Genomic DNA, 144179 nt, shown 5'->3' on the forward strand with positions numbered 1-144179 from the left:
TTTGGTAAGGAAAAAGATTTTTGATCGTAGAGTTAAACTTCATGGAAATCCAACCCAGGTTTTTTTAGAAGTAATGGTCCTCTTCAATGACAAATAATGAGGATAATATTAATGGTGCCAGGAACAATATAGTAGATTAGTGAGTGAAATGGATTAACTTGAATAAAATGCTGTGAATTGTTTCTCCAATCAAATGCTTTTTTGTGTGTCAGTTTTGGTATATTGTCACACGCTTGATTCTACTTTTTCTCAAGTAGACTCTATTATGGAACTGTTTGTACAGCTCAAATATTAGGGAATTTTTTCCACTGATAAGAAAGCAGATGCCCTAGTTGTAGGGCATATGCTCCTCATTATGTTTACAGAGCTGCCCATAGCCCACTTAACTCCCCCATGCACACTGAGTCAAGGGTGGGTATGAGTGTCTCCTTTCATTCTAGAATTGTCCTCTTGTTTCAATTTACATTTCACTCAGCGTTTGATACAGTCTACATGCCAAGTGAGAGTAGTGTTCTTTTTTTAAGTGCCAAAAGTGTAAAATCCTGTAATCCTGTTTGGAATATTATCATGGCTTAGAGCAAGAAAGGATCTTAGTGAGCAAATGGTGCAGGTCATTCATTTTATAGACCCGTAAACTGCATCCCATCGAGGTGAGGTAACACCACCACACAAAGAGAGGTCAGACTCTAATTGGATGTCATGTTTCTCCCCTGCCTCACGGCTCAGGAGCTTACAAGTAAGTCCGTGAAGCAAAAAATAAACAAAAATGGAGACATCTCGGTTTTGTGTTGCAGTCATAGTGGTGACATGGGAGAAACATCTTTATGTTGAGTTTGAGTGAGAAAAGGCCAGAGGTTCTTGATGGAGGGCAAACAAACTATACTTTCCTTACCCACCTCCTTCCCCCACCCTGAAATGTTAAGAGCATGTATAGTTGGGAAGAAGAAAAAAAGAAAGAACTGATGGGAAAAAAAGTGACCACACAACTTAAATAATAACAGGCCAGATTTATAAACTAACACTGTTTCCTACATTCAACATGTTTATGACTTCATGCAATCCAATCTGAATATTTTATGAGACATGGTTTTAAAACAAGTCTTGAGTTTAAGAGGTTATACTCCATATGTGTAAAGAAGTTCTTTAGCAAAACAGCTTGCTATCAGAGAGCCCTTATATGTTTACATGTAGGGTCTGAAAACACAAAAAGAGAAGTTAGAGAACCTGCCATTGAGGTTAGAGAACAGAGTGCCGTCACGTTGTTATCTTTGCATGGGCCCTGTCTGGAGCCTTGTTAATTAAAGCTCTTAGTTTAACAACCTGGCTTGTAAATATTTATCCTTCCCTTTATTATCAGCACAGACAAAAAAAATGCTAGTACAACAGCTGAGTAACATATTTTTAAGTCTATGAGACCCTTCTCCACAAGACTCCTTGACCACATCAAATTGGGAATTGTGGTTCCCTTTTCATCAAGGTTGGACAATGAGAGTGTATAATTATCATTTCACATTTCTATTTATGAAGAGGAGATCTATACTGATTCCACAGTGGACATTTGAAAGTCCTATTCAAAATACTGTATTTGCAATCTCTATCAACAAACATTTAAGATGGCTCCTAAGCTTTCTCAATAGGATTGAGTATACCAATTGCCTCTTTTCTGTTTGTAGTAAGTCATAAGGTTGGATTAGGGAAACTACCTTTGGCATACTAATACTGTTCAGGGAAATAATCATGAACGAACTTGTACTTTTTCCTTGTACCAATACGTTGCACAGGATGTTCCTAGTAAATACAAATTACTCAATAAAAGTTGCCACTCTTGACATTGCTGTAATGAAAGGGAAATGGCATCAATAGTATAAAGCAGTGAAGCGTTCCCTACACCTCAGGCATGTAGGAGCCACTTGCACAACTTTCGTCATGTCTGCACTACACCTGAAGTCACTTTTTAAAACACCTTCCTAAGCAAGAATAACTATGAAATGTCAGGCTTGGTTTGTTCATTATATTTTTCTCTAATACATATGAGGATAAAGCATAATTATTACCTAAAATCACCGTGCATACTAATGATACATTCAGCACACTATTAGTAATCAAAAAGTATTAAAGTACTGGCTAAGACTGAAGTGTGGGGTTTAACCGGGCTCTAATCACAGGATTTTTGTCACTTTCCTGGACTTTAGTTTCATCATAAAAAAGAATAAGAGTAATTTTACATTGTGGCTGAGATGAAAATAGAATGGTAAATTTAAATGAAATCATCTACATAAAGCAACTTTTCAAGCTATAACGCATTAAACAAGAGTATAGTTTTACTGGAAGGCTGGCTGATGATGCATCTTGCGCTTCTCAGACTTGACCATGCAGATGGATCATGTGAGATCCTGTGAAAATGCAGCTTCTGATTCAGTGAATGTAGAGCACATCCAAGATTCTGCATGTCTAGCAGGCTCCCTGGTGATGTTAAAGCTGCTGATCTGCAGATCACTTTGGATAGCAAGATTTTTAGAGAAAATTTAGAACTAGAAATAAAACAGTTCAACCCTGATTTCCTGAGGCTTGGGGTTGATTTTTATACATGCCAACATGTTTTTGTCAATAGGAAAAATGGCTAAACACCCTGCCTGGGAGCTCAGCGTTCAATGTAAACAACTCTTTGACTCCTGACATAATTGGCAAAGAACACTGTTGCTGGGCTAAAACTGCTGATGAAATTAACCAGTTGGCATATCTGCATACTCTCTTTTCCTTGAGAATAAAAGTTTGGAATTGAGGCCTTTTGAAAAGTAAAAAAAAAACAATACTTTTCAAATATTTATTTTGTTCTAGACACTGATGAAAAATACCCCAAATCCACAACAACTCTTTGAGGTAACAATTATGGCCATTTTATAGTTAAAGACACTGAGGGGATCCTTGCCCAGATGGCTCACTAGCTCAGGCCACTGAGTACCTCGCCCAAGATCAAGCCTGAAAAACACAGTAAACACATGAGAGAAGCATGGATTCCTAAAACCAAGGGGAAAAATTAGGGAATTTCCCCCGAGACAAGACTACTAGGATTGGTGTGGGGTGGGGCAGGGGTGGCGGTAGTCTTGGGCAATAGAGAGAACTAGTTAGGAGGAGAAATTTTTACCTTCTGTTCCTGTCTCTCCCTCAAGTTGCCTTAGGACAGACAGTCATCACCCTGACCCTTCAGCACAGAAGTGAGCAATAACAGTGCCCATGGCAGTGTCTGTCAATATTAGCAACACAAAGCCCCACTGGGGGATAGGAGAGAGTTCATGAAGATAGACACAGGCATTCACTCCACCATGCTCCCAACCAAATCACCAGAATTGTGCATTATGTTGTTATTTCTTCCTAAACATTTAAAAGAGAAAATCTCAGGCAAAAGACTGCCTGGTGGAATGGCATCAAACAGGTATTCATTAAGGGTTCTGTAGTTCCTGGATTCTTATCATTAAATCACTGATTCCAATATAGACTAGGGCCTGAACTTAGCCCTCCCCCAATGCGTGTTAGCAGACCTGCTGGTTGATGCCCCAAGGGAAAATGAGCTCACAAGCTAAATAATTGGACAGCGAAGGATAACAAATATACACTGAGTCACACGTATCATCTGAAACAGCAGCTTTGGAACAGAAAGACCCAGAATCTAAAGATGTTCCTTAAGTAGGAGACAAGGCATTAATAAAACAAGATACTAGCAATATGAAATAAGAACTAGAAATCATAAAAAAGAACTAAGTGAAATATTAGACATGAAAAATAAAATATTTGAAATTAAAAAATCTAATAAAAATAGAACTAGTGAAATGGAATGGATGTAGTTGAAGAAAGAATTTGTGGACACAAGATTGTGGAAATCTCACAGTAGGAAAACACAAAAGATATAAAACATGACAGAAAAGCTTAGAAATGTGGATGATAAACATAGAAATACCAACGCCCGGGCAATAGTTCCAAATGGACAGAAAAGTAAAAATGGAGCAGAGGAGATATTTGAAGAAATAATGGAGATAAATTTCCCCACAAATAACCTTCTTTGAAAGAGCTCATAAAGGGTCAGACAACAGAGATAAGGAAAAATCCATTCCTAGGTATAACAATAAAATTTGAGAATAATAAGGATGAAGAGAAAATTCTAAAAGCTTCCAGAGAGAAAGGGCAGATCACCTCCAAAGAAATGACAATAGATGGACAACAAACAGCTACACCAGATGCTAGAAGACAGTGGAATAATAGTTTTAAAATGTTGGGGAAAAATAACTTTGAATGTAGAATGTTATATTCAGCCAAATTATCGTTCGAATAGGAGAAAGTGATGGAAAATTTCCTGCATTCAAGGGCACAGAATGTTTGCCACACAAAGACCCACATTGAAAACACTTTTGAATGAAGTCCTTAAATAATAAAAGAAAAAGAGTCAGGTAATGTTGCAAGAGATGTGGGGAAGGGAGGGGAAAGAGTAACCAAAGAAAAATAAAAGGAGACGATGTTTTCAAAACAACCCCAAATTTAAATTATACATGTTCTAGACAATTTCCATGATGGCATATATGTGTGTGTGTGTGTATGGGGGAGGCAGTGGGAGGCAGTAGGATAAGTTAACTAGGCATGAGAGTAAGTTGAAATAGTTGCCTTATTAAGGGGAAATATAGATACTGATAAATTTTAAAAAGCAATCAGGATAAACAAACATGAACTGATGAATTAGGTGTGTGAAAGATGACATGAGTAGAGCCGTGTTAAAACAGAGCCAGAGCAGCCATTTCAGAGGAACTGCCTTGCACCTCTTGTTTTCTTTATCTTCCAAACTAGACCAAACCGCCAACATTCTCAGAAATCAATAAGGACAAGAATATCCTGTTTGGAAGGACTGATGAAACTGGACTTTGCTGATGACCAATCGTTAACCAATCAATGAAGTACAAGTCTAGCCTTTTGCCTGATGATCAAACCTCAAGCCAATCTACAAAGTACAAACCTAGCCTTACCTTATCTAACACCAATGAACTCTTCTTTAATACTACTCACTTCATCCTCCCTTTTCCCCATAAAAACCCTAAGCCCCTCTCCTGTAATCTGGACACTATTTGGGTTTCTACCTGAATCTGTGCTCCCTGAATTGCAATTCTTTGATCCCAAAATAACCACCTCACTGCCTCTCATTATGGCTCTTATTTTTAAGTTAACATACTTGGTGTCAGAAGTGGGATCTGAAGTGCTCTGACCTCCATAGACTGGTGCTGCCTGGAACCAGGTTCGGTAGCTACACAAGCCACCTTGGGCTCACCATTTCCATGGATCACCAAATCTTTGGATAGTGAGCCCTCTCAGGTTCTGACCTCCCTCCATTTGGTCAAGGTCAGTGCCTTTTTTTGGGGATCAGGAGTGACTGCCCAGGAGACACCTGTCTCAGTGCTGACATGATGGCCATTACCACAGGAAGGAACTCCCTCAGCAGTTTTCCTTGGTCAGTAAGTGCTCTAACCAAGTTAAGAGACTTTCCCATTGTCATTTTTGTTTGTGCACTTTTCTTTACTATGAGATTTTCATTTTCTAAAGTTTCTCAAGAATTTCCTTCCTTGGGAACTCCAGCTAGTTTTATGTTTAAGAATTATGGTCCTTCCTCTTGTAAATTTCTATCTTGGTGGACCTATAACACCAAAAATTATGTAAAATTACAGTGGCCACAATGGGGCTCTTTTGAAGTCTCTAAACTCATTTTTCTATGCAATAAGCTTGAAAACCATGGGACAAAAATAGTTGAATGGATTGCTTACTTTAATTGGTATTTAGAAGCTCCTAAATGAGTCTAGGGCTCCAAAATTGCTTTCCTCCAAGACACAAATTCTAAACTTATTGAAAAGATGTCCCAATTACAGAAGAGTCATAACTCTCCCCATCACTCCCTCCTGCTACTCCTCCCACTTTTGCTTCTCAAACCTGTTCTCCACCCTTTGACAATCCCTTTTCCCTTTACCCTTCCCTTGCCAGACTCCCTTTTTATCCCCCAAACCCCAAGGCTTCCCTTGATCCTCCATTCACAACTTCTCCTACTCAGCATGTTCAAATTTATCCCTTTAAACTAAAACCCTTTAATGAGGGCACCCTCTTAAATGTAGCCTATGCACCTTGTACTAAAGCAAAACTGAGGGCTATAGCTGAGGAATTTCCCAAGGTTACTGAAGACCACTGTTTTGCAGAAGAATTTAACATTGTTATTCAAACCTACAAGCTTAGGCTTTCTGATCTTTATCAAATAATTCACCTGCTTGTGGGAGAAGGTCAGGCCCAACATTGAATGGCTAAAGCTGGCTGGAATCATCATTTAGAGGACTTTACACAGACCATGCCTGCTGACAGACCTAAAGCCCAAGAGAGAGCAAAACCTTATATGAGGCCATCCCTCAGGCCTTCCCAAAACCTGTTGATTGGAATAAAATTCAAGCATGCACACAAAGGGCTGATGAATCTGTGCGTGACTATTTGGCTTGAAATTATTTTTAAGGAAAAATCTGGACTCCCTTTAGAGACTGAGTCCACTAAAGTGGCCTTTAATTCCATGTTCATAAGTGGCTTAAATGAAGATCTTGCACTTCTAGTAAAGTGAACGCAACTTAGTTGGGAAACCATGGCAACTCCTGATTTGGTTAATTTGGCAAACCAATTAGCCCAGACTATCCAAAATTCAAATAAATCAAAGGGCGCTAAAATCATGAACTTACAGTTTCAACAGCTATCAGCCTCTTCCCAGAGGCCCCAACAAACTAGATTAAAACCTTTAAACTCTAAAAATGTCAGCCATTTTTGCAAGAAATCTGGCCACTGGAAAAAAGATTGCGTTAGACTAAAACACTCTAAACAATCCTCCAATGTTAAGCCTTCATCTCCTCCTGTCAACTGAAGCTGCTCCAAGGACAAAGGATTTTTCCAATCCTCCCCCTTAGTCACCTAGGTGAAACTTCCTTCGTGATCGGAAATGAGGTGATTACTGTCTTAACTGATACTGGAGCCACGCTTTCCATGCTCAGTCCGCCAATCTCAAACAACCCCTTCCCTGGAGTACTGAGAAAATTCAAGTGGTGGGAGTATCTAATAACCCCTTACAGCTGATAAATCCCTTCCTTACCTTTCCAATGGGGCCCTTTCCAGGACAGTCATTTCTTCCTATTGGTCAAGTCTGCTCCTGCCGACTTGCTAGATGAGACTTTTTAGAAAAATATCTTGCTGCCATCCCTTTTTCTCAAAAGGGGGAAATAATTCTTGAAATTGACTCAACTCCCACTGCTTCATATGGCAACATTAAGGACTACTCAGTACCTCTAACAGTTTTTCATCTTAGAACAGAGAATGATAGCTCCAAGAACCTGGTCTTCTTGGAGGAAGTCCCTAAAAAGCTTTGGGCAAAATCTAAAACAGATATCGGGAGGATTTACTCAGCTCCCCTGATAAAAATTCAGACTGACCCTAATAAATTTCTCCCAAACATTAAACAATACCCTTTAAATCCTGAAGCCCTTCAGAAATTAAACCAATCATAGAAAAATACAGAATTCAAGGTCTCATAGTTCTCTATACCAACCCTTGTAACACACCCATCCTCCCTGTAAAAAAACCTCATGAATGAGTATGGAGGTTCGTACAAGATCTCAGGGCTATTAAAATATTGTCGTTAATTGACATCCTGTTGTTCTCGATCCTCATACTCTCCTAACTTCCATTCCCACAGAAAGCAGTTTCTTCACTGTGATTGATCTTTGTAGTGCCTTCTTTAGCGTACCTGTAGATCCTAAAAACCAATTTCTATTTGCCTTTGCTTGGGATGGGCAACAGTTTACCTGGACAATTATGCCACAGGGTTACACAGAAAGTCCCACCTTATTTTTCGCAGACATGTGGCAGATGTCACCTGTCCTGAGGGGTCAACTCTCCTGCAGTATGTAGACGATCTCCTTCCTTGCTCTACTTCTAAAGAAGCATGTGAGTATGACAGCCTCTTCCTCCTTAAAGTACTACCGAGAAGGTATATAAGGAAAAATTCCAATTTGTTCAAACCCAAGTTAAATGTTTGGGACATTTAATCTCAGCTCAGGGATTGCTTCTAGACCCTGATAGGCTTCAGAGCATTTTGAGTTTTCCCCAACCAAAGACTAAGAGACAACTTAGAGGATTTCTAGGCCTAGCAGGATATTGTAGAAATTGGACACGAAACTTTTCCCTAACAGCCCAAGCTCTTTATGCCTTACTAAAGTCTAATAAGCTCAACCCCATAGAATGGAATGAAACTGCTTGTATGGCCTTTTGCCAACTAAAGGAAGGGCTTCTCAGCCCACCTGCACTAGGACATCCAAATTATCAATTCCATTTTTTCATTTTCATCCATGAGAAGGAAAGAAATGCCTTGGATGTCCTTACTCAGAAATATGGAGGAGGGCTGGCCCTGTGGCTTAGCGGTTAAGTGTGCACGCTCCGCTACTGACGGCCGGGGTTCGGATCCCGGGCGCACACCGACGCACCACTTCTCCGGCCATGCTGAGGCCGCGTCCCACATACAGCAACTAGAAGGATGTGCAGCTATGACATACAACTATCTACTGGGACTTTGGGGAAAAAAAGGAGGAGAATTGGCAATAGATGTTAGCTCAGAGCCGGTCTTCCTCAGCAAAAAGAGGAGGATTAGCATGGATGTTAGCTCAGGGCTGATCTTCCTCACACACAAAAAAAACAAAAAACAAAAAACAGAAATATGGAGGAAAACATAGACCACTTGGTTACATAGTCAACAATTAGATCTAGTAGCCCAAGGTCTCCTCCTTTGCATGAGAGTAATATCAGCTACAGCAGCTCTTATGAAATCAACAGAGGAAAGTATTATGGGCTGGCCCCTTACTACCTATGTTCCTCATGCCGTGAAAGCCTTACTAAATTCTCATCACATTCAACATCTTTCTGCAAATTGGCTCACCCCTTATGAGATCCTGTTGTTCACTTCTCCCCACATTACACTCTCTCGCTGTAACATTAACCCTGTGCCTCTCCTTCCTCTGCCTCCTGATGAGATGCCTCATGACTGTTTAACAACTACTGACACCTAGGGTTGATTGGCAGGAAACTCATTACAAATGCTGAGCTCTCATGGTTTACTGATGGTTCCTATTTAAAAAACGATAAGGGAAAATATTGTGCTGAATATCCTATTACGACTCCTTTTGGGGTGATTGAAGCAGCTCCACTGCCGACAGTCACTTCAACTCAGCAAGCTGAACTATATGCCTTGACTAGAGCTTGTACTTTAGCAAAAGGAAAAACTGCAAACATTTATACAGACATTCGTTGTGCATTTGGAGTCGTTCGTGATATTGGTATGCTCTGGAAACAGAGAAGATTTCTAACCTCTGGAGAATCCCAAATTAAAAATGGATCCCTTGTTGATGAATTGCTAGAATTGATAAAACTTCATCTGCCCTAGCCTTTATTAAGGTGCCTGGGCATTCATAGTTAATTTCAGATGAAGCTAAAGGAAATAATTGGGCTGAGCAGGCTGCAAGGACAGCTGCCTTATGAGCCACCAAACCTAAGGTGATTATGGCCTTTTGACTATATTCCAAAAGGGGATCTAATGAAAATAAACAAAGATGCCCAATCTAAGGCACCACCTAAAGAAAGGCTGTATTGGACAGGTAATGGTTGTATTTTTAGCCCATTAACCAGTTTATGGCATGGCCCAAACAAAATACCTGTCTTGCCAGAGTCCATAAAAAGAGATCTGATGGAAATAACCCATCAGATGACCCACTGGGCAGCGGATAAGCTTATAAGTTTCACGAAACAGTACTGATGGGGAAATATTTCTAAAGCTGCCAAGGAGGTACAACTGACCTGTGCTGTGTGCCCTAAATACATTTCAGGGAAGACCATCCAGACAGTCCCCAGACATTTTGACTTGCCTAAAGGGCCTTTCAAAGTGTGGCAAGTGCATTTCATTCAGTTGCCTCCTTCCCAAGGCTATAAATTTGTTCTTGTTATGGTTTGCATGTCTTCTCACTGGGTTGAAACATTCCCTTGCCAATGTGCTACCTCTTCGGCAGTTGCAAAAATATTATCAGAAAAGATTACACCCACCCGGGGCATGCCCCTAGACCTGCATACTGACTGAGGAACACACTTTACTGGCCATGTTGTGAAATGTGTCTGTGTAGTTTGGCCTATTTTACAGTATTTTCATTGCTTATCACCCTCAGTCCTCTGGACTAGTGGAAAGAACAAATGTCATTATTGAGACTCAACTGGCAAAATTTATGGAAACTTTGAAATTGTCTTGGCCTACAGCACTTCCTCTGGTCCTTTCAAGTCTGAGAGCTACCGCCTTTGGGAAACACAAGGTGTCACCATTTGAAATAATTACTGGCCCACCTATGCGCTTGGCACTTTCGGCTCTTGATCATCAGTTAACTAAAGGAGACATGCTTCAGCATTGCAAAGAAATAATCAGAGACTTAGATAAAAACCATGCCTTTGTAGAACAATCTTTCCACGGTGCACTCCCGGGAGACGAAGACAACAAGCATCACAACCTACAGCCAGGTGATTTTTGTCTACTGGAAACTACATCCTCAAAAGGATTCTTTACAACCTAGATAGAAAGGACCATATCAGGTACCCTTAACTAATCCTTGTGCTGCCAAACTTAAAGGTGTTTATTCTTGGACTCATGTTTCTCATTTAAAGAAGGCTCCAACACGCAACTGGATTTTCAAATAGACTGGGGAATTAAGAATAAAGTTAACCAGGAAGTGAAGCAGAAGGAATCTGACGTTGACAGCTTTCCCAAGATTCGGGACCAGGCCAGTACATACATGCATACCGTTCTAAACTTATTACTGATACTCATCATAATAGACCCACTCCATCACACTGATAAATTTATTGAGCTTCGTGATAATAATTCAACATTTCTGCTTAGAAAGACCCACTTAGCTGGTGAATTCAGAATATCACTTAACGACTTCCTTATTATGTCCAAGATGGTGACTAGTCTGTGCTTTGTTAGAATCTGCTTAATCTTAACTGCAGTTTTTACCTTCCCTGAGGGTATTTCTGTTGGCAAACGGGAAGAAAATATTCTAGTGAACTATTCTCAAACCATAGAACTGGGGAAAATCTCTCTGAATGCTGGGTATGCTTCCAAAGGCCATAATCGTCCGGAACTAAGGACCCCCTAGTTATACCCATCACCAATTTCTCCTTGGTCCCCAATGCTACAGTAGATTTTAAGTGCCCAGCCCTTAAAAATGCTTACGGGGTAAAACTATTTGATCAAGTATCTCCACTTTGTTTTTGGTTGATACTTCCACAAAACACTTCCCTAAAATATTATTCTTTTGCATTCCAACTGCCCAGACTCTCACGCTTTTTCCCCCCTCTGGCATTGCCAAATGGCTGACCAAAATTTGTTAAGAAATGTAGTCTCACCCATCCACGTAAAGCCAGATGGTTATTAGCTGGCCCCTAAATGAGCTGTTGTGGCCACCCTGATCCTTGGCTAGAACGTATCCCCAAAGTCATACCTGCCAATGAGAACATAAATAACTACACTCTTTTTTTTTTTTTTGTGCTGAGGAAGATTCACCCTGAAGTAACATCTATTGCCAATCTTCCTTTTTGTGTATGTGAGCCACCACGACAGCAGGGCCACAGACAGATGAGTTGTGTAGTTCCGCACCTGGGAACGGAAACCACGCCCCGGAAGTGGAGTGCACCGAACTTAGCCACTAGGCCACCGGGGCACACTCTTGTCGGCATACTATGTGCCCCTTCCACATACACCTCTGTTTGTGACTACAACAGGGACCATGGGCTTATGAATGTCTAGACAGCTGGCATTTGGCAGGACAATGCATTGTAGGATGCCATAGTATTTCGTTTCACATTCTTGTTAAAGGAAAGACCCAACCACAATCTCCTAAGTCTAGGTGAAGCTTGATGACCTCCTTTTTACACCCCATCTACTCTCCATTGATTAACATTGCCAAAGGATTTGTCCCTTGGATTGGTGCAGTCCATAATGACTTGCCGATAAAACTTTTATCCCTAACCATAGTTAAACTGGCAAATTCTACTGCTCAAGCCTTAGCTCAACAACCACTATCCCTGAGTTGCCTAGTGAGGGTTGTATTAGATAATGGAACAGCACTGGATTATCTCCTTGCAGAACAGGGCAGTGTCTGTGCCATAGCCAACCCCTCCTACTGTACTTGGATCAACTCTTCAGTTGAGTTAGAACTTCAACTTCAAGTTGAGTTAGAACTCGGAAAAAAAAGAAAGATAACACAAGACCTCACTGGCCCAATGTCCTTCAGTGACAACCTCTGGTTCCCTATCAACATTTTCAGCTGGCTTCCTTGAGGTATAGGTGCTTGGATGAGATCAGGACTTCAAATATTGTTTATGATTATTATTGGAATTTTGCCATGTATACTTGTATTTAAACTTCTTGTGCTACTACTCACTCAGATCTGCTCCAGAATTTCTACAAACACCAAGATTATGGTCACCCAGTGTATTGAAATGGTTGCTAAGGTTTATGAAGCTTCACATGAGAAACTTCAAGGAATTGCAGAAGATGTTTACCAGTAAAAGAACTTGATGGTAGAACCTTCCTTTGCTCTGGCACTCTTGTTGCTCAAATGTGGCCTAAAGCTCCTAAGGAGCCACCTTCCCTCCTATGTGGGACATGACATACTGGGAATGAGCCTTCCTGGCAATGAGGGACCAAGGATGCTTTGATGGCTGATCAACAATGCTTTCCAATAGTCAGTCAGCAATGCTTTCCAGTGTTTGATCAGCGGTGCTTTCAGAGAAATATCTTGATCCAAAGGGGAAAAATATGAGAGATGATGTGAGTGGAGGCATATCAAAATAGAGCTGGAGCAGCCATTTCAGAGGAATTGCCTTGCACCTCTTGTTTTCTTTATCTTCCAAACTGGACCAAACTGCCAACATTCCAAGAAGTCAGTTAAGGACAAGAATATCCTGTTTGTAAGGACTGATGGAACTGGACTTTGCAGATGACCGATCGCTAACCAATCAATGAAATACAAATCTGGCCTTTTGCCTGATGATCGAACCCCAAGCCAATCTATGAAATACAAACATAGCCTTACCTTATCTAGCAGCAATGAACTCTTGCTTAATACAACTCACCTCATCCTCCCTTTTTCCCGTGAAAACCCTAAGCCCCCTTCTGTAATCCGGACACTATTTGGGTTTCTACCTGAATCTGTGCTCCTTGAATTGCAATTCTTTGATCTCAAAATAAACACCTCACTGCCTCTAATCTTGGCTCTTTACTTTTATGTTAACAGGTGCAACTGTGAAAAGAACAAAACTAGGAAACATAATTGTTTTTATTTGAAAATTTTCAAACCTTCAGAAAAATTACAAGAGGAATATAGAGAACACCCACATACCCTTCACCTCCCAGGTTCACCAGTGAACATTTGCCACATTTGCTTTATCACTCTCTTTTTCTCTCTCCATGTATAACTTTTTCTTTTCCCCTCCTGAATCATTTGAGAGCAGTTGCTGACACCATGACACTGTATCTTCAGTGTGCATATCCTAAGAACACAGGTGTTATATTACATAACCCCAACATAAGTATCACCCACAGGACATCTAACATTATCTTATACAGTTCAGATTCAAATCTCCCCCATTGTGCCGATAATATCTTTAGGAGCCTTTGGAACAGCAGTGGTGGTGAAGTCCAGGGTCACACATAGCGTTTCAGGTCTCTTTAGTCTCCTTTAATCTAGAGCAATTCCTCTGCCTTTTTTGTTTCAGTTTTTGCCTTTAATGACTGACATTTTGAAAAACCCAGGCCAGTTATGTTGCAGAATGGCCCTCAATTTTGTCTGCTTCCTCATGATCAGATGAAGTTAAACACACTAGTAGGAGTAGAGCCAGATGATGCTGTGACCTTTTCAGTGCATCACATGGAGAGACACAATGACGTTTGTCCCATTATTGATGATCCTAAGTTTCATCACTTGGTTAATCTGGTGTTCACAGTTTTCTCCACTTTAAAGGTATCTTCCCTCCCTTTGAATTAATAAGGGATCTGTGGGGTGATACTACAATACCCCATGACCACGTGTTCCCCTACAATGGTTGAAGCATCCATTGATTATTCTTGTCTCAAACAATTTTTACCATGATGTTTGTAAACTGGCGATTTTCCTATTTCTGTCATTTCTTCTACATTTATTGGTTGGCTTTCTTCTGCAAAGAAGAGTTTTCTTTTCTCCCTCCTCCTCCTATTTTCATTTATTGGTTTGTTTAATGTCGGAGGTATCAATATGAACTTATGAATTCTTTTTTATTTAATATGTTATAAATCATTTCTACCATCATTTACTTTGATGCTAAAATTTGCCCAGTGGGAACCCCTTTAAGGTGGTTCCTGCATTCTTTTGAAAGGCCCTCATCAGTTTTTTAGTATTTTCAACAAGCTGTAATTTTTCTGTGCTAGCCCTAGAATCAGCCTATTCTCCAAGCAGTTTGGCTTCCTTTCATTGAAGAAAGGTGTTTAGAAATGAAGATCTGGTGTGTTCCTTGCTGCCAAGGGTGTCATTGCTTTAGAAACATTCAGTGGACAGAGCTAAGAACATAGATTTATTTTTAATCATGAATTCATATTGATACCTTGTAATTCCAGTTCTTTGCCACGAGGTTCTTCCTTTCCTTGTGTCTCCTCCCGCAAGGAGCATCCTAGTTCAAACATCAATGTATTTACTTAATCACTACGCACAAAATAGTCCTACAACACCCACAGAATAGTTTTAGAATAGCTGAGTTTATCAACCAATATTCTTCTGGCTGAAAGAAAGAGCAAACTTTCTTTGCCGTCCTTTTGATCCTTACGATATATGTCATAGGAGTTGTATTATTTTCTTCTTGTGAATATGCTGTAGTTAGTATTCAGTTAGGTTTTAGGTTCATTTGCTAATTTGTATTTAATTTTAGGGTTTCCTTTTTCTCCACCCTTGTTAATTTTCTCTTATGTTCTTTAATGTATAAGATATCAACAGAGTTCAAAAGGTAAAACCATATAAAAAGTATAATCAAAGAAGTCTCATTCCCTCCTCTATCTCTCCCAGCCCATTCCTACCCACCCTCTATAGGTAACTGTAGGAGGAAAAGTTAAAAATAAAATCTCCTGCCAGCCCAGAAAATCCTTTCCACAAATGTAGAAAAGAAAGAAAGCAGTTTTATTATTTAATAAGCACTAAACCAGACTGTGATGTGTGTCCCAGGCAATCTGCTAACGAGATTGCAAAGACAGAAAGAAATCTCACCCTTCTAGATATCCAAGCAGATACAATCCATTACATACATATTCTCAAGATAAACAATAACTAGTCCTCATGTAAGAGGACATGACCGCACCATTTGCTGCACATTTTTTCATAGTGCCTCCTAAATTCATCTGGTAAGTAAGGTGACCATCTGTATTAATTACCTTCATCCTAAGGAAAGATAAAACTTCTATCTCTAATAACAAGCAGGTAATTACAGCTTGGAGCAAGGCAGTAGGCTAAACTCCCAGGATGTCAAGGAGACAGGGCCCCTGTCTCGCTTGATATTTACATTTCAAAGTGATGGCTCCCAGGCCTTGAAGAAAAACATTTCTGGGTTATAACACCGTCAAGAGGCTTATTTAGCTTTTAGATAAGGTTCATAGACATATCAAAGGGTTGGGAAAAGAACTCATAAGTATAGTTTACCCATAAATGCAATTACATTGTTATTTAATTGTTATATATTATATCTTTATTATATTAATTATATACTCATAAATACAATTTCTCAAGGAAATGCTCTAAGAAAAGAGAAAGGGGAAAAGATGTTTTTCCCTTTTGGCAACAGGGAAAATTCAATCCTATTTTTATTTACCCTTTGATAACAAATATCTTTTTTTTTTGTGAGGAAGATCAGCCCTGAGCTAACATCCATGCCAATCCTCCTCTTTTTTTGCTGAGGAAGACTGGCCCTGGGCTAACATCGATACCAATGCTCCTCTTTTTCATAACAAATATCATTAATTCCCGGTTTACTATTTCTGTGTGTAATTTTGCAAATAAAAGCAAAGACATATAAATATTCTTATTTCACCTCTTCCCTCGGCGTCAATTCCTGTAATAGATGCCCACCATGGAGTAGATTCCCCAGACAAAATGGACAGAGGCTCTTTCACAAAACACCTGCCATAATATTTCAGGTGCCCATCCCTGGGAGAGTGGTATATCAGGTGAAGAACCAAATTTTGAAGAACTTTCCACTTTCTAACCCTCTAGAGTCCTCTAAAAATCTCTATGAACTGGAATTATTCACCCTGATACAACCTCAGAAAACCTGAGTTGAATTAATTTACCTTACGTTTCCTATAACTGGGAGATGAAATCACCAGAAAAAGACGAGATCTGATAAAGAGAAAGCTCCCTAAGAGGGCGTCTTGCAGATACTTTACATCCCAAAGGAAAAGTAAGAGCATAGCAACCCTCTGAGAGAACTGATAAATAAGTCACATTTCAATCCTTTGTTGTTATTGTTGTAGTTTCCACCTAATAGCAAAAAGGCAGTAGGATGTAGTGGAATAGGGTCCTGGGCTTTTGAGTGACAGCTGTGTTCAAATTGTTACCCACTACTTACTAGCCCCATCACCTTGGGTAAATGTCATCATCTCTTTGAGTCTCACAGCACCTACTCCCCTCTTGTTTTCTTTACTTCCTGTTATCCCCATTCCCCTACAGTGCCCTTTCGCAGGCAACAATTCCAATGTGTTTGCTGTGCATGTATTCTTGTGCAATGTACACTGTTGTTTTATGAGCACATATTTTGAATTTAAATGAATAATATTGTGATATATATATGTCTTAAAGACTCAATCATGTTGCAACGTGTCTATTGCTACTAAACTTTGGCATTTTGAAAAGGACTCCAAGGACAGTGTGAGTTTGGCAACTTAATCTGATTTTCATTTAATTCTTGATAATTTGCCAACAAGAGCTGAGTTGCCCACATTCCATATTTCTCCCTCGGATGGGGAAAAAAATCTGTCTCCAAGACGGTGTGAGAACCAATTGAAACCTATGAAGTTTGTGAACAAGACAGACAACAATGGAAAAAGAAAGTCCAGGCTGGCCAACTAGCATAGCTCATCTTGGATACCTCCAAAAATCTATCTTAATTTTGCTCAACTTAGCCAGAATTGCATTAAACTACACAGGATATGAGATGAAATCATGTTTGTGGTCCAAGTGTAATCAGAATGCTGTAAGAGGACTGCAGAAATCTTCAGATAAACAACCCCTTCCCCCTTTTTACACTGGGAGAAACTGAGTGCCTATGAAGGAATGTAACCACCAATGTCACACAGCCAGTGTGGTGGCAGACCTGGGTCCCTGTCTCTCCGTTATTTCACCAAGCTCCCCGTCAGCAGTTTTGCATGAAACATCCAAAGTAATGTTCTCAACAGTGTGCTTCATGTCCCAAATATCTTACAGATGTTATCCAAGAATGATGCATTGAGTAAGAATAGTTTCCATCATTGTTAGCTGCCATAAGACCCTACATCCTGTTCATGTTACTGGCGCCTGCCTTTGATACTGTATCCATAGCAATGCACAAATATTGTAAATACTCTGCAGACCTAGGAGTTTTCTTGCCATTGGTTAAATGTGCAGCAATCGTATGTTGCACATGTACACAGAATAGGGGTATTTATAGCATTTATGAAGCTTTAACGTCTGCACAGCCAGTTTGCCAGGCTTTTGTTCTGGGTATTACGGAGTATTTCCTAGGAAACTGAAAATAAATATATCATGAAATTTCCATTTTCAACGTGTCACTAGTGTTGTCCTGGCATCCTGTCACATCTGTTGCAAAACACACTGTTGGCCAGAGGCAGGAATTCCTTATGTAATCCCATTATATATCCTTTGAATCTGCAGGAATCCCACAGAATGACTTCTATGTTAATGAGAAGAACAAACATTAACTGAATACTCACTAAGTGCCAGGCATTATGCTTAGAGCCTTGCTTGCATCCTTTCATTTAATCCTCACCTTAACCCCTAGGAGGTAGGCACTAACATCCCATTTTCCCAGTTAAAAAACTGAGGCCTAATGAAATTAAGTAACTTGTTTGCTTTTTGGGAGGGGGAGGGTAACATTGGTTTATAACATTATATAAATTTCAAGTGTACATCATTATATTTTAATTTCTGTGTAGATTACATCATGTTCACCACTCAAAGACTAATTACAATCCATCACCATAGACATATGCCTAATCATCCCTTTCACCCTCCTCCCTTCTCCCTTCTCCTCCGGTAACCACCAATCTAATCTTTGTCTCTGTGTGATTGTTTATTGTTGTTTTTATCTTCTACTTATGCCTGAGATCATATGGTATTTGACTTTCTCCCTCTGACTTATTTCGCTTAGCATAATACCCATGTTGTCACAAACGGCCAGATTTCATCATTTTTTATGGCTGAGTAGTATTCCATTGGGTATATACACCACATCTTCTTTATCCACTTGTCCCTTCATGGGCACCTAGGTTACTTCCAAGTCTTGGCTATTGTGAATAATGCTGCAATGAACACAGGGGTGCATATATCTTTATGCATTCACATTTTCATGTTCTTTGGAGAAATACCCAGCAGTGGAATAGCTGGATCGTATGGAAATTCTATTCTTAATTTTTTTTTTTTGTGAGGAAGATCAGCCCTGAGCTAACATCCATGCTAATCTTCCTATTTTTTTTTGCTGAGGAAGACCAGCTCTGAGCTAACCCCTATTGGCTATCCTCCTCCTTTTCCCCTCAAAGCCCCAGCAGATAGTTGTATGTCATAGTTGCACATCCTTCTAGTTGCTGTATGTGGGATGCGGCCTCAGCATGGCCGGAGAAGCGGTGCGTCGGTGTGCGCCTGTCTTGACATGAGTACAGCCATGTTTGGCCGCTCCATTGACCTTTAGCCACCAGCACACAAAGAAATACAAAGCTGCTTTCTGTGTGGTGGGAACTGGCCTTTTCCCGGGAACTGGCCTTTCTCCCACGGAGAGAGTTGCAAGTTGTAACATTTCAAGGCTCTTGGAGCGTCGTAGCACGGGATGGACTGGCCATCTGTGCCGGGCTAAGACGATAACCAAAGAGAACAATGCATGTACACAACTACTGGGCTGGGACGTTAGCCAAGGGGCTCAGTGCACGTATGCCACTGATAACCGTTTTGTGCATGGGAACACTAGATGCTTGCTCTGTAAACTCTGTAACTGCTTATATAAACTGCTGGAGACTGAGACCCGGTGAGAGTTCCACCTGTGGAAGGGACACCTTGCCCAGGACGTGTGATCCTTGCCCAGCCGCGTCGATTGACAGGGCTCTCCCGGCAGTGAGGCCGGGATGTTGTGAGTAATTGATTTGATGTGAAGTAATTGATTTGATATGAAGTAATTGATTTGATGTGTTCTCTTTTCGGTCAACCTGGTGTTTCTCTTTCCGGTTGATTTGTGTCATTTCTCTTCAGCCGATGTGGATGTTTTCCCTTTCCCGTCGGGCTGATGTTTTTTCCCTCTTAATATTTGACCTATTCGGATCTGTTTGCAGACTATTGCCTTTACTATCCTCTATATAATAAAATATACCTTCAGTCCATTTGTTTGGAGTGGAAAGTGTCTTTTACGTCTCCGATCGAATCCCCGAACCTCTCATAACAGCGCCCGGGATCCGAACCTGGGCCGTCAGTAGCGGAGCGCGCTCACTTAACCGCTAAGCCACGGGGCCAGCCCTATTCTTAATTTTTTGAGGAATCTCCATACTGGCTTTCCATAGTGGCTTCACCAGTTTGCACTCCCAACACCAGTGTATGAGAGTTACTTTCTCTCCACATCCTCTCCAACACTTGTTATTTCCTATATGTTAGTTATAGCCATTCTGATGAGAATGAGGTAATATCTCATTGTAATTTTGATTTGCATTTCCCTGATAGTGATGTTGAACATCTTTTCATGTGCCTGTTGGCCATCCATATATCTTCTTTGGAGAAATGTCTGTTCAGATCCTCTGCCCATTTTTTAATCGGGTTGTTAGTTTTTTTGTTGTTGAGATGTATGAGTTCTTTATATATTTTGGAGATTAACCCCTTGTCAGACATATGGTTTGCAAATATCTTCTTCCAATTGTTAGGCTGTCTTTTCATTTTGTTGATGGTTTCTTTTGCTATGCAGAAGCTTTTTAGTATGATATAGTCCGTTTGTTTATTTTTCTATTGTTTCCCTTGCCCAGTCAGACATGGTACTCGAAAATATGTTGCTAAGAGTGATGTAGAAGACCGTACTGCCTATGTTTTCTTCTAGAAGTTTCATAGTTTCAGGTCTTACATTCAAGTCTTTAATCCATTTTGAGTTAGTTTTTCTGTATGGTCTAAGGTGCTGGTCTACTTTCATTCTTTTTCATCTGGGCTTTCCAGTTTCCCCAACACTATTTATTGAAGAGACTTTCCTTTCTCCATTGTATGTTCTTGGCTCCCTTGTGGAAAATTAGCTGTCCATAGATGTGTGGGTTTATTTCTGGGCTCTCAATTCTATTCCACTGATCTGTGTGTCTGTTTTTGTGCCAGGACCATGCTGTTTTGGTTGCTATAGCTTTGTAGGATATTTTGAGGTAAGGGGGTGTGATCCCTCCAGCTTTGTTCTTTTTTCTCAGGATTCCTTTGGCTATTTGGGGTCTTTTGTTGCTCCATATAAATTTTAGGATTCTTTGTTCTATTTCTGTGAAAAATGATGTTGGAAATTTGATAGGGATTGCATTGAGTCTGTAGTTTGCTTTAGGAAGTATGTTGTGTCTTCTTCAATTTCTTTCCACAGTGTTTTATAGTTTTCAGTGTACAGGTCTTTCACCTCTTGTTTAAGTTTATTTCTAGGTATTTTATTCTTTTTGTTGCAATTGTAATGGGATTGTACTGTTAATTTCTCTTTCTGGTACTTTGTTGTTAGTGTATAGAAACACAACTGATTTTTGTATGTTTATTTTGTATGCTTCAAATTTACCGTATTCATTTATTATTTCTAAAAGTTTTTTTGTGGATTCTTTAGGGTTTTCTATATATAAAATCATATCATCTGCAAATAGTGACAGTTTCACTTCTTCCTTTCCAATTCAGATCCCTTTTATTTCTTTTTCTTGCCTGATTGCTCTGGCTAGGACTTCCAATACTATGTTAAATAGGAATGGTGAGAGTGGGCATCCTTGTCTGGTTCCTGTTCTTAGAGGGATAGCTTTCAGTTTTTCTCCATTAAGAATGGTATGAGCTGTGGGTTTGTCATATGTGGCCTTTATTATGTTGAAGCATTTTCCTTCTGTACCCATTTTATTCAGAGTTTTTATCATAAACGGATGCTATATCTTGTCAAATGCTTTCTCTGCATCTATTGAGATGATCTTGTATTTTGATTCTTCATTTTGTTAATGTAGAGTATCATGTTGATTGATTTGTGGATGTTGAACCATCCCTGCATCCCTGGAATAAATCCCGCTTGATCATAGTGTACGATCTTTCTATGGTATTGTTGTATTCAATTTGCTAGTATTTTGTTGAGGATTTTTGCATCGATGTTCATCGGTGATAATGGCCTGTAATTTTCTTTTTTTGTGTTGTCCTTGTCTGGCTGTGGTATCATGGTAATGGCGGCTTCCTAGAATGAGTTAGGAAGCTTCCCCTCCTTTTCAATGTTTTGGAAGAGTTTGAGTAGGATAGGTATTATGTCTTCTTTGAATTTTTGGTAGAATTCACCAGGGAAGCCATCTGGTCCTGGACTTTTATTTTTTGGAAGGTTTTTGATTGCTGTTTCGATCTCCTTACTGGTGATTGGGTTATTCAAATTCTCTATTTCTCCCTGATTCAGATTCGGAAGGTTGTATGATTATAAGAATTTATCCATTTCTTCTATAATATCCAATTTATTCACATATAGCTTTTTGTAGTGTTCTCTTATAATCTTTTGTATTTCCAAGGTGTCCATTGTAATTTCTCCTCTTTCATTTCTGATTTTATATATTTGAGCCTTCTCTCTTTTTTTCTTTGTGAGTTTAGATAAAGGATTGTCAATTTTGTTTATCTTTTCAAAGAACAAGCTCTTAGTTTCATTGATTTTTGTCTATTTTTTTAGTCTCTGTTTCATTTATTTCTGCTCTGATTTTTATTATTTCCTTCCTTCTACTGATTTTTGGCTTTATTTGTTTTTCTTTTTCTAGTTCCTTTAGGTGCACTGTTACATTGTTTATTTGAGATTTTTATTATTTGTTGAGGTAGGCCTGTACTGCTATAAACTTCCCTCTTAGAACCTCTTTTGCTGTATCCCATAAATTTTGGCATGTCGTATTTCCATTTTCATTTGTCTCCAGGTATTTTTTGATTTCTCTTTTGATTTCTTCGTTGACCCAATCATTGTTCACTAGCATTTTGTTTAATTTCCACATATTTGTGGCTTTTCTGATTTTTTTCCTGTATCAATTTCTAGTGTCATACTGTTGTGGTCAGAAAAGATCCTTGGTATTATTTCAATTTTCTTAAATTTATTGAGACTTGTTTTGTGGCCTAATATGTGATCTATCCTGGAGAATGTTCCATGTGCATTTGAAAGAATGTGTGTACTTTGGTTTTTGGATGGAACATTCTGTATATATCTACTAAGTCCATCTGGTCTAATGTGTCATTTAAGGCCAATGTTTCCTTATTGATCTTCTGTTTGGATGATCTATCCATTGGTGTAAGTGGAGTGTTAAAGTTCCCTACCTTTATTGTGTTACTGTCTATTTCTCCTTTTACATCTGTTAATAGTTGCTTTATATATTTAGGTGCTCCTATGTTGGGTGTATAGATATTTGCAAGGGTTATAGCCTCTTGTTGGATTGTTCCCTTGATCATTATGTAGTGCCCTTCTTTGTCTCTTGTTACAGTTTTTGTTTTAAAGTCCATTTTGTCTGATATGAGTATTGTTACCCCAGCTTTCTTTTCATTGCCATTTGCATGGAATATCTTATTCCTTCTCTTCACTTTCAGTTTGTGAGTGTCTTTAGGTCTGAAGTGTACCTCTTGTATGCAGCATATATATGAGTCTTGTTTTTTTTTTTATTCAATCAGCCACCCTATGCCTTTTGATTAGAGCATTTAGTCCATTGACATTTAAAATAGCTATTGATAAGAATGTACTTATTGCCACTTTGTTATTTTTTTAATTGATGTTTTAATAGTTTATAACATTGTGAAATTTTGGGTTGTACATTTTTGTTTGTCCATTACCATATATATGTCTCCCTTCACCCCTTGTGCCAACCCCCTACCACCATTGCCCCTGGTAACCACAATACCGTTTTTTCTGTCCATGTGTTGGTTTATATTCCACATATGAGTGAGATCATACAGTGTTTGTCTTTCTCTTTCTGGCTTACTTCACTTAACATAGTACCCTCCAGGACCATCCATGTTGTTGCAAATGGGACGATTTTGTCTTTTTTATGGCTGAGTAGTATTCCATTGTATATATATACCACATCTTCTTGATCCAATCATCAGTTGAGGGACACTTGGGTTGCTTCCACTTCGTGGCTGTAGTCAATAATGCTGCAATGAACACAGGGGTGCATAAGCCTCTTTGGATTGTTGATTTCAGGTTCGTTGGATAGATTCCCAGTAGTGGGATAGCTGGATCATAGGGTATTTCTATTTTTAATTCTTTGAGGGATCTCCATACCATTTTCCATAGAGGCTACACCCGTTTGCAATCCCACCAGCTGTGTATGAGGGTTCCTGTTTCTCCACATCCTCTCCAACATTTGTTGTTTTTTGTCTTGGTGATTATAGCCATTCTAACGGGCATGAGGTGATATCTTAGTGTTGTTTTGATTTGCATTTCCCTGATGATTAGTGATGTTGAGCATCTTTTCATGTGCCTATTGGCCATCTGTATATCTTCTTTGGAGGAGTGTCTGCTCATTTCCTCTGCCCATTTTTTGACCAGGTTGTTTGTTTTTTTGTTATTCAGTTGTGTGAGTTCTTTATATATTATAGAGATTAACCCCTTGTCAGATATATGTTTTGTAAATATTTTCTCCCAGCTGGTGGGTTGTCTACTCATCTTGATTCTGGTTTCATTTGTCTTGTAGAAGCTCTTTAATCTGATAAAGTCCCACTTGCTTATTTTTTCTTTAGTTTCCCTAGTCTTGGTAGGCATGTCATCTGAAAAGATTCCTTTATGACCAATGTCAAATAGTGTGTTGCCTATATTTTCTTCTATGAGTTTTATAGTTTCAGGTCTCACCTCCAGGTCTTTGATCCATTTTGAGTTAATTTTTGTGAATGGCAATAGCAGGTGGTCCACTTTCATTCTTTTGCATGTGGCTGTCCAGCTTTCCCAACACCATCTATTGAGGAGACTTTCCTTTCTCCATTGTATATTCTTAGCTCCTTTGTCAAAAATTAGCTGTCCATATATGTGTGGTTTTATTTCTGGGCTTTCAATTCTCTGTGTGTCTGTTTTTGTACCAGTATCATGCTGTTTTGATTACTATTGCTTTGTAGTATGTTTTGAAGTCAGGGATTGTGATGTCTCCAGCTTTGTTCTTTTTTCTTAGGATTGCTTTAGCTATTCAAGGTCTTTTGTTGCCCCATATGAATTTTAGTATTCTTTTTTCTATTTCCATGAAGAATGTCATTGGGATTCTGATTGGGATTGCATTGAATCTGTAGACTGCTTTAGGTAATATGGACATTTTAACTATGTTTATTCTTCCAATCCATGTGCATGGGATGTCTTTCCATTTCTTTATGTCATCATTGATTTCTTTCAATAATGTCTTGTAGTTTTCATTGTATAGGTCTTTCACCTCCTTGGTAAGATTTATTCCTAGATATCTTATTCTTTTTGATGCAATTGTAAATGGTATTACCTTTTTGAGCTCTCTTTCTGTTAGTTCATTATTAGCATACAGAGATGCAACTGATTTTTGTAGATTGATTTTGTACCCTGCCACTTTGTTGTAGTTTTTTTTTTTTTAATTTTATTTATTTTTTTTTCCTGCAAAGCCCCAGTAGATAGTTGTATGTCATAGCTGCACATCCTTCTAGTTGCTGTATGTGGGACACAGCCTCAGCATGGCTGGAGAAGCGGTGCGTCGGTGTGTACCTGGGATCCGAACCCGGGCTGCCAGCAGCAGAGCGCACGCACTTAACCGCTAAGCCATGGGGCCGGCCCTGTAGTTGTTGATTATTTCTAACAGTTTTCCAATGGATTCTGTAGTGTTTTCTCTATATAAAATCGTGTCATCTGCAAATAGTGAGCGTTTCACTTCTTCGTTGCCTATTTGGATTCCTTTTATTCCTTTTTCTTGCTTAATTGCTCTGGCCAAAACCTCCAGTACTATGTTGAATAAGAGTTGCGAGAGTGGGCAGCCTTGTCTCATTCCTGTTCTCAGAGGAATGGCTTTCAGCTTTTCCCCGTTGAGTATGATGTTGGCTATGGGTTCGTCATAAATAGCCTTTATTATGTTGAGGTACTTTCCTTCTATACCCATTTTATTGAGAGTTTTTATCATAAATGGATGTTCTATCTTGTCAAATGCCTTCTCTGCATCTACTGAGATGACCAAGTGGTTTTTATTCTTTGTTTTATTGATGTGGTGTATCATGTTGATTGATTTGAGGGTATTGAACCATCCCTGTGTCCCTGGTATAAATCCCACTTGATCATGGTGTATGATCTTTTTAATATATTGTTGTATTCGGTTTGCCAATGTTTTGTTGAGGATTTTTGCATCTATGTTCATCAGCGATATTGGCCTGTAATTTTCCTTCTTTGTATTGTCTTTGTCTGGCTTTGGTATCAGGATGATGTTGGCCTCATAGAATGAGTTAGGAAGAGTTCCATCTTCCTCTATTTTTTGGAATAGTTTGAGAGGGATGGGTATTAAATCTTTGAATGTTTGGTAAAATTCACCGGAGAAGCCATCTGGTCCTGGACTTTTATTTTTTGGGAGGTTTTTGATTACTATTTCAATCTCTTTAGTTGTGATTGGTCTATTCAGATTCTCCATTTCTTCTTGGTTCAGTTTTGTGAGGTTGTATGAGTCTAAGAATTTATCCATTTCTTCTAGATTGTCCAATTTGTTGGCATATAATTTCTCATAGTATTCTCTTATAATCCTTTGTATTTCCGTGGTATCCATTGTAATTTCTCCTCTTTCATTTCTAATTTTATTTATTTGAGCCTTTTCTCTTTTTTTCTTAGTAAGTCTGGCTAAGGGTTCCTCAAGTTTATTTATCTTCTCAAAGAACCAACTCTTTGTTTCATTAATCCTTTCTACTGGTTTTTGTTTTTTTTTTTGGTCTCAATTTCATTTATTTCTGCTCTGATTTTTATTATATCTCTCCTTCTGCTGGCTTTGGGCTTTGTTTGTTCTTCTTTTTCTAGGTATAATTTAAGGTTGCTTATTTGGGGTTTTTCTTGTTTGTTAAGGTTGGCTTGTATCGCTATGAGTTTCCCTCTCAGGACTGCTTTTGCTGCATCCCATATGATTTGGTATGGCATATTTTCATTTTCGTTTGTTTCCAGATTTTTTTTATTTCTTTAATTTCATCAATGATCCATTTGTTGTTCAGTGGCATGTTGTTTAATCTCCACATCTTTGTCACGTTCCCAGTTTTTTTCTCGTAGTTGATTTCCAGTTTCATAGCATTATGGCCTGAAAAGATGTTTGTTATGATTTCAATCTTCTTAACTTTATTGAGGCTTGCTTTGTTTCCCAACATATGGTGTACCCTTGAGAATGTTCCATGCGTGCTTGAGAAAAATGTGTAGTCAGCTGTTTTTGGATGGAGTGCTCTGTATATGTCTACTAGGTCCATTTCATCCAGTTTTTCATTTAAGTCCACTGTTTCTTTATTGACTTTTTGTCTGGATGATCTATCCATTGGTGTAAGTGGGATATTAAGATCCCCTACTATTATTGTGCTGTTGTTAATATCTCCTTTTAGGTTTGTTAATAGTTGCTTTATGTACATTGGTACTCTTATGTTGGGTGCATATATATTTATAATTGATATGTCTTCTTGGTGCAGTGTCCCTTTTATCATTATATGTTGCCCTTCTTTGTCTCTCTTAACCTCTTCTATCTTGAAGTCTACTTTGTCTGATATGAGTATGGCAACACCTGCTTTCTTTTGTTTGCCATTAGCTTGGAGTATTGTCTTCCATCCTTTCACTCTGAGCCTGTGCTTGTCTTTAGAGCTGAGATGTGTTTCCTGGGGGCAGCATATTGTTGAGTCTTGCTTTTTAATCTATCCTGCCACTCTGTATCTTTTGATTGGAGAGTTCAGTCCCTTTACATTTAGAGTAATTATTGATATATGAGGGCTTAATGTTGCTGTTTTGTCACTTATTTTCCGGTTCTTTTGCATTTCTTTTGTTTCTTGTCCTGTGTGTTTTGGACTGCCAATTCAGTTTGGTTGTTCTGTCTTATGACTCTTCTAGTTTTCTCTTTGTATATTATTTGTGATTTTGTTTCAATTATTTGTTTAGTGGTTACCTTGACGTTTGTATAAAAAATCTTGTGTATGAGATAGTCCATTTTCTGATGGCCTCTTATTTCCTTATACTAAGACAATTCAATCTCTTTCCTCTTCCCCTTCTAAGTCATTCTTGTTACAACTTGTTCTATCTTGTGTTGTGGGTATATGTTTACAGTGATGAGGTTATGTTTATTTTTGGTGATTTCTTTCCTTTGATCTATGATTTTGGTATTTAAGTGGTCGCTAACCTATTATGGTAAATATCTACTATTTTTCTGATTTTGTCTACCTATTTTTCTCCTTGTTCCAAGCTTTGTATTCCCTTTCTCTTCTTTTTTTCAGGCCTGAGGGCCTTCTTGAGTATTTCTTGTAATGGAGGTCTCGTGGCCATGAACTCCTTTAGCTTTTGTTTATCTAGGAAAGTTACTATTTCTCCATCATATTTGAAGGATATTTTTGCTGGATAGAGTATTCTTGGCTGAAACTTTTTGTCTTTCAGTATTTTAAATATATCATTCCAGTCTCTCCTAGCCTGTAAATTTTCTGTTGAGAAATCCACTGAGAGCCTCATGGGAGTTCCTTTGTACATTATTTTTTGTTTTTGCCTAGCTGACTTTAATATCGTTTCTTTGTCATTGACTTTAGCCAGCCTTACCACTATATGCCGTGGAGTGGGCCTTTGCCTGTTGATGTATTTAGGCGACCTATTGGCTTCACTTACTGGTATTCCCTGCTCCTTCCCCAGATTTGGGAAGTTCTCAGCTATTATTTCCTTGAATAGGCTCTCTGTTCCTCTTTCCCTCTCTTCTCCCTCCGGAATACCTATAATTCTTATATTTCTTAATAGAGTTGGATATTTCTCAGAGACTTTCTTCATTTCTTTTTAGTCTTAGTTCTCTTTCCTCCTCCATCTGGAGCATATCTGTATTTCTGTCCTCTATAATGCTAATTCTTTCCTCCATACTGTCAGCTCTGTTCTTTAAAGATTCCAGATTCTCCTTTATCTCCTCCATTGTGTTCTTCATCTCCATCAGTACTGATTGGGTTTTTTGTTTTATGATTTCAATCTCTTTTGTGAAGAAACTCCTTATCTCATTGAATTGTTTGTCTGTGTTGCCTTGTATTTCGTTGAGTTTTTTAATGATAGCTATTTTGAAATCTCTGTCATTTAGGTTATGGATTTCTGTGCCTTCAGGGTTGGTTTCTGGGTGCTTGTCATTTTCTTTTTGGTCTGGTGATTTCATGTACCTTTGCATTGTGGTTCCCATATTCGCTTTGTTTTTCCTCATCCTGGAAATATCTGTTTGCAGTTTCCACCTGCCGCCACTGTGTGGGGGTTAAGGGCTCTGTAATCTGAGCCCCCTGTGCTCCGCCCCAGCTCCTCCCTGTGATCTGCCTGGCTGCTCTGTCTGGTCTGGTTGGCTGAGCTGCAGTGTCGGGCATGCGGGGAAGGTGGGCTCTCTCTTTTGCCCTTGGGTCCCTGGAGTGGGGGGCTTCTCTGTTGCCCCTCGTTATCCGCTCTCCTGGGGTACTCAGATGTTGATGGCACCCCTGCAGCAGTTCTGAGTCCTCTTTATGGGAGTTTCCCACTGGCTGAGAGAGCCCAAAGAGCTACGGTTTCCCCGCAGAGGGCCACCCCTCCCCCCTCTCTGGGAGCCACACGGACCCGGATCGCTGATCTGATTGGGTGGGAGAGGATTTCTCCTTACCTCTCCCCACTTCCTCCTGGGGCCCCAGCACGTCCACTGTCAGATGTGTGGCAGTTTGTATCTTTCCGATCTTCCTTTTTGCTGTGTAGGAGTCTTTTGTTGGGCTGTGCCTGACCCTTTTGTTGTATCTTATCAGGGGAAGAGTTTATGAGAAAGCTCACTCCACCATGATGCTGATGTCAACCTCTAAACTCCTTTAGATTTTGTTTGTCTGGGAAACTCTTTATCTCTCCTTCCATTCTGAATGATAACCTTGCCAGGTAGAGCATTCTTGGCTGTAGGTTTTTTCCTGTCAGCACTTTAAATATATTGTGTCATTCCCTTCTAGCCTGTAAAGTTTCTGCTGAGAAGTCAGCTTATAGCCTTATGGGATTTCCTTTGTATGTAACCTGTTGTCTTTCTCTTGTGGGTTTTAGGATTCTCTCTTTATCTTTAATTCTTGACATTTTAGTTATGATGTGTCTTGGTGTTGGCTTCTTTGGGTTTATCTTGTTTTGTGCTCTCTGTGCTTCCTGTACCTGGATGTCTGTTTCCTTCCTTAGGTTAGGAAAGTTTTCAGCTATTATTTCTTCTAATAGATTCTCTGTCCCTTTGTTCTCTCTTCTCCTCTGGGACACTTATAATACAGATGTTAGTGTGCTTGGTGTTGTCAAGAGGTCCCTTAGACTGTCCTCATTCTTTTTAATTCTTTTTTCTTTTATCTGTTCAGCTTGGGTGATTTCCTCTAGTCTTTTATGCAGCTCACTGATCCATTCTTCTGTATCATCTACTCTGCTATTGAGTCCCTCTAGTGATTTTTCATTTCCAGTATTGTATTCTTCATTTCTGATTGGTTCTTTTTTATATTTTCCAATTCTTTGTTGAAGTTCTGACTGAGTTCATCCATTCTTCTCCCCGAACTCTTTGTCTGGTAGATTTCTGTTTCATTTAGTTCTTTTTCTGGGGTTTTGTCCTGTTCCCTTACTTGGAACATATTCCTTTGTCTCCTCACTTTGCCTCTCTCTCTGTGTTTGTGTCTATGTATTAGGTAGGTCAGGTATATCTCCCAATCTTGGAGAAGTGGCCTTATGTAAGAGATGCCTTATGAGACCCTGCAGTGTGCTTCTCTCTCATCACCAGTTCCAAATGTTCCAGGAGTGTCCCCTGTGTGGACTACATGTGTCCTTCTGTTCTGGCAGAGTGGCTCTTGCTGCAGATGCTCAGGGAGGCTAGGCTGTCCCCCGGGCCACCTGGTTGTAATACTTAGCTGCATGTGGCTGCTATGGACACTTCAGTCACTTTATCAGGCATGGGGAGCCCCAGAATAGTTGGCTACAAGGTCTAATAGCACATTCCTGTTGCAGTTTTTCAGTTAAGTGAGTGGGCCCCCAGCATGGCTGGTTGATAGGCTCAGGGGCTTACAATTGCTGTAGGCCTCTGGCCTGCAAGGCTGTTGTCAGCTCTCTCAGGATTGCAGCTGAGTGAAGCCAGCCCCAGGTGTGGGAACACCCCATTGTTTCAGGCTTTGGAAAGTGGGGCCCATACCCTATGTGGCTGCGTGAGAAGCACAAGTCTTCTGCAGCTGATAAGCCCTAACACCCACAGGGCCACACACCCCATCAACACAGTCCTGCCCTGTGCACACAACCTGACCCACTGAAGCAGACCCAGTCACCCCACTGCAGAGGCCCCCCACACTCCACCTCCTCCTCACGCATGACCTGCCCCACAGAGGCAGACCCACTCACCAGAGTTCCAAGGCACCCAGTTTATGCAGGCCCACAAGTTGCTCAAGGGCTTGCTGTTGGATGGGGCCAGTCCCTAGGGCCAGCTGGCTGAACTGTATTAAATTGGGAAGACCCTATGCTAACAGGCCATGGCAAGAACTCCAATGGCATCTGCCAGCATCTGTGTCAGCACGCCTGCACTAGGTCATAATAATGGCTGCTGCCAATGTCTCGGTCCCTGGGGAGGTCTCACCTCTCCCCGAGATGCACCTAAAGCCTATCAGGTGAGTTTCTTTTCATCAAAGGGCTGTGCAGCTTTCTTTCTGGTGATTTTAAGTTGCTTCCTGAAATGGGTGAATTTGTGCATGGGCCCTTTAAGAGCAGGCTGTTTTTCCCTTATGTCCAACAGCTTTCTGGGGGGTATTCCCTATTGTTGTTAATAGCCAGCAAAGCCGTATTTTATGACACTCATCTTGGTTGTGCTGAGTCCAAAGGTTGCTTATAGTGGTAACGATCCCCTGCTCAGATCCCCCACTCCTCCAGGGAAGGCTTCATATGTTACGATTGCTCCTGGCAGACCATGAAGCACTGCAGCTCACAAAGGTTGCTATTTTTCTCTCCAGAAAGGAATTTCTGCCTCTTCTACCTCAGTCAGCACTGTCCCTTTTTGCAGGGGTTCTTTTTATCCAGTTTTGAGTTCTCTCTCAGGAGTAACTATTCCAAGAGTAGTTCTAAATTTGTTGTGTCCATGGGAGGAGGTGAGTTCAGAGTCCACCTACACCACCATCTTGACACCATCTCCCTGAAATTAAGTAGCTTGTTAACAATCAGATCTAGTGAGTGGTAGAACCAGGAATCAAACCTGCATCCCTATGACTCTAAAGCCTATGTTTGTAACATGTGTTCATGGTCTATTGGTTGTCAATTACAGATATAATTTACACAAAATTACAAAAAATGTAATTACATGAAATCACTCCCTGGCTTCAATATATTCACAGTGAAATACATTCCTCTGTGAAATAGATATTTAAAATGGACTCCACCATCTAATTCCCTGTACAGAAATTATTCCATTTCTACTTCAAGCAAGGGATTCATTTGCAATGTCTCTTTGAAATGGCATCTAGTAGGAAAAGATATTTCCCTCTGAACATGAGTCTGAGCAAGGACTGACTAGACAGCCTCTTCTGAAGCCACTGGGAAACTGTACAGCAGAAACTCAGGCCTTGTAAAAGATCACAATGATGCTTCCTGATTTCTCATCATAAGGAGTTAATTCAAGAGCCATTTGCAATAACATGGATGGACCTTGAGGGTATTATGTTAAGGAAAATAAGCCAGACAAAGACAAATACCACATGATTTCACTCATATGTGGAAGATAAACACATGGATAAGGAGAGCAGCCTAGTGGTTCCCAGAGGGGAAGGGGGTAGGGGAAGGGTGAAGGGGATAAAGGGGCACGTATGTATGGGGATGGATAAAAACTAGACTATTGGTGGTGAACATGATGCAGTCTATACAGAAACTGATGTATAATAATGTACTCCTGAAATTTATACGATGTTATAAGCCAATATGACCTCAATAAAATAATTTTTAAAAAAAAGAGGAGGAAGAGGGGTTAGCTCAGGAGCACAGAGCTGGCAGTGCTGCCCCAGAGTAGGTGGGGGGGTTGACGTGGCTATGAGACACCACCCAAGGTCATGTCAGTGGCACAGGGGGCCTCTGGGTGTGGGCATGGCCAGGCCCCTCTCCTGAGCAGTTACCTATGGCATTCTTCCATGGTCGCTGTGGGGAAGATAGCCCCAAGCAGTTCACCTGTGACTGCTCATCCAGACTAGGTGGAGCGGGTCGGTAAATGGACATTGGCCTTCAGGGGGCCTGTGAGCCAGGGACCAGGCTTCTTCAAGCAGGATCAAGGTGGAGATTAAGGGGCCACTGGGATTAGAGGAGGCTGGGCTGGGCCCAGCAGCGGAGTGGAGCTGAATCATCCCTGTGACTTTGGGGTGGAGGAAGAGGAGTGTCTTGCAGAATGCAACAAGGAGAGCTTGACCTTCATCATTTAGAAGTTCTAAAATAGAGGTTCTTATCCTGGGGTCCGTGGATGAGTCAGTGAACCTTTAATATTGTCTGGGATCAGGACCAGCCCAGTGGCGTAGCAGTTAAGGTTGTGTGCTCCGCTTTGGCAGCCCAGAGTTCATAGCTTCAGATCCCAGGCATGGACCTACACACAGCACATCAAGCCATGTGTAGCAGCGTCCCACATACAAAATAGAGGAAGATTGGCAACAGATGTTAGCTCAGGGCCAATCTTCCTCACCAAAAAAAAAATATATATATATATATATAGTCTGGGATCCAAAGAGGCCCAGCAAACAGACAGCCTGGGGCCTCCAGGCATTGTTCTTTGGGGAGTGTGGGGGGCGTTGGTGGATGCAGTACTAAGGCTCTCAGATGCACTAAGGAAAATGGACTTAGTGAGCAAGATCAGAAGGCAGAAGAGGGTAGCAGCTGCCACTTAACTTGCTATGCAATCTTGAGCAAATCATTTCACCTCTCGGACTTGGGTTTCTTCGCAAGGCCATTAAACTTGATGATTTACAAGGTTCAAGCTTTAAAATTCCATAAAATTCCAGAAGCACTATCTACTAGTGAAACAATTTACTAGGAGAAGTAGTGAGTTCCCCGTCACTGGAATTATTCAGAAGAACGAGAGCAGCCCCTTGTCTAGCATGCTGTAGAAAGAATTCCTGTATTAGGTAGTGTCAAAATGGACTGTAGTGGAGCCATTTACACTGGAGTCGGAGCTGCCTTTCCAGAGAAACTGCCTTGCTGTCTTGAACCTTGGACTGGCCAAACCTTTGGACTGGGGCAAAAGGCAATTGTTTACAAGCAATTGTTTGAGAAGTCAGCAGGAGAATGGACACCCTGATCCCAAAGACTGAGGACTGTGGACTTTCTGAAGATAGAATCAATAGTCAATCAATGTTTAGCCAACTCTGCCTCCAACTCCAATGCAAATTCTTTGCAATACAACCTCCCTTCTTTGTCTTTAAAAGCCCCTGACTTTTACTCCCTAGCAGGACACTATTTGGGTTTCTACCTGAATCTGTGCTCCCTAAATTGCAATTCCTTGATCACAAATAAATGTTTTACCTCTTAAACTGGTTTCTGTTTTTGTAGGTTGACAGTAGGAAGTTAAGATTTGATTTTGAATAATAAAAGCAATAATAATAATTGTTAACATTGATTAAATATGTAATATGTGTCCAGCACTGTTCTGAGCATTTACACACATCTCATCTGATCCTTTCAACAACCCCCAGGCTGGTGTATTATTAACATCTCCATTTTACAGAAGACACTCAGATCAGAGAGAGCAAGTTACCAGAGATCTCACATCTAGAAAGAGGCAGAGCTGAGATTGGAAACCATGTTGCTCTGACTCCCCCAAGTCTTAACCACCCCCCAATTCTGCCTTCAGCCTCTGTCACAGCCAGGGTAGGCATGCCTTCCACTGGCCTGGGCTCTGAGTGCAAGGTGATGCGACTGCCTCCCACTTCATCTTCCTCCATGCCACGCACATGAGCACGGAAAGCAAACAGCTGGCTTGCCAACAAGGCTGCTTTCCCAAAGCCTGCTGATGAGAGCAGGAAGGAGCTGCCATTACTGCTGAGGACCTCAAACGCTCTGAGCTCCTTTCACCTACTAAATCTTTTTACAGAAGGGGAAACTAGCCACCAGAAAGGGCAAGCTAATTACCCAAGCTCACACAGCAAATAAGTTGCAGAGTTGGGAAATAGCTTCCTTGTGCCCTGACTTCCAGGCCAGTTCTGGATGTTGTTTTGTTGTGTTTTTCGCTAAATCATATGGCTCTGGTTGCTCACATATGTGCCTGACAGTCCCTTGGTCTTGAGATCTGAATATACATATTTTCTGATGAAGGCCTATGGATTGACCACAGCAAATTGGAGATTCACAAGTGTAGCAACTATTTAAAATTAAATTCTCTGCCTATTCTAAAAATTCTAATCTAACCTCACCCCCACACAACCAAGTTTACCTCTTATTAATCCTGAATTGGCATTTCGGCTCCTTGTGGACAAATTTCCTCACTAACATAGACCCGAAATTGCACACTCTTGCCTACTAACTTTTGCCTAAGTCATTGCCCAGGCCAGAATTCCCTTCTCCATCCTCTCTGCTTATCTGGCTGGGTTGGAAATTCATGCTCAAGGGGCCCACCTGAGGAAAGAGCAATCACTTGAACACTTAGTTCACAAACTAAATTTATACCTCAGTCAGAAACACGCAAACCCACTCCCCCATTTAAGCTTTACAACTCACAAATTTTTCAATATATTTTAGGTTTATAAAGGAGTAAAATCTGCAGAGCGGTAGGAACAGTTTAGAATTCTCTACTCATTTACCCTGTAGTCCTAGGGAATTAAGTTAAAAGCAAAATTGTTCCACGGCAAAGATATTTGCATAGGCCTTCTTTTCCTTCTTTCTTTCTTTGTTCCTTCTTAGTCAAGTTCAGTGGTTTTCAAATTTGGGGTGCAAAATTCTCAATTTAATTCTGATTTAAAGGGTGTCTGAGGACTATGTAACTGTAGGCCACCTGCTGGTTTGAGTCAACCCCTTCGTAAGATGCGCTTCCACAGTCTGGAGCACATTCACTGTTATCAGCAGGCTTTGGAGTCTGGTGTGACCTTGGGCAGGTTTCTTATCCATTCTCAACCCCATTTGTAAAACGGGAGTGCTGACAGGGGCTCCTTCACGGGAAACGTTTGCTGAAGGGGGAATCTGTGGCCCCTGGGCCTCTCTACCCTGCTTTCTGGCACCCAGTACATGTCTCACTTCACCCCCAGATGTAGTTAGAGACAGTCATTGGCATCATCCTCCATTGTCACTGTGGTCACCTTCACATTCAGGGACTGTGCCCTGAGCTGCAAAGCTGGGGCCCAAAGCCCTGTTCTCCACTTTCTCACCAGACCAGGGACTCTCAGAGTTTAGGAGGCAGGGCCCAGCCCCTCCACGCCCTTAACGCTCAGTACACTTTCTACGCAGTCTCCCCAGCTGGGCCTCCTCTGCTCGCCTATTCTCCCTCCCAGTCCTGCTTCCTAATCTGCTCCCCACCCCACTTCACTGCTGCCAACCCACTGCCTAGACTTGGGCAAGGCTCTTTCTCTGGGCCTCAATTTCCTTTTCTGGACAAAGACGAGCTTGGCTGCAACAAGAATTACTGTTACCACTATTATAAATGCATCCTGTGCTTGCTATGAAACATCAAATAGTTCAACAATGAGAAATGTCTAACATAAAGTTCCCAGTTATCCCAGTGCCCTCACTCTCATCCTAACCCCTGTGTAGAACAGCGATTATGGTGTTAGCAGCTGAATGTGCATTTTTCTAGATATCGGCTATACATATATAAATAGGTATGAATGAAAGAGTGTATAAATATATATGCACACATACTCATAGACACACTTCTGTTCATGAATAGGATTGTATTACACACACTTTTCTGCAACTTGCTTTCTTTATTCAACGATAAGTCCAGGAGGTAATTTCCTGCTGGCACACATAGATATAGTTCATTCATTTTAACATCTCCTTGGTTTGTACTTTTGTTTCATTATCCATGGAGTAGATTCTTGGAAGTGAAATTGCAAAGTCAAAGGTATACACATTTAAAATTATTGTAGACACTGGCACACACAAAGGCTGTCTAAATTTACATCCCACCAACAGTTTATGAGACTTATATCCTGGAAAGGTGGAGCAGTCAGAAGAACCAAATTTGAGGTGATAGGTCAGTCGTAGAGCCTGAAAGGAGGAGCTTCAGCCCAGGGGACTGGGAGAAAGGCTACCTCCACCAGGCTGAGGATGGGCAGAATAGCGAGCATCCCCAGGACAGCTCACAGTGACATAGTATTGGTTACTCAAGTACCCAAGGTGGGAGGATGCTTCATGCTGTGGAGAAGAGAGAACCAAAACCTTTGCCTCAATTCTGTTGCAGGAGGATCACAGCCTTTTGGTTCTTAACCTCTTTTGGATCATGGACCCCTTTCAGGATTCGATAAAAGTATAAGACCTGTTGCCCTGAGTATGCACACATATGTGCATGCAATTTTGCATATAATTTTGAAGAGCTCATCACATATCTCAGAGTATTAGACGTCATGTACAAAGCCTGGACTAGCCTTCTGAAGGATGAGATACCATGCAGAGTACCAAGTCATCCTACTCCTCTCAAATAAGACTGTCAACAGCCTGCTAGTCCTAGATGTCCCATCAGCTGATCAGGATCATAAGTGAGCACATCTGAGATCAGTGGAGACCAGCAGAAAAACCACCTGGCTGAGCCCAGCCCAAATTGATAACTTGCAGAATCATGAGCTAAATAGTGGCTTATCGTTTAAAACCATTGGGGGCAGGGCAGGATGGAGGAGGCAGGCTGTCCCAGGCCACGGTCACCCGCCCCTCCACTTGCTGCAACCCTGCACTCCTACCCTGTCCTGGCACCGCGAGGCACAGAAGGGACTCGGCTCGCTCAGCTCGGTGGGCTCAGTGGGCTGGTTCGGTGGGGCAGCAGGAGCTGTGGCCTCGGGGATGGGGAACAGCACATCATCGTCTTTGATGATGAACAATGGCAGTTGTTCCTGTGAATCAGATCCAAGTAACAATTTCTGATAGTTGTGTGGTAATTTCCTCAAAAACATCTTATTCTTACTGTACAATGGCAAAAAAACTTTTCCATGACATAAATGTTAATTATAAAGTGGTAAAATTGGACATGCTTGATTATGGAAGCCAATTTCAAGACAGTCTTTATAAAATGACTGGTGAAAGAGCCGTGCCAAGAATATTTGTCAATGGAACTTGTATTGGAGTTGCCGCAGACGCTCATAGGCTCCACAAAGAAGGGAAATTGCTTTCACTAGTTCATCAGTGTCATTTTTTTAAAAAGTAGGAAGAATTGTAGTGTTGTAGGTGCTCATAACCTTGCTGGTAAAATGTCAGTTATTTAAGTGATTATGTCTTTTAAATGTTTGAGGATGTTTTATTTATTGATTTATTTATTTTTTTAAAGATTTTATTTATTTATTTTGTTTCCCCCCAAAGCCCCAGTAGATAGTGGTATGTCATAGCTGCACATCCTTCTAGTTGCTGTATGTGGGACGTGGCCTCAGCATGGCCGGAGAAACGGTGTGTCGGTGCCCGCCCGGGATCCGAACCCAGGCCGCCAGCAGCGGAGCGTGAGCACTCAACTCCTAAGCCACGGGGCCAGCCCTGAGGATGTTTTAAACATGTGAATTATCTTCATAAAAATGTTGTAAAAATAATGAACAATAAATCACTATGGAAACCTCAAAAAGAAAAGTATTAAGTTTGGGGATGGTTTATTAGCACAGCAAGAGCTAACTGATACAATCTCCATGAAGAAAACTTGGAAATGCTATTGGGGGACGCCAAAGAAGACTTGAACAGATGGAACCATGTTCTTGGACAGGAAGAATCAAGATCATGGAGATATCAATTGTCTCTAAGCTATTATATAAATTAAATGAGCTACAAATGAAATACAAATGAAATCTTTTCTTTCTTTCTTTTTTATTTTTTTGTGAGGAAGATCAGCCCTGAGCTAACATCTGATGCCAATCCTCCTCTTTTTTGCTGAGGAAGATTGGCCCTGGGCCATCTTCCTTACTTGATATGGGACGCCGCCACAGCACGGCTTGACAAGCCGTGCGTCAGTGTGCTCCCGGGATCTGAACCTGCAACCCATGGGCTGCTGAGGCGGAGCGAGCGCACCTAACCGCTGCGACACCTGGCCAGCCCCACAAATGAAATCTTTGTATAATCAAATGAGCTGATTCTAAAGTTCATATAGAAAAATAAAGAGTCAAGAAGAACCAGGAAAAAAATCCAAAGCAGAAGAAGAAGAGGAACTATCCCAATGAGATATTACAGCGTATTATAAAGCTTCCGTAATGAAATGAGGATGGAACTGTTTCAGGAATAAACAACGTAACAAATAAACGGAATAGATAGTCCAGAAACAGACCTAAGTTTGTAGAAGAATTTGGTACTGTTCCTAGGCAACTTTTAAAAACACTGGAGGAATAAATAGTTGTGCAGTTAATGTTGCTGGGAAAACTAGTCATCTGGAAAAATATAAAATTGGTATGGGTCACATTTACTTCAAGATTCAGGGGGACGGCCCTGTGGCGTAGCGGTTAAGTGCGCACGCTCTGCTGCTGGCGGCCCGGGTTCAGATCCCGGGAGTGCACTGATGCACCCCTTGTCAGGCCATGCTGTGGCGGCATCCCATATACAGTGGAGGAAGATGGGCAGAGATGTTAGCCCAGGGCCAGTATTCCTCAGCAAAAAGAGGAGGGTTGGCATGGATGTTATCTCAGGGCTGATCTTCCTCACACACACACAAAAAGATACTAAACCTCACTTGTATTAAAAGAAATGCAAACTAAAACTATACTCAGAGAACAATTTTCCACCTATCACGTTGAGGAAAATATCCAACTTTTATAACACACTTATTGGAGCTTGTGTGAGGAAAAAGACATTTTTATACACTGCTGATAAGAGTGTATACTAAAATCACCTCTGTAAGGCAATTTGACACCATCAATCAAAATGTAAATGTGCATAACCTTTGACCTGGGAATACAGATATATTCTGATGCATGGAAATAGCGCAAGGACTAGAATTTTCATTGCAGCACTATTTGCCATAGCGTATAATAAAATTTTATGCAGCTTTAAAAGAATGTGAATGAGGAAGTTCTTTTATGTACTGATATGGAAAGATCTCTAAAATATAAGTAGAAACAAAGTGTACAAATGCTAATGTTTGTGATAAAACAAAATGTGTATCTGTGTGTATATATACACACACATTTATTTGCTTATATATGAATAAAATAACTCTTGAAATTTGCACATTAATTATTGTATAATAGGAGTATACATTTTGGGCTATGTTACTTGGGTATATTTTTTCCTAAACTTGTACATGTTTACTGATCAAATAGGCTAGCATTACTTTTGCATATTGTTTAAATTTATAAGTGCATGGGCCGGCCCCGAGGCTTAGCGGTTAAGTGCCCGTGCTCCGCTGCTGGCGGCCCCGGTTCGGTTCCCGGGCACGCACCAACGCACCGCTTCTCTGGCCATGCTGAGGTGGTGTCCCACATACAGCAACTAGAAGGATGTGCAGCTATGACATACAACTATCTACTGGGGTTTTGGGGGAAAAAAATAAATAAATAAATAAAATTATAAAAAATTATAAATTTATAAGTGCAAATTTGTTTTTAACAAAATTGAATTATTATACTGATGAATTTTGTTTCAAAAGTTAATATGGTTTGTAGTTTATCAGCTTGAGATAATTTCCAGGATCTTTAACTTAAAACCTTGGACTGATTGATTTAATTAATGGATATTCACTGGGTACTTAGATAATTTCTAAGCAAAATGGAATACTGAAACATGCATACTAAGTGTAATTTAACTTTATATACTTTGCTTTGTTTTACATGCTATAGAGAGCCTACATCTCTGGGTCTGTCAACGAACGTGTTCATTTTTGTCCCTTAAAGAAGTTGTACTATACAGGATGCATTTGGCTGCAGAAATCCGTGTTGTGTGTATTCATGAGCTCTGCTAGTCTGCTAAAATGCTAGTGGGTGACGGTTCACAAGTATCCAACCTCTGGTTTCTCTGTGAAATAGTTGCTTTGCTTAAAAAGTTATAATTCATGTAAGTGATTGACACTATACTTAAGAGCAATAGTTTCAGAGAAACACAACTGTATGTGTGCTTTTGATTTTCAAGGAAAAGTTTTGTCTTAAAGCAACAGTACTCAGGTTGGTTTTCGGAGGATCTTTTGTTTGTTTTTGGTTTATTTGGTGAAACCTCTTTATACTCTTCAAACATATTGAGGACACCAAACAGCTTTTTTTGGTGGGTTATAACTACTGATATTTATTGTATTGGGAATTGAAACTGAGGAATTTTTTAATGCTCATTTAATAACTCATTTGAAAATAGCAACAATGAATGCATTGCAAGTTAATAACACCTTAGCAGTATTAGGAAGTTGGTTCTGACCTCATGGTCCTCTGAGATCAATCCTAAATTCAGTTTATTGTAGAACATGAAGGAGCATAACGAAGGACTTACAATGAATTTTATTTGCCTTGTTTTATAACACCTGAGTCTGAAACACTATGAAATGCTTTAAAATATTAGAAAAATTTGCTTAATGTTGATGGTCTTGTTTCCTTGGTTTACCGTTAACATCTTCACCTGCAATATGACAGATTATTCTTTTTTCCATGTAATCTGCCTGGATAGCAAAGATTCTGTGTTTTACCAAAATAATTTTCTGACTTTTATGTCAATTTTCTTATGTCCTTAATTACTTATGAAAACAAGGTTTCTTACTTAGAAGAGAGCTAAAGTGCTTTACAATCATGTTACTTTCTATATTTATTTTTAAACGTTTTATTGTCAGTTTCAAATAGGTAGAGAAGTATTATTTCTCAGACACCCATGATCCTGCCTTCAGTGTTCAAATCTCATGACAATTTTAGATTTTTGCCTTCCTAAAATGAATCCTAAATGTAAAATAAAATAACGTTTTAATATCTGAGATTTCCCAGTGAGCCCAAGGAAAATCGCAAAAGATTTATTACTTCACTTTATAAAAACAGAGGTGCCAGAAATAACTAGGTCTATTTGATACGTTACCATTGATGAGTCACACAGGAAGAGAGGAGAATATTTTTTGATCAAAAGAGGGGGAAACTATAGGAGAAAAATTCTTTCACTGGAAAACTGCATTATCTACAGCACACCCTCTGCATTATCTGATTTTGATTCCATGGGAGCTGTTTTACAATTCTGTAAAATGTAGATAACTGATTGCAACGAAAAATAATTCTTATCCCTAGACGTGCATGTTCTATCTCGACCAGCAGAGGTTCAATTGACTTCCTTCTCCCACCCTGGAAGAAGCTAGTTTCGCCTCCATTTGTGCATTTGTTTCGACATTCCTTTACTTCATATCAATTTGTGCTCTTTAACTTCTCTTTTGAACAAATTATGATCTGCCTGGTTCTCTCATTAAATCAGTGAAATAAAATCCTTAACACATGTTTGTTTTATATCTGTTTGACAGTCATGATTTTACCATTTTTTAAATGTGCCTTTTAATAACACATAGGATAGAAGTCCTATTCATTACAAAAATGGAAGCCTTAGGCATTAGAGTTAATTCTTGCCCTTAAGCTTAGTTGAGAACCCCTGGAAGGCAGTAACTGAAAGATGGGAGATGGTATTAACCTTCAACAACCCTGACCTGGTCCCTCCTACTCACCCTTCTAGTTGAGTGGGCCTAAATAATCCCTTCCCACCCTACACCACTGGGTGGGGTTGGATCAAGGTTTCCTAGCCCTGGAAGGCTAATCCAAACACACATAGTCTGGAAGCCAGCAGGTGGGTGAGGGGGCCAGATTAGATTATTGAGGGTTAATATCAGTTGATGTGATCTTTCAATTAGGATTAAGGGAAAGAATTAAAGTCTAATGCCTAAGGTTTAGTGGTGGGTCCTACTGTATTCAGTAATGGGTTGCTATAGCAGCTGACTCGAAATGAAGAGAATATGAAATTTAGAGCCAGGAAATAGAGATTTTTAAAAACTTTTTATTGAAGTATAACATATATACATCTTAAGAATTGAACACACCCATGTAACCAGCGCCAAATCAAATTGCAGAACGTCACCAGCATCTGAGAAGCCCCCTCATTTCTCTCACAGTCACCACCCACCCCCAGCACACACAAAAGTAACTCCATACTGAGTTCTCACAGCACAGATTAATTTTGCCCGTGTTTGTACTTCATATAAATTGAATCATACAGAACTTTTTGTGAAAATTTCTTTCATTAATTGTATTTTTGTAAGATTCATCCATATTGTTGCATGTAGCAGTAGATCTGTTCATTATCTGCTGTCAACGGGAATTTGGGTAATTTCCATTTTAGGACTATTATGGTAGTGCAGCTGTGGACATTCCTGCCCATGTCTTCTTATGCCCACGCATTTCTGTTAAGTATATACCTGGGAGTGGAATTGCTAAGTCACATTTATTTCTGTATCTATCAGTTTGTATATATATAAAAAACCATGAATTCATGCTGATCCCTCTGATTCCAATCTAACACAACAGGGCTCATTTTGCCCTCCCCCTTTCCTTATTTGTAATTCCTTTCTTCAGCAGTGAGAAACGTTGTTCTCATTAAATACAATATATTTTCTCATTTGTGCAATCCTAGAATACCCATAAAATAGCTTCAGAACTGCTAACTCATATTCCCTAGCTCTGTCTGCTGAGAGGGCCGAGAAGCAATGACACCTCGGTAGCAATGAACACACCCAGCACTCAGATCTTCATTTCTAGATACCATTCTCCAAGAAAAGGAACTAGGGTTCCTTGGAGAAATGACTGAGTCTAGGGTGGAGGCAATGAAAATGCAAGATGAGCCTGAGACATCTTGTGGTGTCAGAAAGTAAGGAAATGCTTAAAATAGAATAGGGGTATTTCAAAAGGACACAGAAGCCATCTTGAAGATGCTTCTAATGGCCATACATGGGACAATTTGAGCAACAAAACAAAAAATGTTAGTAATGGATTATAATCTGTAGAATAAAATAAATATCCATGAGTCCATACTGAAATAAATAATTGAACAAATAAATAAATGGGAGAGAAGGGACAACTCATCCTTACAATTGAACTCCAATTAATAAATGTAGAAGGAATTATGCAAATAGAAAATCACCTTTGGAAAATCAATGGTAATAAATATTGCAGACAAGAATCATCAGTGAATGCTAGAATTAGTAGGTTGGAAGTATGATGATAAAAAGGATATTTGCATACTCTCAAAGTATCTCCCCATACAATATTTATTAATTACAAAAAGAAAAGCAGTAATTTTACAGTGGAGAAACCTGGTAGACATCATCTTTACCACATCATCTTTCAAAGTCAACATCACTAGTAATGAGACACAGCAATATCATATGTGCCTTCTGATAGGATGCACTGGGAAGGACGTAATTTTATCACTTCTGACATAACACAATCAAGGACACAACACACAAGGACATAACACAATTCCATTTGGTGGGATGCTTACCAAAAGCGCATAACTTCAACCTCATCACGAGAAAACATCAAACTCAAGTTGAGGGACATTCTACAAAATAATTGGCCAGTACTCTTCAAGAGTGTCAAGGTCATGAAAGACAGACATAACTGGCCTGTGTCCCAGTGGCATAGTGGTTAAGTTCGCACACTCTCCTTCGGCGGCCCGGGGTTTGTGGGTTCAGATCCCAGGCGCGGACCTACACACCGCTCATCAAGCCGTACTGTGGCAGCATCTCACATACAAAATAGAGATAGATGGGCACAGATATTAGCTCAGCAACAATCTCCCTCAAGCAAAAAGAGGAAGATTGGCAACAGATGTTAGCTCGGGACCAGTCTGTCTTCCTCACCAAAAAATAAAAAAATAAATAACTTGCCTGGACTCTTAAAAACTGTCCAAGTTATGAGAGACAAAAAAAGACTGAAGAGCTGTTCTAGATTAAAGAGGCCTTAAAGAGACATGACAATTGAATGCAACGTGGGATCCTGGATTACATCCTGGACCAGAAAAAGAACATTAGTGGGACGATTGGCCACGTCTGAATAAAGTCTGTGGATTCTTTAATAGTATTGTATTAATGTTAATTTCCTGACTTCGATAATTCTACTGTGGTTGTGTAAGATGTTATATTTGGGGAAGCTGGTAAAGAGTATTCAAGAACTGGGTGTATTATTTTTGTAAGTCTAAAATTATTTCAAAGAAAAAGGTTTTAAAAAAAGAAGAAGGGGGTTGGGAATGATTGCATCATCCTTCAGCCAAAATGCCTGCCAGCACCTCTGCCTACAGCTTAAAGACTTACTCTCCTGAGAGCGGCATTCCAGGCCCGAGATAATCTGGCCACACCTTCCCCCAGATTTGTTGCCCGTTACTCTCCTATCACCCACCCACGCCCCACCCATCTCCATGGTATGCAGCACACACTACTGAGAAAAACCCTACTCGTGTTCAAACACCCCTCCACGGGGCCTTGACTCTGCACCTATTTCAGGGAGCAGAGTCAGCTTCTGGCTCTCACTTGAACTCCCTCTGAGGGCCTCTGCAGGCCAGTCAGCCATTGCTCCCACCCCTTCTACCCTTAGGAAACTCACAACCTGCAAATAAATAAGCAAGGAAACAACAGTGACAGGCTCAGGAAAGCTCGGGGAAGCAGGCCAGAGGCAGGCAAGGGAATTCACCTCTTCTGCTGTGAGGTAGGTGTTCTTGTTACCCTCTCGGTGCTGGTGAGGAAATTGAAGCTCAGAGAGCGGTGGTGACCTGCCTAAGGCTACACAACCAGTAAGGACAGAGTCAGGTTTGAACTCAATTCCCTGCTTCCCCTGCTGAGGAATTCTAACTCTGAAATGCTTTGCATAGTCAGCCAAGCAGGTAAGACAGCTTACATTTTACCCCAACTCCAACCTCAAGGAGCAAAATGAGATATTCCTAGAGAACACTGCAGACAAGGTTCTCAAACAGATGGGGGAGATGCCAACTGAGTCCCTACCCGCCAAGCCCACAGAGAATCCTGGAATCATGGAGGAACGCGTTCTCAAGACATGTCCGTGGCTTTTACAATGAACTGAACTGACACTGAGCAATGCGAATCTGTGCAAAAATACCCCAAAGCTGAGCAGGTGGGATACCTTGCTAGATCCCGTTCAGCCGGTTTCCTCCAGCTTTAAATGTGGATTCATCACTTCAAAAGGCACTGGTTGGGAAACTGCTATTGTGAAGCTCTGGGAGAACCACCGAACCCACCTTGTAGAGCAGCAGCCTGATTAACTGAGAAACAGAGTGCGTGGTGCTTCCCACAGTGCTTGACACAGAGTCAGAATCCATGAATGTTGGCTATTAGGACGATAATTATTGACATTATAATTGTTCATATTAAACCTCTACCCTCTCCACATACTTCACTTCTCCCTGTACCCAGCAGATTTTCCCATCTTCCTATATCTTCCTCCCTACCATGGAGGATTCAGGACTACATGCAAAAAAGGGGGTAGGTTGTATTAAAAAAAAAAATAAAAACACTTCTTAAATTTCAACTTGACAAGACTCCCCACCTCTGCCCTGCTTTCCATCCCCCAACAGAGACCTCCATACCCACACCCCACTTGTTCGCTCTCTCTGACCATAACTTGTGTGGCCCCGGGCTAGTAGCCCCCCTCCGTCTACATGGAGACAAAGTGACCCCGCCCACTCAGCGTGGTCTTGCCTGTGCCAAGACAAGAAGAAAAGGAGGCTTTGTGTGGCTCTGACCCTCCTAGCCACCGAGGCCCTTTCAGTTGGGCTGTCTCTCTTCCCCCACCTCCACCCCCCCAGAGGGCCAGCCCCTATTTCCTGCTTCCCTTGGCCCCTTGCCTTGGGCTTGGGCTAGGAAAGCAAGCCCCTGCCAGACTCCCCACCATTTGTCCCCTCAGCACAGCCAGGGTGGAAAGCCTGTGCACATCCTGAAGCATTGCCTGGAGGCACGGGCACTGGGGGGGGGAGGAGGCAAATCTCCACATTTCTGCATGGTATCTGTGTGACCTTGAGTCACCTCCTAACTTCTCCGAGCCTCACATTGTGTTCACTGTGGATCTTGATGTTACCCGCCAGGGCAATGGGAGTATTAGACGAAAGAGAAGCTCTGCACGTTACGGCACTTCATTTGTGAGGTGATTATGGGTGCTCTCCCCCTAACCACATACGGACTTGCCCCTCTGAGCCCCCAAATACCCCATTTGCCCTCTTCTCACCTTCACCTCCCTCCAGATTCCCTTGCTATCTAGTTACACACCTGGGGCCAGAGAGTCAAGAAGTCTGATAACACAAGAGCATGGATTTCAGAAGCAGATCTGTCTGGCTTCCAACCTGAGATCTGCCAGCCTCTGACCTTGATCAAATATATCTTATTTGAAAAATGAGATAAGGATACATACCAGATAGGTTTGTTGGTACAAGGGTTAAATGAATAACACATATATAGCCTTAGCACAATACCAGTTTCAAAGAAGTTTAGCAAATAACAGTAATAATACATACCCAGCCGGCTGTCAAGGCTTTGCCTTGCTTTGAGGCCCGGCATATGGTTGGCATATTTCCTAGTTCCTGGCACTGACGCCAGTTTCTCCTATTTTTAATTTCATTGGTCATTTCTAGAGAATGTTGGAAGGAGGACATTAGCTAACCGGGTCCTTATTAACATCTGGCCCAGTTTTCCTTTACCTGTTTGGGCCGGCTTCTGTTAGTGTGAGGAAATAAATTGATTTCAAAACACTTCTCTTAAATCCAGCCAATGTATGGAGTAATTCAAGCAGTTCTTCTAGTTCTACTGGATTTTCTAAGAAAGCAATTGAATCTTCTGCTAATAGCCATATTTTGTCTCCTTCACAATACGTCTTCTCCTCGTTTGCGCTTTATTGCATCCATCAGACCATGGATAATTAACGGTTGTGATGGTGTCATCTTTACCCCATTCCTGGCTTAATAAAGAATGCCTCTCTCTTTTCTCCCCTGTGTACGTGTGAACTATTGAAGATAAAAGTGATGATATTGTTAAGGCAATATCCTTTATTTCCTTTACTTCTACCTCTTGGAGTTTGTCGTTTTTAAGTCAGTGATGGCTGCTTAATTTCATCAAATAATAGTTTCAGTATTTATTGAAATAAGGCTATTTTATTTTTGTTTCTTTGACCTTATAACAGAAATGACGGCTAGAGAGTTTTCTGGAACCCCACTTGGGAATGAATAGCTAACCAATAATTTATTTTATGTTCAAATTAGTGGATAAAGAATGGACTATGCAATCGGGAGCATTTGGATATTTAGATGTCCACTGGGGAAAAAATTTTGTTTTTAATTTTTCCTCTCCATCCCCCCCAAAAAATCTAGATGGATTAGAGATTACACCCTTAAAAAAACTGAAAACTATTTGAAGAAAATGTTGGAAAATATTTTTATAGCCTTGATGTGAGGAATCATAAGCAAGTTATAAAATCTAGAAGCCATAAAAGAAAATATTGAGAGATTTGGCTACCTAAACATCTAAAACTTCTGTATGATGAAAGACACCACAAAGAAAGTTAAAGACAATGGAAGAATGGAAGGAAACCTTGCCAACATATATGACAGGCATTGGATTTATAATCAGAATATGTAAAGAAAAGAGGAAAAATAGAAAAAAGTATTTGAATAGCCAAATAAAGCTCAACTTCACTCATAATAAATAACGTGTAAATAAAAACAACAAGGTAACATTTTTTCCTCATCAAATTGTCAAAGTTTTAAAAGATAAATATCCAGTGTCAGAGAATGTACATGGCTGCTAGATCTACAACTTCAGGTCTCTCAGCTCCAGAAGCATTTTATGTAAATAGCGCCCCCTGCGGGACAGCATAGGCTACAATGTGATGGGTGTGTCTTGGAACATTGCGCTGAGGGCCAGGCCCCTGCTAGGTGCTTAGTGAGGGTTTTTGTCTCACTCAGCAAAATGTAAAATGCCCTCTGACTCAATGATTCCTCTTCTAGGGATCCAGCCTTTCAGAAATACATGAGTATGTAATATGTACATAAACATATTTGCAAAAGCATGTTCATTGAAGCATGCTTTATATTGGACAAGAAGGGAAACAAACTACATGTCCATCAATAGGGGATTGTCTGGACAAATAATGGTGCATCCATTCATGAGATATTTTGCAACCGTTAAAAGGAACCAGGTGGATTTAGGTCTACTAACATAAAATGATCTTCAAGATTTGATGTTATGACTGAGATGAACATTAATGTGAAAACAAATCCCCAAAATATCTATTATTCAATCCCAGGTATATACATTTGTGTCTGAATACATATTAGATAGATAGGGCATGCATAGACAAGGAGCTGGAAGAGTCCACCAAGCTGAGGGGACTAGACTAGAATCACTGGGCAGGGGGAGTTAGTGATAGGGAGGAGTTTCATGTTTTACTATATGCTTTATCATTTTATGACTTTACCACAACAAGACAGTATTGTATATGTGTTGTTTTTATTGCAAATTCAAAATATTAGGTAGCCCACTCATTCTGAGCTGCAAGAATCTCTATGGGTTTGGCTATCCTTTGACAACTTCCCACCTGAGTAAACTACCAAGGAATGTCCTACTACCAAGTGTGAGAAATTTTTTTTTCCTATTATTATTATTTTGTAGAGGTCATATTGGCTTATAACATTGTGTAAATTTCAGGAGTACATTATTATATTTCAGTTTCTGTATAGACTGCATCATGCTCACCACCAATAGTCTCATTTTTATCCATCACCATACATATGCCCCCTTATCCCCTTCTCCCTCCCTCCCACCTCCTTCCCCTCTGGTAACCACAAATCTGTTCTTATACTCTATGTATTTGTTTATCTTCCACATGCGAATGAAATCATACAGTATTTGTCTTTCTCTGTCTGACTTATATTGCTTAGCATAATACCCTCAAGGTCCACCCATGTTGTTGCAAATAGCATGATTGTCTTTTTTATGGCTGAGTACTATTTCATTGTGTGTGTGTGTGTGTGTGTGTGTGTGTGTGTGTGTACCACATCTTCTTTATCCATTCATCCATTGATGGGCACTTGGGTTGCTTCCACATCTTGGCTATTGTGAATAATGCTGTGATGAACATAGGGATGCTTGGCATTCCTGAAATAAATTGTTTTTCTGAGCTAGCTCATCTGGGCATCCTAATCCCCATGAGAACTTGTTAAAAATTTAGATGCAAGTTTCTATCCAAGATCTGCTGACTGAGAACCAGAATTCCGTGCCTGAGGCAGTTATCTGGAGGAGGAAGTGAGAACCGAGGATTACGGGTTGGTGTGGTAACTGTATTGGACAATTGCACAGTCGGGAACAGAGAAGGCAGAGAGGCAGCCTTGATCTGCAAGGGCTCCAGTTAGCCTAAGGGGGACCCTGGGTGCATAGAGACGTTCTCCTGGTCTTGGTGGTAAAGACGCTCCGCTTACAGCCAGGCGAAACAACCAGGTTCTGCAGCTCTTGCTTTTTGTTTTCACTAAAACTTAACTATTTTTGCACTTGTTGGGTGGGGTGTCCCGTGGGTGAGGATTCCACTATTGTGTTCTAAACTGGAAGGAGGTGGGGATGATTTGAAGTTCACTGAAAAACCCACCCAGCTCTTATTGTGAGCTTGCTTAGAATGGAAAATACAACCCGGTTCTCAGGGACTCAGTATATATTATTATCTAAGGGCTAGTCTACAGAAGCAGCAAAACTGGATTCAAATCCTGACTCCACATTATACCAGCTGTGTGACTGTGGGCAAGGTTCTTAACATCTCTGAGCCTCAATTCATCTGCACAATGGATGTAATGACGTGCCCCTCATGTAGTTGCACTGAAAATCAGACAAGTGGTGTGTGTAGAAGTTAATCTATCAAAGCTTAGCTGCTATTTATTAATATTATGGTGGTTAATAGACTGTGAACTCCTTGAGGGCAGATACATGCGAATAGGAGAATTATTTTCTTTCCTCCCTCCTCCAGAGTTTACCTAACACTGTCTAGTACAGAGCTTAAGTATTTGCTGAACACTGATTCTGATCCCGATTCCATTAGGGCTCTGGGCCTTTCATTGCCTTTGAGGCATTTTACAAGTGTGTAAATTGTAGATAGCAATGCAACATAATTCTCGTCTATAGAGATGCAAATTATTTCTGTTATAGGTTTAATTAACTCTCCTCCCTCCCTGTGTGGAAGAAGTCAGTTTTACCTCCTTTTGCACATTAATGTCAATATTCCAGATCTGTGTCTGTTCTTTGGACTGACTGTCACCTCTCACTGGTTCCCTCAATAATTGTGAGTTAAAATCTTCAGCACATGCTCATTTTATATATGTATGAAAGTCATGATTTTACCTTTTTTTTTTTTAAAGTATCTTTTAACATTACTATTACTCCTTTAGCAGAATAGCAAGTTTCTGTAGAAGGCAGACACCACTTCTGAGTCTCCCTCTCAGGGCCAGACGCTGTCATAGGTGGACAGAGAAAAGCTTCCACGCTGCGAGCAGTCAAGGGTTCAGATCCTGTGCCGTAGTTGTGGGTGACACCGAAGGAGGCAATGCTCCCTAAGCTTCAGTCCGCCGACGTGTGAAATGGGCTCATAACCAATACCTGGGCCCCGGGGGCGGTCGCGTAGAACCCACTCCCCCACCCTTCTCTCTCCCCTTCTGCGCCCCGGCCCCCGGGAGGCGCGGGGGACTCAGAGGGCGGCCCCTTTCAGGCTGGCACGTTGGCCCCTCCGCCTGCGGGGTCTCTGGGCTCCACGCTGCCCGCGGGATGCGGAGGGGGCCTCTGGAGGGGGCGGGTTCGCTGCAGCCAGAACGCCGGGAGCCGCCCAGGAATTTTGGCTAGGACTGAGAGCATTTCCTCCCGGGCGGGCCCGGCGCGATCCCGGGGAGGGCGGCTGCGGGCAGACGCTGCGCTGCGCTCGGCCCGGCCGGCACCATGCGGTCCCTGCTCTGCGCGCTGGCCGGGCTCGCCCTGCTCCGCGCCGCGGGCGCCTTCGCCGGTGAGTGGGGCCCGGGCGCGGGGCGAGGGCGGGAGAGCCGCGCAGGGCGAGGTAGGATGAGCAAGAGAGATGGAGGGAAGGAGGAGGAGAAGGAAAAAAATGGAAACGGAGCTAGATGGGGGCGGGGGGAGAGAGAGAGAGATGGAGAAAGAGAGACAGAGAGAGAGAGAGAGAGAGATGGAGAAAGAGAGGTGCAGAGAGGGAGGGAAAGAGAGAAAGAAAGATGGTGAGAGAAAACAAAGAGAAAGACAGAGACAGAAAAAGGCAGAGAAATAAAGGCAGAGGGACAGAGAGAATTAGAAAGAAAGGAGAGAGGGCCGATTAAAGAGAGAAGGGTAGAGGCGGAGAGAAAGAGACTTGGAGCTGAACAGATGGTTATGAACTATGAAGGAGGAAAGACAGAAAAAGGAGTTTGAGAGGTACAAACGGAATGAAATAGATGAGCTAACCTGGCAAGAGAAAGAAGGGAGAGGGGAGAGAGAGAGAGAGAGAGGATACTGAGGAAAAGAGAAAGACAAGAGAGAGACTAAAAGAAAGAGAGAGTGGAGAAACTCAATGCCCAAGGAGAGAGAGGAGGAGACAAGGATCCCAGAGTGGGAGGTCAAGTCTGCAGGGTGGGGCAGCCCCCCAGGCCAGCTCCATCCAGAGGCCCTGCAGAGGCACCCAGGCCTGGTTTTACTGGGTGTTGCCCAGGAAGCTAAGCTTCCACAGTCCGATGACCCAGGCCTGGCCCAGCACAGCCAGCCAGTCGGGGTCAGGCAGGCGGGCCCCAGAAGAAAAGCCATCACTTCACCTGCCAGGTGGCCTGAGGGAGTTCTGCTGTCTGGGTGAGGAGGCCAGTCTCCAGGCTTCCAGAGAGCTTCCCTGAGGGCCTGGGTTGCTTTGGGTGGGTAGGTGGGAGAAGGGTACAGGAGGAAGAGGTCCTCTGGGTGCTCCCCTTGCTGGGGTCCTTGCCTTGCACTCCCCTCCCTCCCCTCCGCTGACAGCAGTCTTAGTGCTGCCCCTTCACAAGTGAGGCACAGATAGGGTGGCAGCAAATGTACTTACTTACACACAGATGCTCATTGCGCACCCCCAAGACTCTGCACAGCACTTGACAGTTTACAAGCCATGTTCCCGTTTACCCAGCATCTCACGCAGGCCTCAGCCAGAGGCAGCTGGCGCTCATCCTGGTTGTGCAGGTGAGAGGAAGGCTCAGGTCTCCTGGTGGTGCCAAGGCAGAGCTCTCACCAAGCATCCAGGCCTCCTGCCCTCTCCTCAGGCCCTTGCCCCCAACCAGGCTGCTCCCCCATCAACCTGGAGTCACCCAGGCCAAGTGCCCTATATTAAGACGGAACCCCCCTCACCCCTGCCCAGTCCCTTTCAGGGCACAGTGAACTGTGGGAGTGAGCTCTCAGGGAAAGGATTGAGGCCAGTGCTGGTCCTAGGCAGCTCCTGGCTGAGTGACCTTGGATGTCACGTCTCATCTCTGAGGCTGTTTCGTCCTCTGTAAGTTGGGGAGAATGATACTCACCCCGCAGAGCTTGCTGGGAGGATTGGATGAGAGGGAAAGTGCCCAGCATGGAACACGTTTCAACACACACAAGCTCCTTCTCTCGTCCCCGCAGACAGCTCCACTGATCTCTCTGAGCCTCAGTTTCTCCACCTGTTAGGGAGGACCAACAACCCCTTCCTCACAGGCTGTGAGGAGTAGCTGGGATGATGCCCAGCATAGAGCCCGGCCCACAGGGCATGTCCTTCCCTTTCTCTCCCTCCCCCTTACCCTCCTCCTGGAGTCCCCACATCCAGGAGCTGAGGGGACAAAGCCTCGTCTGTGCTCCCCCAGAGGGAGGAGCTGGCTGCCACCCACAAGTGGCTGACCTTTTGTGGCCCCTTGGCCACAGCTGGTATATATGCTTTAATTTAAAACTGTTTTTAAACATTTTCTTTCTGATTATGCATGCTCATTGCTACAGATTAAGAAAGAAAAGAGGCAAGTATAAACGTATTAATGTAATTTCACATTGAGTTCACACATTTTTGTGTATAACCTTTCAGACTTCAGATAATATACCCTTGTTTTTGTTAACTTTTGATTATGAAATCTTTTGGGTGGAAAGCGGAGTAGTATAATGAAGCCCCATGTCCCTATCACCCTGTTTCAACAAGGGTCGATTCATCCACAGTCCCCACCCTCTCGCCCCTCCCTCAGATTGTTTTAAAGGAGATTACAGGCATATAGATGAAAGATTTATATTTTCATCTATAAATATTTCCTTATGTATCTCTAAAAGATAATCTTTTAATAAACATAACTGTCATACCGTTATCACACCCTAAAAATGAACAATAATTCCTTAGTATCATCAACTATCCAATCAGTGTTCAAGTATCCATTGTGTCATACGTTTTTACATTTGATTTGTTTGATCCAAATAAGGTGCATGCATTGCTTTTGTTTGATATGTCTGTTAAAGTTTCTTTTAATATGTAAGTTTTCTTTTCCCCTTTCTTTCTTAATATTTATTTGTTGAAGAAACTGGGTCATTTGTCCTGTAAAGTTTTCCACATTTAGGTTTTAGCTGATTGCATCCCCTAGGTGTCATTTAAATGTTCCTCTCTACCTTGTATTGCCTATAAACTGGTGGGTAGATCTAGCAGCTTGATCTAATTCCAGTTAGATTTTTTTTTCCCTGAGAATGGTCTTTATTGCTTTAATTTGCATTTCTCTGATTATTTCTGAAGTTGAACTTTTCCTTCAAATGCTTATTGGTCATTTCTACTAATTTGTGTGAATTGCCTTAGATTTTTTAATTGTGGTATTGGGATTTTTCATATTGATTTGTAAAAGCTCTATATGTATTGAGTGAAGCAAACTGTTTTGTATTACTTATACAGACTTTTTTTTTTAAGTTACGGCTTCAGCTGAGTTCCTATCCTATTTTGCTGTCAGAGAGATCTGAAGTCCTAGAGCCTAGCCCTTTTTAACCAGTGTAACCATTCCCACCCATGCGTCGGGGCCCATCAGGGAAGTTCCGGCTGTCTGCCGCTGGACATCTTTCCGGTGTTGGGATTCTGCTTTGTGCTTTGGGTGAAAGAAGGGCTGTGGTGAGGATCACAGCATTTCTATTTACAAAAATGGATGTTGTGGGGAATGGCCTACCCAAAGACAGTTTCATCCAAGGCACACATTTGGGCTCCTGTGGGGCCTCAAGACAGCTGCAAAGGTGTCACGTGTACAGGTTCCCTGTGCCCATACCTATCCAGCCCCTCATCTTACAGAGGAGGCAGCTGAGACCCCAAGATGGGAAGCCCTTAACTTATACAGGGTCACATGACTGCCAGGGCACAGTATAGACAGGGTTAGGCAGGTAAATTCAAATGTTGTCCCCACCACCTACTAACTGTGAAATCTTGGGCATGTGACCCAATCTCTTTGATCTTTGGTTTTCTAATCTGTGAAAAAGGATGTAAGAGTTCTGAGCTCACAGATAGAGTTAAATGAGATAATGTATATAAGCACGCGACAAAAAGCCTGGCACATAACAGGTGATCACAAATCAAAAGGAGCTTTGAATACAGAGTATGGTTATGCTTATTCTAAAGGGGAAGAAACCAAGGATCCAGCAAGTGGGACTGGCTTGTAACAGAGCCCAGAAAGCCGGTCAGCACTGAGCCCTTTTTGCGCTTGGTGGAGAAGCCCCTCCCAAGCATCCTTGGATCCCTGCATGGGATTAATCCTAGAGCAGACGCCTCCCAGTCTGGAGGAGGTCTGGTCAGAGTGATCTAGCAAAGAGCTCTGGCTCCATGTGGAGAGGCGGGGCCCTGGGCGCTTTCACTGCCTTGCTCGTCTTCAGCTCACCTGGTAAATGCCCTCTGTGGCATTTGCACATCACTTGGCAGTCCCAAGGCGTCTTCAAGGGCAGGATCCCCTTTGATCAACACAGCAGTCCCTTAAGGTAGACGGGGCAGGGCAGATACCTCCCAGACAAGGAAGCTGAGTGAGAGGCAAAGAGCACAGTCAGGGAGCAGCGGAGGTGGGACTGCCTCTCCGACTCCCAGCCTTGTGTTTTTTTCACAGCACCTGCAGAGAGGTTTATCCTGGATGGCTTTTTAGACCTTCTCAGTCTTGTGGAGCTTTGGAGTGTTCCAGCACATTTTAACCCAGTGGATTAAAAAACACAGTCTTCCAAGATAGAAGGAATCTGGGTTCCTGTACAGCCTCGGGGAGCAGAGCTGCCTGCCAGCCCTGACCGGCAGTCAGTCTACCGCTGCAGCGACACACGAGAAAGAAATAGACACGTGTGTCATGGAGGGGAGTTCTTTGTGCAGCAAAATAGTAACTTAACCAGATACTGAATGTATTGGAGGGACATTGGCAAGCTCCCAGAGTGATTGGCAAGGCTCAAATCTACATCTGGAAAATGACAGGAGACCCAGGGAGATAGGACACGTCTCTAACAGAACAAAACAAAAATGTTCCTCAGCATCTGTGCTGTCTCTTTGGGGGCTCGAGGGTCCCTCTCCTGTTTCTGCCGGAGCAGTTCCACAGATTGGAGGTCTTCATATAGTTGTTTGAAAATAATGTTAAATCACTGATGGTTTTGAATGAATCACAAATTTTAATACAAATATTAAATGTGGTAAAATTTATTCTTCTATTATATCGAATGTGGTCAAATATAATTAACCCACAAGTGACAAGTGTTGCTGGTCAAACAGATTTTGTCTTTGATAATTCAGAGCCGCAGCAGCACCTTTCAGGGTCACCACCAAGAAAGCATTTGTCATCACCCAGCATGGCAGAAGTCATTTGGGTGGTAGGTGCTTTCTTAGTGTTTGAGTCCCAGATACAAAAGGTCTCCTATGCCTTTAAGTGGGAGGGGGCTGTATTTCCCGTCTCCGAGGACCAGGACCCAGTGGCCACGTCTCTTTAACTGGAGAAGTTAGCCCACCGCCTCCACCTGGGCCTCTGGCCTCCTCGGGCAGCCTGCTCTCACCAGTGCACGATGTTCCACCCATGGCCGCCGTCCAGGGTGCACAGAGGCCCCGAATGGGAGCCAGGCCAAGGAAAACAATTCGGCATCCAAGAAGGTCCATTTCCCAACTGGCCGGAGCAGGGAGGGCGAGAGCAAAGGAAGGAACACGGGAACCACAGCCTTGGCTGCTCAACGTCAGTCATGGTAATCCTTCAGCCTTCCCCACTCCGTCTCTTGTGTGAGCTTTCCAAAAGCCCCGTAAAGCAGGCGTTATTGTGCGTGTGTGTGTCTGTGTGTGTCTGTGTGTGTGTGTGTGTGTGTGAGAGAGAGAGACACCCAGGTCTTGCCTTGCTGGAGCTTCTGGTCTAAGAAGCAAGAAGCAACTTGTCCTTGACTCATCCCCGTTCTGTCCTTGTAGCTAATTTTTGAGGCCTCTCGGCAGGCTCTGAGAGAGAGCCGAATCGTGAACCACATTTGGGTGGCAGTGTCTCAAGCCTACCCCACCCCGTGTTACAGAGGAGGCAGCAGAGGCTCAGGGAGGGGAAGGAAGTTTCCACAGGCCCACACCAATTAGTGGCTGAGCCAGGCTAAGAACAGGGTCTCCAGTGTATTTTCTGCCATCATGCGTTGAGGTCAATGCAATGAGGATCCACATGGGGGAGGGAGCAGCACTCAGGATGGTTGTGAGGTCCTGGCCCTGCCCCCAGCTTTCTCTCAAATGAGCTTGTCCGGAGCACTGGATGAGCTCATGAGCTGTTGTGTGGTGGAGCTCAGGGCACAGTTCTGTCCAGATGTGAGGGATTAGTGCTGTGTGATGTGGAGAGCAACCTCAGCCCAGCCTTTTCCCTCGAGGGGTTTTGGAGCCAAGTTAGACCTCATCGAAGACACGTAAAGAACAGGATGTTTTGGGCCAATGGAGGGGAGCTGATTCATGTTGTTCGTGACTTACAAAGCTGGCAGATCCCCACTTGGCCGGCAAGGTCACATTGTTTCCTGTTGGCCCAAGCTGGGGGAGTTTTTGAGGGGGAAAGAGTAGCTTAGGGCCTGGGAGAGGGCAGGTGAGGCTCAGGGGAAAAATTTGGCCAAAGGTCCCTGGGTGGAGCCTGCACAGGGCATGTGTGAACACAGATCCACATCCAGACAGACCCCCTCTTCTCGGACAGCCCTCCCTGTGGGTGAGAACGACTTTTCCTGCCTTCTCAAAGTCTTTCCTCTCCAGGCTGAGCACTCCAGTTCTTTCAGCTGAGACAAATGAGTCAAAATTTGGAGTCCCTTCACCATGGCACCTCTACACCTGCTGCTGCCTGTCGAAGGCCTTCTCACAGTGTGTGGCCCAGAATGGAGCACAGCCCTCCAAGTGCGGTCTCTCAGACCACCCACCTCCCTTGTCCTGAACATTTTATATCAATGCATGCAGCCCACGATGGCTTCTGCTTTTTGCTAACAACCCCATCAGACAACTGGCTTTTATTATAGAGATTTCAAACCATGTATACAAAGAGAGAGAGAATAATGGAATGAACCCCATGTCCCCATTATCCAATTTCAGTAATTACTAGTCTTGGCTGATATTCTTTGCTCTATATACCCACCCATGCCTCCTCTCACTCCCAGGCCTGGATTATTTTGAAGTGAATCCAGGACATCATAGCATTTCATCTGTAAATATTTTAGTATAGATCTCTAAAAGACTCCCTTTTAAAAAAATGACCAAAGTGCCATTATCATGTCCCCCTCCCTCCCCAAAGTCAACAAGAAGACCATTGTCTTTTGAAGAGGCTTTTCTAAGTTCAGTGGAGGGAAATAACGAAAAGGAGAACATAGAAAAACAAAGTGTTCTCCACAAAAGATGCTCAGAGTGGAAGGAATTTTTGTCCCTGCTCTTGGTTCTTGCCCCTGAGTAGAAGAGCTGGAATCCAGACAGAGTCAGAACCAGAGAATCTCAGGGCAGGGGGCCTCCGGCAGAGTTCCAGAAGGCCAGCTTGCTCAAGCGGGGTGAGGAGAAGGCCAGGGCGATGGGGGTCCAGTCATTTGCCGATTGTGTGACCTTGGGTATCCATTACCACTGTTCCTGCTGTTAACCCCATCATTGCATCACTTCTCCCAATTTATTGGCCCTCCAATTGGCCTCCTTTCCTTCCTTATCCAACCTAGGCTCCAGAGCTCATCCCCTTAACCATTGCTGGTCAGATCTCCAATTCCTTTGCTCTCTTGCCCCCCACCACACTCATCCTGCAGACTCTCAGGTTTCGGCTCCACCCAGCCATCTGTCTTTGCTGCTCTACACCCAGCCTGCCAAGCTGCTGGGGGAGGACTGGGGCTTCCAAAGTTCCTCATTGATGTCAGGTCATCGTGCACCGTCCTCCTACACTGCCTCCCATTCCCTTCATCCTCTCTTGGAGCCCTCTCTTTATTTAAGCCCCCAACCCAGTGGTGTGCTAATAAACTGGCTTTAAAAAAAAAAAAAGAAAAAAGCATTTGCCAGTTTTTTGTAGTATAAATTGCTCTCACCAAGGCTCCCATTTTAGTGTTTGTATTTAACAACCCACTCACAGAATTTCTGAAAATTTAACAACTAGCTCTCCTCTTTCCTAACTCTACATGAATTCTCAGCAGATGATTCCTCTCTGACTTTACAGAGTGAATAGAGGCTATCAGGTGGGAAGTTATTCAACTTTTTGGCTCTCTAAGTAGAACTTTTTTACCCATTTTTCCTGCATTCCCTCTCTCTTCTTTCCATGTGTTTCCCACACCCACTATCACCATTTCTGGATTCCTTGGCCTCTCATCCCTTCAGGAAAAGCATTCATTCCTTCAGTTCTCGGATCTTCTTCCCGTTTCTCAGGCTATAAGCATGGTTGTGTTTGTTCAATGCTTAAAAAAACAGAAACGACAACAATAAACACTTGTCTAGACCTTGTAATGTGATCTCCCTTGCTTCACAGCCAAGCTTCATGAAAACATTTTCCAGGATCCAAGTTTCCACCTCCTGACCTCTCCTTCCCTTCTCATCCCACTGCTGTCTAAACTTTGCTTTCTTCCACCACTCTGCTAAAAGTGCTGGGGTAGAATTTAGCAGTGGCTTTGCTGTTGCTCTGTTTTTCGGTCCTTGTCTTGCTAGACCTCCTTGCTGCTTTAGGCCGTGTTGGCCGCTTCATCCTCTGTAAAGCTCTTTGTTTCTCTTTGTTTCTGGGACGGCATCCTCCTTCCAAGGTTCTTGGAGGTTCTGCAAGGTTCCAGCCAACTCTGATGCCCTGCCGGCATCTCAGAGCCACCAGCTCTGAAACCTGAGCTCGGAACCAGGGCCCTAAGCCCTCTGGTGTGAGGGTTGGTGGTGCCAGGAAGAACCAATGTTGGGGAAAAAATGACGAATCAAGAGTTAAACAAGCGGAACCTCAGATTCTCTGCTTACCAACTGTGTGACTTGGGACGTATCATTTCACCCCTCCGTGCATCAATTTCCTTACGTGTAAATTGGGGATAATAATAGGTTGTTGTAGAGGTTGACTGAGTGAACACATTTGTTTAGCCCACTAGGTGGTGCATAGTACGCACTCATCAAATGTCAGATAGTACTACCTGGTCACCAATGGCAATGCTCCTGCTAGAATATCTCCACTCATTTCCTTCCTCTCTATTCCTACTGCTACTGCTTCCTTTCTTCACTTCTTACTCTGATTACTGCAGTAACTTCCTGTCTTCAAAGACAAGTCTCTCCAATTCATTCCCTGTATTTTAAAAGTTCATGTATGGCTATGTGACTCTTCTTTTAAAATAAACCCCAAAACAAGCATTGTGATTGGTTTATTAGGGCCTCTGGCTTCGTTTCCAAGACTTACCTCTCCAGTCGCATCTCCCACCCACCCTGTACTTTCCAACCACTCCAGACTCCCTGAGGGTTTGCACACTGAGCCGTGCTATTTTGTGCCTCCCTATCTTTGCACGTGCCATGCTCTCTGGCTGAGACCTTTCCTCCCTTCCTCACCTTACCCAGTTCAGGCAGCACCTCCTTGAGGAAGCCCATCTGGGTCTGTAGGTAACATGGCCATAGAGACAAGGAAGTGATTGGGGCAGCCCCACGCTCACACCCTGACCCACACTGAGCCTTCCTCTGCTTCTCTCGTGGCTGTTTTCAGGACCCACCTCACTTGAGCCCAGTGCTTACAGGAGTCTCCAGTGTTACAGGGAAATGGAGGGCCCCACAGTGACAAGACTTGTTTTCCCACAGCTGCGGAACCCCTCATCCGCTCCCATGGAGACCTAGCTCGGAGCCCAGGGTGTGACAGACACTTGGCTGTCCACGGCCGTTTAGACGTCATAGAGGAGGTAATAAGGGTGACCGGGGAGGACATGCAGCTTTGGGACCACCTGCCAGGCTGGAGGCTTTATAGGGCTCAGCCCGACCTTGCTTTGGAAAATCGGGGAAACCTAGGCAATCCTGCTCCCTGGCCACCATGTTAACCATCTCCCTGCTCCAGCTGGGCTGTTAGGCTGACCAGCCCCCAACAGACCTGCCTCCTCTAGGGCCTTGCTTACACCCGGTCAGAGATCGCCACATCATCACTGGAGGAGAAGTGGAAATTCAGTCACTGAGTTTTGTTATATAGCCATGGTTTGTGACCCCGGGTCCCCAGACTTACGTGGGGAAAAATTACTCTCTGTTTTCACAAGCTTTAACTGAAATTTAGCATTCCCGTTTATTCTAAATACAAACAACAAACCATAGTAGTAGTAACAGTACCATGACCTTGTCATTGATGGTAATCACAGATAATTTCTTCCAATTATAGATGTTGCACATATCTCAACATATTTATTCTCATCCATATGTCAAAATTACAGTAGCTGTTAGATCTGGTGTTAGGTCATGTTAGTTAGTGAGTTCAATTTTTTACATCGAAAATTTAATTTTTGGGGGCCGACCTGGTGGTGCAAGTGGTTAAGTGCGCGCGCTCTGCTGCGGCGGTCCGGGTTTTGCTGGTTCGGATCCCGGGTGGGCACCGACGCACTGCTTGGCAAGCCATGCTGTGGCAGCGTCCCATATAAAGTGGAGGAAGATGGGCATGGATGTTAGCCCAGGGCCAGTCTTCCTCAGCAAAAAAAAGGAGGATTGGCAGATGTTAGCTCAGGGCTGATCTCTTCACAAAAAAAAAAAAAAATTTAATTTTTGGATAAAAACTAGGCTATTAGATAAAAACTAGGCTATTGGTGGTGAACACGATAGACTCGATACAGAAACTAAAATATCATAATGTACACCTGAAAGTTACACAATTATAAGCCAACGTGACCTCAATAAAAATAACTTTTAAAAACTTTAATTTTTAATATTTGAATATTTTAATACAGTTGGTGTTCTTGGAAATTCTATATTTTATTTTTTCAATTAAAGCATTTTCTGAGAAGGGGGTCTGTAGGTTTCACCAGACTGCTAATAGGGCTCATTCACGAAAAAAGTTAAGAACTCTGAAGAAAGAAAATTTCAAAATCCCAAACCTGTCATTTGGCAGAGTTGCCACCAGGGGGCGGGGCAACAAAAGGAATGTGAGCTCCAGGTGGCCAAGTCCTGAAAGGGAAAAGGGGATCCTAGAGTCGCTCCATGCCAAACCTGTGACTGAGTAAAACCGCTGAGTGCCAGGGCCGGGACTGACCTTAGCGAGAGAGCCCCTAGGATTTTGTCATCTGGGGAACTGGAAGGCAGGTAGGGGCGGAGCCTGAATGAGGAGGACCGGTCTCCTGTCTCCCAGTTCTCTCCCCACTGCACCCCACTGGACCTCCAGGTGCTCCTTAGGATGTGGCTGGTTAAGCAAGACTTGGCACCTCTCTCGTCCTGCACTCACCTTGCCCCTCCCTCTCCCCACCCTGCTCCCATCTCTCCTTGCTCTAGACGGTGGAGAAGACGGTGGAGCACCTGGAGGCAGAATTGAAAGGCCTGCTGGATCAGCTGGAGGAGCTGGCCTGGAACCTGCCCCCGGGGCCCTTCAGCCCGACCCCTGACCTCCTCGGAGACGGTGAGTGGCTCAGGTAGCAGAGACGACAGCCTCTGGGGCTGGGCAAGCAGGATAGGGATGGCTGATCCACCTTGCAGGTGTAGCCCGGACAAGCCAGGAGGGGCTCCAGCTCCGCCTGGGGACAGAAGTGGGAAGGCATCCCCCTCACCTCCCCTAAGTGTTCTCTGCCCCTACCCCCACCCCAGGGGTTTCTGCAACCCAGCATCAGGTCGGGGATCCTGGAAGAGCTGGCCCCTTGCACCTGAGTGCCACTCTCGCCATCACCCTGACACAGAGCGGCTGCCTCCTTCACTGGCCATTTTCACGCCCCCAAACCTCCTTGGCTCCTTTTATCTCCCTTCCAAGGAACCACTCCTGTGCCACCACAAAACCCTCTCAGGGAAGACTGGCATCCCTCTGATCAGGCGGTGGAGGGATTGCCACCCTGCTCCCTCCTGGAGCCCTGTGCTCCCTGGCACAGGAGTTCCCTGGGGACCGGGAGGGGCGGTAAGGAGGCCTTCAGCACCCTCTGCTTGCCCACTCCGAGGCTGTGCCCTTTCTTTTTCAGATCCCTTCTGAGCCCGGGAGACGGAGGAGCCCAGCAGCTGAAGTGATGTACCTCTCAGCTTTCCTCTGAGAACAGAGCCATGCATTCTGGCCTGCCTTCCTCAGCTTTGTGCACAGTAAAAGCTACGCCTTTGGTCCCCTCTGTCTCTGACAGTGACCCCTATAGCCACAGCCCCTTCTCCATCTACTCCCCTGCCCTGAGGCCCACATTCCCCTGCGGGCTCAGACCCTGAGTCGGTCTGTGCTTCTGCCCTCCTTATTTACAGGAGCAGAGAGGGCAGGGGCTGGGTCACAGAGATGAGGCACCGGAGGCGCATAATCGTAAGGTGACACAACAGAAGGGCCCTTTGAGTAGCCTTCCTACTCAAAACGTGGCCAGCTTAGATGAGCAGCAGCATCACCTGGGAGCTTGTCACAAATGCAGAACTTGGGGCCCACCTTGGCTTCCTGAATCAGAATCTACATTTTAATGAGATCCCCAGGGGATTTGTGTACACATTACAGTTAAAAAAGAAAATTTTAATGTAAAATTCACATAACATAAAATTCAAATTTTTAACCATTTTAAACTACAAATTCAGTGGCTTCACAATGTTGTGCAATCACTACTCTCTAATTTCAGAACATTTTCATCACCCCAAATAGAAACCCTGGACCTATAAAGCAGTCACTTCCCACTCTCCCTCCCACCAGCCTTTGGAAACCACTAATATTTCTGTCTCTATGGACTTGCCTATTCTGGACATTTCATATAAATGGAATCATACAATATGTGGTCTTTTGTGTCTGACTTTTTTTCACTTAGCCTAATGTTTTCAAGGTTCATTCATGTTGTAATGTATATCAGTACTCTGTTCCCTTTTATGGCTGAATAATATTCCATTGTATGGATAAACCACATTTTATTCATTTATTCATCAATTGATGGACATTTGGGTTGTTTGCGCTTTCTGGCTATTATGAATAATGCTGCCATGAACATTCATGTATAAGTTTTTGTGTGGACATACATTTTCATTTCTCTTGGGTCTATAACTAGGGGTGGAATTGCTGAGTCAACTAGTAACTCTTAAGTTTTTGAGAAACCACCAGGACAGTTTTTGCACAGCAGCTGTACCACTCTACCTTCCCAGCAATGTATATACAAGGGTTTCAATTTTTCCACATCCTCACCAACATCTGTCTTTTTGATTATAGCCATCATACTAGGTGTGAAGTCGTATCTCATTGTGGCTTTAAGTTGCATTTATCTAATGACTAGTGATGCTGAGCATCTTTCATGTGTTTGTTGGCCATTTGTATACATTTTTTGGAGAAATGTCTGTTCAAGCCCTTTGCCCATTTTTAAAATTGGGTTGTCTTTTTTTTATTGAGTTGTAAGAGTTCTTTATGTATCGTGGATACTAGGCTTTTATCAGATGATTTGTAAATATTTTCTCTCATTCTTTGGGTTGTCTTTTTACTTTTTTGATAATGTCCTTTGAAACACAAAAGTTTTAATTTTGAAGTCCAATTTATCTATTTTGTTGTTGTTGCTTGTGCTTTTGGTATCACATCTAAGGATCCATTGCCAAGCCCAAGGTCATAACTAGTCCTATGTTTTCTTCTATGATTTTAATAGTTTTAGCTCTTACATTTAGTTCTTGGATCTATGTAGAGTTAATTTTTGTATATGATGTGAGGTAGGGATCCAACTTTATTCATTTGTTTGTGCATATCCAGTTGTCCCTGCACTACTTATTGAAGAGAATATTCTTTCTCCATTGAATGGTCCTGGAACCCTTGTCAAAAATCAGTTGAGCATAGATGTTTAGGTTTATTTCTCAGTTTTAGCCCATGGATCTATATGCCTATCTTTATGCCAGTATCACACTGTTTGAATTACTGTATCTTTGTAGTAAGTTTTGAAATTAAGAAGTATGGATTCCCTGACTTTTTTTTTCTTTTCCAAGACTGTTTTTGCTATTTGGGGACAAGTCCCTTGCAATTCCGTATGAATTTTAGAATCAACTTGTCCATATCTGCAAAAAGGCAGGTGGAATTTTGATAGGGATTGGATTAAATCTGGAGATCAATTTGCAGAGTATTGCCATCTCAACAATACTGTCTTCCAATCCATGAGCAGAAAATATTTTGTATTTTTTTTGTATTTTTCAGTGTATAGGTCTTACACCACCTTGGTTAAATTTATCCTTAAGTATTTTATTCTTTTTGATATTACTATAAATGGAATTGTTTTCTTAATTTCATTTTCAGATTGTTCATTGCTAGTGCATAAATATACAACTGATTTTTGTATGTTGATCATGTATCCTATCCTGCAACTTTGCTGAATTTGTTTATTAGCTCTAATAGTTTTTGTGTGGCTATTTTAGGATTTTCTACATATAAGATCATGTCATCTGCAAATAGAGTTTTACTTCTTACTTTCCAACTTGGATGCTTTTATTTCTTTTTCTTGCCTAATTGCCCTGGCTAGAACTTCCAATACAATGTTGAATAAAAGTGGCAAGAGCAGACATCTTTGTCATGTTCTGATCTTGGGGGAAAGCTTTTATTCTTTCCCATTAAGTATATCAACTGTGGCTTTTCATAGATGCCCTTCATTTCAGATTGATAAATTTTCCTTCTAAGTTTCTTTTTTTTTAATCATGGAAGGGAGTTGGGTTTTCTCAAATGCTTTTTCTGCATCGAGATGATCATGAGGTTTTTATCCCCCTCTATTAATAATGTGTATTGTAGTGACAGATTTTTGTGTATTGAATAATCCTTGTATTCCTTTGATCAATTCCACTTGGTCTTGGTGGATAATCCTTTTATTATGCTGCTAGATTCAGTTTGCTGAAGTATTTCATTGAGGATTTTTGCACTTTTTTCGTGATGTCTTTTTCTGGCTTCAGTATCAGGGTAACAAAATGATTTAGGAAGCCTTCCTTCTCAATTTGTGGGGAAGAGTTTAAGAAGGATTGGTGTTACTTCTTTAAATGTTTGATAGAGTCATCAGTGAAGCCTTCTGGTTCATGTTTTTGTTGAGATGTTTTTGATTATTGATTTAATGTCTTGTTATAGGTCTATTCAGATTTTCCATTTCTTCTTGAGTCAGATTTGGAAATTTGTATGTCTAGGGATTTTCCCATTTCATCTAGGTTATCTAATATGTTGGCATACAATTATTAACAGTATTTTCTTATAATCCTTTATTTTATAAGATTGTTAATAATGTCCCCACTTTCACTTCTGATTTTAGTAATTGAGTCTCCTCCCTCTATCTCCCTTTCTCTGTCAGTCTAGCTAAAGGTTTGTCAATTTTGTTGACCTTTTCAAAGAACCAATTTTTTGTTTTGTTGATTCTGTTGTTTTTCTATTCTCTATTTTGTTTATCTGCACTCTAATCTTTATTATTTCCTTCCTTCTGGTTGCTTTGGGTTTAGTTTGCTCTTCTTTTTCTAATTCCTTAATGTGGAAGTTTAGGTTATTGATTTGAGATCTTTTTTCTTTTTAAGTGTAGACATTTACAGCTAAAAATTTCCCTCTGAGCACTGCTTCCACCACAACCCATAAGTTTTGGTATGTTGTGCTTCCATTTTCATTAATCTCAAAGTATTTTCTAGTTTCTCTTGTGACATCTTCTTTAACCCATTGGAATTTTTTTAAAGTATGTTGTTTAGTTTCCACATATTCGTAAAATTTCCAGATTTCCTCCTGTTATTTATTTCTAATTTAATTCCATTGTAGGCATAGAAAATACTATGTATGGTTTCACTCTTCTAAAATTTATTTAGATTGTTTTGTGGTCTATCTGGAGAATTTTTCCACATGCACTTGAGAAGAATGTGTTATTGTTGTTGTCAGGTAGACTGTTCTATATATGTCTATTAGGTCTAGTTGGTTTATAGTGTTGTTCAAGTTTTAGGTTTCCTTGTCTATCTTTTGTTTAATTGTTCTATCCAAGAGGAAAAGTGGGGTGTTGAAGACTCTATTATTGTTGAACTTTTTCTCCCTTCAATTCTGTCAGTTTTTGTTTCAAACTTTCTGGGGCTCCATTGTTAGGTGTATATATGTTTTTAATTGTTATATCTTGATGGATTAACCCTTTTATCAGGATATAATGTCCTTTGCCTGCCAATCTCTGCCTTTTAATTGGAGAGTTTATTCCATTTATATTTAAAGTAATTACTAATAAGACTTGTACTATTTTGCAATTTATTTTGTCTTACAATTTATATCTATAAATAAATTCTATTATGGCCATATTTTGTGTTAGTAGTACTACCTAAAGGTAGTCGACTACCTTTAGACTACTACTAAAGGTAGTCTACACACTACCTTTGAGTGTGTAGACCAGGGGTCTCAAACTCAAAGGCCTGCAGGTAACATGTGCTTGGTGTAAAACGATAGGGAGTGGTGGAGCCTGTGGCAAAATGGAGAGTCCCTGCCTAAAGGGGGCAGCTGCAATTTGGCTCTAGCAGCAACTGCTATGCAGGAATGCTGGGCCAGTGTTGCCAGAACTTCTGGTTTTTCAAGAGAAGCCAGAATTCCCGATTTTTTAAAATATGAAATCTCTCAGTGTTTAAATGTTGGCAACAAATCCCAATGTCTAAAAAGACTCTTTGGGGACCAAAGTCAATGTGTGTTCAGGTCAAATACTGCCTGCTGGGCACCAGTTTGAAACCTGTGGTGTAGACAACAGGGCAAAGTAGTCACCGAACATTTACAGTCACCTTACAGCAGGTTGAATCTAGGCCCTGGCACAGCTCAGGAGGCTGCCAGGGGCAGCCTGAGTTCACGGCAAGTTGTGCAATGCCAAGCAGTCCATCCCACCGAGCAGGTCCCACCTAGTGACCAAGGGCAAGTGCCCTGCCCCAGGGGAGGAGCTCCTCAGCCAAGCATGCTAGGTCTTGGTCAAGAGGCTCCAGGCATGGAAACTGAGGCAGAGCTGAAGTGATGAGCAGGGCCGGTCATCAATTCCAGTGCCCACATCAGCCTTCTCTGGTGGGGAAGGCAGGTCTAGGTAGACCGGGCTGGTGTCCAGCTCATGGCTGCTCCAGGCCCCTTGGGTCATCCCCTCCTCTATGTCCAGGGGGCAGTGAGAAGTCAGGCAGTAACCTCAAGCAGATGTCTACTCTGTGGACAAGCCACTCCCTGGGGCCCTGCCAGGGCCCAGCAGGCTTGATCTCAACTCTAGTCTCTGGAGTCTCTCCTTTCTAAACTTGCAACACTGGAGATCACAAGGGGAATGAGTGGGGACCCTCAACCAGCAAGGCAAGCTCTGGGCTTCTGGACACAACACAGTGATTTCTAGAAACTCTGCCCCTTCTGGACTCGCCCTCTCCTACCACCACCAACCAAGGGACAAAGGGCCCACCGGGGACCACAGCCAGGAGCACCCTTTGAGACTGAAGGGCCCCTGAGGGAAGGTGCTGATCTTGTACCTCTCTGGGTTGTCCCCACACTCTCCTCTCTGGTCCCTGGCCATAAGGCCTACCCTAGGAGCCATGCACACACCCTCCCGCCCATGCCCCTCCTTCAGGACCTGGGTGAAGAACCACCGTCCTTCCTACCTCGCCTTCAGTGGGCTTCAGTGTGCTCAGATCTGACCAAATCCCCACACCTTTTCAGTGTCTGGGCCCCCAGCATGGATTTCAGAAACTTCTCTTCTCATGTCCAAACAACCCAGGTCCTGGTGAATTACTTATGCTCAGGGTTTCCTGAGCACAAGTTTCTATTTAAAGTCATATAAATTTTCACTGGCTAATAAGGCTGGAACCCTTGAGCTACAGAGCAGAATCATGAAGCAGAAGAAAACAAGCTGGCACCAGGGAAACATTTCCAGAACGTTCCAGAGCTGGCTGACTTTAATTTAGAAACAGCTTTTGGCTATTGACATTCAGGTTTAAGGCACATTCCAAATTATAAGAAGCCCTATCACTGGCAGGGAGCTGGCTTTGTTCTTGTGGTTTTGCATGGAAGAAGAAACAGATGACTTTCTGGCTTTTTTTTTTTCTTTTCTAAAAAGGAGTGAGTTTGGCAAAAACAAAGCTCATGACACATTCTTACCAGATGCAAAGATGACCCTTAAAAGGTCTTCCCTTTTACTCCTCAGTGAGGACAGACACACTGCTCCCCCACCCAACCTCTCTCACTGGAAATGTGTATGCAGCAAACAGACTTGTATGCATCTGTCTGGCAACGACTATAAAAAAAATGCCTCCAAATAAACATAGAAAACTACATGACGAAAACAAAGCCAAGAGTCTCAGCCACAAGCAAAGGGGAATGATTGCATGAGTCAGGAAATAAAACATCTACTTGAGCAGTAAGAAGCTGTGAGGGGTGGGGAGGAAAAGGCATCCTGCGAGAGCTGGAGACAGACCCAGGTCCTTCGGCAGGAGCACGCTGGACAGATCAGGAGGGGCAGGGGAGGACAGGGCCAAGGCTCTGCGGACGGCCCGCAATGGGACACCTGAGGGGCTATGTTGAGGATTTGTTAGAAGCAGGTGGATATTCTTTGGCCTTTTCCCGGCATCACCCTTGCCAGCAGGTGGACAGAAGTGAACCACCCGTCACTGCTCAGTCGTTGCCACCACAGATCTTCAGCAAAATCTTCCGGTAATCTCCCGAAGTGTCTCCCTGGTCACAGGAACAAGGAGGACATCAGTTAAGGGAGGCATGGCCAGTTCTGGCCTCCTGGCTCCGATTTCCTTCTGCCCCAAGCGCTCTGATAGAGAGGCAGGCCCACCCCAAGGAGATTCCCCATCGCGCTGGGTGAGGGGCTCATGCACTCGACATTACAGCTGGTGCAGACCTTGGATAGTGCAGTTCAGCCTCCCCAGCCCTCTGTAAAACATAGAAAGCTGTACTCGCCCCAATGATTAAAGTCAGAATTTGAAAAATAAAACCAAAAGAGTATTTAAAACAGCCCAAACCCTCCCCCCTGCCCCAAGGCTAACTAATGGTGGTCTTTTTGCAGCGCACTGTTGTTGCCCCAAATTGGGACTATACCGTAACTTAGTATGATGTCCCGCTCAGGAAAGGTAATCTGCTGTGATATGACCTTCCAGAAGAGGGTGCAGTTATTACTTGGGCATCCCAGCTCACCTGACCTCTCCTCCACCTGAGCCCATCGCACTTACTTTAAAAGTGCAGCCCACGCTTAGCTAATTTCTAATCATTTCCTTCCTTGACGGCAAGGCCACGGCTTCTTCAAGATGCCCACACAGAAGATACTTGGTGAATAATTACTAATTCTCTGCTATCCACAGCATCATTTTATAGCCAGGAAAATGGAGTTTAGCTTCTCTCAGCAACATGCCCAACATCAAACGCTAGTGAGTCTGAAATCAGGACCTGGTCGCGGTGCCTGCAGTTTCAAGGTGCATGTGAGTTCAGGATGTAACTGTTGGACCACCCAGACTGGAATAAGTTTTGTCAGACTGGCTCTGGCACACGGTGATAAAAGAGTAGATAGCGTTTGTGAGACACTTATTGCCACACAATATGCTTTACATGGACTGCCTTGTGCAAAACTCACAACACTCCTTGGAGGAGCTATTATCAACCTCATCTTAAGGAGGATGAAACTGGGGTTCAGGGAGGCTTAAGGAAGTTGTTCGAGATCACACAGTGAGCACGCAGAAAAGCCAGAACTGGGCTCCAAGCGGGTGACCCCAGAGCCCTCGCCAAGCCCATGGAGTTCTGAGGAGAGAGAAGTAAAGGGGACAGTGGGGGTGGCCAAGGAGGTCCACAGGCAAGTGGGACACCAAGAGGCAGCCCACAGCACCCGGGGGCCCATACCGAGATGTCGTGGTACAGCGACTTGCCATACAGCCGCTTATACTCCATTCTGATGTCCAGGAGGTCGATCTCGCTGCGAGACACCATGATGCGAATCAGGGTCCGGTCCTTTGTTCCTATTCCCTGAAGAGAGTCCACCCAAGGGCGTGAGCAACAAGCCACCTCACTGTCCCAACTTCCCCAGGCACTCTGGCCCCCTCTCCGCCTGTGGGCCCTCTGTCCCCTTGGTTGAGGGGTGGCTCTCCCCATGCCTTCCACCCTGAGCCTTTGGTCCCAGTCACAGGTGGGGCTGAGACATCCCCACCCAGACCCTGCACAAGAGATTTACGTACCCTCATGGCTCTGTTGAGTCTTTCAGCAAAGAAGGCTGGGGTATTCTTTAGGCATTTCACTAGAAGAGAGAAAAATGGCATAACTCGATCTGCAGAAAACTCAGTCCAAGTGGGCATGGTGTGCACGAGTGTCCCCTTAGGAGGCCAGATGTCAAGCCCATCCCTGCATCCTTCTTCCTCTCCCCCCTTCTCCTCCAGGCTCAATTATCCATGGTCTTGGCTCCAGTTCTTTGGAATAGAAACATGCAGAGCCCGGACCAACCCAGCCTCTTTCCTGGCAACCCACATGGTGAAAGGAGCTGTGGGGGAGAAACGTGGACAGCGATGAGGACCGTGTGCTGCTCAGGCGGGAGGGGCAGGCTGGAGACGCTGCGATCCTCATGGAGAAGGGACAGCCGGGAAGAACGAAGGTCTCCCTCGAGTTTTCAAGCCATGATATAAACAGCAGGGGATGTGCAGAGAAATGAGGAGGATTTTCCCAAGTGGGTATAAAGAGGAGGCAACCGTTCTAGGCGGCAGGACCTGGAGCCCGTCAGGCCCTGCCTCAGAGGTCAGGGCTCAGGCACGGCAAGAAGCCCAACATCAACCCAGGAGCTACGCCAGCTCTCCTTAGCAAGGGCCTGTTGCAAGTAAAAATCTTTCCACGTGTTTCCATCACAAACATCTGACAACTGCCTGCAGGGATGTATTTTTAGAGGAAACTTGGCAGGATATGAGTCATCTTCCTCCGGGAGAGCAGTTGGTTGCTCGCCCACTAACACCCACACTGCAACTCCCCTGCCTGGAGCTGCGCTTGAAATATAAACAGGACAGCTCCAGGATGGCTGCGTACACCTGCGCAGGGATCCGGGCAGCAGCGTGACTTCCCACCATTTAGGCAGCTGGATGCAGCCATCCTGGATCCTGTGGTTCTTTCACTGCATGACCCTCAACCAGAGGATGGGTGAGCACCCTGACAATTACAGTACACGCCAGTCCCCAGTGGGCAGGCAGGCGGGCGAGGCAAGCCCAAGACACCTACCCACGGCCAGCATGCCCTGCTCCAGGTCCCCGGACATCTCCCGGCAGATGCTCTTCTCAATGTCTCGACCTGTCATTCGCTGATACTCGTTGAAAACTAGTGGGAAGACAGAAGGGACAAGTTATGGACTGAATTCTGTCCCTTCCCCCAGTTCATATGTTGAAATCCTAACTCCTAGTATCTCAGAATGTAACTGTATTTGGAGATCAAGTCTTTAAAGAAGTAATTAAGTTAACATGAGGCCCTTAATGGGGGCCAATCAGACTGGTGCCCTTTTAAGAAGAGATTTGGACACACAAAGAAACACATGGAGGAAAGACCACGTGAAGACACAGTGAGGAGACGGCCATCTGCAAGCCAAGGAGAGAGGCCTCAGAAGAAACCAAAGCTGCTGAGACCATGACCTTGGACTGCCAGCCTCCAGAACTGTGAGAAAATGAATTTGTCATTTAAGTCACCCGGTCTGTGGTACTTTATCATGACAGCCGGAGCAAATTAATACAGGACACACAGTGAGGAGGCCTCTGCCCGCTCCTGAGCCCACTCTCCCACTCTGCTCCCAGCACCCTAGACGGCCCCACTGACCATACCTGCCCAGCTCTCGGTCAGCGAGGTGCTTCACCCTAAAGTCGGGGGCACTCCCCCTGAGCCCGCTCATGCGGTCCCCTCACCAGACTGCTTACCAGATCGCACCTTAATCCCCGTCCAGGAGCCCCACACACCGAAGAGCTCCCTCTCTTCTCAAATCCCCTACACTTCTAGTCCATGCCACTCCTTCTCCATCATCCAGGCGTCAGTCTTGTCTTTCTCAATCTGACTGGGCTAACGCCCACCCCGCGCCCCCAGCTCACCCTAGAACGAGCTGAGCACCACAGGAAGTGGACTGCAGGTTCCTAGAAAGCAGGCGGCACAATGGAGACCTGGGTCCTAACTTTAGCTCTGACCCTGGATATAAATCCTTCTTCCCCAGCCTCAGTCTCCGTTTCTGTCAGTGTTCTCCAAACTTCCGTCATTTGTATATCAGTGTCATGATTTCCGCTATCTCTACATCCGTCTTCATTACTTAATATTTCTTCAGATCAGCTCCTCTTTTCTCCTAACTAATAACGTTTGTGAAACCATTACTACTTATATAATTCCACACTCATTAAAGTAAATAACGATTAAGATGAAAATATGTTCACTCACGCTCCATTACAGTGTAGCGTAGAGGTTAAACACTGTGCTCTAGAGCCAGACAGCCTGAGGTCAAATCTGAGCTTGGCCACGTTGCCAGCTGGGTGACCCAACTTCCCCCACCGCCCCAGGCCTGCTTCTTCATCCATAACATGGGAGAACAGCAGCACCTATCTGCGCGTACATGTTAAAAGACCTCGTGCACGCACAGAGGAGGTGCCTAGGTTTTCACCCAAGCCACCCACCCGTGTTGCTAAGTGTGGCCGTCATTCTCACTCCTTGCCTGCCTCACACATGAGCTGTTCTGACACTGCTGGCCTCCAGGACATCCCTTTCTCTGAGTGTTCCTTCCTAGTCTCCTGCGACAGCCAGGGCCCTGTCCTTGGACTGCTTCTCTCTCTCCGGTCTCCTCCAGAGAGGACCTCGTGCAGTCCCAGAGCCTCAAACACTTTCAAGCCGTTCACAGCTTCCAAACCGCCAACTTGAGTCCAACCTCTCCTGATCTCCAGACTCATAAACCCAGCTGCCTACCTGTTATCTCCAGCCTGAGGCTCCCGATTTCCTTCCCTCCTAAAGCCTGCTCCGTCCACAGCTTCCCAAGCTCAGCAGAGGGCCACCCCATTCTTCCATTGGCTCAGCGGGAAAAAATCCCTGTGTCATCCTCGATTCCTTTCTTTCTCTCACACTCCACGTCCAATTCATCAGTAAACAGGGCCAGAATCTGACCCCTTCTCACCCTCTGTCCTTGCCACCTGGTCCTAGCCGCCATCATCTCTCCTCTGGATTACTGCAGCTGCCTCCTAACTGGTTTCCTGCTCTGCCATTGACCCCTCCACTCTTCTCAACACAGGAGCCAGTGAACTTGCAAAATCTAAGTCCAATCACGTTCCTCCTCCACTCAGAGCCCTCGATGGGTTCCGGTTTTACTCAGGATAAACACTAAGTCCATGCAACTGTCAGCAGGGCCTCCTTCCATCTCTGACCTCACCTCCTACTACTCTCACTCCATCTGCTCCAGCCACACCGACTCCCTTCACTGGTTCTCAGTCGTGCTGGGAGACCCCTGCTCAGGGCCATTGCACCTGCAGCTCCTTCATGTTTTTAACAGAAATATCATTACCTCAGTGGACTGCCCCAACCACTGCCCCCCCCTCGCACCGTCCTCCATCACTCCCTATCCCTGTTTCTAACTTTATTATTTTCTCTAAAGGATTTACCACTTGGTACAAATTTTCTTTTCATTTACTGCCCATCACCCCAAACAAGAAGGTGATCCCCATGAGAACAGTGATGATGTAGCACTGTTCCCTAAGTTTCTCCACACCTACTGTGTGACCTGGCACGTGGCAGGAGCTCAATTCATATTTGTTGAATGAATGAGTTAATAAACCTTACCTAGTCTTACTGTTATGTTTTTTTTTTCCCGAGGAAGATCAGCCCTGAGCTAACATCCATGCCAATCCTCCTCTTTTTGCTGAGGAAGACCAGCTCTGAGCTAACATCTATTGCCAATCCTCCTCCTTTTTCTTTTCCCCCCCCAAAGCCCCAGTAGATAGTTGTATGTCATAGTTGCACATCCTTCTAGTTGCTGTATGTGGGACGCGGCCTCAGCATGGCCGAAGAAGCGGTGTGTCGGTGCGCGCCCGGGATCCGAACCTGGGCTGCCAGTAGCGGAGCGCGCGCACTTAACTGCTAAGCCACGGGGCCAGCCTCGTGTTATGCTTATTTTTTATGGGACGTTTTGGATTAGGTGTTCTTGGCGCACACTCTCAACTCTAACATTTCACATTCCAGCATGTAAAGATACCAGCCAAGGAGAGCCGGCCCGGTGGCGCAGCAGTTAAGCGTGTGTGCTCCGCTTTGGTGGCCCGGGGTTCACAGGTTCAGATCCCAGGCGCGCGCCGACGCACCACTTGTCAAGCCATGCTGTGGCGGTGTCCCATATAAAGCAGAGGAAGATGGGCACAGATGTTAGCCCAGGGCCAATCTTCCTCAGCAAAAAGAGGAGGACTGGCATTGGATGTTAGATCAGGGCTAGTCTTCTTAACAACAACAAAAAAAAGATACCAGCCAAGGAGGCTCCTATTTCCCTCGCCTCTTCCTTTTCTTTCCTCCAGAACCCGACGCTTGCAGAACCTCAGGAAACCCACTGATAACATCTTTTAAATCACCACCAGGGGCTCTTTTAAGGAAGCAAAAGCCTCATGCAAAGTATAACTGCCAAGTGTTCCTGCAAGCTCTGTTTCCCACAATACCTTCTCTGCCCTCATCTACCTGGCCCCAGGGAGGTCCGGACTGCGTTACCTGCCACCAGGTGGGCCCGGCTCCGGGAGCACAGAACTGCATTGAACTTGGACTCATCTGTTCCCAGGCGGTTCTCCCCAGCTGCAAACAGCTCCTGGACAGACAGAGGGGAAGACAGACATGCGATGCAGGCCTCGCCCCAGACACCAGGCCCAGGTCACTTGGGAGACCTGGGCAGAGTCTCCCGGCCCTGCAGGCCAAGAGGGGAAGGAAATGCGAGCAGTGCCTCAGCTGTGCTCCATTCACTGTGCCGAAATAGACACCAGCCACACTCCCTCACTGGGCAACACAGAAGGTTCTGAGGCTGGGGGAACTCAGGACCAGGCAAGACCGACTGGGGCCCAGGATAGGCAAGGAACAGCTTTAACCCAACCAAGGGAGCAGCAGCACAGAGGAAAACACGAATGAGAGGCCTGGGCTTGAGTCCTAGCTCTGCTACCAACTTGCCAGGGGACTCTAGGCAGGCCACTGGCCCCTCTGAGCCTCAGTTTCTCATCTCTAAAAGGCGAAGCTTGGATTAGATTTGGGGTCACAAACCTGAAAGCCCAAGGGGGCCAGCTGGGTAACTTAAATGAGGGAAACAGGCCAGCTATAAGGCCAGGGAGTGGTGGGGACCAAGGCTAACCACACAGACAGGCGACTGCTTCTCAGAACCAGCTGAGAACGTTGATGGAGGGAACACAGGCTCACAGTTGCCAGATCCATTTCTCATGAGAAGCCAGAAATCCAGATTTCTATGTCAAATTTCCCAATCTTTAAAAGCAGCTTCCCTATCTAAAAGGAATACGTGAGACAATAACTAGCACAACAATTGAGAGATCACAGTGACGGATGTGGGATTTCATGTGCTAGGCACTTTCCCTGTGTTTCACTGCATATACCATTATGTTGGCAAATGGGCAGAATCTGCACTTGCCTATTAAGCTTTCAAAAGTGTGAGCCCAAAATATTTGCCAATTTGCAACCCCCGCACCAGATGGTTCTAAAGTGCTTTCAAGGCCTCAGGTAGCAGCTCTTGATGGAAAGGCACTGATACCCAAGGGCAGAAGATGGCCATCAGGGGCTCAGAGATCCCACAGGTCAAGGTGAGGCCGAGCAGGTCCAAACTAAGAAGGCAGAGCAGTAGGCAAGAGACCTTGAAACTGAGGCAACTTCTGCCTCAGCTAGCAAACAGCATATAAAGGAAATAGGAAAACCACCACTGCAGCAAGAGCCAGAGCCTGGGAGCTTTGGGGACGTCCAGCCCTGAGTCCACAAATGAGAACGGATGTCTCAGGCCAGGGAGATGTTAACTGAGGAGGGGTCTGGGACTAGGGCTCTGTGCACTGCCTGGGCACAGAGAACAGGGCCAGGAGTCGGGCCCTTGTCCAGATTCTGCCTCCAGGTTTCTCTGGGCACAATGCTCAACCTTTCTGAGCCTCAGTTTCCCCATCTGGAAAGCAAATGGATCAGACCAGAAGAGTGGCTCTCTTCCAGCCCTGACAAGAGGGCACTCCACAGAGGTCCTCTTCACCCTGGTAGAAAGTAAAGATAAGGAGACCACTGGCAGTGCCTGGTGCATGCCCCACCATGGGTGGCAGGAGCAATGAAGGGGGAGAAAGAGGTGTGGCCAGCTCCCTCCCACCAGAACCGCTATGGTCTAAATTCATCAGCGGAAAACCCAAATCCTCTAGTGAGGCACTCAGGTGCCTGGACAAAGAGATGAAATGGTGGGAGACTTTTCATCTTTTGTCTGCAGTTCACACCAGGCTGGGGACAAGGGCAGAATTTTAAGGCTGCACAACTAATGTGACAGCTGGTTTCTAGGCTCAAATCTTCAAAAGCTTAACGGACAAGTGTGAATTCTGTCCATGTGCAAACCCAAGGAAAGTACCAACTCATGTGAAATCCCATGTCTATAACTATGATTCACCAAGGGCTGTAATATTTATTATCTCCCGTGTTCCCTCTTATTGGTGGGGAAATGAGCCTAGAGAGGTTGGGTGACCCACTCAAGGCCACACAGTTGATAAGCAGCAGGGACTGTCTGAAACTCACAGTATCTGGATACTCCTTCTCTGTTGCTCCTTCCATCCCAAGCTCCTCCCTTGTGAAGCAAGAAAGTGGGGGACCCCCTGGCTTAGGAAGCCAGATGGGGCGCCTGGCCTGGCCACCACACTCACCTGGGCGTCTCTCTGGACAAGCGACATGTCCACATTTGTGCTTTCGTCCCGGTTTCCCTGAAAGGAAGCAGCTGTACGGTCAGGCCAACTCCCTGGAGTTGCACAGCCCTCCCTCCCCGCTCCTTTTCCTCACTGCTCAAAGATCTGCCTCTCTCTGAGCCCCGAGCTCTGTCGTGCGAAAGTTACCTGAGAGAGAGAGATAAGGAGCCGCTGAAAGTGCCCTGATGTGTCACTCCGAATGGCCTCCTCCAGGGTCTTTTTGAATTCTGAAAGACACAAGGAAGGTCCACCTTGCAGCCACGTGGATGAAGCTGCCCACGGCACACAGTCAACAGTGGGCAATGGCAAGAGAAGGGTCTGGGAGTCCTGGGCACGAGGAGACAGGCAGCCCACACGGCATCCAGGGACATACAGGTAGAGATCCAGGAGGGGTTGTGACCTCCAGGCTTACCTGGCCTCTGATCAGTCATGGCCCAAACCACACTCAAGAGGTTTTCCCCAGCCTTCCCTTACCTTAGTCACCTGGCCCGTGTGTAAATAGCAGGCAAGGTTGGGTCTTGGATCAAAGCCCAGTGTTTGATGGGTGGCAGGAGATGAGTAGATAAGAAGGCTAGGAGAATACAGACCCTGGGAGAGGCTGTGGCCAAGGCCCAGAAAGCACAGGGGTCAGCAGAGGGCAGAGGCCCTGGGGGCCAGCCTGACCTGTTTTGTAGGCTCTGCTCAATTCCTGGATGTGCTCGTTGCTGCGGGAGGCGAGGATCTCAATCAGGCAGGCCTCATCGGTGCCAGCCCCCTGTGGTGGCAGAGAACACAACAAGCCACAAGCTTGTTATAGCTCCCTCACTGGTACCCAGGAAACAGAGCAGGTGCCACACTGCTGCCCTACCCCCCAGGGCACAAACTCCAGCAATAGGAGCCACTAACACAGAGACACCCCCAAAGGACTGCTGCTGCCTGGCTCTGAGGCAGCCAAGCTCCCCTCCACGGGCCCAGGCAAGTACCGGACAACAACAGCAACATGGTGCTGAGCAGAGACCACACGAAGGATCATCCCCATTCCACCCACCAGGAAACTGAGAATCAGAGAGGTGTAGTGACTTGTCCAAGGCCACACAGTAAACGGTGGTTGAGACGTGGACCCATACCTGTTTTATTCCAAGTTCAGCCTATGAATGAGATGAGAAACAACTGACACAGAAAATGGGTTTAAAGCAAGAGAGCGGACATGTGGAAAAACTAGAGTCCTAGAGTGGACTGTGGAGCATCTGGAGACATCCAGGAAGAGGTGGCAACAACGAGGATGAAAGAGACGAGCACGTCAGGGATAGTGAGAAGGTGGAGGACAAGGGCAGCAGCCAGGCTTCTATGTCGGTTTGAATCTTGACTCTGCCGCTTACAAGTTGTGTGACCTCGGGCACGTTACTTAACCTCTCTGTGCCTCAGATTCCCTGTCAATAAATGGCAGTGATCCTAGCTCATAGGGAAGTCACGAGGATTAAAGGAGTTACATACGTAAAGTGCTCAGAACAGTGCCTGTCACGCAGGAAGCACGACAGAGGACTACCTATTTTTATGATTACTGCTACCGTTAGATTACTTAGGGTTTACAAAGAGCTTCCATTAGCCACCTTGCTCAGCTCACCACACGGTCATGAGACAGAGCATCCACGACCCCATTTTACAGATGCTCAAGGATACACAGCTAGTTGGTGACAGCAGACCCTAAACCTGTGTTGTTTCCAGCGCTCCACAACCACCATCACCTCAGGAAGCTGGTGGGGGCAGGCGCTGGGGCCACTCCCGGGGGCCCCAAGCCATCGCCCTCCCCAACTGCCTCCTGACTCCCTCCCTAGAAGAAAGCACGTAGGTGTGTTTTAGTGGAGTCACACTGAATTCTCTGCTTCTCCTCTTGGGGGAAGGAAAAGTCACTGTGCCCACCTATCAGGCCTCAGAGGAATGGTGCATTCCTTTGGAGGACCTGTTCGATTCACAAGGATTTCCTCTTCTGTGGGAGCTGCCCCCTCCCCATCCACTGGATACCTGCTGTGGGTCTTGGGAGCCACAGGACTCTCTGGAATGGTTATAACCTGCCCGTTGGTCATAACCTATTGGACTGGGGGAGATAGTGAACCCAAACTAAGCCAATCAGAATCTACTCCCTATTTGGAATTTGGAATGAGGGGACTAGTGGTCCCTTCTGCGGCTGGATCTCTGAGAGGTAAATGGAGATGGGTCAACAGGGATCCTCTGCCAAACAGACATGAAAAAAGAAGCACAGAAGCAGATGAAGAATGAAGAGGACACTCAAGAAGAAGCAGAGACAAGAGAGACATCCTGCCTGGGCCCCATCCCTTTCCATGCCAGCTGCTAGTCTTCATCCCCATAACTGAGTCTCCATCTTGGTTATGCTTACACTCAAGAGTGTTTCTGTTATTTGCTAATAACAGAGTCCTAATGAATGAGGACGACACCACTCACGCCTCATACGCCTTTTCTTATCACTGCACCACTAGCTTCCTCTACAACTCTAGCCCCTACCATGTTTTTAAGATGGAGAGAGATTTAGATGCTCCCTGATGCTGAATGATACCTCATCTGCCTCTTGGGGAAGTCACAGAAGTTCTCCTTTCTACAGCACTTGGAGTCCAACCTGAGAGGGTCCAGGAGCCACAGTGACAACAGTGGCTAATGAGCAGGCTAAGACACAGCACGCGGTCCAGGCTTTCCCCTAGGCTGTGTCCACACGTATGAACACAAACATGCACACGTACACACCTTGATGGCTTCCTTTATCTCATAAACGTCAAAGAGGACTGGGGTCTTCATCAGAGCCAAGACTGTCTTCTCAAAGTTTCCTGACAGTTCAGATTTCAGATCTTTGATCAAATCCTGATTGGATATTCAAACAAACAAAAAACCCTATTTTGAGAATCCACAGAAAGTGATTAATAGGGACAATATCCCAGATCCGAGGACCAGTAGAATCAGCAGAAAAGCCAAACCTCAGGCCCCAGCACAGACCTGCAGAATCGGAGCCTGCATTTGAACCAGATCCCAGGCGATCCAGGGCACATTAAAGTTGGAGATGTGCTGAGCTAGAACACTTGCCTATTCAATGTCTACCATTTTCACCTTTCGAAGATTCAAAAGTTCAAAATATACTTGCGTGTGTTCAGTACTTAAAGCCTTTTCCTTCAAAGCTCTTCTATCAGCTAAACTTCCGTGGGTGGTCATGAAGCGGTCAGGGAGAGCAGCCTGGGTTCCAGGAGGGGACACGCCGGGTGGGAGTGGAGGGGAAATGACTTGCCCCTGGTCTCAGTGAGTCATGGCAGACACAGGGCTACAACTCAGATCTCTGAGCGCCTCTCATCAAATCTCAGTACCCTGTGGACTGTGAGATTTCTCCCTCAGAGCATCCTTCACCTCTAGAAGATGCCATCAGCCAAGAGGCCACTGGCCGGGTGGGCAGCAGGAAATGCCTTAATACGCCTTATTGCCCACTCAGGAGATCGAGGCTCCCTCGGCCCCAAGGAAAGGCAGGGGTGAGTAGGGCTGTGCTGGAGGATATGCCTTGATTCAGGAGGGACCAAACCACTCCCCCCACCAAGACTCCCCCCTGCCCCCACCCCAACACTCACCTTCCCGTAAGCTGTCTTGAAGGACAGCATGATCTGCTGCCGCTGCTTGTTGGAGCGACTCCCTAGGCAGTCGATGATGGCCTGCTCGTCGGTCCCTGGAGGAAGAGGTGGGAGTGGGCAGAGCCAGGGGTCGTGGGGATGCTCCGCAGCTGGAGACTTCCCTGGTCTGGGTCCTCCAATTCTCCTGCGCCTCCCAACTACACCCCATGTGCAGGCTGCCTCCATGCAGCGGCCCCAGCCCACAGAGCCACTGTGTAACTGCCTGGGGAATCAAGGGGCAGTTAGCATTTGAGCCGCCCAGGGTCTCTCACCAAAGCCTTTCATAGCCTTCCGCAGGACCTCGGCATCTCGCAAGGGGTCAAAGCCAGGAGCATCTGTGATGGTGCCTCGGTTTCCAAACTGCTCGGACAAACAGACCTAGGTGAGATGCTGCATCCCCCAGATGTGAGACTGCCCCACCCCAGACTCTGGGAATGACCTTTTCTCTAAAAGCTGGGGTACCTGAAGGAAGCCGCAATCAACAGCACAGAGGACTCTACGTGGAGTGGGACTAATGTGACCGTTATCTGTCCTCATGTCCTGGTTCTGAAGCTTCTGCCTGGCTCCCATGGCTAGGAGCCCACCTATAGCTAAGTCCTGATGCTGAAAATATGTCCTACATCCACGTTCTCCAGGGCTGGACCTGGGTTCCTGATGAAGGGGAGGCCTTGGGAACAGGGGCCACCGGCTTCTCTCAATGCCTCACCACCAGAGCACACGAGAGCACACATCAGGGTCCTCCTAAAGGGGCCTGGCTAGTCCATGGAGTACCTTTGTGCAATTCAGAAAAAAGTGCTCCCTCTGCGGGGATGAAGGTGTCAACCTTCACAACGGTACATGCAGCCCAACCACCTCTTGGACTAGCACCGGTTCCCTGGTACTGTTTTCTAGACTCTATGACCTGCTTTCCTGCCAGACTTTTTCCTGACACTAACAGCTGCACATCCCAGCAAACTTGAATTTTCCTGCCTCAACTGTCTCCTGGTGGATTATCTTCTGTGGCTAGTACAAACTGGTTATAACACAGGTAAGGAGATAAGCTCAGAGGAAAGATAAGGCAGAAGGCAGGGAGAGAGGATGGAGAGCAGGGCAGGGCTAAGGGATGGGGGCAGGGAGCAGAGGGGACCCTCTGTCTAAAAATAGTAGTCAAGCACATACCACTAGCTCTGTGCTTGGCTGGTGTGTCACGTAACCATGACAATGAATTCTAGGCTCTGCAAACACGAATTGCTCTTCAAAATGAGCCAAGAGCAACTCTGAAGGAACTGCCAACAATCTTCCCTACTCAAAGGAGGTTTTAAGAATCCTCTAAAACCAGCCTGGAAAGGCACATCCAGGGGACTGAAGACTAAGAGCTGTTGAGCATAGAGCCTGGAGACCAGTGGCCTGAGCAGTTCTTACAAAACACAGAGCCCAGGCAGTAAGTAACACAAGAGCAACGAAGGGTACCCTGGGACATTCAGACCCAACTCGCACACAAAACATCCAACCAAACTAGGAAAAACAGGGCAGCTCCCTGGGATCTTCAGAAATACAAACCAGGGGTGGGGCGTCTGTGAGAAAGTGACACTCTGTTAAAACAAGAAGTTACAGCTGAAGGACTGAGCCCTCCCCCATACCCTCCCTGGCCTTGCTGGCAGAGGACACTGGGCCACACATCTCAGGCCTTTGCCGCCAGGGCTGGCTGAGGGTAGGGCAGGACTGGCACTCACCTGGGATGGGGGCACGGCAGGGGTGACAGTTCCGGACCCCGAGTATCCTGGATAACTTGGCACCGGCTGCTGCGGCCCAAGAGGTGGCACTGGTGGCTGTCCAGGGTAGGTCACTGGTGGCTGCCCAGGGGGCGGCACGGGCTGGCCTGGCACAGGGGCCCCTGGATATGGCGGATATGAAGGCATCCCGGAGGGTGGGTTTCCTCCAGGGGGCGGGTACATCCCATATGGAGGACCAGGCTGCTGGGCAGAAGGGGGCTGCCCAAAACCCCCAGGAGGCACTGGAGGGTAGCCACCCCCAGGCGCCCCAGGGTACAGGTTTGGCACATTGGCTCCTCCGAACGTCCCCGACATGTTGGCTGCCTGAAAGTCCACAAAGCAGAGCCTAAGATTAACGGCCCCTGCAGGGACAGCCACACTCCGCCATCTGCCCTTCTCTGCCCTGAGCCCTGCAGCGGGCTCTCAGGAGCTACAGTCAGAGCTCGAGCAGAGTCTGAGCACCAGCGGCTTCTCAGCAAGGCCCACCTTGACACTGTCCCACTTCCCCTCCACCCACACTGCCGATCCCCTTACTCGCTCTAACTCCACACCGCTTACTTAGGGCTACTGTCTGTCTCTTCCCAGTGAATAAGTACTCAAGGCTGAGGCTTTCGTTTGTTTTATTCACATATCCCCAGTGCCTAGAACAGGCCTGGCACAAATCAGACTGTGTATCGGTTGCACTGTTTACATAAAGCACACATTTGTTTTCCGATTACAAAATACACTATTTTAAAAGCAAATCAATGAATAAAAGTAGCACGCCTGTCCACGCTACCAGGCACCTGCTTCCAGTCCCAACCAGAACAGCCATCCACATACAGACACACACATGCTCGCATACAGCACATGCACGCACACAGCACATGCAAGCACACAGGCACACACTCTCACCTCCCCCCGCCCCTATGCTGAGTCCACACAGAAGGTGCTCAATACATATTCCATGAAGGCACCCCCCACACTCCCCCAGGGCTGAAAGGGACCTGAGAGACCATGCGGCCAACGCATTCCCCTTCCCCTCATTTTACAGGTAGGAAAATCAAGATGCAGAGAGAGACAGCAAGCAGGTGAGAGCCCCCAGTGGAAACCCTTACGTCCTAAGATTATGCAGCTCAGCACACTAGGCACCCACAGGTCACACACACACAGACACCTCTGACACCACGGAAGCCAGCAGCCTTTACCCCTCTGGTCATGCAGGTGTGGCCCCAGGGGCAGCCCCAGCAGGAGGGCTGGACTCACCAGTCCGGAGAGGTAGTCCTGGTTGAACTGCCCTGCGTAGTTGGCCACGTTATCCAACCCGATGGGAGGCATGTTGGGCGGGGGCGGGGGGTGGGGGTAGCCAGCACCTCCCCAGGGACCGCCACCTGAAAGCAACACCAAGCCCTTTAGCTCCCTGTTGGCCTCGCAACAGGGAAAGGCAGAGCATCAAGCTCCCAGGGGGTCAGGAGGAGAGGCCACACAGGGCCTTGGGGACAGGGCTACAGACCATAGGGAAAACACTCAGGCAAGAAAGTCTAACCCAATCAGGCTGCCAGAGGAAGAGAAGAGGGAACCTTCTCCTCCTTCCAGGGAGGAAGGTGGGGTTCAGCAAACACTCCCAAGACCCTCTGTGGGGTATTAAGGAGGTAGGAGGGCCGAGGACAAGCTCTGCCCTCCTGGGCTCAGCACGAGCGAGAATGCAGACACAGAACAGGTCGTTTAGGACACTGTTGCTAAGCCCATGACAGCAGGGAGCTCAGGGAGTACGGAGAATCCAGAGTGAGGCAAAAGCATGGCGGGGGGCGGGGGGGTGGTCCTGCCGATTTGGCTGTTTGCTATCACAAGTCTGTAAGAGGCAGCGAGAAGCAGGATGAGAGGATGGAGGGAGATGGGGCTGAGTCGCACGTCCTTGTGAGGGGACAGCAGTGAAAGGCCCCAGCTCTGAAACCAGAAGGACGGGTATGCACCCTGGGACGAGGCCCTCAACCCCTCTAGTTCAGTTTCCTCAGCTGACAAGTGGGGATAATAACTAGCATTTGCCTCAAATTGCTATGATGAGGACTGAGAGAGCTAATGCCTGTGCGGGGCATAGCTGGGTGCCCGGTGAGTGTTCATATGTTACAGCTGTCACTGTGACAAGCAGCAGGGCAGGGAGCATCATCATGCAGGCTGTTTGCCTGTGAGATGCATTCCTGTCCATGGAAGTGAAAAGGCCCCGGGGACCGCAAGTTTGGCTTTTCAGCTCCAGGTCTCCGGGACACTCAGGACAGAGCCTCCTCAGAATCACCCGCCTGCTCCCTCTCTTGCTGCTCAGAGGCTGAACATCTGTGCTGACAGAGGTGGCAGCGGTAGGACATGGATGGTGGGGTTCCTCCTAAGAGAGGGGACTGAGGCCAGTGCTGGCAAATCTGGGCCGGGGCTTCTTCAGAGGGAAACGGTCCAGCTCAACCTGATACACCCTGTGACAGTGGCAGAGCCGCGCCTCCCTGCTCTGCCTGTTCTTCACCCCTTGAATGGGAGGGTGGGTCCAAATGGCCTGCGGGGCCATCAGTGCTCAGATTCAAGGACCTCAGCACTAGGGAAAAGAATGTGCCCAGCGGTCTGGGCGGGGAGGGGCAGTGCAGCTCAGGCAACCTCAGGACGACCAGCCTGGGATGGTCCCTCTTTTCCCCCTCATCCTGGGAGCCCTCATGCTTCCTTTCCTACCGTGAGGACCAAATCTCATTTCAGGAACCCAGGAGGGGCCAAGGCCAGAGAATGTGCTTTCTAAGTGTGAAGAGAAGCCTTGTGACTGGGGCCGGGTTCTGATCACCTGACTGGCTGGTGCAGCCTCACTGCTATAGCAGGAACATCTGACCCTTAGCAACTGCCTCTACTTCCTCCCTCAGCAGAGGGGACCCTGCCACTGCAAAACCATGCACCTTGAGCAAAGGGTAGCAGAAGTGACAAGGGGCAATCATTACCTAACAGTGCTTCAGAGAACACCGTGCCAGAGGCTTTACTTGGCTATCTCGTTAGTATCAGGGACAGCCAGGGGAAGGAGAGATCCTTGAAGCCATTTGCAAAGGAGAAAACTGAGTCTCAGAGAAGAGAAGCCATTTGCCCACTGCTATCAGCTAATAAGGCAAGAGACCTGGTCCTGGCCTTCCAGAAGCAGCTTCAAACCCAGGCCTCTCCTGGCCTCAGGGTCCATGCTCTTCTCCAGTCCCTCCCCCACTGGGCTGCACTGTAGGGGCACAACAGGAGTGAGGAAATGACTGGAAAGCACTATTACTCCTCCCCTCTCTACTGCTGGAGACTGAGCACAGAGGGCATTCCCACCCCCACCCGCCCCAGACCCTCTTACCTGGTGGAGGTGGGGGGTAGCCGCCTGCGGGTGGGGGAAAGCCTGGGTAGCTCATGGTTAGATCTGAAAGGGAAGAGGAAAGTGCACTCAGGCTCTGCCGGGAGCTCCCACCAGCCTTACTGGCAGCTTCTCGGGTGAACAGCAACACCCACGACCCGAGGCCCCCCGGCAGGAAGAGAAGTTGCATCAGGCATGACCTGTGGCAACCCAGTTTATCCTCTACCTGCTGGGGCCTCCAGCTAGAAATAGCAACCGGGGCAGGCTCATCTTCAGGGCCAGGCTCACGCCCACACCCCACTATACGATTCACCAGCCACGAGCTGGTGGGTTTCCTTGAAAACCGCTATCCAAGCTTCATTCCCATCTCTGCTGACAAGGGATGCTGCAAGTGTGTGGAGCTCTTCTCCGACCTCAGAAGAGAGACAGCCTCATCCTCAGGGGTCCAGGTCTGTTTGGTTTTATCTTCTAGTGTCCGTATCACCATCCATCCAACAGGGGAAGCCAGAGCCCATCTCCCTGTGCCCAACCTATGGACTCCAAGCTATCTACAGTGGCCTCCAAACTGGATCTGCCCCAAGCTACACTTTTCATTCTCCAACCTCTGGTTCACCGGGCAAGGGAACCTGGTAAGGCATGGAGAATCATCATTCTTAGAAACAAGAAGAGACCTCAGGAGGGTTCATGTGATCCAGGATCTGGAATCAGGGCAAGTGAGGCAGCACCATCCTGTTTCTACAGATGAGGCAGCTGGAGCTCAGAAAGGGTAAGTGACCTGCAGATCAGGAGTAAAGGAAGAAGAAAGGCCTGGACCCCAGGGCTCTTGCCTGCTGGTGCTGGGTGGGATACCTGCTCTCACAAACTCCCTCTGTACACAGATCCCTCTGCCGTGCCCCAAGCCAATTAAACTGCCCAGGAGAGACACAGATCTGCCATGACACAAGCCACTCAGAGACTGTCATGCAACCTGCCTACTCTTGCTAATCAGTGGCTGCTGCAGTTTGCAGAGGCACCCAATGATAGGTGATAGTGTGTGAGGAAACCTGCTGGCCCCAAGTGAGCTGCTCCTCCTTGCATGCTGGGCCCCAAGCCAGAATAGACCACTGGTTCTCAAACTGCAGTGCACCAGACCACCTGGAGGGCTTGTTAAACACCATGGTGCACTCTAACTGCAGAGTCTGAGTCAGTAGATGCAGAATTTGCATTTCTAACAAGTTCCCAGGTGACGCTGCTGGTCTGGGGACCCCACTTTGAGAACCACTGCTCTAAAGGCTGCTCTCCACCTATAAGATTCTAGTGGCCCTTCACAGCTACATTGGAGAACTGGGTATGTTGTTTTCAAGTAAGCTGAAGGATTTCCTTAAGGTGCCGCTGGCCCCCACAGGGTAGGCCCGGTTGTCAGCCCTACGGGCGTGGGAATTTGTTTTGGTCAGTGGGTCCTGAGGTGACTGTAGGCAAAGCAACAGGAGGCCAGATGATGGCCAAGTGACCTTGGAGAAAACTAGAACTGGCTACCTGTGGTGTGGGCCAAAGCCCTTCCCCTTACTCACTGTGGTGTGGTGGTTGAGATCCCCAGTGGTGCCCTTGTCTGACTCATCTCCCTGTGGTTGGGTGAGCCGTCAGCACAAAGTCCTCCCAGGTCCTGCCCTCAACCTGACTCTTCTGCCAGAGCCCTCAGTCCTTGCTGACAAGGAGAGAGCCTGGGGATTTGAAGGATGGATGGGCCAGGAACCTTCTGATGGAGAAAAGAGGCCCTCCCCTGCGAAGGAACAGGGTGTGCTACAGTTGTGTTCCTCACACTTCTCTCTCGAGACCACCACTACACAGAAGCTTTGGGCACCAAAGCCCCCCACCCATCCACTCCTCGTCTCCTCCCAGAGCAATGAGGCCAAAAGGCCTATCCACAGCCAGGTGGGGAAAAAACCAAAAGCTGGGTACTATCCTGTTCCACACATCAAAATAAATTTCAGCCAGACCAAAAATTAAAACATAAGAAGAGGCCACAAACCCCAAAAACATAAAATTAAAGTTCTGCATGATAAGAAACCAATACGGAAAACAACATAGACAAAAGAAATGACAAATTTAGGAAAAATGTTTTACAATAAGAAAAAGACCAAAAACCACTAGAGAAACTTAAATGATGGGAACAGGTGATTAAAGAAAAGGAACTGAAGCTGTTCACCCTCACTAATATGCTGTGAATTGCCAATCAAAAATACAGAGACGTCAAAATTAAAGATGACACTCTTTGACCCAGAAACTCTACTTCTGGAAATGTTTCCCAGACACACACCTGTGTGAAATGACATACGCACATGGATTTTACTGCAGCATTAGCTGTTACAGCCCCCCCCCCCCACACACATATCCACCTGTAAGAGGCTGGTTAAACAAACCACAACAGGTCCATACAATGAATACTCTGAGGCTATTTTCAGAATTAGCCAGCTCTATATACAGGGGACAGGAAATGATCCCCATTATTAATCAAGGTGCAATACTAAGCTAACTTAAAAAAAAGAAAACAAACATAGAAACTTAGTAGTGTGTGTATATATATATATATATATATATATATATATATATGCACACAGAACCACAGAACCATCCTGGAACAATAAACAAGAAACTGGTGACACTGGTTGCCTAGGGAGGAGAAACCTGGGGATAAAAATGAAGCTTACTGTTTATATTTGCATTTTTTGCCACATGCGTGTACTGCCTATTAAAAAAACAACTTTAGGGGCCAGCCCGGTGGCGCAAGCGGTTAAGTGCGCGCGCTCCGCTGCGGCGGCCCGGGGTTCGCTGGTTCGGATCCCGGGCGCGCACCGACGCACTGCTTGGCGAGCCATGCTGTGGCGGCGTCCCATATAAAGTGGAGGAAGATGGGCACAGATGTTAGCCCAGGGCCGTCTTCCTCAGCAAAAAAAAAAAAAAAAAAGGAGGATTGGCAGATGTTAGCACAGGGCTGACCTCCTCACAAAAAAAATAAATAAAAATAAAAAAACAACTTTAAAAAAGGCCCAATTCAGGTGGGGATTTCTGAGCTCACTTGAGGACGCAGCTGTTCTTGCAAGGTTTGAATAACTCACACAGGCTCCATTCAGTGCAAGGCAGCGGGCTCCGAGTCTGGGGTTAGCATTGCTATATAAACATACCATGGACTCGGACCTGGGGGGACCAAGAGTGTTCCCCACCCCAGGCAGGACCGCAGGCCAAACTCAGCGGCTCACAGGGTGATGGCGCTAACTCCCAGGAGGGCTTCACAGAGTTCCTGGCAAGAGTCAAAATCTGTCCCCCGGCAGCTATGAGCTCTGCCCTGAGTGCCCCACAGGCCGGGACTAATCCCGCGTCCAAAGAGCAGTCCTTCATCCCTGGACTTCCCCTCTCCCCAAGAGACCACCTCCAGTCTTCCCCTCTCCTGAAAAAACAGTCTCGTTTTTCCCACCATTTCCTGCCTGAAACAGTTTTGAGTCTGCAGCCCACTCCCTTTCTCTTTCTCTGCGCTCCCTTCAGAAACAAAGGCCCCAGGTGTGGTCTGAAGAGCGCAGGGCAGGACCACCACCGCCCTTCTCCCCGTGGCTGCAGCTCCCTGCCCCCCTGGATTGGTAACACGGATGTTCAGGACAATGAAGACTTGATGCGGATTCCTGTTAAATTTCTCCCTTATGTTGTGCTCGTTGGTCCAGCCTCCTGAGACTCTGCCCGACATCAAACATCTTGGTGCTCTCTCAGCGTAGTTTTGTATCCACCAATTTGGTAAGCATGACCTTTATGTTCTTCCAAGTAACTGATATAGAAAAGGCCAGGGCCGGCCCCGTGGCTTAGCGGTTAAGTGCGCGCGCTCCGCTGCTGGCGGCCCGGGATCGGATCCCGGGATCGCACGACGCGCCGCTTCTCCGGCCTGTGGCCGCGTCCCACATACAGCAACTAGAAGGATGTGCGGCTATGACAGACAACTATCTACTGGGGCGTTGGGGGAAAAATAAATAAATAAAATCTTTAATAAAAAAAAAAAAAAAAAGAAAAGGCCAACGACGGACACTCCCCAGCTGGACAACGGCGGGCAGAGGCACTCAACCAGCTATCCAGCCACCTATCTCCACCACCACCAGGCGCACATTTCCCCATCTTGTTCACAACAGTGTAAAGAGGGCCTCCACCAAATGAGGATTCTAACACATCTCCCATGCCCAGAGCCCTGCAGTTTATCTACCTAATAATCCCCAGGAGAAAAGCAAATGCAGCAGATAGCCTGCACCTTGGGGTGCATCGTCCTGGCTCCCACTACCTCCCAACTACCCCATGTCCTAGCGGGATGCAGGGATTGCCAGCAACTCTCTGACTCCCAACATCTACATTCTTCCCCTCTTTTCCGAAAACTAAGAAATCTGCCTCTTGGCAACTAGCCTTTTGGTGATGTAGTCTGTACAGAAGTTGAAATATAATGATGTACACTTGAAATTTAGGTATTATAAACCAATGTTACTTCAATAGAAAAATTAAAAGAAAAAAATCTGCTCATCATCCAGTCTTTGGGTAACTTTGGCCAGTGCTTTTTCTCAAAAGAGGCCACCAGCAGGGCCTGCTGTCCCTGGCGAAGTTGTTCCTGTCACCTTAGGGCTGCCATACCCTGGCTCAGGGGGGAGCACCGGCAGGGCTTCCAGGGGCCCCTCACCTTCCCCTGCCAACGCCTGTCCAACCCTCACTCTCCAGGACAGAAGGGGACACAGTGAGTTTCAACCCAGCAGATCGGCTTTCTCTCTGGCGTCCATGGTATCACACCTGCACTGACCGATGCGTTTCTCCTACTTCTGTCCTCTAGCAAAGAAAAAGGGTGCCTGGGGGGGAATGCGTTGCATTGCTGAAGAGATTCTGACAGGCCGGGACATATCCCTGTTCCATGCCAGCTCTGCTCACGGCACTCTGACACGGGGACTAACTGGCGAGAGCCTCCCGCACACAGCTGGCCTCTTCGGGGATTACGCCAATTCTTAGAAACCAGCCTCCAGGGAACTTCTGGCTTCTGGTCCTGTCTCTCCTGGGGCACGCTGCAGCACCAATACCACCCTTCCTTCCTCAGTGGAACCATCTACCCACAGCTGTGCAGCCAATTTCATCCAGCTAAATTAGCTAGATAAAATACCTAAATTAGCTCTCCGGCTAAATTGATGCTTCTCAAATTTCAGTCTGCAAAACAATCACCTGCTGGGCTCCTTAAAACCCAGACTACTGGGTCCCTCCCCCACAGTCTCTGAATCAGCAGATTTGGGACAGGCCACAAACCTGCATTTCCAACACACTTCCAGGTGATGCTGCTGCCTGAGTGTGCACCACACTTTGGGTAGCACCGCTTCATCACTCATGAGAATCACCTGGAGAGCTTGCTGAGAATGCAGAGCCTGGGCTCCAATCACTCTGGGCCCTTCAACCTGGGATGAGCCTGGGACTCTGAAATTAAAACAAACGCCCCATCTCCACCCCCAGCGATTCTGATGGAATTGATTCTGCACTCCGCACTCTAGGGAACACCCTTTCCTTTATGGCACTTGGACACTTTCTACTTATACTGTCTAGCCTTTCTTCCCAGCAGAGTTCTGAGGACAAGCACCAAGACCTGGGCATCCCAGGATCCCATCAGAACCAAGCCTCAGAGCGCTTGGGGAATGCTGAAAGAATATAGCAGGTACACAGGGGGCTTCTCAGGGACTGTAAAAGGGCCTGTTCCTGAAAGCTGTGTATACATACACCAGAGTACCATTACACTTCAAGGGCTCCACAAGGGCACTGGCCGGAGTCCCCAAACAGAGAAACCTAGAAATGCTGTGTTAGGAAAAGAGGCAAAATCACCCAGAACGAGAAGAACCTCACTCCCCGCAGCCAGCCACCCCTGTAACATAATGGAGAGCCTTGTTTCCCCACCCCAACAATGGGAGATGGAGATACAGGCTGGGCTACGCACCTTCTGGTGTCCCGCCTGACTTCCAGGGGGGTGGAAGAAAAAGGAGGGATGGTGAAACCAGCAAACAGTTAGCCACTGACGATTAAGTACCTGGTAACTAAAGTTTTTTTTTCCTTTTTGCAGTTACTGATTATAGTTTTTAGTTGTTTACCGGCCCACTGTTAACCATGCTATTTAGGCAATATGCTATCTGACTCCCACTAGGTTCCTATAGATAACATCCCCCTGGTGCCTGGGGCACCATGGTAATGGATGTTTGAGCTGTTTTTCAATAATTAGAACTCCTTGTCCCCTTCAGGCCAGTTGAGACCACCAACCCATCAGCTGGGCCCACGCAGATGTCCGATAAGTGACCTTTTGACGTCAACAGGCTAAAAACTCCACCCTCGGGTCATGCCAACGCCACCATTTTGTGAACATGCGTCCTACAAAGAGGCATGAAGTCTGACTACGCTTGCGCAGATCATCAGTGACCTCACCTCTCCTCACCTCCAATCATCTATCTCCACATTTCAGACCACCTTGCCCCCCTACCCCATAAATATCCCTGAGTCCCCATTTTCAGGGAGGCGGATTTGAGACTTGTTCTCCCGTTTCCTCATTTGGCTGCCTTGTGATTAAACTCGCTCTCTGCTGCAGTCTCATCATCTCAGTATTTGGCTTTCCGGGCATGGTGGAAAAACAAACCCGGTTCGGTAACAAGGGGTGGTGGCAGTGCCATGCCTGGCACAAGGACACAGAAGTGTCCTTCCCAGAAGGCCATCATGGGGCTCAGGTGTGGACGGAGCTTGCAGCAGGCTAACGCTGAGAGGAGGCAGAGGCCTGGAAGCATCATCCCTGGGCCAGAAGCCCATGGCAGTGAGACCTTCCACCCCTTAGTGCCCAGCGGCAAACCATGCAGGCCTGGACTAAAGCGGTGACCCCTCCAGTGGCCTTCCCCAGCCTGGAGGCTGGACTATTCACTTGTGTGTTAGTTTTTTAATATTAAATTCTCAATCTGTTTTAATACAAAAATTTAGAGTTTAAATCACGCAACTCAGATGATCACCGCTGATATATTTTTTAAATAAAAGGAAGAGAAGACAAGCCACAGACTGGGAGAAAATGTTTACAAAACACACATCTGATGAACTGTTACCAAAATATAGAAAGAACTCTTAAAAACTCAACAATAAGAAAACAAACAACCCAATTAAAAAATGGGCAAAAGACCTGAACAGACATCTCATCAAAGATATACAGATGGCAAATAGGCATATGAAAAGATGCTTAACACCATACAACATTAGGGAATTGCAAGTTAAAATAACAATGAGATACTACTACACACCTATTAAAATGGCCAAAATCCAAAACACTGACAACACCCAACATGGAGCAAAAGCAACTCTCATCCACTGCTGGTGGAAATGCAAAATGGTACATTTTGTCACTTTGGAAGACAGTCTGGAAGTTTCTTACAAAATTAAACATACTCTTATCATATGATCCAACAACAGTACTCCTTGGTATTTACCCAAATTAGTTCAAAACTTACGTCCACACAAAAACCTGCACACAGATGTTTACAGAAGCTTTATTCATAATTGCCAAAACTTAGAAGGAACCAAGATGTCCTTTCAGTAGGTGAATGGATAAAGTGTGGTACATCCAGACAATGGAATATTACTCAGTAGTAAAAGAAATGAGCAATCAAGCCATGAAAAGACCTGAAGGAAACTTAAATGCATATTGCTAAGTGAAAGAAGCCAGTCTGGAAAGGCTACATACTGTATGATTCCAACTATATGACATTCTGGAAAAAGGCAAAACTGTGGAGACAGTAATAACATCAGTGGTTACCAGGAGTTAGCGAGGTGGGAGGGATGAATAGCAGAGCACAGAGGAATTTTAAGGCAGTGAAGCTATTCTGTACGGTACTAAAATGGTGGACACATTAGTCAAAACCCATAGAATGAACACACCAAGAGTGAACCCTAATGTAACCTATGGACTTTGAGCGATAATGATGTGTCAGTGTAGGTTTATCAATTGAAACAAATGTACCACTGGTGGGGGATGTTGATAGTGTGGGAGGCTCTGCATGTGTAGGGGCAGGGAGTATATGGAAATCTGCACTTTCCACTCAGTTTTGCTGTGAACCTAAAACTGCTCTAAAAATAAATTACATTTAAAAATAAAAATGAAAAATAAAAGGAATACAAGCACATTGTAGGGAAATTTAAATAGAACAGAAAGGCACAAAGTAAAATGCAAAAGTCACTTTCCCCTTTAATCCCTACCGAAAGGTCACCACTGAGCAGTTTCTAATGTATAATTCAACACCAAAAAAAAAAAAAAAACATACACACACATGAATGTATGTGCATATATGTATATATAGTTTATGTATGTTCATATATATATATGTATAATTTTTTTTAAACAAGAAAGATTTATTTGCTTATCTGCAACCTCTCCTAGTTCCAGTACAAAGCTAGGTTTGGGCAGGCTCAGGTGTAATGAATTATCCACATTCCTACCTGGCGTACCTCCTGGCACTCTTGGGGAGATGATGAGTTAGCCAGCCCTCAGCCAGTCCGAGCAGCTCCTGGTCTCCATACACTGCCCTGGGCATTCTTCCCCGCGTCACTGTGCTGGACAACGGGAGGCAGCGACCTGGAGCAGGGTACAAATGGAGCCCAAAGCAAGACAGAAACGTCTACTTAAGGTAGTCCAGTTCCAAGAATCTCATATGGAAAAGGATCCCAACCAGCGACCTGGAGCCAGGCCCTCACCTCCCCAGCCTTACTATCCCACGGGTATGACAGGGGCTTCATCTCTCAGGGCTCTTCCTTCCTCTTGGATTTTAGGACTCCTGAAGGGGACACCTCTTTAGGTTTTCACCCCAAATCTAGATTTACTGACTCCTGAAAATGTCCACACTGGAAGGGATCTTGAAGATTATCTAGCTTCCAACCGCCTTGGTTTTGTAGCCAAAATACATCAGGGACATGGCTTACTCAAGTCACAAATGCACTAGGGAGAGAGTCCACGGGAGAACTTGGTCTGCTGAGAGCAGAGCCGGCCTGCCTTCCCCTAACAGGGCCATGTTGCAAAACCTGTGACCATTTCAAACCAAGGCTGGGCTGGCTTGTCTGGTGGTCCCAGCTGGTCCTGCCACCGGTGACTTACTTTAAGACCCTTCCTCCAAGGACAGATGGAAGATAGTGCAGTAATTGTGCTTTGAACCAGGGTCAGCCAAGGCCATTCCTCATGGCAAGGAGGTTCCAGAAACACTCAGGTGCCTTGGCTCACACCAATTCTCTCTCCTCATCCTACGGGGAGGGGAGGAGAGAAGCGGGACACAGCCCCAGCTCTGCCACATACAGTCATTCAAAGTCTTGCTCAGGTCTAACCTTAAGCCCCATGTCCAGCTCAGCCTTCCCAAGCACTAACAGGATGCATGATGTACAGCACTTCCCGAATTGCATTCTCAGGCACCAACTTAACATCTTGCAAGCTGCGAATTTATCAGGTACCCAGTAAAAAAAAAAAAAAAAGAGAGAGCGAGATTAGTTGTCCAAAAACTTTGGAAAATGCTGCCTACTACATCCCCTTCCAGGAAAGTGCCAAATTCATAACAGCATAATAAAGGCTCTGAGAAGTCCTGTAACAAAAGAGCCTGCTTAACTTTATCCCCAAATATCCCAAACTCATCAGGCAATAATAATAAGTTAACACTTTCTGAAGACTTATTATGTATTAGGCACAGTTAAGTGCTTTACATGAAAATTAACTTTACAACTCACTAAGACAAATACTAAGATTATGATCCCCATATTAGAGATAAGGAAACTGAGGTATGGAGAGGTTATATAACCTGCCCAAGGTTACAGCTAGTAGATGACTGAGCCAGGATTCAAACCCAGACAGCCAGGCTCCAAAGCCCAGGACTTTCACCCCTTTGCTGTACTTCCTCACAGAGCCCACCGGCCCCAGAAACGAGAATTTCAAAGACTGAAACTAGAAACACCGATTTCACCGTGATCATTAAATGAAGCATAGGGTGGTGGAAAGAACATAAACTCTGAAACCAAGCTGCCCAGTTCAAATCCAGTTCTGCTCTCTACTAGGTGTGTGATCTTGGGCAGGTTACTTAACCCTTCTGGGCCTCAGTTTGCCACATCTATAAGATGCGGATACTAATAGTTTAGTACCAAATATGTTCTCATTATATCATTTAACTTCTCATTATATCAGTTTTCCCAATATAAAATAGCAAAGAGAATTAGAGGGTCCCAGAGGACTCTGGGTCATTTGATAACACTCAGGATGAGAAATGTTGGGGCAGAAAGGGGATGGGGGCAAGTAACAGGAGGCGGGGAAGAGTCAGGATAGTGTGAAGGGCAGAGGGCGGGAGGAGTGGAGTGAAGTGTGCTGGTTCCTTCTCCAACACCAAGCCCAGCCCTGTAGCAGCAGGTCGTGGGAATGGCTGTGTTGGATTTTCCAATCTCCCCCAGGAGAAACCACCAACAGGAAACTGGCAATGTTTTCTTTCCATTCCCTCTATAAGCCAGGTGCCCAGGGGCTTGGTTCAATCACCAGGAATGGCAGGGGGGCAGGAGGCAAAGGTAAGAAGCTGACAGTGTGGAGAGAACTGGGGGGGAGCAACTTTGAAAAGGCCTCTTGGAGAGGAAACCTGCCTGGGAGGAGGGACCTGCGGAGCAGGGCCTTGGTCTGCACAAAGCTCCATGCTGTGGCCACCCAGCAGTCTACTGTCACTACTTCTACTCTGGGCCCCAACCCTGAGAGAAACCATTTCTCTCCTCAGCTGCCTTTCCAGACCAGGTCCTCGGAACTGAGAAGGGGAGGGAGGGAGGCAGGAGAGACCATTTAAAGGGACCTGCAAGCACACACAAAGAATCGCACATGAGGCCTCTCTACCAACTCCTCCACAGCACAGCTCTCGGGCAAACCTGGGTCCTTCCTGTTCATGGGGAGAGGCCCCTTTAAGACCTGCCCACACCAAATGGGCTTCCAGGTGAGCCAACACTTAGTCAAATGCCAACCCCAACTCGGGATTTCTGAGGAGTGGAAAGAGAGCCACAGAAGAGAAAGGTGAACCCAGATACGGTGTCACTATCTGTCGACACCCAGGCCCAGAACGTGAAGGGGCTCAGGCCATGGTCCTTGCAGATGCCAAAGTTTTGCGACAGACACGGTGGCAGCGACAGAAAAAGGCCCCCACCCAAGTCTTAAGTCCACGGTGTGGTCAGGACCTAAGGAAATACACTCTCCTCAAAAAAATAGGGAAATTGTGGGTTGTGTTTCTAGTGCAGTTTGGGCTGGAGAGAGACAGGTCTGTGTCTTTGTTTCACCACTTCCTCATGGGGGAAGCAGCTGCCACTGCCAATTACACCACCTGATCAGAAGGGGCTCCTCCCAGGACCAGCCTGAGAAACAAAGTAGGAGGGACCAGCAGACGTCAATCAAGCACAAGTCGCAGAGGTGTCTGAGCCCTCCTTGCTGCCCCCTCTTAGCTCTCAAGGCCCTCCACTTCCTGCAAAATCCAACCCAAGCACCGATTCCCCAGGATCACCTTGGCCCACAGGGGTGCAGCAGTTACTGACTGTGCAGTGACCCTTCAGTGCTCAGCTAGAAAGGAACTCAGGGAGCTCCTTCTCTGAACTCCTCTTGCGTCTGGGTGGGAAAAGGGGAAGCTGAGTGGCTCATTCGGGGTCACGCAGCCTAAGCATCACCGACACTGGGTCTGCTAACGTCCAACCCCAGACTCTCAACAGGTCCTCTACCACTCCCAATTACTCTCTCCCACACTCAAAGCCAGCTCCCCCATCTTCACACAACCCACACTCCCCCCACTAAGAGATACAAACATCACAGGGTGGTCACAGGAGACTTCTCCACTCTGCTGTATGAATTTTACCCACAGCCCACACAGCTCTGATATCTTCCAACACGGCTGCTAGGGGACTGGGGTGATACACAGGATTTGGAGTCCAATGACAATGATTCCAATTCTAGCTCCACCACTTTTGGGCTGTGTGACCTTGGGCATGTTGCTTGACCCCCTCGAGCATTTCTCCTTATCTGTAAAATTGGGAAATATACATCCATCTTACTACGTGGCTGTGAGGATCTGATGCGCTGATACACACAGATAAACCTATCCACCATGTAGTTTATTAGCATATAGGAGGTGCTAGGTTAATCTTAACTCACTCCCTAAGAAGCATTAGCCCAGCAGCTAGGGTCTGGGTCCTAACTCTAACACTTGCTGTATGACCTTCACTAGACAATTGAACCTCTCTGAACTTCCAAGCTGTCTGCAAAGATACGATTTGCCCACCTACCTTGGAGTTACTGTGAGGACTAAATGAAGTAAGATCAGGAAAGACTTCTGTAAAGTAAGGGCAGTTCTCTTCACTCTGTGACCAACTCACCCAATGTCACTCTCTCCCAAGTGGCCAAAAAGGACAAGCTCTGATGTTTAGAGGGGAGAAAGGGTCATCAAAGATCCTGGACATACACCCAAACTTGCTCAGTGTCTACCAGGTGTCAGGCCACACACTGAGGGCCATACCGAACCAATCATTATGGTCACGGGGCGCCTCAGGACAAGGTGGGGAAGGGGGAGAGAAAGGGGCACAGGGGAGGGCTTAACAAGGCCTGAGATAAGGCACCATCAGGTCCTTGGTGAGGTCCTTCAAAACTATCCCAGACAGTCCACACCCTGACCCCCCAGAACCTGTGAATATGTTACCTCCCATGGCAAAAAGGACTTCACAGATATGATTAAGGTTACCAACCTTGAGATGGGGAGATTGTTCTCGATTATCCAGGTGGGCCCAATCTAATTACATGAGTCCTTTCTTGAGCAGAGAGCCTTTCCTGCCTGGGTTAAGGATGAAAAGAAAGAACAAGGAGAAATGAAGATGAAAAGAAAGAGATAAGAAGCATGAGAGGGATTCCATCCACGGAAGAAGGAGGCTATGAGCCAAGGAATGCAGATGGCCCCGAGAAGCTGGAAAAGACAAGCAAACAGATTCTCCTCTAGAGCCTCCAGAAAAGATACAACCCTGCCAACAAACACCATGAGACCCATCAGACAAAACCGTAAGACAGAAAAGTCGTGTGGTAAAATGGTACAGCCACTGTGGCAAATAGTAGAGGGGGGGGTTCCTTAAAAAATTTAACATATGATCCAGCAATTCCACTTCTGGGTATATACCCAAAAGAACTGAAAGCAAGAACTCAAACATACTTGTACACCAATGTTCACAACAGGATTATTCACAATAGCCAACAGGTGGAAACAACCCAAATGTCCATCAACAGATAAACAGATAAACAAGTGTGGTACATACATAATAGAATATTATTTGGCCTGAAAATGGAAAGAAATCCTGCCACATGCTACAACATGGATGACCCTTGAGGACATTATGCTAAGTGAAATAAGCCGGTCACAAAAAGACAAACACTGTATGATTCCACTTATATGAAGTCCTCAGAGTAGTCAAATTCAGAGACAGAAGTAGAACTGTGGTTGCCAGGGGCTAGGAAAATGGGGGACTGGAGAGTTATTGTTTAATGGGGCAGCATTTCAGTTTGGGAAGATGAAAAAGTTCTAGAGATGGATGGTGGTGATGGTTGCACAATAATGTGACTGTACTTAATGCTAGTGAACTGTACACCTTTTAAAAATGATTAAAATGGGGGCTGGCCTAGTGGTGTAGTGGTTAAGTTTGCACACTCTGCTTTGGCAGCCCAGGGTTCATGGGTTCGGATCCCAAGTGTGGACCTACACTGCTCATTAAGTCATGCTGTGGCAGTGTCCCACATACAAAATAGAGGAAGACTGGCATGGATGTTAGCTCAGGGACAATCTTCCTCAAGCAAAAAGAGGAAGATTGGCAACAGATGTTAGCTAAGGGCCAATCTTCCTCACCAAAAAAAAAAAAAAATTAATTTTAAAAAATGATTCAAATGGTAAATTTTATATTATGTATATTTTACCACCAAAAGAAGTTGTGTTGTTTTAAGTCAATAAGATTATGGTAATTTATAGCAGCAATAGATAACTAATACATACAGTGACCGTTGCTTCTCTCTTTCTCTCCAGATCCTTCCATGATATTCTCTTTGAAAAGGCCTCTGCTCTTTTTATATGAGAGATCTGTGCACAAGTCTACCTAACTCATCAAGCTTTTTTGACAAGGGAAGCAATAAACCATCAAGATCACAAAAAAACCATTACACTGAGAAAGGAGGGACCTTTGTTCACCTGTATTATCAGTCAACAGGAGTCACCATGGTGAGACTCGTGGGTTCTATGTGGCCAGGCTAGACACACCCAGCCAGCAATGCAAATGCTCTAGGGAGGGAAAAGTTCGGCAGCGTGATCTGCACGGGCGGAGCAATCATACCCAGTCAGCCAGGATCACACAACTGGGATGCCAGAGGTCACTCAGCCCCAGGGATGACTCAGTTCATTCCCACCCACCCACCTCCACTCTCATTTCACAAATGGGGAAACTGACCAACCAGAGAGGGAGAAGTGACATGCCAAGGTGTCACAGCAAGATCCTAACAGGACTGGCCCAGGACCCACATCTTCTGCCCCTAAGCCAAGAGCACACTGTCCAGCAGACAGGACGCCAGCCAATCGCTGGGTTTTTACCAGCATCTATACAGGAGGAGGCCCAGGTGTTGTGGAGTTTATACAATTTTAGGGGGCTTCTTTAAGAAAACGAATACACAATATCACTTTTTTTTACAATACCCTACGACTTTGTGGATTCACTGCTAGGGCCCCTCCCAGAGCCTTGGAAGGGCCACTGGGGCATGAGGGAGCAGGCTGAAGCTGAAGCTGAAATTTCGTTAGGTTCACAGTAATTCCACCTCTGGGCTCAGAGGCACCCGGGGCTGGGCTAGATTCCCCAGGGACAGAGGAGGGAAAAACAAAGTCCTGGCCTGCACCAGGCTTTCCCTCTAGATGGGGAGATAAACACAAAGAGCAGTCACAGGAAAATACCCACGCCACGCTGAAGAGCCATTCCCAGGAATAATGGAGATGAAGGCTGAGAATCAAGACATACGCTCTTTGGGAACTGAGAGGAGGGGTAGGAGGGGTGTCTTGAAAGCTGGCTTCTCTCTGATGGGCCTTGGCAAACCTAAGGCTCTCCTGGGCATCTCCCTCCCTCACCCACAAAACGAGTGAACCTGTGAGGGATCCCTGGTTGTTAACTTGTGCTGCCCAGAACCTGGGGCTCCAGGAAGGTCTTGTAGTTCACAAACATTCATTTCTTTGTGGGGTGGGGAGGGTCTAAAAAAGAGACTCTCACGTGACTTAAATCTTTTTCTTAATGGAAAAATGAGAGATCTGGCAACACCTCCATTTCCAAATAGTAGCACACAGCTAGGGCTGCAGCAGCTGCCCCTTCAGCCAGGTGTGCCTGCGTCAGCTGCCCACTGTCCCCACCGGGGCTGTCCTGCAGGCAACTGTATTTGTAATCAGAGAAACAGATGTCACCCAGGGCCCTGCTGGTTAAGATGCGATGAGCTATCTCTCCTCCATGTGAAAGTCCATCACAGAGCCTCTCTCACAGTAAACTGGGGGAAGAGGGGTGGCCGATGAGACTAAAGATCTAAAGGCAGCAGGGAGTGCCCTGGTCTCTACCAGGGGGGCCCTGATACACCGTCGCCCAGTCCTTGGAAAGGCTCAGGCCCTTCAGACCTAGAAGACCTGAGAGAGTACCCATTGCACCTCCATACGGCTGAGGAACCCCTGCCTTACCTAGAAGCCCCTGGACACCTCTCCTTCAAATAACTTACCAACAGCTGCTCTTCTAATGGTGACGAAGTCCCCAGCCAGCCTGGTACAGATGGAAGCTGAAAAGAAATCCCTACCAGAGCCTACAGATCGCATTAGAGGAGAAGATTCTCTTTCAGATCTCAGGTATGGGCTGACCCTGTGCAGGTGGGAGCCTAAGGTCTGCCACAGGGGCCTTGGTCCAAGAGTTACACTGTGCCATGGCAAGAAAATGGAAGGTTCCCAGAGATACAGATGTAATGGAAAGAATCGCAGGAAATGCATGTCTGAGGCTCAGCCAAGCCGTTCTCTCAGCACTTCCCATCTTCAGGAATTCTGCTCAGACAGTCCCTCTACCTGGTCTGTTCTCCTTGTCTCCTTTATGCCTTCCTTAAGCCTATGTCAATCCTGGCCTGCCTTTAGGCCAGACGGAGCCCCATCTCCTTCAGGAAGCTCACCCTGACCTCTCCACCCACAGTGATCGCTCTTCCTGGAACTTATCAACACTTTGCCTAAAACGTTTTCTGTGTCCTCTAGTGTTCTAATAATACTCCCCTTTTCCCAGTACCTATGATAGGTACATATTTTACCTCATTATACTTCACCTCATTAACCTTCATGATATTCCTCCAAGGTAGATATTATCACCTCAAGGGAATTAGGCTCAGAGATTATTCTTGACAAGCAAGGGTCACACACCCAGCCAGTGCTACAGCCAGGATGACTTTTTCCTAGGCCTCTCAGTGACAGAGTCAGTGCCTAGGCCATAGGACAGCCCTCTCCACCTCCTGCCACTGCTAGCACAGGGCTGGGCACAGCGAGGTCCTTGACACACACCAACAGGACACAGTGGACCCTGATTCATCTCTTCCACACCCTGGGTAGCACCTATTCCAATGGCCTCTTTGGTCAGAGCTTATGGGACACGGCTCCAGGAATTCTAGGAGCAGAGAGAACACATGAAGGACATTCCCCTTTCTCCCTCCCATGGCAAGGCAGGACCTCAAGTGGTTTGGGAGGGTGTATGCATATCCCTGACTCTGCTGGACAGGTGGTGCGCAGGGACTGCAGAGCCCCAGTGCCCCGCCCTCATGGGGCCCTGCATCGCCTCCGAGGTGTGGGTCACAGGGGCCCGCAAGCCACAGAAGCAAGCCACGGAGCCTAGGGCAGCACTCCACCAACCCTGACCGTATTTTCCCAGACTGAACACAAAGCCTCCGGAAGGTGCTGTTAAACATTCAACTCCCCATCTATGCGCCATGAATCAAGAAAAGCTAGAGCCTACATCAATCATTAGCCAGGCAGCGCCTCAGACCCCGCCCTCCGAGGGCTGGCACCTGGTAATGTCCAGGCTGGAGAAGTTCTGGGCAAAGCAGGCTGGGAGAGCAGCAAGGTGGCAGTGTCTAGGTCTCAACAAGGGGCTGAAGTTGAGCAAGTTGGTTCTGAAAGACACCTCTTAGAAATAAAAAGTCAATTCCCAGTGCACTGGCATTTGGATCACACAGGAATCCTAGAACATCATAAACGGAAGGGGCCTTCATGAGATCATTTGGTTCAACTGGCTTATTTTACTGAGGCGGGTGCCCAGGCCCAGAGAGCAGAAGGGGCCTGCCTGAGGTCTCAGGGTCGGCTGGGGGCAGGGCAAAGACTAGAACCATGTTTCTTGATTTCCAGGCTGATGCACTACGGCCTAGGCTGCCTCCCCTCCACCCAGCATAGGTCGGGGCTCCAATCCACTTTCCTTGGCTGGAGAATCTACTTGGGAAACGCAAAGGCTACCCCGGGAAAGACAGAGTGAGCGAGTGACTCTGCTGCCTCCCAAATAAAGTCCCATATAATGAAGCCACACAGAAAGCATTGTCTGCTCCAGGGAAGCCTCTGTGACATTGCTTCTCTCCAGCTTCACCTCCCTGTGAGTTAACAACAGCAGAGAGCAGGGCTTGGCAGCCACTTGTTCTGATCTCTCCCGGGTATCAGGAGGTGCACTGACCACCAGCCCCAGCTCAGTTCAGCGTTCAAATGCCCTCTGCCCCCAAACTCTCCTGGAAATAGTCACCTGTGTGTAATACTTGGAGTTGAGGAAGGCAAGTCGGGAGGAGGAAGCACAGCAAGATACTCTCCATCCTGAAGTTGAGTCTCGGAGGGGCCACCCGAATCCCATGGGGCCTGTAAGATCAGGAGGTGGCTCTAAGTGGCAGAGTGCACAGCTGCCAGACCTGACTACTGGGAAAAGCCTGGAAGCTGTTGACTCTCAGAGCATCAGCTTGCCTGTTTATTCACTAGCCCACAGGATCAACGCTGCCATGCTTGCACTGCCTGCTGGCTTGCCACTGCTGTGACGTACCATTCCTGCTTCCTAACCTGAGGAATACTGGCTTAACTAATGGCAAGACTGATAAGCACAGCAGAAGTTTCAAATTAAGGACTGCAGTGGGTGGTGTTCCAGAAACTTCTAGTTGTCCCCGCTCAACCATCTGCCCCCTCTTGCTTCCGTAACAGAACACTAACTGCAGCCTGGCACGTGGCAGCCCCAAATAAGGGCTATGTTTCCGAGCCTCCCTAGCAGCTAGGCAGGGCTATGCCATGAAAGTCAGCTGTCCTGGGCCATGCAGGTAAGGGACGCACCTAGAGCAGCACTACCCAAAGTGTGGTCCCCTGACTGACAGCCTCGCAGTGTGGGCACTCATCAGAAATGAGAATCCTCAGGCCTCACCACAGATCTCCTGGTCAGAACCTTCAAGGGTAGGGCCCAGGAATCTGTGTTGTAACAAACCTTCCAGGTTATTCTTATGCATGCTCAAGTTTGAAAACTACAGCCCTAGAGAATGCTGGAAGCAACTTTACATAAGGAGCCTGGTGCCTAGACAACCTCATGGAACAGACACCAACCGAGGACTCCAAGTTCTGAAGAGAGAGAGAGAAGCTCCTCTCCAATTCATGACCAAACCTAAATCTTAATATACGTGGGGTGGAGAAGAGGGATGATGAAAAATTTAACCAAGATAGCAGAAACCAGGAAAGGAATAACATCCAAGTATAATAAATAATAAACAGAAAACAAGATGCAAGGAATAAAATCAAGACTATCTGGTATGTGAACAGTCTGAATTCTCTAGCAAAGACAGAAACTACCAAATTTGGTTTGTTATCATCATCGCCTTCTGTCATCTTCCCCCACAATCCCAAGTCATGTGCTGATAACAAGGTAAACATTTTTTTTTAAGTGAGAAAGAAAGGTTAAAAAGTAAGGGTCGGGTAAAGACATCTTAGTTAAACACAAAGAAAGACGAGAAGTGGAAATAAATATTAATATTAAAAATATATTGAGGACTTTTCAATAACCCTGCTTCAGCAGGCTGAGAGTTTTTTCCAGCCATTTGCCTTTATCTGGAAATAGAACTTGGAAAACTACTCACTAGGATTTCATGGTTCAACAAGGCTTAGCCATTCCAGTCCCTTGAAATAGTTTAAAGACTTAAAACACAAGCATAGAAAAGAGCCTAAGACTGGGGCCCTTGAGGCCAGCCTGGTGGCATAGTGGTTAAGTTCACATGCTCCGCTTCAGAGGCCTAGGGTTCACTGGTTCGGATCCTGGGCACGAACCTACTCACCGCTCATCAAGCCATGCTGAGGCGGCGTCTCACATAGAAGAGCTACAGCTCTACAACTATGATACACAACTAGGTACTGGGGCTTTGTGGAGAAAAAAGAAAAAAAAGACTGGGGCCCAGCTTCATATCTGACATTTGGCCCTGACACATTTTTGTGTACTATTTTGTCATATCCTTTGGGGAACAGAGAAAGTCCATCCTGTGGCCCCCAAATAAGGAAGGAAATGCGTAATTATGAGTCAGACTGTCCATCTCGGACCTACAGGAAGAGGGCTAGAACTGCAAGGGGGGGAAGTGGTACCCAGGCCTGTCCCTGGGGTTTGCAGGTGAATCTCATTTTATCCATCCTTCCTAACAATCTGGCTATCATGGGGACCACCGGGACTGTTAAGGAGGGGGCACTCACAATAATCCGAGAGCAGGCTGGGGAGACCTGACTACTACCTATGCCACATGACCCTGAATGGAAACTAAAGGGACGTGGCTTAAATGCCCTCTGACTGACGCCTGCCTCTAAATTTCTGAGCCTTTCACTCCCTATAAAACTATAAAAGTCACAATAAAACGCACTTATTTATTAATTTTAGAACTATAAAGAAGAAGAGATTCTCCCAGATCCTTGGCGATATATTCTCCTAAAACACAGATAATATGGAATTTAAGGCCAAAGGCCAAAAGCATTAAATAAGCAACAAATGACACAAGGTACAATCCACAAAGATAAGCTTGATAAACCTGCATACACCAAATGCGAAAGCCAAATTCATAAATCTAGAACAAACATAGGTGGAGCTTGACTTAAAAAAGTGAGGGTTTTTGATACATCACTCAGAATCTGACAGATCGATAGGCAAGGAGATAGAGGGCAAGCTCAAGTTAGCAGATCTATCTAAAGTCTGTGTCCCACAGAGAACAATCATCGTTCATGTCCATGCAACCTTATAATATTGATCACGTAGCTGGCCACAAAGAAAATCTTAATACAGCCCAATAAGAAGAGATCTCACCCATCACATTCACTATCATAACCCAGTAAAACTAGCAGTCGACATTAAAATATGATCATACCCCCAACAAAACTACTCAGAAATTCAGGACGCTGTCTTCTGAAAAATCCTTGGATCAAAACTTGATTTACGTAGTAACTAGAAAGCAACAGAAAGGTGAGCGTTTCATACAAAGGCCCATCAGCTAGGGCTGTACTCAAAGGAGAATGTTGAACTTTATATGCTTTTTAAATTAAAATAAAAGACTAAAAATAAATGAACCAATTTAGATATTAAAAGTAGAGCAACAGGGGCCGGCCCGGTGGCGTAGTGATTAAGTTCGCATTTTCTGCCTCGGTGGCCTGGGGTTCGGTGAGCAGGTCCGCGCCCAGGATCCAGAATAAGAAGGAACGAATAACGATAATGGTTGAAATTAACAAGCAAAAAACAGAAAAAAGGTAGAAAGGATACAAAAATTATTTTATATATATAAAAATATGCTTATATACATATATTTTATATAAATATAAATCTATATATTAAAACATATATTTTATATATATAAAAAACTCCAGCATATCCAGTTAGAATCTCATTCACAGTATCTAGTAAAGACATATTACAAGGCCTGTAATCTGTCTCTGATTTGGAAAACTTAATATCATAGAATGTCAACTCTTCCTTATAAATAAATACATTCAAGGACACTCCAATCAGGATCCTACAAGTTGTTTACTCCAACACTGTTTCAAGTTATAAAAGTAGTCAATGGTCTCAATACCCATCAATAAGGGAAAGGTTCAATAAATTATGGTACATCTGTACTACAGAACGCTCCACAGCTGCTACGGACCTGGAATAAGGAACCCACAGTTACCATCCGTGATAAACTAATCAAAAACATAAGCTGCAGAGGAAGGCGTACAGCATGAATCCATTTTGTGAAACAAGCAAACTTTTACAGGTGCCTGTGTCTGTGTCACAGAGAGAGGTAGGGAAGGATCCTCGGCTGCAGGCCATCCACACTGCTAACTTCTCGGGGTGCAATGGGAGTAGGAGGATGGATGGTTAAGGGAACAGAAGCAAATACCCCCTCAATGCAGTCCTCCACCAGCATCACCCGATTGTTCTCCTCCCCTTCAAAACCAACATTTTCAAAGCTTGTCTACACTCAGTATCCCCAGATCCTCACCTCCTGCTACTCCTCCACCAATTCATTCCCACCTGGCTTCTGCTCCCATCATCCCACCAAACAGCCACAGGTTAAGGTGCTGAATCTCCTTCACATCACTTCCCACAGCAGCCATGGCCACCGCTGACCAACCCCTCCTACTGAAGCAGACTCGCTCTGGCTTCTGTGATATGACACTGTCCTGGTTTTCCTTCACCCTTCTGGCTCCTTTGTAGGCTCATCTTCCTTTTCTCAGCTGTTCGAGGTGAGTTCCTCAATCTCACTGTGCCCTTGACATCAAACACAACCTAGACAAAAACGTCTCTCTAGCCTAGATCCCTCCGGAGCCCCAGATCCCTCCGGAGCCCCAGGCCCACCTGCCTACTTGGTATCTCAAAGGTGTCTCAAACACAACACGTCCAGAACTGAATTCATGGTCTTCCCCAGCCTGCAGACCAGGTTCTCATCCAGTGTCCCATGTCTCAGGGGAATCCAGGAGGACAACCTAGGGTGGATGAAGGTGCGCACACAGCACAGGGGTACGCAAACAGTGAGGACTCAGGAGTGCTGAGTTCAATAGAAACATGCCTTGTCACCCACTTCCTAAAAATAGCCATGACCTTTTAGGTGGACACAGCAAGCTCACATCTGCTATCATGAGCCCCCCCCACATACACACCCTTTTCCCCCAGAGATGCCACTCCCCAGGCTTAACCTGCCATATGCTCCCTCCACCTCTCTGTTAACAGCCCTGGAGTTCCTCCTCTCTGCCCTTACTCAGATTGCTCTTATCTCACTGTCCTCCAAGCCGGCCTTTCTCCACTTCCCAGGTGTAAGAGGCTGGCGGCACCTGACTTCCCTCTCAATTTCAGGAGGGATTCCTCCCTTCTTTTCTGCTAAGGCAGTGGGACCTTCAGAAGCACAAGCCCACCACCATGTGACATCAGACTTTTATGTCATGGGGTATAGATAGGGTCAGGATCAGTAGGCCTAATGTGACATGGTTTCAGTGGTTATTAGAAAGCTCCATTGAATTTCAACAACTCCTTTTAAAAACGCAAATTCCTGGGGCCAGCCTGGTGGCATAGTGGTTAAGTTCGTGCGCTCCGCTTCAGCAGACCAGAGTTCACAGGTTCAGATCCCACGCACAGACCTACACACTGCTTATCAAGCCATGCTGTGGCAGGCGTCCCACATATAAAGTAGAGGAAGATGGGCACGGATGTTAGCCCAGGGCCAATCTTCCTCAGCAAAAAGAGAAGGATTGGCAACAGATGTTAGCTCAGGGCCAATCTTTCTCACCAAAAAAAAAAAAAGCACAAATTCCCAGCAAGGAAACTTCAGTTCCTTCATCTTCCCTGAGAGCTTTCCTATCTAGGTATCACTCAAATTCCTGGTGTTCTAGGGGCAATGGCATCAGAGGGTGTTGAAGAGAAAAATGCAGAGAGACCTGAGTCTGTTTGCTTGGCTGTAATTGTGAAGCACACACAGGCTCTCCCCTGAGTACTCCCAAAGGACCAAGTCCCAGGAACTGTTTCAGGCTTCTGGGGGGAAGATGGCAGCTAAGAGGGAGGAAGAAGGAGGTGATTCCAGGAGAAGGGGGAGCTCCACAAAGGTCCTGGGCCCTCCGAACATCCTCCACCACTGGGCGTGGATTTCATTTCTACATTCACCTCCTGCATGCACCAGCTTTTTTTTCTCTGTTCTGCAGTGAATTCCCAAGAAGAACCCCCACTAACCTATTCTGGCTCAATTCTCACTCCTATCATCCCAAACTACCCATCCTTCCCCAAATGATGTGACCAAGGCATCTCCAATCCATCTTGGCCTTCTAGGTACAGCAATCAAGATGGAGCCCACGGATCATCCTTGCCCTGGCTACATAAAGGAATCAAAGGGAACTCCACCTTGGCCTCTCAGCCAGTGCCTTCTCCCACCTATCAGTCTGGAATAATTTTTATCTCACTCTCCCCACTTTTTTTTTTTTTGCCTATCCAAACCCAGCCTTCAAGGTCTAATATTTTAACAACAGGGAAATCTTACTTCCCTGGCCTGGCTCTTTCACTCAACTAACATCTTCTGAGCACCTACATGAGGCAAGGCCCATCCTGGGTGCTGTGAGACCTAGAGATGAGTAAGAAACAGCCCCCACTCTCCAGAGACAAAGAACAGGGCAGAGATAAGAAATGTGGCCATACAAATACTACACAAGGAGAGAGCGTCAGTGCCAAAGGAATGGAGGAGGAGGGCTGCGTGGGCTCAGAGCATGTCTTGTCCCTTCCTGCTGGGAGCAGGCACCTCGGTGGCTCCCATGAGGGCGGTGATTAATAGGCAGAAATGGGGGAAGGAGGGCATTTCAGCATGAGCTAAGACAGAGGGACAGGTCAGAAGGGGAGCAGTTCAACTCAGCCAGATCTTCAGCTGCATGAAGGGAGTGGTAGCTATTATTACTATATTATTATTGTTGATACTCACAGATGATTACTTATGCACCAGGCCCTGCTGTAAGCTTTATGTCTAATGTGAGTGACATCTACCTGGGACACACAGGTATGGTGTACCAGTCACCACCTGTTCTGACTGCTCTTTAGTGTCTGAGCTGTAAAGCTGTTAAATATAGTAACGCACTGAATCCTCACAATAACGCTGGGAGGCAGATATTGTTAGTACCCCCATTGTCAAGATGAGGAAACCAAGGCACAGAGACTGGTAAGAGACGAGAGTAGGGAGGGATGCAGGAGCCCGACGTAGTGAGCACTCGATGCCCAGGGCAACAAACTGCCCTGGCACCTCAGCTGGCCTCTCTTGTCAGGGAACCCCTTGTAGCACAGAGAGTGCCCTGAGGGAAGAGCCCATGTTAATCCTCCTGGAATCCCCAACAATGGACTGAAGCAAGGAAGCAATGAAGGAACATAACGAAAGCCAGGTACTCGTGAGCAAGGTAACACACCCTGCCTGTCCAGCTCGTGGGCTCAGCCTGGCCCTGGCCTGCAAGCTTTGGTTCCTGTTACGTGGGCAGGGCAGAGGTTCACCCCTCACAGCACCACTCCATGCCCAAGGGCAGCAGAGAGCAAAGCGAAGGCTGGGAGGGAGGGCAGAGTGGCTGGCTACCATGGATACCTAGAGTCTGTCCTAAAATACGCCATCTCCATAGAAAGGTCACTGATTAGAGGGGCAGGGACAGAAACGTCCAGGGCAGACTGTTCCTAGCTTGGGCTAGCTCTAGCTAGCTTAACTCCTCTCCAAAGTGTCTAGATGACAAACTTCACAACTCTCCTTTAAGCCAATATGGATTTCTGCCTTTTTAAGCCTTCAGAGGGTTGGGCTGAGAGCCCAGGGGGAGATAAAAATCCTTCCCTGAAATTGTAGTTCAAGGCTGGAGAAGGGGGAAAGGCAGAGACGGTAAACACACAGGTGAACACAGCACCAGGGATGGATCCCGCATTCTCTCAAATAAGATGCCTTACAAATCAACTCCAACACTAGCAGCTCCCAGGAATTTGCGTCCTCCCACTTCCAGAGGAAGGTTCCTGAAGGCAGCCTCCTCTACTATCTCTCCTCAGCACAAGCCTTTCCCAGAAGGGCGCACACACTCTCGAGAACTCAGCTGGGTCGGAGGGCCAGGGGCCACCGGCCACCCCCCACACCAGCCAGTCGCCTTCTGCTCGCTTGTTCACCTGGTCCCAAGCCGGCCCGGGGCCGCGCTGGACAATCACGTGGCCGTGGACCCCGGGGCCCGGCCTGCGCACCGCCCACCCCACAGGCAGAGCAGCCCCCCGCCGCTGGTCTAGCTAGGCAGCCAGGCCGACGCCCGTCCGGGACCAGCGCGACACCCGTCCCCGCCCCCATGCCGTGCAACCAGGAAGCCGCCGGGAGGGGGCGCGGGGCCGTCCGGGCCTCATCTGCGGGGGTCGCGGCGCCCTGCCGCCGTCCCGTCCCGTGCCCCCGGCCGGCTGGGGACCCTCACTCACCTGGCCACTGGACACGGGGGCTGGGGGCCGCGAGGGACGGACGAGGACGCGGGCGGCAGCGGCTCTCTCTGCGGGCGTTCGGGGTGCGGCGCCTTGGGTCGGCCTCGCGTTCTGTCCCACTCCCGTCCTCGGGGCGCTCGGGGCGCTCGGGGCACTCGGGACGCTCCGGACCCGCGGGCGCCGCAGCCGTCAGAGCGGGGCGGGTGGAGGAGCCCGCTGGCCGGAAAACTCGGCGGGCGCGCCCGCTCTACGCTCCCCGGGGCGGGGCGGGGCTGACCGCGGCCCCGCCCCCAGGTGAGAGCCAGCCCGGGCCAGTGGGCGGGGACCAGCCTCCGCGAGGCGGGGCAAGGAAGCTGCCGGCCTTCCGGCTCCCGCGGCCGGACGGAGGAGGACGCCGCGGAGCCCATACGCCACCCGCCTCCCGCGACCGGTCCCGCCCTGCACCGCGCTAGCGGGAGGAATTCCCCAAGCCCTTTCCGTCCCCTGTACCATTGTTAGTGACTCTTTAAGGTAAAGAAAACTTGCTGCATTAAAAAAAGTCACACAGTGTGGAAATGGGGGTGGGGGTGGGAAGAGTAGCTTTACAGTAGAGAAACCGGACAAACCACCTCAGCCAGGTGATCAAGGTCAACGTGGAATGATAAATCCACAGTGATAGTGTGTCCCCCGTTGTGGTCGTCCTCCCAAGAATACATAATTCCCGTCTGATCGTGAGAAAAACATGAGAGAAATCCCAGTTGAGGGGTATTCTGCAAAATTCCTGACCAGTACTCCTCAAAACTGTCAAGGTCATCAAAAACGAGGAAAATCTGAGACACATACTGTCACAGCCAAGAGAAGCCGAAGGAGATATAAAAATTAAATGTAACGCGGTATCCTGGTGAAAGGACATTAGGTAAAAACTAAGGAAATCTGAATAAAGTATGGATATTAGTTAATAATAATGCATCAGTATTGGCTCATTCATTGTAGCAAAAGCACCATGCTGATATAAGATGTTAATAACAGCAGAAACCAGGGTTTATGAGAACTCTGATTCGCAATTGTTCTGTAAATCTAAAACTATTCTAAAAAATAAAGTTTATTTTTTAAAAAAAGGTCGTTCACGTAATATATGAATATATGGTAGTTATAAAAAATATATGAATATATGGTAGTTATAAAAGACTTTTTTAAAACTGAGACTGACTTCACTTCCCCAACCCACTTTTAGGTGTGCCCTTCCAGATCTTTCTCTCTACAACACACTCTGTTTGTTGTGTATAGTATATCCATGTAGATGTATTGTCTACAAAACAGTGTTGCAGTTATTTTCCTGCAGTGTGATTTTTTACTCACTGTATTTTGGAGAGCCTTTACATGCAAGCGCACCTGGATCAACTTTTGTTCTTCCTAATGACGTGGTCGAAACCTTGTTTATGACTTGTTTTACAATTTCCAATTCTTTCCATGAGACTTCTTTCAGTCTCGTCGCATTACTCAATCGCCTCTGGCTAGGAGCGAAGAAATTTACCTTCAGGGAGGCAATCAATGACTTTACTCTCCTGCGTATGTGTTCCTTGAGGCATATTGTACCTTGGAATGCAAGGACACATCTCCTTCATCCGCCGCCATACCCTAATCTTTGAGGCTAACCAGACCACCTAATACTTTCTCTTTTGACATTTCTATAGAATACTAAAAATAGCTAAACTGGTATATAATGGCCCCATACAGGTACTTCCGTGCAGCAGCTCTCTACTGCCCATGGGTCCTGTCCCCACGCTGAACACAAAATAGAGGTGCACGAACGACCGAGCGGCTGGTGTCTGAAAATTCTTTTTCGACTCGCGACTCAGCGGCCCCACATCACTAACTAATGCACAGTATGCGCCGTCGTGCGCGTCGCCATTCTTTATTACTTAGTCCTTACTGAAGGACATTTAGGTCGTGGCCTATTTGGGGCTGTTAAAAACAACGCTGCTGGTCTTATTGGCATTTTAACAGGGCACGAAGCGGGAAGGACTGGACGCGGTAGGCCGAAAAGGAGGCTCTTGCCTCGGCTCTGCCCCGGCAGGGGGGCGGGTGCCTGACAGAAGCCGTGCCCTGGGGCAGCCCGGCCGCAGTCTCACTACAACGCTGGGGGGACCCAGTCATCGTCCGCGGCCTCTTCAACATACCCCCTCCCTCAAGGCGCGGCTCGTTTTCGGGCCTGGACCGCATTTTTTGGAGATGAGTGGACGAGTGAGGGGAGACTCAGGCCGGAGGCTCCAGAGCGACTCGGAGGAAACGCTCCCCGGAGCAGAAGAGGAGCGGAGGGTCTGAGGCCCCGGGAGACTCGCCCAGGGTTGGTTATTACTCTGGGGGGCGGGGGGGCGCCCGGGGCGGCGCAGGAGCGGGCGGGACTCGGGGCGCGGGCGTGAAGCCCCCAGCGAACCGGCGGCGTTCCGAGGGAGCTTCTCTTTCCCGTCGCGCTCTCTGGGCTGGGGCACTCGTCCTGGAAGGTCACCTGGCACGCACCCAGTCCCCCCCTTCCTGGTCACTCTGCGCCCTCGCCCTCGGCCGCCGCGAAGGCGAGCTGCTTTGAATGGCGCACTTTCCTCCTGACTGAGCGAATGCTTCTTTAAATATCACGTTAAAAAATAATAAATCATTTAGGGTGGAATTCCTTCTGTATGTAGCACACACTTTCCTGCTTCAGAACTGAACTCTTCAAGGCCCAAACGATAAATAGCTACCACTGTGCTCACCTTTTCGTGATTTTCAACCATTTGTTTTCAACAAACCCGTGTTGATCCCCAACTCGGTGGAAACACCATGTGGGGGAAAAGACGCTAGATTTGGTGTTCAAACACCTGGGTTCTAGTTCCCATTCTGCCATTTGGAAGTGATGCGTTCTCCCAGCCTCGGTTTTCTCGCCTATAAAATCTTCAAAATGATCTATAAAAATATGTAAAATAACTCCTGCTTCATTCTTCTCAGAGCTGATACAAACATCAAATGAAGGAAGGGAAAGTTATGTGCTTTGTAACTTGGTGAGGTGCCGTAGAGCTCTGAGTAGTGTTACCGCACAAAATTGGGGTTCTCTGCCCATGCGCATAAACAAGCCAATTCATTACGGCATCAGCCTTTGGCTGGCTGGGGGTGGGGGTGCTGAATCAGCTTTTATTCTGCAAGACTCATCTGCACCGAGACACGGGGCCTGTGCCCTCAGGTCTGTCTCCCTATTCAGGATTTGGGTGAACTTGAACAGGTTAGAGAGAACAGGCTAGCACGTGGAAATGCTGGCGGGACAGGTTTTGATTGGTGGGCTTTAAGCATTTATGGTAAGGTTTTAAACATTTATGATGGGGTTCTAAACATTTTGATGAGGTGGGGAAGGAACTTTAACACCGGATCTTCCTGAATGAGGGACCCCTCACTTCCAAGAAGAGTCCAAATTTCAAGTTCTCCTAATGTCCTGGTCCTTGGATTCCTGGGGAGGAGGATCTTTGGTTCTGAGGTCGCTTCAGTTCACGATTTCTTCTTTTGCGCATGCCCTGGCTGCATGACTTTGCAGTTTTTCTGAAAGACAATTCTTAATCACTCTGTTGATAAGAGATGGGGTCAGTTGAACTGATTCTGGAGGGCCTGCAGTTAAAGTAGTATAGTATTATTATAATCTTTCTTACTTTGAGTCATTCAACAGACAATGGTTGAGTACAGCCAATATGACCAGCCCTGCACTTGGTGCCAAGGAAAGAGGGACAAAAGAAAACTCCTTTGCTCTAATACGGGTCTTCATCTGATGGAGAAACAAATAAATCGTAAATACCCCACATAACAGAGGGTTGCAAAAAGGATCCCTGGGGTAGGTGAGAGGCAGGTGAGAGGATGGGATCCAGAAAGGCTTGCCAAACTTGGCAAAGAACCAACTTTTAATTGTTTAAATCATGTTAATTTTTAAAAAATTATCTATTGTTTTAATTTCTGCTTTTATCTTTGAGTTCTGTTGCTTCTTTCTTTGGGTTAGCTCTGGTGTCCTTTTTCTGGTTTCTGGAGTTGAACATTAGGGTCATTTATTTTCAAAATTTTTTGTAGTTTTCTAATAAATGTATTGAAGACTATATATCTTCCCCTAAAACCTGCTTTAGCTATATATCACAAGTTTTAATAAGCCATGCTTTTGTTTCATATGCCATGTTTTGCTATCTCTCAGTTATGAATACTTCTCTTGTTTTCCATTAGGATTTGATCCTTAATTCATGGATTATTTAGAAGTGTGTTTTCCATTTTTGGAAAGTTATGGCTTTTCAAAAAACAATAATTTCAGGGGCTGGCCCTGTGGTGTGGCGATTAGGTTTGCGTGTTCTGCTTTGGTGGCCTGGGGTTCGCTGTTCAGATCCTGGGCACAGACCTACTCACTGCTCATCAAGCCATGCTGAGGCATCCCACATAGAAGCCATCTCACGTAGAAGAGCTACAACTGTACAACTATGAGACACAACCATGTACTGGGGTTTTGGGGAGAAAAAAAAAAGAGGAAGATTGGCAACAGATGGTTAGCACAGGGCCAATCATCCTCAAAAAAAAAACAATAATTTTGTCATAGATTTGTAACTTTAATGCTTGAAGATGAGAAAATGTGCTCTTTCTAGAATTTGTTGAGACTTCTTTGTGGCCTAATATACAGACTTTTTTTGAATGTCCCAGTTTTTGTGAATGTATATTCACTCTTTACATGCACAAAGTTCTTTCTGTATTTCTCTCCATCTAGTTAGCTAATCTGATTATTTATATCACAAGTTTTTTTTTTCTTTTCTGTTCAATCCATTGATTTCTGAGAGTGGTTTAATATTTTCAACTTTTATTATAGTTTGTTAATTTCTCCCTATAATTTGGTCTGATTTTGCCTTATAATTTTGAGAGCAAATTATTAGGTTCATGGAAATTCATTAATTGTTTTATCTTTTGGTGACTTATCTCCTTTTATTACTTTACTCATTAAAAGATTATTATTGTATCTAGATAATATTTGTCTAGTATATGTTTTCTCTCTCTTTTTTTCATTTTTCTGTATTGTTCTTAGGTTTGTCTCTTGGAAATGACACAATTTTTTACAAGATTTAAAAAATTCATTTGACTATCTGCTTTTAATTGATGAGTTTAACCAGTTTATATTGATAATGATTACAGAAATATTTGGACTTATTTCTGCCCTTTTTTTGTGAGAGACACACACACATGTATATATATACATATACATACATATATATATATCCTCAGGGCTGATATTCACCTAGAACATGTTGGTATAACCCTATAATTTGTAATTTGATATGTTTATGCCGTTTGTGGTCACTTCTATGTGTAGTTACATTCCTGCTGTTCTTCCCAGTGTAGGAATGGCTCCTGGGAACACTGATCTGATTCTGCCAGCAGAGCCAGAGATGGTATCTCTGTAGTAAATATGTCCTACAGCACCTGTTTTCGGAATTATGTAGGCAGTGAAGGAGAGACAAGATTTGACATGTATGGAGCCAGAAACTAGTCTATGGAAAACTCTTTCAACCATCATATATATAAAGTTTTAAGCATGTAAGTCTATTCTCATTCATGTCTATTTAAAATGGGAGTTCTCTCCTGTAGGGAATATTCTCAATAAGGCGACATACGCAATTATAACATACACACATATATAAATACGTCTTTTTTGAACAATGCCAGAAAATATATTCTATTAGAACTCTTGTGTAATAAGGCACAAACTATAGGAGTACTGCCAATAGAAGTATGCCTGTGTGTGAAATTAGATGTTTTATGCATCTCACCGTATCAGATTTCACCTTAGCTTATCTGACATATTTTATCCTGTAGGTTCTAGATGCACACACTAAGAAAAGATTAAATTTTTATAACTTTATATGAAATAGTTACATCTACAAGGATAACACAAAACTCAATTCACCACCGCAATAAGAACATCCGTGACAAACTGGAAAATATTTACATCAATTCAAGAAGTACTTATAATTAGACACTGCACAAGAAAACTTAAAATGCCCTGAAATCTCGTAGCTCATACATGAAACTTGATAGAAATATTTGCAACTTTGACAATAGTTATAAAAATTTACGTGATGTTACCAATAGTATTAACTGTTTGCAGCTAAAATAGCTTACTTTTTCAAATTTTACAGAAACATGTGACCATCCTGGAAGAAGACTGATGTCTCTTTCTAGTCTGTCTAAAAAAAACTAACACTATTCGAAAATTCTGCCTGTCTATAGATTTTTCTTCCTAAATACGACTCGCATCTGACTCCTACTCTTCATCCCTTAAGTACCATTGTCCTAGTTTCCAGGCCCTTGTGATTTGCAGCGTGGACTTCTGTAGGAACTTTCCAACTGGTCTTCCCGGCTCCAGTCTCATTCCCCTCAAATCTGTTCTCCAGAGTGGTACGAGATGCACCTCTGGCCATGTCACTCCGCTAGAACCATCAGGGGCTCTCCAGGATAGGTTAAGCCTCTTCCCCTGCCACTTAAGACCATGCCCTGCCTTTCCCTTTGCAGCCCATACAACTCCTGCCTCTCTGGAAGTGTCCTATAATCCCTCCTCCTCTACCATTCTGTGTCATGTCCCCATACCTTTGCTCATGCTGTCTCCTCAGCCTGCAATGCCCTTCTCTCCTCTTTTCACTTTGGCTGCTCCTACTAATGCTCCAAGATTCTGCTTAATTGTCATCTTTTCTTGAAACTCTCTGACTCCCCTTTTCACAACAGTGGACTGAGCACATGCTGTAGTCTCTGTCCTCAGCCCCAAACTCTAGAAATGACAGGAAAGGAAAACATGAGTGTCCTCATGAGCATACACTACATATATTCTTCAGTGTATATACTACAATATATACGATAGTGGGAGCGGCAACCAGGGCACTCCATGCCCAGAAGTAGGGGAGGCCTGGAGTAAGAGGGGGCCAATGGGCTACTGATGGGAGGGTTAGACGAGTTCTCCCATGGGAGCAGCTAGATGAGTTGACTCCTGAACAACTCCCTAAACCCCACTCTTGCAGACAAGATGGCCAAGACAAGAATGTCTGTCTCCAGGTACCAGCAGTGTTAGGGAGTAAGAGACAAGGCAGGGCCCAGATGGATGGCAAAACCAGGGAGGAACGGGTAGCAGCTAAGCCCCAAAGACCAACTACAAGAGCATCTACCCGATAGTGCATCCTGCCCTTTCCGTGCTCTCTCTGAAAGCAATGTGGAACACACATTCATGAATGGTTTTCACCCCTCCATCAGAATGAGTTATGCAAGCAGATTTCTTGCAGGAAATCTCATGGGCAAACATGAGTTCACTCTCAAAAAATTAAATATCATTTGAGAAGCACCAACACTGTGAAAGGGAGACATAACTGAGGAAACATAATAATCATGGCTATTATTTACTGAGCATTTATGTTATATGTCAGGCACAGTTCTAAATATATTGCACATATTAGAAAACTTAACCCTACCAGCGATCTTTTAAGGTGGGACTATTTTTATCCCCATTTTACAAACGCGGAAACTAAGGTGTAAGTGATTAAATGACTTCCTTCGATATCAGGCATCATAGTGTGCGCAGCCACAGTTCTGCCACCCCAGGCTGTCTGCCTCCGGATTCCAAGATTAAACAGAATAACTAAGATAAGCGGTAATGAGCTTTGAAGTAAGCATAATTAATGTTCTCAAATAAGAGAACATGTTCTCAAATAAGAGAAGATGAAAAAGAATCAATTTGAGAGGATGGAAAAGAAAAATATACATATAATTAAAGAAAAAACCTGCCTCAGTGGATGTGCTAAGTAGTAGAATATATGCAGCTGAAAAGCTGATGAGCCAAAAGATTGGACCAAGCAATTTTCCCTGAATACAACAGAAAGGAATAAATAAATAGAAAGTAGAAAAGAAAAGATAATAGACATGGAAGATAGTTCCAGAATTGCCAAAATCCATCCATCAGGTGTTACAAAAAGCAGGACTAGAATAATGGACGTCTAGTTAAAAGTGGTTAATTGGCAACACAAGTTTATTTCCTCTCCCTCCTGAAATCCCAGTAAAATAGAGGAATAGCGTAGTTAAAATCCTGCAAGGGCAAAAGCAACAAGAGAGAAGAAAGTAATGGACAAGAATTTTGAAGACATTTTTTAAAGATAGAAATAGTAGAGAGGAGTGGTGGCTGACTTGGCAAAATAGAGAGTGCTTTAACTTGGGTGCTCTCGGAGGGAGAAAACAAGGAGAAACCAATTGATTCTCCCCACCCCACACCCAGAGTCTCTGAAAGATTTAGTCCTGAAAGATGTAAGGTACAATGTGAGGTTGCAAATGGGAACAAGGACATAGATGGAAACCCTGGGTCACTTTCCCTATCCCCTTCAGCAGAGGGGACCTATGGGAGGGAGGAGACTTTGTCATATAAATTGAAGTGTGAGGACTGCAGAATGGGAGATGTGAGGCACAGTGAATTTGGGAGGAGGAGGTAAGGTACCAGGGTAGACGAGAATTAAGCAAAAATCTACATATTGAGTAATGGGACCCCAGTCCCCAGGAAGTGAGCAACCTCATTTCCAATCCAGAAGCAGGGAACTGGAGGAGTCATCTGTGGAGAAAATGAGCGTCCTAGACAAATGTCCAATGACTGATACTTGCTGGTTCCCTCAGTGCGAAAGCTGATTGATGCTTAAACGCCCTGCAGTGAACTCTGTGAATCAACCAGCCCCACTCCCACACAAAATCCAGTTATGTGCCTCATCCTCAAGGCGAATGTCCAGCCTGGGATCACCAGTCTGTGAAGAAGGCCTCCAGGTAGGGTGGTTGGCCAGGGACCAAGGGGTTTCCCAGGACATGGGACATTCAGTACTAAAACTGGAAAAGTCTCTGGCAAGCCAGGATGAGTTGTTACCCTACTCCAACATCTATGAGCGAGATCCATAAGCTTGGCTTTCACTTAATGATTTGCAAGCCTGACCTTCTACATGCACGGCTTGCAGGCTGTGAGCACAGTCATCTGCTATAATTTATAGGGTCTTGTGGCAAAATCTGCCAAAAATTGTATGAAATGGTTTGTGACTTTTGCTGATCCTCTTCCAGCCTTTGACACCATATGTAGGGAAAACTATGGACTATACTGTTCATAATTTCCAGTTGGGTAAAACAAGGATGTGTCTGGCTCCTTTCATTTTTAATTTGATCTTTATAACTTGAAACCACTTTGGGATGGGCTGCAGGTATGCTTTCCTGCTGAACTCGGTGCAGCCCACCAGCCGGTGTTGGCTCTCAAGGGTCAGTGTCTATGCCATGCAGGTTGTTAAATACGGTATCACTGTGCCATCCTGCCCTGCACCAGAGAACAGAAAGCTAGGCATTCTCTTGTATGCAAATTACCTGATTCTGATATCATGGACTAGGAATGGTCTTTCTTAATAGACAATTGATACTGCTATCTAATTACCTCCAGAAACAAGGCCCACCAATTCTGGATCTAAAATAATCATTTTAATAGATAGCCTCCAACTTTAGAGAGATTTATAGAAAATAATTATAAACTGTAAGTTACCTTATTTAGTTACTTTGGGAGTACATTTCACAACCAGTTTAACTAGCAGGGCCTGTTGCTCGAAATGAGATGTGCTGCAGATTTTTGCCTGTGTGGCCAAATAGGGTATACGGTTACACCCCTGCTTTGCAACTTTTCCAGGCTAATTTTTATTGCATTGCACGTTATGATGGGAACTGTGGGTCTTCAATTACCCATTTGTTGCGTTGTTAGAGAGCTCTCCAAGTTCCTCCCAAAGCAAATCTTGGTTCTGCCAGCAGGAACTCCCTTGACGCGCTTCACAGCGGATGTGGGTTGGCCTTCTCTTTAGGAACATGTTCTTGCTGGGGCCTGAGTTTTCATAAGAGGATCACATTGAAGTCCTACCTCAGTTTGTTATTAAGGCATGTGGCTCATTTCTTAACTGGCAATGGAAATTACCAACGCTCCAAGCAGAATCTCAACCTCACGGCCGCAATGTACTTTTCAAAAGCTTGGCTAAAAGAAGTGCTGTTTGTGGATGAGTGCCTACAAAGTATGTGTTCTATGCAATCTCTAGACACATATTCTTAAATATGTTACCTATTTAGCCAGAGCAGCAGAGTTATGTGCTTGACTGCCTCCCATGGCTTCTTGAAGAAATACTTTCAATGCTTTGTGCTTTGGTTGGCGGCTCTCAATCTACACTGACGGACATTACGCAAAATATGGTTCTGAACATTGATGCCCTATCTGTTGTAGGGATGTTGTTGAGGAAGTTGCTTATTATGTCCACAGTGGCCTCTCCAGGAGGACCACTCATAGAAGTAAATATGCTCTTTGGTCTCACTCTCTGGAATGGTTACTTTTTCTCAGCAATTTGCAAATACTCTGGATCTTATAATGGATCATATTTCTCTCTACCTCTCAGCTGCTAGGGTCTTAAAGCTAAATTGGTGAACAACCATGAGACCATGCAAAGGAGACTAATCACTCAGGTTGGCATAGTGGGTGAATATGGAATCAGAGCATGGGGTGTTGGCAAGACACTCTAGGGGCTGTGCCTGCCACAGTTAAGTGTCAGAGACTCTCCTCCCTGGAGGAGGATTGGAGATAAACATAGGTCCCTCCAAGCCAGTCTTATAGAGATGACTGCAGATCATCCCTCTCCCTTAGAGTTAGGGTCAGAGTCAGGTATAGTAAGGCGATGACTTGGTAAGAGAGGCAGATCTGGTCCTACACCCTTCCCCCTCACCAGCTTTCTATCTCTTAACACACACAGCATGATTGGGAACCAATGGTCACCGTATGTGAAGTCAAGTGCCATGTGCTTTTCTTTCTTTCTTTCTTCCTTTCTTTATTTTTTCCCCCAAAGCCCCAGTAGATAGTTGCATGTCATAGCTGCACATCCTTCTAGTTGCTGTATGTGGGACACGGCCTCAGCCTGGCCAGAGAAGTGGTGAGCCGGTGTGCACCCGGGATCCGAACCTGGGCCGCCAGCAGCGGAGAGCGCTCACTTAACCGCTAAGCCACGGGGCCGGCCCCTGTGTGCTTTTCGTTGTTTCACCCATCACAGTCCCCAGGTGTAGGGACATCCTGACTCCAAAGTTCACTTCTATCATGTGAGAAAGAGAAGCAGGACACTGTAGATGTTAAAAGTGAGGGCTCTAAAATCAAAACTACAATGAGATATCACCTCATGCCTGTCAGAATGACTATAGTTAACAACACAGGAGACAATAAGTGTTGGAGAGGATGTGGAGAGAAGAGAACTCTCATACACTGCTGGTGGGAGTGCAAAGTGGTGCAGCCACTATGGAAGTTCCTCAGAAAATTAAGGATAGAACTACCATACGATCCAGCTATTCCACTGCTGGGTATTTATCCAAAGAACATGAAAACACAAATGCATAATGATACATGCACCCCTGTGTTCATTGCAGCGTTATTCACAATAGCCAAGACTCAGAAGCAATCTAAGCACCCATCAAGGGATGAATGGATAAAGAAGATGTGGTATATATACACAATGGAATACTACTCAGCCATAAGAAACAATGAAATCCAGCCATTTGTGACACCATGGATGGACTTTGAGGGTATTATACTAAGTGAAATAAGTCAGAGGGAGAAGGTCAAATACCATATGATCTCATTCATAAGTAGAAGATAAAAACAACAACAAACAAACACATAGAGACAGAGATTGGATTGGTGGTTACCAGAGGGGAAGGGGGGAGGGAGGAGGGTGAAAGCGATGATTAGGCACATGTGTATGGTGATGAACTGTAATTAGTCTTTGGGTGGTGAATATGACGTAATATATGCAGAAATAGAAGTATAATGATGTACACCTGAAGTTTATACAATGTTATAAACCAATACTACTGCAATAAAAAAAATCATTAAAAAAAAAGTATGGGCTCTGGAATCAGAGGACCAATTTCAAATCCTGCCTCCATACTCACTAGCTCAGCGGCCTTGGGTAAGAAATTTAGTCTCTTCATCTGTAAAAAAGGAACAAAACACTGCTTGCCAAACACAGTTGTTACAGGAGACCCATTATATAATTACTGTGAATCATCTAGCACAGAGCTTGACACAGCAATAGATGTTTGCTTTGAAGAAACACATTATGGTGGATAGGTTTGGGCTTTGGAACTGGATCTACCAGGGCCCAAATTCCAACTCTTCCTGGGCCAGCTGTGAAACCTTGGGCAAGTTCCCAATTTTTTTGATCCTTAGCTTTTTTTCATCTGCAAAATGGGGCTAATAATACATATAAAACTCTTGGCACACCACTTGCTATAAGTTGATAGCCCTAATGGCTTGTTATCGTACTGCTACACGAGGAGAGAATGCAGCTCAAGCTAAACAGGCAAGAGGGGCCACCTAAGGCAGAGTCTCCAGAGCTGCCAACCCTTTGTGGTAACAAGGAAACTGATCTCCATCTCCAACATCCATCTAAACACAGCTGTTTAGATTTATGGTTTTCTGTGTGCTAAGCAATGGAATGAGAGTTTTATATTTTTGTTCCACCTGGGACTAGGTTTGGCGGAGCTTAATACTTTGGGGGCCACAAGTACTGTATCAATCAAGAGTCCGATCTCTTGACTGGGTCCAATCAAGAGACAGAAACCACATAGGGGTTTAAGCAATGGACGTTTACTGTAAAGAATATTATGCTATGATAAAAGGTTGACTATAGGATATAAAGAGAACCCTCTAAGGCTTCTCTCCCTACAGCTGAGGCAGAGTACCCAAGGAAGGACAACCTTGCAAGGGGACCCCTCCCCAGGCTAGGGATCAGAACTCATTAAAGAGGAGTCATGGCAGCCCCCTGGATGGCAGAGAAGTTTGCTGGTCCCTGGGTCAGAGCTGGTCTGCACAAAGCAAACCTCTGGGGCACAGGTGAGCCATAACCCCATGGGTGAGTGTGTGGGCATGAAGAGGGAGTCAGGCAACAGTGTAGGCAGGTGGCATGCAGCACACAGTGTCTGTGTTGGGAGGGTCATGGGAAGGTGATCGCCAGGCTGGGCAGGACTGCAAGGTCTCTGGGGGACCTTCTGGGCATGTTGGCACCATTCACGTAAACAGTAATCTTTACTATACATCTTAAAGATTTTGTTCTTATCTTCAAACTAAATCTTAGTATAGGGCATTGCTCCGGTCACTGATGCATATCCAGTAAAACAGAAGATTATCAGGAACTAAGACCAGATGTCTGCCCCACCCAGAGACCAGATGCCTCCCCTACTCGGAGACCAGCCCCCTATATAACTGGCCCATAGTCTTTGTTCTGTAAGATGGTTCTTTTGGACATTAGTCAGCCATCTTCCTCCTTGTTAGCAGGCTGTAATAAACCCCTTCTCTCCTACCATCTTGCCTCTTGACTATTGGCATGTTTTTTTAATATTTTATTTATTTATTTATTTTCCCCCCAAAGCCCCAGTATATAGTTGTGTGTCATAGCTGCACATCCTTCTAGTTGCTGTATGTGGGATGCGGCCTCAGCATGGCCAGAGAAGCGGTGCATCGGTGCGCGCCGGGGATCTGAACCCAGGCCGCCAGCAGCGGAGCGCGAGCACTTAACCGCTAAGCCATGGGGCCAGCCCCTATTGGCATGTTTTGCAGTGAGCAGACGACCCTCCTTGCAGGGTGACAGGCATGTGGCTGGGGCAGAGCACCACAGGATGTCCTACACCTGCCAAAACTAGCAATAGAAGGTCCCTTCCTCCTACAGCATTCTCCCAGCACCCTCTACTGAGAAAGCTCAACATTATGCTCACTGTAAATGAGAGATGCTTGTGGGAACTCTGCCCATTATCACAGAGCAAGTATTGGTGGGTGAATTTGGAGCTGGGGAATAATAAATTGATAATTAGCACAGACACCTTGGGGGCATTTGGAGAAAGCAGGGAACACATAGGTGTGGATCCATACATTCATGCATGTGCACATGTGTATAACAATCCACCCTGCTCACAGGGGATGCTATTCCTAGGGTGTTCACAGACCCGAAAGGAAGAGCGCCTGGCGGGGAAGTTGTTCAAAGGCAGCCTTCTTCATGGTTCCAGGGCAGCCAAAAGAAAGCCTCCACAAAGCATTGAACTCTCTGGGGGAGAAGGGGCAAGGTGGCATGAAAGAACTGGCCACCAGGTTCCAAAACCCTGTCCCACTTATGGACAGTGACATTTCTTCCTCCTCCTCCCTTCCCTTGCATATTGCTCATGCACCCAAGGGGAGACCCAAAGACTCTAGCAGGGCAAGGCCATTTTCTTTTGCATATTCATTTCCCCCAAAGTCTAGCCAATTTGTCTATCAGTTTGGGCACACAGCGGGCACTGTGCTATGAAAAACAGGCTTCCTGGATTATTGCACAGACTCATGGACCATCATTTTGTTCCCATAACTAAACACCAAGCTACTTGTTGGTAGTAACAGACACCAGTCTCCATATTTTCTACAGTTCCTGGCACAGTAAGTGCCTACTCATGGGCCTGCTGGGAGTAAGGGCCCAGAGGCTGAAAATTCACCTCCCACCCGACCCCACACCAACCCCATCAATGGGGCTGGATGTTGGCAGTGGTCAGAGACCACTGAAGAATGAAACTGATTTCATTAGGTGCTCAAAAAACGTGTGATGCATAAATGGGACTCTCTGCCTCCATCCTACATCTGCCTGAGTCAGAAGGGGGCCCAGGAGCAGGGTGTATTCTGGATAAGACTGCCCTTCCCCTTTGGCAGAGTGAAAAGGCTTCTGGTACTCCATAGATTCTGGTCAAGGCCCCTGTCTCTCCTCCGCTAACACTCCTCACCACCACTATTTGCCCTGAGAGCATCAGGACCCATCTCATTGGACCTTTATCTCCATTTGCCTCAGTCTCTCCGAGAAGCTCAGGCCCCCAGGTGATCCCTTATCTCCCAGACTCGAATACCCATGTAGCTTAATATGGCTCTCTCCACCCCTCCTCCGGCCTTTATTTGTCCCCATAGCACATAACATCACCTGAGATATAATACAGTTGACTTACTTATTTGTTAGTCTCCCCCTATTGAGGGTGGAGTGTTTTGTCTCTTTTGTTAACCACTGTACTCCCAGCATCTAGAAGGTGTCTGGCATGTATTAGGTATTTAATAAATATATGTAGAAAGAATGAATGAGCAAAGAAAGCATCTTTAATGCGCTCTGTTCTCTGGGACTCAGTCTCCACTGCAGCCCAGTTGCTCTTGTGACTACCTTCCCATCAAGGGCCCAAAGCACAGGCTTCTCCCATACTGGCTTCTCCCACTGTTGAGCAGATTCAGAGCGTGGGCGTTAGAGACAGGCGTGGGTTTCATCCTGGCTTTGCCACTCTGAGGCTTTTAACACCTCTGTGCCTCAGTTTTCCTTATTTGTAAAATTGGGAATTTGTTGTCAAGTGTGTATAAAGGGATCAGCACAACTCCTGGCCACAGTAAGTGTGCAATAAATCATAGCCATTGGGGAGGCGATAGAGCAGGGTGAGGAAGAGAAATTGGCTTCATCTGGCGTGCCACCTCCTATTGGCTGGTAGGGGACGCCTGGAGCAGTGCGCTGAATCAGACTCTAGGCAGACCCTGAGCTCAGGGGGAAAGCGTCCCACAACTGATGAATGATGACTTCATGAGCATGGGGGCTGAAGGGGGTGGGAGGTGAAAGAAACTAGCAGACCCAGTCTACCCATTTGTCATCTGATCTAGGATTTCCACCACTGCTCCTTTTCTTTTGCACATCTTGACTGTTTTCAAGGGCAAGAGCTTCTCTCTTTCCAGGAACTCTTCCCTGACATCACAGGTCTTCACACACCCCTGCCCTGAAAATGATGTGGTCTGTTCCTCTGAGCCCCCACACTCTTTTCCATGCTGTTTCTTTATTATTCACAAGATAACATTTGGGACGATTTTTATTTAACTTTCAGGCCTCCTGTCTGCACAATAGGCTAAAAATGCCTTTAGAGTAGATTTTGCCTTTGAGAACCAACATAGTAAAGCAGAAAGTGCACTGGGTTAGGAGTCAGGAAATCTGACCTTGCTGTGTCACCTTGAGCACATCACCTTGCCTCTCTGAGCCTCAGTTTTCCCAACTGAAAATGGAAACCCTAAGATGGCTCCCCTGCCCACTGTACCACAGGGCTGCCGTGGAGATCAGCTTTCTTAAGGCCCTGTAGAGAGCACAAGCATTTATGCTGTTGTATATCCCTATGTTCTCCTTCTGCCAGCATGTCTAAAACCAGAGCTTCTGCAGATGCTCAGTACATTTTTTCAGCAAAGGAGTAGGAGGATGAGTGTGTTGAATGGGAGCAAAGGGCATTCAGGGGGCACTGACAGCAGAGTTTGGAGAATGGAAAAGAACAAGCCACTTTTCTCCCCTTACACCTACGATTGGGAAGAGTTAGGAGCTGGGAAGCTAAACGCTGCCATCTGCTGGCCATTTTCTGTGTAGCAGCATCAAAATAGTTTTCCAAAGCTCTTGTTTACACTTAGCTAAGCACCTGGAGGGAGGAGGTGGCATTTGCTGAGCATCTACTGTTTACAAGGAACCATCTTCAAGGGTGGTATGAATGCAGACATGAATTAGCCTTGGAGGCTGCCGATAAAGAGGGCACGGATTCCAGAAAGCCAGGGCTGCCTCTCAATGGCTGTGTACCTCAAGCACATCCTTCAACCGAACTTCAGTTTTCTCATCAGGTGGATGGACTAGGATGATCTCCAAGGATCCAGAGGGAGGGCCTTAAAAGATGAAGAGGATGTTACAGATGGGCAATGAGAAGAGAAGGAGGAGGCTGCCCTAGGCAGACTAAGAGAAGGGTTTCAAGAGACACACTTGGAAAGCCTGACACGTGTCCCCTTCCCCCGTCCCCTCATTTGTGAAACTGAGGGTTGGGTCCCAGATTCCTAAGTACCTGTCCACTTCTGATATCTGCTCAGGATATCTGAGGAACAGAAGCATTGGAAAGACTTCTTGAAGGAAGACTGAAACAAACACCTGTGTAGTCTCCACCAACTTTGAGATAGAACCATATTGTTACCTTTGAAGTATTCTATTATATCATATATCATTTATTTACACATTCTACTGTGGATAGACAATTGAATAGTTTCCCACTGTTTCCAGTTTTTTGCTGCCTTGGACATCCATTTCTGTCAAGTATATATCCAGGGGGTGGAATTGTTGGGTTGTAGACCATGTGTATCTTCAACTTTATAGATAATTACAATTTACTATCCCAAGAGGTAGCACCAATTTAAGCTCAAATCAGAAGCACATGTGTGGGGCTGGCCTGGTGGCATAGCGGGTAAGTGCGCGGGCTCTGCTTTGGCGGCCTGAGTGTTCACAGGTTCAGATCCCGGGCGCTCACTGACACATCACTTGTCAAGCCATGATGTGGCAGTGTCCCATATAAAGTAGAGGAAGATGGGCATGGATGTTAGCTCAGGGCTGATCTTCCTCACAAAGGAAAAAAAAAAAAAAGAAGTGTGTGTGTGGGGGGGTTCCTATGACTCCTAATCCAGTGCAAGCGCTTGTTGTCTAATTTTTTTAAAGTTTTGCTAATTTGGTGGGGGTGAAATAGGTTTCCATTTACTTTTCTCTAATTAATAATGAGCATGTTTTCATACGTTTGTTGATATTTTGAGTTCCTTCTCTAAATACCTTTTTATTTCTTTTGTGTTTTTCTATTGTTTTGTCTTTTTTCTTATTAACATCTGAGTTTTAAAATATATTCTAGATACAACTCTTTTATCATTTCTGTATATTGTAAAATTTTTATCCCATTCTGTAGCTTGCCTTTCCACCTTCTTATGTGTCTTTTGAAGAACAGAGGTTATTAATTATAATGTAGTTGTGGTAGACGGAATTCTAAGATGATCCCCTGACCCTCCTCCTGGTATAATGTCCTCCCCCCGACACTCCAGAGTGTGGACAAAACCTGTGACTATGACAGGTATCATTCGTGATCATGATATATTATATGGCAAAAGGAATTTTGCAGAGATCTAGGGTTACTAATCAGTTGAGTATGAGTGAATCAAAAGGGAGATTATCCAGATGGGCCTGACCAAGTCACATGTTCCCTTCAAATCTGGGTCTAGAGATCAAAGACAGAAAAAGTCAGACAGATACAAAGCATGAGAAAGATTCAACATGCCATTGCTGGCTTTGAAGATGCAGGGGTCTCCACGGCAATGCAGGTGGTCTCTAGGAACTGAAAACATATCCTGACTGACAGCCAACAAGGACCCGGGACCTCAGTCCCACAACCTAAGGGAGCTAAATCTGCTACAACCCCATGAGCTTGGAAGAGGACCAGAGCTCCAGATGAAACCACAGTCGGGCCAACTCCTCGATTTCAGCCCGTGAGATCCTGAGTGGAGAACCCAGCCATGCCCTGCTTCCGGCCTGCTCATCTGTGAGCTAACAAGCAGGTGCTGTTTTAAGTTGCTAAATTGTGGTAGTTTGCTGTGCAGCAATAGAAAACAAACACAGTGGTTATATTTATCAAATTTTCCTTTATTTATTTCACTTTCTGAGTTTAAAAAAATCAGTCTTTTTTTTTTTTTCCCCCCAAAGCCTCAGCAGATAGCTGTATGTCATAGCTGCACATCCTTCTAGTTGCTGTATGTGGGACGCGGCCTCAGCATGGCTGGACAAGGGGTGCGTTGGTGCGCGCCCGGGATCCGAACCCGGGCCGCCAGCAGTGGAGTGCACGTACTTAACCGCTAAGCCATGGGGCCAGCCCCAAAATCAGTGTCTATACTGAGGTCATGAAAATATTCTCCTCTAAAAATTTTACAGTTTTGCTTTTTCACATTTAAGTATTTAAACTTCCTGAAATTGATTTTTTTCTATGGTGTGAGGTAGAGATCTGATTTCATTTTTTTTCCTGTATGGATACCAATTTGTCCTGGTACTGTTTCCTCAAGGATCTGCAACTACAGTTTGCTCATGAATCCAGTATCCATACAAAGGAGGGTCTGTGTCTGGCCTCTTTATTTTGTGTCATTGTTAATTTGTTTATCTTTGTATCAAAACCACACTGTCTTAATTATTATAGCTTTCTAGTAATTCTAGACATCTGGTAAAATAACTTACACATCTTCTTCTTCAAGAGTGTCTTGGCTTTCGGCTCTTCCAGATAAGATTTAAAATAGTTTATCAAAAAAATTTCATAGGAAAACTAGTTAGGATTTTGATTTGAATCATAGTATTATATCTATAAATCAGTTGGGGAGAGACTGGCATCTTTAAGATACTGAATGTTCCAATCTATGAAGAGAGCCTATGTCTCCTTTAATTCTTTAATATATTTCTGAAAGATTTACAATTTTTTCCATTTATTCATCTTTTGTTAAATTTATTTTTAAGCACTTTGTATCTTTTATTGGAACTATAAATGGCGTCTTTTAAAGTGTATCTTCTCTGGGCCTGCCCAGTGGCTTAGCAGTTAAGTGTGCATGCTCCGCTACTGGTGGCCCAGGTTCGGATCCCGGGCGCGCACACCAACGCACCGCTTCTCCGGCCATGCTGAGGCGGCGTCCCACATACAGCTACTAGAGGGATGTGCAGCTATGACATACAACTATCTACTGGGGCTTTGGGGAAAAAAAGGGAGGAGGATTGGCAATAGATGTTAGCTCAGAGCCGGTCTTCCTCAGCAAAAAGAGGAGTATTAGCATGGATGTTAGCTCAGGGCTGATCTTCCTCACAAAAAAAATAAATTAAAAAAAAATGTATCTTCTCCGTTTGTGGCTGGTGAATTGAAATGCAAATGGTTTTTATATTTTGATTTTGCATCCCACCACCTTGCTGAACGTTCCTGTTCATTCTAATATCTTCCCTGTAGATTCTCTTTGGTCTAATTTCTTCAATAAATACAGGACAATTTGGATTTGGTAATTTGTGTCTTTCAAGGAAATTTATCTATTTCATCTATGTTGTCAAGGTTACTGGCATAAAGTTGTTTATAATATTCCTCTATTATCTTTTTAATATCTATAGGATTTAACTGATATCTTTGTTTTATTCCCAACCGTGGTAATTTTTATCTCTTTTCTTGATCAATCTTGCTAGAACTTTTGTTTAGTTTTTGGCAAAATTTTATCATGTATTTTTGCTGTGTTGTCCATGAATTTTTGGTTTTGCTATCTAATTGTTCTGTTTATATGTGATGATTAGGGGAGATTTTAAAATAATGTCATTGTCGTGGCCACCTTCCCAGAATCCTACACTTTTGTTTTTGAAGTATACTTCAGTGGGCATAATTCTATTTTGGCAGACATTTCACCTTCAACACTGTAAAATGTCATGCCGTGGGCTTCTGGCTTCCATAGTTTCTGGATGGAATGTCATTCATCCACTTATCGTTGCTTCTTTGAAGGTAACATTTCTCTTTCCTCTGGCTGCTTTAAAATTTTTCTTTTTCTCTTTGTTTTTCAGCAATTTAATGATATCGCTACATGTGTTTTTCCTTGTATTTATCCTGCTTGGGGTTTGTAGAGCTTCTCGCGTCTGTAAATGTCTTTCATTTATTTTGCAATTTTTTGGGGGGGGCAGTATCTCTCTAAATCTAGGTCCTGTCCCATACTTCCTTTCATCTCCTTTTGGAACTCTAATTACTCACGTTAGGCCTTTCCAACATGTCCCATTTCTCTCATTCACCTTCCTATATTTTCCATCCTTTTTTCCCCCTCTCTGAGCTTCAATTTCAGTGTTTTTTACTGACATAACTTCCATTTCCCTAATCTCTTCTGTTTTGTCTAACTTGCTGTTAAACCCATCTATTGGATTCTTTTTTGTTTATAATTTTTTTAATTTTATTTATTTTTCCCCCAAAGCCCCAGTAGATAGCTGTATGTCATAGCTGCACATCCTTCTAGCTGCTGTATGTGGGATGTGGCCCCAGCATGGCCAGAGAAGCGGTGCGTTGGTGTGTGCCCGAGATCCGAACCCCGGCCACCAGCAGTGGAGCACGCGCACTTAACCGCTTAGCCACGGGGCCGGCCCCATCTATTGGATTCTTAATCTCAGTTATTTTTCTCAATCATATAATTTCTATTTAATTCTTAAAAAAATTAATTCTAGGTATTTGGTGAAATTTTCCGTATTTTCATCTTCTCCTTATGACTATTAATCATGGTTATTTTAAAATTTGTATCAGATAACTTCAAAATCTGGATCATCTGTTCCTGGATCTGGGTTTCCATTATTTGGCCCTGCCTCCTGGCGTGCCTGGCTATTTTTAGTGGAATGGCAGACCTGGTATATGACAAATTGTAGAGACTATGGATGCTGTTATCTTCTATAAAGGAGGATATAATTTTCTTCTGTCATGTAGTGCGAGTATGGACGGATCACTTTGCTCCAATCAGTGATTGAAATGATTCAAGGCTGGGTTTCAGACTTTGTGAGAGAGGTCTATGTTCGTTACGTTCTTACAGAATACATCCCTTTCAGAGTCGCAGCTGAAAGCCCGAGGTAGTTTTCAGAGCCTGTCCTCCTAGGTGGGCTCTGAACTCCAATTTTTGTCTCTCCAGGGCTGTGAGACTGCCAAAATATCTGCTCATCTATTTAGCCTCTTAGCAGCCACTTTCTACTTAGTTTTCTGTCCTCTCATCCCAGGTGAACACAGCTTAGAGACTGGCCAGTGCTTCAGAGGAAAAATTCATGCAGAATCTCAGAATCTCTGCTTCATGCTTCTCTTTTCTCCAGTACCCACTGCCTTGGTAACAATGAACTCCAATTTTAATTTCCCCACCCCAGTGGGACTTCTTCAAGGCCTAGTCCAATATTTTCTGCTTGGCTTCTATGCCTCAGTGCTGTGATTTGGCAAATGTTCCAAGGAGAAGATGTAGCAGAAAATTCTAGGGTCATCTCAGTGATTTTTGTTCTTTCTGAACTCCAATTCCCTTGTCCTTCACTGGGCAAGACCACCATGCTCTCCTTGAGATCCCCCTCCTTGCACTGTGGTCCAGAAAGTGCCTCTGAAAACCAGGGTAATTGCAGAGCCACCTCATCTGTTTGTTTTCCTTCAGGGGACACAGTCCTGTGCAGCCTCTCATCCAGCATCTGTCATATATTTTGCTCAGTTTTCTAATTGTTTACGTCGGGACAGTAAGTCTGATCCCTGTTACTCCATCATGCTGGAAGCTGAATTCTCCCAATTCATTTATTTGAATTTAGTTTTTGTTTAGTTTTATTTTTATCAAAGTTCAACATGCTCGTGTCTTTAAAAAGCCAATTAGATCTACAACATTTATGAAAAGGAACATCTTTGTTTTCTCCTCTCCAGAGGCAACCACCTTCAACTCTATTTGTTTCTTTTTGTATTTCCCTCGATATCTTTAAATAACCTGCTTTTGCTGCTGCTGGACTAATGTGCTTCCAGAAGCACATTTCCCTTCTTCCTATTCTCCCAATGTGTTGATATCGTAATGTTTTTTCAGGTCAACATTCAATGGTGACTATGTTAACATTATTCACAACTGAGTCTTGAAGTACACCATAATTACTTTTCCTAATTTGTACATTTAAAAAATTTCCTTGGGGGGCCGGCCCGGTGGCGCAAGTAGTTAAGTGCGCGCGCTCCGCTGCGGCGGCCCGGGGTTCGCCGGTTCAGATCCCGGGGCGCGCATCTACGCACCGCTTGTCAAGCCATGCTGTGGCGGCGTCCCATATAAAGTGGAGGAAGATGGCCATGGATGTTAGCCCAGGGCCAGTCTTCCTCAGCAAAAAGAGGAGGATTGGCAGATGTTATCTCAGGGCCGATCTTCCTCACACACACACACAAAGAAAAAATTTCCTTGGAGTAAATAATTTTTTCTTTATTGACTTACCATATTTTATCTGTACTTAGAACTTTTCGTCTCCAACTCTCTGTTATGAGTTTCTATCACCACACAAAGTATTCTGTAAACTCAATTGCCTTGGAGGCATCTTTCCTGGCCGGAAGCTTTCTGACCTGCTCCATGCTGGGTTGGGTGCTCTGCAGGCTCCCTGCACCACTGCTATCCTGGAATTTCTATTTACCATTGTTCTGGGCATTCTCATTGCTAGTTTGTTGTTTCTTCCTGGATCCCACATCTTCCTCTTTCTTGGTTTAATCCCTTATTTTTCTGCACTGCATCCTCTAATAGTTTCCTGAGATAGTATGCTTGGAAGGTAAATTTTTGGAAGTCTTGCATGTGTGTAAATACCTCTACCCTCATACTTGAGTAACACTTTGGCTCCATATCCAATTCCATGTTGGAAAATTTTTCCCCTATGAATTTTGAAGGCATATCTACATTGCTTGCTAGGTTCCAGTGATTTTACTAAGAAGTCTCATGTCTTTCTGATTCTTGATTTTTGTTTTTGTACATTTCTTATTTTAAAAATCTTCTGGAAGTTTCTTTTTATTCTGGACTCTATAACATCACAACGATGTGCTATGTATGAATTCTTTTTCATTCATTCCATTCATTCATTCATCCATTTCATTTCATTCATTCCACATCCCTTTGGAATGTCCTTTCAATCTGGAAACTCATGCCTCTCAGTTCTGAGAAGGTTGGGTTTTTTTTTAATTATTTACCTAAATTTTTTTTCCCCAATCTGTTTTTCTATTCCTTCTTTCCGGAATTCCTACTCATCAAATTGTGGATCTCTGGATTGATCTAATTTTCTCATTTTTTCTATTTTCTATCTTTTTTTCTTCTCATACTAGTTTTTGGAAGACTTCTACAGTTTTATATTCTTTCTACGGAATTTTCATTTCTACTTTTCCTTAAATAAAATTCATCGGGATTTTTTTTTTGTCCTGCAACTGTTTCTTTTTGTTTTCTCTTTCTGTTTTTAACAGGCTGCTCTTGTTTGATGTTTACAAATCTTTTTTCATCTTCCTGAGTGTACTGGTGACACAGTTTAAGTTTTTTCTACCTGCGTTGTTTTTGTCTTTTCCATGTTGTTTTCTAAGTGTGTTGTTGTTGTTGGCCTCTGTCTTTTGTGTTAAATGCTTTCTGATAGTTTTTGGAAATCCTTTAGTGAGGCACTAAAACATTTATTGCGAGGTCTTTGTGCGTGAGCGGGGCTTGTCAACTGGTGGGCTTCACTGTAGGGTGACTGGGCAGGGACCCCCAATGTGAATTCCTATAAATATTTTTTGGGGAAATGGCTGCCATTTCCCCAGAGACGAATCCACCATTCTCCTGCTTGGCATGTGGTGTTGGAATAATAAGTTTGCTACTGGCATTCTAGAGCAGAGGAAGACATGCGGGTTCTGTGGGCTGAGGGGACAGGAGCTTCAATGTTCACGATGTAGTCTGTACTTAATATCCTGTGTTCATTCCAGCACCTGATGCCCAGCCACAGCTGCGCCTGGTATCCGTGATGCCCGAGGGTAAAGCATTTCCTCTGAGTAGACCTCCAGTGTTTTGCCAAGGTGGAGGAGGCATAGTCACCGACTCAGTGGGGTGGGGAAGGAAACCTAGGAGTGTTACTGATTTTTATTCAGACTCTCAACCAGTACTCGTGTTTTTAGCCCCACCCCATACCCTGGTTGTATTAGTTTGGGTAGCTGGCTAGGCCAGTGTAACAAACAAACAAACAACATGTAGCAGCTTAAAGAAAATAGAAGCTTCTTTCATGTTCGTGTTTCTTATGTGCCCATGGCGAGCGGTCCAGGTTGGCAAGAGTCTGCTCCACACAGTCACTCAGGAACACAAGTTTCTTCCGTCTTGTTGCTCTGCTATCCCCCAGGACATGGTCCTCCTCTGCATGGTAAAAGTAGGGCCAAAGTCACCTCTGTGTTGCAGTTCTGGAAAGCATGAAGATCAAGGAAGCCCAGACACACCATATGTTAATGCCCAGATCCAGAAATGGCACATATTAGCTCACACACGTTTGATCACTGATCACTTAGTCACAAAGCCACAGCTAGACGCAAGGGAGGATGGAAAACATAGGATCCAGCTGAGCCACCAAGTGCCCAACTACCGTTCCGCTACTCTGAAAGAATAGAACAGATTTGGTGACTCCACTAGCCAAATCTGCCACATCCTGCCTGGTGCCTCCAATTTCTGACACTCCCCAGGACTCTGCTATATGAGTCTTAGATTCTTGGCCACTTCCCCACTGACGTGAGCACTTAATGTTCCTTCTCCCGCCTGTTAGATTAGTTAGCACACGTCCGTTTCTTTTCCAGTTACAAAATTTTATTGACATCTCCTCTCTGTTCTTGTCTTTTCTCCTATTTTCTTATTCCTGTGGTCCTCTGGGCTTTTTATGTCTTTACTATCATATTAATGGTATTTAGGGAAGGAGTGGAAAGAAATCATAGGTTCAATCTGCCATGTTGCGGAAGCTTTAAGTTATATCTTTAAATAGTTTTTTAGGTTCTTTTAATTCCTATTATGTCTTGGGGTATATTTTCCCTATAGTGGATGTTCTTCACCTGTCTTCCATATCTATAATTTTCTCTCTAATCTTTTAAATTGTTTGTTCATTGCAAATGCATGTCTCTTGATTTGGGATCAGATAAAGAAATTCTCCATCTCTTTCTCTATTTTCCAGTGTCTGTTCTTCTGCTGCTCCAGGTGTATTGTTCATTTCTGGAATGTTTCTTTTCTCTTCCACTCTTTTCAAGATCTCTGCCAGCTTCTGTCTTATCTCCTCTGCTGTCTTGTCTGGTCTTCCCTGAGCTCTTAAGTATCTGCTTAGAATTTTTGCATAATAAAATTTGCTTTATTACATTTATAAAATTCATGGTGATGTAGGGGCCGGCCCGGTGGTGTAGTGGTTAAGTTCGCACGCTCCACTATGGCGCCCCGGGGTTCGCAGGTTCGGATCCCGGCTGCAGACCTACGCGCTGCTCATCAAGCCAGCTGTGGCAGGCGTCCCACGTATCAAGTAGAGGAAGATGAGCATGCATGTTAGGTCAGGGCCAGTCTTTCGCAGGAAAAAGAGAGGATTAGCAACGGAGGTTAGCTCAGGGCTAATCTTCCTCACACATCCACAAAAAATTCATGGTGATGTATTTGAACACAATTTTCAACTGCTATGTATGATATTTTTCTACCATTCTGGCATTCATCTGAAAAATAGTCTATCATTTTCCTATTTTTCTGGAGTATCTTTTTATAGATGCTGTGTTCCTCTTTGACTATTACTTATGTGTGAATGAGATGAGTTCTTCCTCAACTAGGTATCTGTAAGACATTCCCTGGGCAGGAGAACAAGGCTGTGTCCCAGGATAGCTGGACTCCTCCCTAGGACACAGAGTTGTGTGTCTGAGTTATCTTACCATTTACTTTTTCCAGACTAACAGAGCTTGGCAGACACAGAGGTGCTCAGAAGGTCTGAGATACTACCTCACTCTAAAATATTGTGGGAATCTAATGATGTAGAATTTTCAAAAATTTGGAAGGAAGGACTACATAACGCTTATTACAGTGTCTTTTCATTGTTAATTGGCTTGTTTATTTTAAGCTCCTTGTTGACTGGGAGCATGTATTTTTAATTATTTTCTTTTGGTGAAGTCAATATATTTTTTAAATCTTTGTATCTTCTAGAACTAAAATGTGTTGGAAGCATATTATATCTGTATTGAATTAATGAGTAATGAAGGTATTGGGATCATTGTGTAGGGTAAAAGGGAATTAACATTTCTTGAGCACCTACTATGTGTTCAAGATTATGGGAGAGTGTCTTAGAATTTGGTTGACTTTGAGGATAAAGACAGGTGACAGAAATGATCAGAGTTGGCCTCCAAAGGAGGGGAAGCTGCTATATTTTGCTGGAGGTGTGTTCCACCTGGGAGTAATGGGGGAAAATTCAGCCTTCATTGGTCTGCTGTGGTGCTTAATGAACACAGCCTTTGGAATTGTGCTGGTACACACAGTCGAGATCCAAAAGACCTTGTGAAGATGGATGAGAGGCCAAAATGAACAGGGAGAAATTTGCTACAGGTTCGTGTTAACATTCTCTCCTGGGGTTCAAGTAATTAATTTCGTAAATTCAGGATCAGGGAAGATCTGACTTGAGAAGAGTCCTTGGGAAAAAGTCTAGGGGTTTGGGTTGGCTCCAAGACTAAAACAAAACAAAAAGCTTATTGTCATCTTTAGCAACATTAACAAAGACATAAAAACAAGAACAAGGGAGGTGATAGTCCACTCTACATTGGTCAGTGCATTACACAAGGCCTGAATTTGGTGTTGAGGATATAAAATGTACAAAGCTTATATTCAAGGATAGAAAAGCAATTATACTGAGGATACCATGTAATGAGTACTCTAGTGGGGGTACAGATAGTGCTGAGACAGGGTTATCTAACTGTGCAGGGCTAGAATGGTCAGGGAGGGTAGTCAGGAAAGCACCCCAGAGACCCAACGTCAGTTGATATCTGAAAGATAATTAGGAGCTCTATAGATGGACATTTTAATCCAGTTGCCCCAAAATGGACACTGGTACAAGGGCAGTCCTGAGAGGGAATAGCTTGTGCAAAACCATAGAGTCAGAGGAGCACAACAGCTTGGGGTGGGAGCAAACCATATTCGAGTGCGAGACCTCAGATGGTGACCAGAGAAGAATGCATAGTCTTGAGCACTATGCTGTGGGCCTGGAGGCTACTGAGAGATTCTGAGTAGGAGGGTGACAGGATCACTCTGGAGGAGGGGAAGGAGAAAGATGATATAGCAACAGGATAAAAGAACTTTGGAGGAAAAATTACAAATGTGTAAAGGGAAATGTTATTAAGTTTCTGCTGTGTGAAGTGAGATGTGATTCTCCTTCCCCCCCCCCCCCCCCCCCCGGGAAATATTCTGCAAACTATTCACATCAAGATAAGGAAGGAGGGAGGGACAGAGGGAGGTCACCTGGAAGCCACCTGGAGGCTGGGTTAGCATGAAATGCCTGGAGGAAAGAAGACTCAGGAGGACACGATGACTGAAGTCTTTGAAGGGCTGTTGTGTGGAAGAAGAAGCAGACTTGTTGTGTGAAGGTCACAACTGTGTCCTGTGGGTAGAAAGTAGGGGGAGACAGGTTTTGATTCTAACTAACTCTTAGAGCCAGCCATTTAGAAATAGAATAGACTGCTTCAAAAAGTACTGACCTCCCCACCACTGGAAGTACGCAAGCAGAAATTGGCTGGCCATATATCAGGGAGGCTGCACACATGATTCCTGTGTGAAGCGGGATGTTGACAGATGACTCTGAGGTCCCTAAGCCTTTTTTTTTTTTCAATTATTTTATTGAGATTATAATGGTTTATAACATTGTGCAATTTCAGGTGCACATTATTATTTATCAGTTTCTGTATAGACTGCATCGTGCTCACCAATAGTCTAGTCACCATATATATGTGCCCCTTTACCCCTTTCGCCCTCCCCCCACCCGTTTCCTCTCTGGTGACCACTAATCTGTTCTCTTTGTCCATGTGTTTGTTTATCTTCTGCATATGAGTGAAATCATGCAGTGTGTGTCTTTCTATGTCTGGCTTATTTCGCTTAACATAATACTCTCAAGGTCCATCCATGTTGTTGCAAATGGGGCGATTTTGTCTTTTTATGGCTGAGTAGTATTCCATTGTGTATATATATATATACCACGTCTTCTTTATCCATTCTTCAGTTGATGGGCACTTGGGTTGCTTCCATGTCTTGGCTATTGTGAATAACGCTGCAATGAACATAGGGGTGCACAAGTCTCCTTGAATTGTTGATTTTAAGTTCTCTGATAAATACCCAGTAGTGGGATAGCTGGATTGTGTGGTATTTCTATTTTTAATTTTTTTTGAGGAATCTTCATACTGTTTTCTATAGAGGCTGCACCAGTTTGCACTCCCACCTGCAGTGTGTGAGTGTTCCATTTTCTCCACATCCGCTCCAACATTTGTGATTTTTTGTCTTGGTGATTATAGCCATTCTAACGGGTGTAAGGTGACATCTCATTGTAGCTTTGATTTGCATTTCCCTAATGATTAGTGATGTTGAACATCTTTTCATGTGCCTTTTGGCCATCTGCATATTTTCTTGGGAAAAATGTCTGTTCACATCCTCTGCCCATTTTTTGATTGGGTTGTTTGTTTTTTGTAGTTGAGTTGTGTGAGTTCTTTATATATTTTGGAGATTAAACTGTTGTTGGATATATGATTTGCAAATACTTTCTCCCAGTTGGTGGGTTGTCTTTTCCTTTTGTTCCTGGTTTCCTTTGCCTTGCAGAAGCTCTTTAGTCTGACGTAGTCCCATTTGTTTATTTTTTCTTTTGTTTCCCTTGCCTGAGTAGACATGGTATTTGAAAAGATCCTTCTAAGACAGATGTCAAAAAGTGTACTGCCTATATTTTCTTCTAGGAGTTTTATGGTTTCACATCTTACATTCAAGTCTTTAATCCATTGAGTTAATTTTTGTGTATGGTGTAACATAATGGTCTACTTTCTTTCTTTTGCATGTGGCTGTTTAGTTTTCCCAACACCATTTATTGAAGACACTTTCCTTTCTCCACTGTATGTTCCTGGCTCCTTTGTTGAAGATTAGCTGTCATAGATGTGTGGTTTTATTTCTGGGCTTTCAATTCTGTTCCATTGATCTGTGTGTCTGTTTTTGTGCCAGTACCGTGCTGTTTTGATTATTCTAGCTTTGTAGTATATTTTGAAGTCAGGGATTGTGATGCCTCCAGCTTTGTTCTTTTTTCTCAGGATTCCTTTGGCTATTCGGGGTCTTTTGTTGTGCCATGTAAATTTTAGGATCCTTTGTTCTATTTCCAGGAAGAATGTGATTGGGATTCTGATTGGGATTGCATTGAATCTGTAGATTGCTTTAGGTGATATGGGCATTTTAACTATGTTTATTCTTCCAATCCATGTGCATGGAATATCTTTCCATTTGTTTATGTCATTTCCGATTTCTTTCAATAATGTCTTATAGTTTTCAGTGTATAGGTCTTTCACCTCCTTGGTTAAATTTATTCCTAGATACTTTATTCTTTTTGTTGCAATTGTAAATGGGATCGTATTCTTGAGTTCTCTTTCTGCTAGTTCATTGTTAGTATATAGAAATGCAACTGATTTTTGTAAGTTGATTTTGTACCCTGCAAATTTGCTATAGTTGCTGATTATTTCTAATAGTTTTCTGCTAGATTCTATAGGGTTTTCTATATGTAAGAGAATGTCATCCGCACACAGTGAGAATTTCACTTCTTCCTTTCTGATTTAGATACATTTTATTTCTTTTTCTTGCCTAGTTGCTGGGGCCAAAATCTTCTGTACTGTGTTGAATAGGAGTGGCAAGAGTGGGCACCCTTGTCTTGTTCCTGTTCTCAGAGGGATGGCTTTCAGTTTTTCACCATTGAGTATGATGTTGGCTGTGGGTTTGTCATAGATAGCCTTTTTTGTGTTGGGGTACTTTCCTTCTATACCCATTTTATTGAATTTTATAATAAATGGATTTTGTATCTTGTCAGATGCTTTCTCTGCATCTATTGAGATGATCATGTGGTTTTTACTCCTCATTTTGTTAATGTGGTGTATCACATTGATTGATTTGTGGATTTCGAACCATCCCTGCATCCCTGGTATAATCCCACTTGATCATGGTGTATGATCCTTTTAATGAATAGCTGTATTCGTTTTGCCAACATTTTGTTGAGAATTTTTGCATCTATGTTCATCAGTGATATTGGCCTGGAATTTTCCTTCTTTGTGTTTTCCTTGTCTGGTTTTGTTATCAGGGTGATGTTGGCCTCATAGAATGAGTTAGGAAGCATTCCATCTTCTTCAATTTTTTGGAATAGTTTGGGAAGGATAGGTATTAAATCTTCTTTGAATCTTTCGTAAAATTTTCCAGAGAAGCCATCTGGTCCTGGACTTTTGTTTTCTGGTTCTGGGAGGTTTTTGATTACTGTTTCAATCTCTTCACTTGTGATTGGTCTATTCAGATTCTCTATTTCTTCTTGATTCAGTTTTGGGAGGTTGTATGAGTCTAAGAATTTATCCATTTCTTCTAGGTTGTCCAATTTGTTGGCATAGAGTTTTTCTTATTATGCTCTTTTTTTTTTTTAATTCTTATTATGCTCTTATAATCGTTTGCATTTTTGTCGTATCCATTGTAATTTCTCCTCTTTCTTTTCTAATTTTATTTATTTAAGCCTTTTCTTAGTGAGTCTCGCTAAGGGTTTGTCAATTTTGTTTATCTTCTCAAAGAACTAGCTCTTAGTTTCATTGATCATTTCTACTGTTTTTTTTTTGGTCTCTATTTCATTTATTTCTGCTCTAATTTTTATTATTTCCTCCTTCTGCTGACTTTGGGCTTTGTTCTTCCTTTTCTAGCTCTGTCAGGTGTAGTTTAAGATCACTTATTTGAGATTTTTTTCTTGTTTGTTGAGGTGGGCCTGTATTGCTATGAATTTCCCTCTTAGAATTGCTTTTGCCACATCCCAGAAAAGTTGATATGATTTATTTTCATTTTCATTTGTCTCCAGCTATTTTTTTTTATTTCTCCTTTGATTTCTTCATTGATCCAATGGTTTTTCAGTAGCATGTTGTTTAGTCTTCACATATTTCTGACTGTCTCAACTTTTTTCTTATAGCCGACTTCTAGTTTCATAGCATTGTAGTCAGAAAAGATGCTTGATATGATTTCAATCTTCTTAAATTTATTGAGGCTTGCCTTGTTTCCCAACATATGGTTTATCTTTGAGAATGTTCCATGTGCTTGAGAAGAATGTGTATTCTGCTGTTTTTGGATGGAATATTC

The 144179-nt window shown here is 44.8% G+C and overlaps 3 protein-coding genes and 1 pseudogene across 5 annotated transcripts in view; 3 read left to right on the plus strand and 1 right to left on the minus strand.

Annotated features, from left to right (window-relative positions):
* TMEM254 (transmembrane protein 254) overlaps window positions 1–194 on the plus strand; it is a 7743-nt gene extending 7549 nt beyond the window's left edge. For both annotated transcript variants that reach the window (XM_004426889.3, XM_087431975.1), the window contains exon 4: window positions 1–194. This exon is cut by the window's left edge and continues 1564 nt beyond it. The gene's annotated coding sequence lies outside the window, so the exon portion shown is untranslated.
* Window positions 195–37692: 37498 nt separating this feature from the next.
* Window positions 37693–38053, plus strand: LOC106801341 (glutaredoxin-2, mitochondrial pseudogene; annotated as a pseudogene).
* Window positions 38054–51556: 13503 nt separating this feature from the next.
* On the plus strand, window positions 51557–64685 carry PLAC9 (placenta associated 9). The gene is made up of 4 exons (XM_004426890.3): window positions 51557–51845; window positions 61032–61129; window positions 62691–62814; window positions 63362–64685. The coding sequence occupies exons 1-4, from the start codon at window positions 51782–51784 to the stop codon at window positions 63370–63372; spliced, it is 297 nt and encodes a 98-aa protein (XP_004426947.1). The 5' UTR covers window positions 51557–51781; the 3' UTR covers window positions 63373–64685.
* Window positions 64686–69182: 4497 nt separating this feature from the next.
* On the minus strand, window positions 69183–112660 carry ANXA11 (annexin A11). Of its 2 annotated transcripts, XM_087431977.1 has the most exons (16): window positions 96269–96372; window positions 95393–95528; window positions 86909–86971; window positions 84823–84947; window positions 83539–83901; window positions 82099–82186; window positions 81788–81882; window positions 80925–81038; window positions 78852–78942; window positions 78336–78415; window positions 78150–78206; window positions 75988–76081; window positions 72508–72603; window positions 71487–71545; window positions 71155–71277; window positions 69183–69990 (listed from the first exon to the last, which is right to left on the minus strand). In XM_087431977.1, exons 3-16 carry the CDS (start codon window positions 86961–86963, stop codon window positions 69931–69933), a joined length of 1500 nt encoding a protein of 499 aa, XP_087288103.1. In that variant the 5' UTR covers window positions 86964–86971; window positions 95393–95528; window positions 96269–96372; the 3' UTR covers window positions 69183–69930. The 2 variants fall into 2 exon arrangements, with proteins under 2 accessions (XP_087288103.1, XP_087288102.1); XM_087431976.1 differs by lacking the exons at window positions 95393–95528; window positions 96269–96372 and adding an exon at window positions 112424–112660.
* Window positions 112661–144179: the final 31519 nt, after the last annotated feature.

The sequence above is a fragment of the Ceratotherium simum genome, chromosome 6, assembly GCF_057802395.1.
Source record: "Ceratotherium simum simum isolate JZ-2026a chromosome 6, ASM5780239v1, whole genome shotgun sequence".
Classification (NCBI taxonomy): Eukaryota; Metazoa; Chordata; class Mammalia; order Perissodactyla; family Rhinocerotidae; genus Ceratotherium; species Ceratotherium simum.

Coding starts and splice junctions, on each gene's coding strand:
- PLAC9 (XM_004426890.3), top strand. CDS start 51,782: ATGCGGTCCCTGCTCTGCGCGCTGGCCGGGCTCGCCCTGCTCCGCGCC. Junction 51,846..61,031: donor CGCCGCGGGCGCCTTCGCCG/GTGAGTGGGGCC, acceptor GTTTTCCCACAG/CTGCGGAACCCCTCATCCGC. Junction 61,130..62,690: donor GTTTAGACGTCATAGAGGAG/GTAATAAGGGTG, acceptor TCCTTGCTCTAG/ACGGTGGAGAAGACGGTGGA.
- ANXA11 (XM_087431976.1), bottom strand. CDS start 86,963: ATGAGCTACCCAGGCTTTCCCCCACCCGCAGGCGGCTACCCCCCACCT. Junction 81,883..82,098: donor GAAGGCTATGAAAGGCTTTG/GTGAGAGACCCT, acceptor CTCTTCCTCCAG/GGACCGACGAGCAGGCCATC. Junction 69,991..71,154: donor CGCTGTACCACGACATCTCG/GTATGGGCCCCC, acceptor TCCTGTGACCAG/GGAGACACTTCGGGAGATTA.